Source organism: Ambystoma mexicanum, chromosome 5q, assembly GCF_040938575.1.
Source record: "Ambystoma mexicanum isolate Mex_15411 chromosome 5q, UKY_AmexF1_1, whole genome shotgun sequence".
Taxonomy (NCBI): Eukaryota; Metazoa; Chordata; class Amphibia; order Caudata; family Ambystomatidae; genus Ambystoma; species Ambystoma mexicanum.
Genome location: NC_090933.1, coordinates 753,876,957 through 754,021,135, shown reverse-complemented (window position 1 = coordinate 754,021,135; position 144,179 = coordinate 753,876,957).

The window sequence follows — 144,179 nt, the reverse complement described above, 5'->3', positions numbered from 1 at the left end:
TAAACGCACCTTGTTTTGTCTTTCAGATGCGGGATGCAGCGCCGAAGGCCTCAGGAGCGTGCGAAGAGTAGGTAAGCCTTTGTCTTTCAGATGCCGGAATGCAGTGCGAAGACCTCCGGAGCGCACAAAGAGTAGGTAAGCCTTTGTCTTTCAGATGCCGGAATGCAGCGCGAGGCGTTGGTGACAGCCGATGGACCAGGTAAGTGAAGTGCTGTCACTGAAGACCGTAATGCTAACCTGTTCTTTCTTGTCTTGATAGGTGTTGCTGAAGACTGGATTCAGGATGGTAAGCCTTTTTCCTTAGGCCCAGGATCAGATGCAGAAGACACGATGAGCGTTCTGCTGCAGAGGATGCAGAATAACGCAAAGCAAGATTCATCCATCGGGTGTGGTTTAAATAGCCTCCTGTAGTGCTTAGGTGTCTCCTTCCACAGCCACGCCTAGGTAAGAAAAGAGTTCCTGCTTTCCAGAAGAGTTCCAGTGTTCTGAACCTAGGGAGTGGCTCCTGCCCCACCCAACAGGAAAAGTAGTTCCAAACAGAAGAGGATCAGAGGCTCAACTGGCAGGCAAGTAAGCAGCATGGTCTGCTGCAGGTAAGTCCACCCAAGCATTATGAGCCCGGCGCTTCCAGCGCTGGGACTGGGCATATTTATGAGCCTGGTGCCACTGGCACCAGGACTGGGTCCAAAAGGTCCCAATTGGGACTGGTTGGCACTCGGAACCTGGGTTATGGATCTGCTTCCAAGGGAGTTGGGAAAACCCTGACCTTTTGGAAGCAGAGATCATGACAGTACCCCCCTCAAGGCCCCTCCCAAACCAGGCTTCTCCGGGGGTTTTGGCTTGTCAGGAAATGTTCGGTGAAATCTTTTGATTAGGCAAGGAGCGTGGACATATTCAGCAGGTTCCCAGGATCTCTCTTGGGGGCCGTAGCCTTTCCAGTCAATTAGGTAAAATAGTTTAGATTTGGAGATCTTGTAGTCCAGAATGCTTTTGACTTCAAACTCGAGTTCTCCATCAACTAGGATGGGTTTTGGAGATTTAGTTAGTCGGGTTTGAGGTTGCACGGGTTTTAATAGAGAGACGTGGAAGACCGGATGTATCTTCATGTGCGGGGGCAAGTCCAACTTGACCGCTACTGGGTTTACTATGGTAGTGATGGAATAGGGACCAAGGTATCTTGGGTTGAATGTGCGTGGCCCTTTTAGAGGTAGATATTTGGTGGATAACCAGACTTGATCCCCTACTTGATATTGAGGGGCTTCCTTCCGATGTTGATCTGCTCCTTTCTTGTATTGTTCTTTAGCTCTTTGAAGGTGAGAAACAGCTTCCTTAAAGGCTTGGGTGATTGTAGAATGCAGGTAGTCTACTGCTGGTGTTTCAAGATCTTGGAGGGGATCCAACTCCGAGGTTCGAGGGTGACTGCCGTATAAAAGAAAAAACGGGGTTTTCCCAGTTCCCGAATGGACAGAGTTATTGTAGGCATATTCGGCTATCCAAAGGATGTCTTTCCAAGTTTTTTCAGTTTGTTGCAGCATGCAGCGTAAATACTGTTACAGAGTTTGATTGGTCCTCTCGGTTTGTCCGTCGGTCTGAGGGTGGTGACTGGTCGATAGTCTCACATCAATTTGAGCCGACCGACAGCAACTTCGCCAAAAATGAGAAATAAATTGACTACCTCGATCCGAAATTAGAACCGAAGGAAAACCGTGCAGTCGGACGATGTTTTCGAGAAATTCTCGGGCCAGAGTTGCTGCTGTTGGCAAGCCTTTGAGCGGAATGAAATGCGCCATCTTGGAGAATAAGTCCACGATTACTAGAATCGTATTGTATCCGGAGCATGGAGGTAGATCGGTGATGAAGTCCATAGAAAGCGTATGCCAAGGGCGAGGTGGGATGTCAATAGGGCGTAAGAGGCCTGCTGGTCTTTCCTTTTGACTCTTGTTTTGGGCGCATACTCCACAGGACATTATAAAGTCTCTGATATCTTTTTTCCGAGACGGCCACCAGAAGTAGCGCTTGATCTTTTCTGAGGTCTTGGCCATACCGGGATGTCCTTCCATTAAAGAATCGTGATAACAAGAGATTACTTTTTTCTGTAAATCTGTGCTGGGCAGGTATAATCGTTCTTGGAAATACAATAAGTTGTCCTTTACTGCAAAGTCCTTTCCCTGCAGATGCCAATTCTGTATGTCTGCTGGAGTTACAAGTTGCCTGGCTTTATCCTTAACTTCCTTTATGGATTGTGTGGCCATTACACCCAGAATTCTTTGTTCGGGAATGATTGGTACAGGTTTAGGGTTGATCAAGTGTTCTTCCACTCCCATCCGAGAAAGGGCATCAGCTTTACCGTTTTTTGTACCAGGTCGATAGGTAATTATGAAGTCAAACTCGGCAAAGAATAATGCCCAACGGAGTTGTCTAGAGGATTGGGCTTTTGCGGTTTTCAAATATTGCAGGTTTCGGTGATCCGTAATCACAGTAACGGTGTGCCGGGCCCCCAGCAGATAATGCCGCCAAGCCTTAAAGGCAGACTTGATAGCCAGAAGTTCCTTGTCAGTAATCGTGTAATTGATTTCAGGAGGCGAGAATTTGCGGGACCAAAATGCCACGGGATGCAACTGATTGGTTACCGGGTCCTTTTGTGATAGAACTGCCCCCATGGCAAGGCTTGAAGCATCAGTTTCCACGATGTAGGGGAGTTCGGGGCGAGGGTGTTTTAAGATTGGTGCAGAGATGAATTTAGTCTTCAAATCCTGGAAAGCTTGTTCCGCCTCGGTAGACCATTCAAAACGTTTGTTTTTCTTTAACAAGGCAGTGATGGGCTGGACTATTCGAGAAAATTCGGGGATAAACCTGCGGTAAAAGTTAGCGAAGCCTAACATGCTTTGCACACCTTTTACGGAGGATGGTGATGGCCATTTGAGAACTGCATCGACTTTCTTTGAATCCATACGCACTCCGCTAGGTGATAATATGAATCCCAAGAATTCAACTTCAGTCACGTTGAAAACACATTTTTCCAACTTAGCGAAAAGTTTGTGTTGACGCAATCTTTCGAGGACCATTTTCACGTGTTTCCGATGTTCAGATTCCGATGAAGAATAAACGAGGATGTCGTCAATGTAAACAACAACACACACATCTATGAGCTCTCTGAGGACATCGTTCATAAAATATTGAAAGGCGGCCGGGGCATTGCAAAGTCCGAAGGGCATGACCTGATATTCAAATAGCCCATATTTGGTGCGGAAGGCCGTCTTCCATTCATCGCCCTCTTTTACTCGTACCAAGTGGTAGGCTCCTCTAAGATCCAGCTTTGTATATATGCATGCTTTTCTGACTTGGTCCAGGAGTTCAGGGATCAAAGGTAACGGATATCCATTCTTGACGGTGATCTGGTTCAGGGAGCGATAATCTATACAAGTTCTAAGGTCTCCTTCCTTTTTTGGAACGAAGAACAAAGCTGAAGAAGCAGGGGACTTGGAAGGACGAATAAACCCATTTGCCAGGTATTGATCCAGGTATTGTCGAAGGTGAAGGTTCTCAGGCTCGGTGAGGGCATAAATTCTACTACAAGGAGGAGTAGATCCAGGTATCAGGTCTATCTGGCAGTCATAAGACCTATGAGGAGGTAGAGAGTTAGCCTGATCCTTCCGGAAAACATCTTGGTATTCTAGGTATTCGGGAGGTAACTGGGGAGTCTCTGAAGAAATTGCTGCCAGTGCAACACCAGGTGGAGGGTGACAAGTAGAGACACATTCTGGAAACTGGACCGTTCTTGCTCGCCAATCGATCAGAGGATTGTGTTTCTCTAACCAAGGTATTCCTAGAATAATCTGAAACTGAGGAGCCTTGATCACATCGAACACCATCTTCTCATGGTGTCCATCTTGACTTACTAGCGTCACTTCTTGAGTGGTATGCGTTACTGGTCCGGAGGCTATCTCCGTTCCATCCACCGTAGTAATGACGTCCTTTACAGCCTTGGGACAAAGAGTTAGATTCATCCTCAAAACCATTTCATGATCCACATAATTGCCGATGGCACCGCTGTCGACGTAAGCTTCAATTGCATGTAATCGATCCGGATTATCAGGGCTAATGAGGACCATAGGTATCACGAAATGCGAGGTCACGGAACTGGTTTTCACGCTCGGCAAGAGGACCTCTATTCTTGTCGGGCGAGGTCGTTTCCCTGCTCAGAGTTTGTAACTTTGGTAACTGCAGCTCCTACTGCCTTCTTGGCAGGTTTCACCGGACAGTCTCGAAGAAAGTGCCCTGAGTTTCCGCAATAGAGGCATAATTGCAACTGTTTTCTCCTTTCCCGCTCCTTTTGTGTTAGAGGACCTTTCAGGCCCCCTATTTGCATGGGTTCCCCGGAGTCTACTCCTTTGGAAGGAGTCGGCGGTTTGGAAAATACTCGAGCATCAAACTTGGAACGATCGGCCTTCTTGTTCTGCAGTCTGTGATCTATTTGAACGACTAAGTCTATATAGTCCGAACAATCTTGTGGGGGATTCACTACTTGGGCTAACACATCTTTGAGCTCTCCACGTAGACCTCTATAAAACAGCGTAATCCTTTTGTCCTCAGGCCATTGAGTTTCCACTATCAGTCTGTTGAAAGACGCAATATAAGCCAAAAGGTCTTGATTACCTTGTCGCAACGAAAGAAGCTCATTGTCCAAGGCCTGCCCCTGTGAATGTCTTGCGAACAGTTTTTCCATACTGAGCTGAAAAGCTTGAAAATCATGGAGGACCGGATCATCTTGATTTACTAGAGGGATCAACCAGTCTGCCGCATTGCCACTAAGGTACGAAAGCACGAAAGCTACTTTAGCTTGATCAGTTGGAAAGGCTGCTGGCCGGCATAAGAAATGCAACCGGCACTGATTGATAAATACTGCAAACCTCTTTGGGTCACCAGAAAATCGTTCGGGCGGAGCCAGAGGTACATTCCCAGGTAGGTTGATCTGCACTGGATTCATAGAGGATGTAGAAGGAAGATTTCCCCCAGATGCGGGTAACGGGGTCTGTCCGGCTTGTGACTGTAGCAATTGTCTAGCGAGATCATCTGTTCGCTCCTTGGAAATAATCAGTTCCCTTCTTAGAGCGTTCGTTTCCTGACGGGCTGCATGCACTTCTGCCCTTAGTTCCCCAAGTAACTGGGCTAGCTGGTCGGTATCCGAGGTTTCCATAGCGCCTGGACGGGAGTTTTGCGGTAGGCTTTGCGTTCTGTAACGCTCACCTGATTCCCGTAGAGGCGCCGGTCTTGACTGGGGGTATACCGTATCTTCAAAGGTGATGTGTAACACACGGCTGGCTCTTTGGGCTGGACCTCTGTGCACTGTATGTCTGACTCGAAGGGTAAGATGTCTGCAGATAGAAAATATGGGATTAATGAACTGGGTTATTGAATGTCTCTCTCTTCTTCCCTTTCTCTTCTCCTGTAGAACCCCAAAGGTTAACGCTCTCACCTTAGGTAAGTGAACGCCGTGCTCTCCATCTGCCTCGGGGCAGGGTGCTGTAACCAGTTTCTTCACTGGATAAGGGGAGCACGCCTCTTGACTTCAGAGGACTGCTGTCCGTCGTTTACTGCACGAATGGTAAGTTTCGAGTAATTCTAATGTCTTTAAAAGTCTTTAGTAATGATGTCTCTTGTTTTGCAGGGTTCCGGCGATGGCGGATGACGGGCTGAAGTGAGTTGAAGATGGAGCCCGTGTGATGAATAGAAGCGCCTGGAAGCACGTAAGTAAGCGCTTGTTGCCTGCTTCACGATGCGCTCTAACTGTCTTTTTATTTTGCAGGTACAAGTTCGGAGCGGCTGCAGGGTGCCGGAATACCCACTGGGTTAGATGTGGAAAAGAGTAATGGCACGTGAGTATTAAAGTTCCCCAATGTCTTTAAACGCACCTTGTTTTGTCTTTCAGATGCGGGATGCAGCGCCGAAGGCCTCCGGAGCGTGCGAAGAGTAGGTAAGCCTTTGTCTTTCAGATGCCGGAATGCAGTGCGAAGACCTCCGGAGCGCACGAAGAGTAGGTAAGCCTTTGTCTTTCAGATGCCGGAATGCAGCGCGAGGCGTTGGTGACAGCCGATGGACCAGGTAAGTGAAGCGCTGTCACTGAAGACCGTAATGCTAACCTGTTCTTTCTTGTCTTTATAGGTGTTGCTGAAGACTGGATTCAGGATGGTAAGCCTTTTTCCTTAGGCCCAGGATCAGATGCAGAAGACACGATGAGCGTTCTGCTGCAGAGGATGCAGAATAACGCAAAGCAAGATTCATCCATCGGGTGTGGTTTAAATAGCCTCCTGTAGTGCTTAGGTGTCTCCTTCCACAGCCACGCCTAGGTAAGAAAAGAGTTCCTGCTTTCCAGAAGAGTTCCAGTGTTCTGAACCTAGGGAGTGGCTCCTGCCCCACCCAACAGGAAAAGTAGTTCCAAACAGAAGAGGATCAGAGGCTCAACTGGCAGGCAAGTAAGCAGCATGGTCTGCTGCAGCTAAGTCCACCCAAGCATTATGAGCCCGGCGCTTCCAGCGCTGGGACTGGGCATATTTATGAGCCTGGTGCCACTGGCGCCAGGACTGGGTCCAGAAGGTCCCAATTGGGACTGGTTGGCACTCGGAACCTGGGTTATGGATCTGCTTCCAAGGGAGTTGGGAAAACCCTGACCTTTTGGAAGCAGAGATCATGACAACAGCTGTCACATTCCCTTTGATCAGGGAGGGGTGTCCATCTTCCTTGAGAGGGAAGCTCCCCTGCAGAGATCAATAGGCAGCCTGTCATTGTCCTTGGCTGGCCAGAGACGAATGTCTGATGCTCTCTTTGTTGTCAATATGCGAGAATCTCCAGCACCCATTGAGTCTTCCTGTAGCAGGGGGGTGTCAGTCTGAAGTGTCATCTTTCTCAGACTGGGCACTGTCAAGTCAGAATTAACCAGTTACTCCAAACTGGGTTACTTTAAAATTCACTTTAAGGTCCTTCATTGAAAACATATACAACTAAAAACAGTTTATAAGGGATTTGGACATTTAAAAGAATCAAGACCTTCACAAACATGCTGTTAAATAGGCGATTTTGCAATTTCTTCAGGAACTATAACACTTTTAAACTGGGTTTTTACATCTAACTTTCTCTTTGCAGCATACACACATTTAACTCAGCATTATCCTGTCTTTGAGTGCTGGGATTTGTTTTTTCATGAAATACATTTCTTAGTTGCTGCCAGTCAGTGAGGCCCAGTTTCTTCTGACTGCACAGGATGATCTGTGGTTTCAGCACACTTTTCATTTCAATAGTTAACTTGGAAAATGACTGAATTTAGCGACAAAAGAGCACTTTGAAGGTTGCAATTGATATGGAAAACTGCATTTTAAAGGCATTTTCAGATTTTAGCCCACTTCTCTGGCCTTGCTTCATGTGACAGCAACAGCACCCACTGGCATTCTCCTGCAGAGAGTCCTGTTTTGACACCAACTTTGACTGTGTGTGGCAGGGTTGTGCAGCCTTTTGTGATTTATGAACCGTGCACAGTTTTGCAGATTTGGCGTGCACAGGGGTTAGCGCATCAATTTTTGGCAGTTTCTTTCCCCCATTGGCAAAGGGGTGAAGTGGGGCGCATTGGCATGGGTAAAAATATCCCACAGGTGCCCATCCCGGCTAGAAGGCCGAAATGAAGAGGAACGGATAAGGAACTTCTCACATGTGTGCACGCATGAGAGCAACGGTTGCTCCATGTGAGAGGAAAGGGCCCAGGAACTTGCCAGAGTGTGGCAGCCATTTGGGTTGCCATAACAATCCATAAACAACAATGATTTGGTTAGAAAGACCAGGATAATAGGATCTTCTTTGTCACAGTATCATAAAAAATAGTGATCAGCGCATCATTAAGCTGCTTCCTTGTCACAGTGTTTCTTCAAATAATTATAAGGAACAAGCAAGGCATTTAAATAAACACTTCTTTGCCAGTGGCTTCTCCAGAACAATAAATTAAAGCCAGCAATTCCAAATCATCAATTAAGAAAGGGGCAGACTAAAATACAAGGAGAGAAGGGTACAAGAAATTAGGACTTTGCAAGAGGCACAGACAGATCCCAGCAGCAATGATAATGGGGAATGAAGTGGAGATGGTGGATTTATTGAGGAGGATTAGAGTAGCCACTAAAGAAAAAGGCATAGACTGGCTCATAGCCCAACCCACAGCGAAAGAAGAGAGGGAGCATGATGAAATATTGATGCTGGAAAGTGCTGGAAGATGTGGAAGGGGAAGATGGCGTCACGGAGACGTAGCCACAGCAGGCAGAAAAAGAAGAAGTGAGTGCATATATAAGTAGGTGGTCGCAGCCAAAGAAAAGGAAGAGCGAGATCATGAGTATCCAAAGGTGCCAGACAGATTAGAGGCTGCTCTAAAAGAAAAAACACTGAAAAAGTAGACCCTCCAGCATCAAAGAGGCCTCAAAGAGTGAGGAAGTTGTTAGTGATCCCTGCAGAAGCAAATGGTGAGAGGGAAATGCCGAAACAGAAGCAGCAGACAAGCATTTGCAGAAGAAAGCCGTTTGTGGCCTCAACTGTGTCATTTTATACTAATGAATTGGGTGAGAGAATAAATAAATTGGTTGAACTATAGGTTGAAAAAGCACTGTGAGGTTTGCATGATAAGTTGTGCATTGATCACATAAATTCCTGCAGAAACCACTATGGTTTACAGGGGGGCACTAGCTGGGAAGGCAATACTAACACAGTGTAGAGTGGAAAAGGGGTTGTCTCAGAAGCAAACAATGATGCAGGAGCACCTGCGAGGTGCGCACAAGTTCAAAGAATAAAGGCAGCAAGCAGTATGCAGCAAGATATATTAAGGTAATATTATAATAGATAAGACAGGAGAATAGCTCCTGCAGTGAGCAGTGTTCCATTACAGTTAGTTTTCCCAGGCGAGATGTGGGGCATCAAGAAGAGGGATGCCCAGGTAGCAGACGGGCAAGGGGACAAGTTGGCTTCAGCAGTAGGGGTGAGAAGGAACCCAGGGTTTACACCTATGGCCACGCACCAGTTGAAATCAAAGTGAAGATATGGAGTAAAGTTTCCATTGATATGTTCAGCTTGCTAGAGCTGGTGCAGATTTGGTTAGCTATAGTAAAATAAACTAAGAAGGATGACGATAGGCAGGAAAGCAAGAAGAGAGTAATGAAGGGGAGGAGTATAATGAATTGGCTGTATGCATTCAAGAGGTATACTTGCATAATGATTGAAAAATATCCAAGGGACGCGGCTGTACTGATAACATACGAGCAGCCCATCCATGAAGCTTCCGGAGAGTATGGGGGAGATTCATGGCTTAAGTATGATGAAGGGTTTAGGCTTAAAATGCAAATGTATCCCAGCATGAATTGGGATGATGAAGACATTTCAGGGTACCTACATAAAATGGTATCCAGGTATGGGCACACAGACAACACAGGGAGGAGCGTCAGCAATTTCGGAGACAGTACTCTAGCTGGAGGGGTATGGGTTATCATAACAGTAGTAGATGAAGGCGTCCCTTTTCGGGGCAGTGGGTGGTTGGCCCAGAGGTTATGAATCGGGCAAAAGCACCACCTGCTGGAAATTTGAGAAAGGGAACTGCACATGGCAAGCCAATTGCAAATTGAAGCACCTGTGCAGCAAATGCGGTAGAGACCATACGGCTGCCTGATGTGTTAACAAAGAGAAGTAGGCCCCAAAGCAGAGGGAACAAGGACAACAGAAAGGGGGAGGAATGTAGCGTATTTCAAAAAAGCCTCAGCCCTGATCAAGCGAGAAACATTGCAGACAATTGCAGGATACAGGGGCCTTTCGAAGCATCATCATTCGTAGCACCTCCATTTGAAGCAGCACCATTTGAGGAATTTGTGGTTTCTTCCCTACGGGTGGTCCCAAAGACAGAAGGTCAATTTAGACTGATCCACCATTTGTCATACCCCAGGGGAGGTTCAATAAACAGTGCAATAGATCCAGAACAGTGTTCAGTCTGATATATATCTTTTGACGAGGCACTGGACCTGGGGAAGCAAGTGGGCAAAGTAGCTCTGTTGGCGAAAGCAGAAATTGAGACCACATTCCGACTATTGCCAGTTCATCCAGAGATCTTCAGGTTACTGGGTCTCCATTTTTAGGAAAGCTGTACTTTGACAAGTGTATGCCTATGGGCTGGGCAGTCTCTTGCCATTATTTTGAGCTATTCAGTAAGCAAGGAAAAGACATCCAGCAGGGAAGGTGGATCACTACCTATATTACTTTATTTGTGTAGGAAAGGAAGAAGAGGAAGAATTCGAGAAAGCATTGGGTAGATTTGAGACATTGTCAAATCAACTGGGTGTCCCGCTTGTTTTGGAAAAAACGGTTAGGCTAACTACGAAATTCATATTCTTTCGAATTGAAATGGACTCAATTGAAGGTAATTGCAGCCTCCCTGCAGAAAAGGTGGAGCAATTTAAGAAGGCAGTGCAGAAAATGAGAAGAAAAGAGAAAGCAACCATAGCAGACGTACAGAAATGTATGGGGCAACTTAACTTCGCAGACAGGGTCATCCCAGCTGGTACAGTATTTGCTAGAATCCTTGCACGGAAGACCGTGGGGCTGCACATATCTTTTTGTGTCCGTTTGGTGATGGGAGTGAAAGGAGATTTTCAGGGCTGGGAATCCTTCCTTGATTCCATAAATGAAGTTTCAGTATGGAGAGAACCATGGCAATCTAGCAAAGAGATGGAGCTTTTCACAGATGCCTCACAAGGTTTGGGATTTGGAGCTTTTTTGGTAGGAAGTTGGTGGTATGGAGAGAACAGGACCTAACTGGGAACATAACAGTCTTCTAACTGTTTCCAATTGCAGTCAGTTTTTACATCGGGTGACAGAGGTTGGTCAACAAAAAGATCACGCTTTGGTGCGATAACTAAGCGGTAGTGCAGGATGGGAATAATGGCACAGCAAATTGCCCAATGGTGCTTGCTTTGCTACGATTCTTGACAATCACCTGGCTGAGAATGAACACAGAAGTTAGGGCCAGACAGGTGTACAGAACAGCATAGCTGACACTTTGTCTCATTTGCAGTGGTGGAGATTCAGGCAGCTCGCACCGGGTGCAGAGTAGTAGATGACAGATATGCCGGAGTCGCACTGGGGGTTAGCAAATATGTTCTAGGGACAGTCGTGGAGAATTTGCTGACCCCAGGAATGTTGAAACGCTACAAGGGTAACTATGACAACTTCATAAAAATAATGAAGCCGGTGGGAGCAAATCAAGAATGGGGAGCTATAGCGTTAATAAAAAAGCCCTACGCAGCCAAGAAGAGAAGGGCATGGGCAGCAACAAGTTTTGCAGCATTAGCATTTTTCAGCAGGATCAGAGGAATCCAGGACCCCAGAAAGAGAGAGGTTATGAGAGTAACCATAAAAGGGTGGGAGAGGCTGGAATGCAGAGCGCCAGATCACAGGCACCCCATTACATTCCAAGACCTAACATAAATGATGAGCAAGATTGCACAGGTGTGCGCAGGCAAATACGAAATTAAACTCTTCAGGACAATGTTTGTGTTAAAATATTTTGGGGCCTTCACAGTAAGTGAAATCGCTGCGGCCAACAAGGCAGGTGATGGCCAAGGGGGCTTGAGGGAGGCCGACGTGCTGATGCAAGGACAAGAGGTTAGGCTATTACTGTGAAGGTCAAATACAGATCAGGCAGGAAAAGGGCAGTGGGTGCGACTGCAGTGCATATAAGATGGCAGCTGTTGCCCAGTGTGTTTGCTATGGAATTTTAAGGCCCTCATTAGCACCTTAATGGTGTTTTTAGCACCATTAAGGTGCTAAAAACATGTTGGTCCACGAAACGAAAACAGGTTATGGTTAACTGTTTTCCAATCCTGGGCAGTGATGGACATACTGTTGAGAAGGTTAGGTAGGGACCCTAAACAGTAAGGCACAACACATTCAGAATAGGGGCATCCACCACGGAAGCAGGGGCAGGGGCAAGCATTCAAAGAATTAAAGATATCAGGAGGTGGAGATCGGGTGCCTACAAGAAGTATATTAGGAATTTAAGTATGTAGGGCACGCCAATGATGGTTATATGTCCCCCTCCCTTTGATAGAGGACACCACGAGTAGCAGAAAAATAGCATGGCCACTCATTCATAGCGAAAGCAGCCAAATGGTAAAACCTCAGGAAGATGAAAAGAAAGAGGGCCTTTGAGAAGACCGCCATTCAATGGTTTGGTAAGCGAGAGGTGGAATGGGACGAATTTAAGAGAATAATGAAGAGGTTGACTGAGAAAGAAGCCCCTCCTGACATGGTGTTTATTCATCTAGGTGGAAACGACCTGGCTCAGATGGGCAGGGGGCAACTGCTGAAGAAACTGTGTCTCCTCAAGTTTTGGTCCTTGAGCAAGCACCTGGGAGCCTGCAAATTGATTTGGTCCTAGATGATATGTAGGTTTTCTTAGAGAGGGGAAAATCACATACAGCAGTAAAAAAAAATCAAGAAAGAAATTTAACATGGCCATGGCAACATTTTTTAGGGGGCTGGCTTTTCAATGATTTGGCAAGGGCTGATAAACCTAAGAGTACCTGGTTACTAAGAGAAGGAGAGGGTTCACCTGTCAGAAATTGGATTGGACCTCTTTCTTTTAGTTTAGAAGATGCCCTAATAGAACGAGGTTGTGAATTAAAAAAGAAAACATAAATGTTTGCATCGGTGGAGATGGCAAAGGCTATCGAGCAGTACCAAAATTAACCTCTTGGCAGAGGACAAGATGACCAGGAGTAAGTAGTCCCCTGTTGGCCTAACACGGCTTGATCGGCATGGCCGGATAATAGGTGCAACTCCCATTTGGTTGTCAGCTTCCAGCATTGACTGGTGGAAAGAAAAGCCTAATGGCACTCCCCATGGCCCAGCAGCGGTGGCTGTAAATGTGATTTGGCCTGAGCGGGAGGCTCCGGGAGGTTGGGGGAGTGAGACCTAAGTATGCTAAGTAAAGAGTTGATCATGAGAAAAAGAGAGCTGACTGGAGATGAATAAAAATAGATTGAAGGTCAAGGGGGGTACTGTGCTGAGGAAGAGAAAGACTAAGTGAAAGACGCTGCCGATCATTTATTTATTTATTTATTTATTTTAACATTTATTTCAGTGCACAAAGCCTTGAGGCATCTGGGCGCTGGTTACAGAAAGTGCATGGTACATTAGTGTAAGAAAACACATAGGGTTACAGCCACGAAAAAGGTGAAGCGGAAGTGCCAGACATTTCCCGCACTCCAGCCACCCCTTCGAGGTGCCAGGAATGTTCACACCAAAATATGTGACATATGAAGAACAGGTAAATCAGCAGAGAGCCGCAGTGGGGCTCTGCCCAGTGCCTATCGGAAGAAAAGCACCTTTTAAAGTACCAACACCTAAGCAAACTTGGACAGTAAGGTACCCACTGAGAAATCCATATCCACAGACACGACAAAGGAGCAGTCAGAATGGAATACCCGAAGAAACCAAGAAGATACTAAAAGAAGACGACTGATGACGTCATGACAAATCGACGGACGCACATATAGAGCATATAAGGACCTAAGAATGTTGACAAAGGACGAAATGGATAAGTGACATTGTGGGCCTAAGGTGAAACAGTTGATTTCAAGATGAAGAAACATATGCCAGATGCACGATGAATACATTAAGTAAGTTTAAACATGTACATACACAAGAAACCGCAAGAAGCAAGGAAATCGTGGAGCTGGATATGCTTAGTAGAAAGTAGATTGCGGCAGGCACCAACTCTACATATATCTACCCCTAAAGCACTTTATAGATGAGTGAAAAATCCACTACGCACATGAGCAGAATTGAATAGAGGTTACTAAAAGTTTCAAGAGGGAAAGGCTGCAGCAATAAATCAAGAAGTAAAGACGGAGAGAAACCCCACTGAAGGTAACCCTGCAAAGAGGCCCAGGTCGTATCAGGCTGGAATAGGCTGGCAATGCCTACAACTAGAGATAAGAATAACACGAGTCTCCGGTTCAGCAAGGTAGAGATAAGCACAGATGGTATACCACTGACAGAATCAAACCAAATACACAAAACTTCATGAAGAAGAGGCTGATTTCACAGTGTCCTAGTCACGTGGCAAGGCGGCAGAAAGGGATGAGACTTTCACACCTACGCATGGAGCTTTGTCGTACCCATCCTCCTTAAACTTTCTCAGACCAAGAGGCAGACTCAAGGCCAAACTACAAAGCAGTAATTGACACACGGACACTGAGGTGATGTATAGGTGTACCATAAATTGAAGGAAAGCTGGGGTGCATGCTTACTCCCTGCACCTGGCGAATTATTCTGCATGTGCTAAGCGCAAGTGGAAAAGAATGTGTGGGATCCATGCCAACCCAATCATAGTGGACCATCTAATCTAGGGTGCTATAGACAGTAGAGCCAATGGGACGTCGTACTTTTAGTGATGATTACAGTAGCTAGTTCGAAGGAAGGGCTTAGTTGCCCCACCTAACAGTATTACCAAATCGCCTCTACCCATTACCATATACAGATATAGTACCTATGTTAAAGTTACCTTCCTATAACCAATCAAGTTGCATGTTAGGTTTTTAAGATTACACGTCAATGATGATGTGTTTTTGGTATAAAGGTTATGGGTTTTCTGAAATTAATCTGAGTTTAAGCAATAAGGAAGATCGAACAGTTGCTGATGTTCATGGAACTCCCCGTTTTTTGTACTTGTCATTAAACGGACTCCCTTTGTCAAACTATTGAGTTGTCATTATTATTTGATGCGAGAGTATGAATCTGCATCGCCATCTATCTCAAGGGTGCTACCGCTCATCTTAAAGGGCTGTTTGGAGTCCCCCAGTTTTATGGGCCGGCTGGGGTCCATCCAGTTCACTTGGTAGCAGAGTATGGTTAAGATTAGATAAGACATCCTTTGACCGTCGACAAAAGTAACTCCAGGTCCTCGGCAATATCACAAGTCCTTTGCCATCCGGCTGATAGAACGAGAAGCTCCTCAGAGAAAGTGGTTAGTTTAATTGAAAAACCTGCAGGTTATGTCTGAAGGAACCTTTGCTTTCCCCCAAGGATCCCTTCCCACTTCTACGAGCAGCTGATCGGACGAGCAGCATGGAAAGGCGGTAACGAGGCAGCGACCCCGAGCGTCCGGAGAGGAAAGAAATGCGAACGGTGAGTGAAAAAGACTGAATGCTTTGGCAAAATGTTGCATGCCTTAAAAACAAGTGAAGAGAAGGTAACGGAGGGAGGTGGGACAAAAAATAACATCAGCAATAAGAGTATAATGTATATAAGGGGAAAATATTTACTCGAGGGTGGCCGAGCAATAGAGAGATACCGGGAGTGACCGAGGTAAGAGAGTATATGCCCAGTTTCCTAGCTTTTAAAGAGCGCTAGAAGAAGCTTTAATTTAAGCTCCTGAATTGATAGGACGACATAGATGACCAGAATCTATTAAAGACGATCTGAAAGAAATAAGCTTACTTTCCATGTCGGAATACAATTAGGGGCATAATGCATCTGAGGAAGCAGATGGCATGAGATTTGTGTAGCCGCCGGAGTCTTGTCCATTATATGTTTTATATTTTACGTTTATGAACGATATAAGGTAAAAAGCTTTTAAAAATAGCAGGGAAATTGTGCAATTGGGATGATATGATGTTGCATGGCATGGATTGATGGTTGAAGTTGACAAAAATAAGAGTGACGTTTTTGTTGGAAAAAAAAGGTTTGGAGCTTGCCACGATTGGTGCTCGCTCATATTGTTGATCTTGATTGTGAAACGTAAAGCATAATAAAGTGTTGTACAAGGATAAGATAAACAGGTTAAGCATGGAAGACATTTCCCCACTGGCACACATGTGCAAACAGCTGCCGAAGCATGCACCTAAGCTTAAACAGTACAGTGCAGAATCGGTTAAAGGAATTGCAAACAAAATGTTTACGCCTGATGTACTGTTTCTCACTGAAACTTGGCTCTGTGACTCCTCGGGCCCTTCTCCTGTACAATCCCTCCCCAACAACTACAGTCTTATTCATGTTGACCGCCCTTCTATACATCCTGGCGGGGGTGTGGGAATTATACATAAAGACTCCTCAATATTTCCTATTCGCTACCAGTACGCTCACTGAAGATGGAATGTCTTCTTGCCACTATATCTATATTGGCCTCAACGACACTTACTGTCCTATTGGTATACCGCCCACTGGGGCAGATGCCACGTTCTATACTGACTTCTCTGACTTGGGATCGACTCTCCAAGTCGACAACCCTAATCTATGGGTGTTAGGAGACTTCAATCTGGCTGCCAACTCCACTTCGGCGACCCAGGTTGAACTCTTTCTCTCTCTTATGAGTAATCTTAATATTCCTCAATCGATTCAAGCGCCCACTCACCAGTTGGGCAATATATTTGATTTTATTTGTGCTCCCAAGTCACTCATTGCCATCACTTCCTCTTGTCCTGTACTTTGGTCTGACCACTATTTGAATTCCCTCACTGTGGTTCTTCCCAGCCCTCTCCGTCACCCTTTTAAGCTGCCCACCTTGAAAAGGAACTGGTGCAAGGTCGATCTCTCTACACTATCAGCTTCACTTCTTTCTCGCTGTGCTCCCCCTAATTCCTGCACGCTGCAGAACCTGGGTGTGTCCTTCCTGGTCGTTGCTCACCAACTTGCACCAGCCAAGTTTGGTAAGGAAAGAGCCCATGTGTCCGAACCTTGGTTTTCGGATGAGCTCAGAGCACTTAGATGCTGCCAAGCTGAACGTAAGTGGAGGGCCAGCTACACGAAGGATAAAAGATTAATCTTTCGCTGTGCTCTAACAACTTATCAAAAAGCCATTCTAGCTGCAAAAAAAAGCTTTTTTGGCGGGAAGATCGAGGACGCTGTCAATAAGCCTAATGTGCTTTTTGAGGTAGTGCAATCTCTGTCTATGCCTTCCACCTCTGGCCCTTCGATTGAGCCTTCACAAGCTCTGTGCGAATCTCTTTCCTCCTTTTTCCATTCCAAGATTATTGCCATATGTGAAGACATCAAAGTCAAACTGGATGCTTCAGTAAAAAACGAATCCTTCCCTGACCCTCCTACTCCCACTGCTTCGTGGGTCTCTTTTCCTATGTTCTCTGAACAGAATATGTTGAAAGCCATTCATGGTCTCAAGTCGGCATCTCCTGCTGATGCCATCCCTTTAGACGTGCTCAAAGCCATCTCCCCTGATATTATTATTGAAATCACAACAGCCATTAATGCATCCTTTCAAGAGGGGCTGATACCTGGCTTTTTGAAACACGCTCGGGTGCTTCCCCTCCTGAAGATGCCCTCTCTGGACCCTGCTGTCCTGGCAAATTTTTGTCCCATCTCCCTTCTCCCATCTATGATAAAAACGTTGGAGGCATTGGTTTCTCCCCTCCTTTCATCTTATATGGGATCCTCTGGCTACTTTGATATTTTTCAATCTGGATTCCATTCTGGGAGAGGCACCGAATCAGTTCTTAACTCTGTATTCGATGACCTCACCCGGCTAGTTGATCAAGGCAGGGTGGGAGCCTTGCTTTTACTTGACCTCTTGGCCGCGTTCGACACGGTTGATCATTCTACACTGATATCCTGTTTGTCAGACACGGGCCTGGGGGGCAAGGTGCTGAACTGGTTCGCAGATTTTCTGACCGATCGGTCTCAGTCTTTCTGCCTCCTTACTGTTCGAAATCAGTCGCACTGTTCTGTGGAGTTCCACAAGCGCCGGCTCTCTCGCCCATTCTTTTTAATATTTACATCCGGCCACTGCTTCTTCTCATTATTTCTCATTGTTTTCGATTTTATTCCTACGCAGATGATACACAGATTTTGGTAGGTCTGGATCTCTCTCTCGGTCTGACACTGCAGCCCGTTTTAGGAACTGTCTTCAAGATTTAGGTGCGTGGATGGCTACCAACTCTCTCAAGCTTAATGGTAGTAAAACAGAAGTCCTGGTGGTAGGGACAAACACCCCCTTATCTACTGAACTCCAGACTCCTGGCCCACATCTCTTGGCTCCTTCCCTCTCCCTTCTCTTATGGTGAGAAATCTGGGAGTTAAGTTCTCATCTTCTCTGATGATGACTAAGCAAGTGGGCGCTATCTGCAAAGCCGGCCATTTCAAACTGCGGACTTTGAGAAAGGTTCTCCCTTTCATCCCAGGCCATTTTCATGCCCCAGTGGTTGGAGCACTGGTTCTCAGTAAAGTGGATTATTGTAACTCGCTGTATTTCGGCACACCACACTATCTGCTCAATCGGATCCAAATGCTTCAAAATGCTGCTGCTCGTGCAATATTACGCCTGCCAGCATACTGGCTTATGGCCCCCTTCCTGCAACAGCTACACTGGCTCCCTATTGAACAACGGATCCTATTTATATCTATGTGCCTTGTTACCCGGGCCTTCTATAAGGCTGGAGCTGAATATTTACAGGAGAAGTTTATCCACTATGTGCCTATCGCCCTCTGTGCTCCCAGACTGCACTACTCCTTCTGGTTTCCTGCATCAAATGCACTTGTACTGGAGGCAGCGCCTTCTCGGTGGCCGTAGCCAAAGCATGGAACCAACTTCCTTGGGCTCTCCGTGCTACTGCTAATCATCTGGCCTTCAGACGTGCTCTGAAGACTCTTCTTTTCTAGTAGTCTAAGAATCTTTTTTTCACCTGCTACCTCCTAGCGCCAAGATGCCTTTGGTGTACGCTGCGCTTTATAAATCTACATAACATAACATAACATGCCATGGTCCAAGGTGGCTCGCTTTCTAAAACGGTCATACAGCACATGACGACATATTTGCACAGCACATACACGGGCAGGAAGTTAGACAAACGCCTAGCTAGTTTAGAACTTTGGAAAATGTACCAACAAGAAAAGGAGGAGGAGCCACTGTTAGATTGGACACTGAATATATGCACAGAGGTAGGTAAAGATCCTTCTGCACCACCGGCCCCGTCTGAAATAAAAAGTGAAGCTAGTAAAGACGAAGGATTATACCCGTTGAGGGAACTTAAAGCAGCCACGGGATATAGCAACATGGCATATGAGTTGCCTACTCAAAGTAGTGACGAAAGCCCAGAGAAAGACAGAGACAGAGATATTACCTCCAAAATCCTGAAGGACAAGGATAGGCGCGAAAAGGAAAAAGGAGACCAAACACAAGCAAGTACATCTCTAGATACGGGAAGAGAGGGAAAGAGATGGAAAAGAGATGAGGATAGGACTGATGAGATGGCATTCGCACAGAACGAATGGATGGAAGGTCAGATTTTATTAATCACGATCCTAAGCAGAAAACAGCTGATGACCTAGTTAGAATAGAACAAAGGAGGATAGAATAAGAAGAACAAAAGATACGGAAGAAGAGGATAAAAAGATGACGGGAGGAGGAAATGCAAAGAGCAAATGAACAAAGAGATGCGAGGAGACAAGAAGAAGACAGGATCAGAGAGGAAGCGAGAAAGCATAGAGAGTTTATTGACAACATAGAACGTAAGCGAAAACACAGAGCACAGGATCTTGAATATCTGGAAAGAGAGTTTAAAAACCTGATCCAGTAGTAGACTGGGAAGATATAGAAGAATTATTTCCTGAGTACGATTCAGTACCAGGCACGTCTAGGGCGAATATCGAAGATAACTTCGACACCAGAAGCATTGGAGAGACTATTGATAGAATATATAATGAGATGGGACTAGAAAAAGTACCCCAAAGGGAAGAAGAGGATGAGCGTCTGGAGAGCACTCAGTTGTACGATATTGAGGACGCCTCACGAAGTGGCAGAAATAGAGAGCTGTCATTAGATAGGCTAAGCCTAACTGGAAATAAGGAGGATAAGAGAAGTTGCACGAGTTGGGCACAGACAATGTCAGGCACAGAAAGAGTAAAATGTGAAGAAAGAGAAGACGAGAGAAGACACAAAAGATGCTTCTCTAGGGAAAAGGGAGTGAGATGGTCAGATTCTAGTGGGTCTACACCTAAGGCATCAGAGTCAGCCACACAATCAGATCATCACAAAGGAGTATCATACGGTCAGAGGGGGGTGTCTCCACCACCCTATGTGAGCAGCCTAAGGACATTGCCAGGCAGACGGCGATGCAGGAATATTACTCCTGCGATAGACCGAACAATGATGAGAGAGGAAAAGGAGTGTCATGTGTCTCAGTTCTAGAAAAAGGGGGAGTGAGGCCACAATACATACCCTGGCCTCACATGGACAGAGAGAATCTATAAAAAACAAGCTTCCAATGTTGACATCGGGAGCTGGAAAATGGATACATGAGTTACAAAAAATGACAGGAGGGAGCACGTTAGCTATAGGAGATATTAAGTGTCTTCTAATCGCTATAATTGGTAATGGAGCCGACGATGTGTGGGCACGAGCAGGTTACCCTGGAGTGACTACAGTTAATATTGCGCATGACGGAGCGCCGTTTAAAAATTGCAGAGCCGCGGTATAGAAAGCGCTTCGAGTGCTATACACGGACACGTCTGATATGGGAGCTTTGATGCCATACAAGATGAAGGAGTCGGATAATCTTTTGCTTTATATTCAGAATTTCCAAGACGCCTGGGTGCTGGAAACTCGTGAATCTTGGGGAAAGTCTATACCCATATTTTACCATATATTATGCTAAGGGCTGCCAGAACAGGTGCGGAAATTGGTAGGGATTGGGGCTAAGCCATGGTCTGAAATACAGCTGACCATTGTGCACTATTGCAGGTTATTGCAAGAGAAGAATCGCAAAAAGGATGCTGCACAAAAAGATGAAGAAGCTAAATTAGTGCAGAAAAAATTATCAAAGTATGCCATTGAGGGGGCAATGATAACTAATACAGATGGATCAAACGTGCAGCAGGCCAATAGCCAAAGACAGTTTGATCAAAGCAATAACAGCCCTCACCCAAGGGGAAGGGGCTTTCAAGGAAGAGGATGGCAGAGTAATCAGGGAGGTTTTCAAAATATGCAAAATGGGCAAATAATCTGACCACTGCCAACATGTTGGATGTGTGGAATGGCAGGGCATCTAGCATGTACATGCAGAAGTCAAGGCATGTTGCAAAACGACCAAGTCACAAGAGGAGGGATGGTGAATCCATCTGCGTTCTCGGAGCAGGGTGGAAATGGAGTTGCACAGAATCACACGGTGCAGCAGCAAGCGACGGGAGTACAGCAAAGTTTGCAACCCCAGAATGTCACACATTTTCCACAGGGTCAGTCTCAACAATCGCCAATGCAACTGTCACAAACAACAGGTACAGGACAGGTACTGAATTCGGGAATGAGAAGTGCCACAATTGACAGAGAAAATCCGTTCACTCAAAATGGGACAAGATTAAATATAGATTAGGACAGCTCACTGGGAGACCAGATGTGTTCTATCCTATCAGCGACACCGAACCCTCATGAGGAACCAAGGGTAGATGTCTGTATAGGGGATAAAGAATATTCTTTCTTAGTTGACACAGGTGCGACACGCTGTGTATATATGAAGGCAAGTTTTCTTTGTCCGGCGATGCCATTAATATTTAGGGCTTCACAGGAGCAACAAGTCGCGTTCCTTTTACAAAAGAACTTCCAGTCTCCATGGGAGAATATGACAGGAATGTGCCACTGTTATATTCAAGGCAATCCCCAGTGAATATATTGGGACGAGATCTAACGACAAAGTTAAACATGATAATCTCGTTCACGGAGAATGGCATAGTATGTTCAAATCCAGGAATGCATTATTTGAACGTATGCAAAATGATTAGAGCATACGCAGGGCAAATGGCTATGAGAGCTATTCCATTGGAACCAGAAATATTCGGTTACGGAGTGCGCGTATTGATGTCGTGGCTATCAGGCCTTGCAGGCACAACCATGAGAACCCCAGATGAGTTTTTATTCAGACCAAGGATACCTATGCATGAGGAAAAGGGACGATGTTTCTCTTGACAATACAAGCAGCCATAGTGCAAAGAGAAATGGCTCTGCTTGACAGTTGTGATGACGAAGGCAGACAATGGTGTGCACTAATCGCCATTGGGGAAGGTTATAGATTGACGGACGTCACTGATGACGATCTGTTCGGAGAACAAACAAGTGAAGATGAGATGACAGTTGAGGTTAATCTCATCTATTTGGTGAAAATGATCAAAAGAGAAGTGCCTCAGCGAATGATGTTGGCACAAAAACATCCTGAATATTTTGATAATGACATGGCAAAAGTGCCTGTCTCAGTATGGACTAGAGGCCCTTATGACATAGGCTTGCTGAAAGGAGTCAGAGAAGTAAAAATCAAATTGAAACCAGGAGCAATTCTACCAAAGGCATGACAATATCCTATGTCTAGGGAAGCAGATGAACGGATTTCTAAGACAATTTCCGCCATGATGGAGCAGGGCATCTTAGTGATGTCAGAGTCGTCGTGCAATACTGCGGTTTATCTGGTGAAGAAATCAAAGGGAGTGTGTTGGCATTTAATCCAAGATTTATGACCATTGAACCAGATATTCAAGGCTGAGTTCCCTCTAGTCCCTAACCCGTCCACGATCGTATGTAATATATCCGTTGAAGCAAGGTATTTTACGGTGATTGACAAGATTTGACATTGTTTACATTCAGACAAGTTTGTCTGAAAAGCACAAGGCTGCCTCAAGGGTACTGTGAGTCTCCTTCGATTTTCAACAGAGTCCTCCAGATGGACTTGAGCAATATTGCATTAGAGAGTGTTGTTTTACAATACGTGGATGACATTCTAATTTACAGCACGACAGAGGAAAAGTGCAGACACTATTCTATTCAGCTATTGACTATACTGGCTGAGAAAGGATATACAGTTGACAAGGAGAAGTTACAATATTGTCAACAAGAAGTGCTGTATATAGGCCAGCTATTCTCACAAAGGGGAAAAGGGTTATCCCTGAAAGAGCTGAAGGCATTTTAAAGACGGCCAAACCGCACACGATTAAACAAATGCAGAGTTTTCTCGGATTATGCAATTATGTCAGGGCATGGGTCTTTGACTACAATTCCTATACCAGACCCTTGTTACAAGCTTTGAAGAAAGCACAGGCAATGAAAGAAATGATTGTGTGGACCGAGACTATGGAAGAAGGGTTTGTCGAACTAAAAAAGGCCATTTGCATGGCACCCATTTTAGGGATTTCCAATTATGCAGAGGAATTCTACCTGTTTAATGTTTATTTTATTTTTATTTATATAGCGCTTTTACCAGAGTGCTGTACATTATAACAACAATACAATAACAGTAGAAGCAGATACAAATATGAGTCAAACCATCAATACAGCAACACACATGAATGGCAGTGTTATGACAGCAGTACTCACACAGAGAACCACGTTGGGGGTACAAGCCCCTTGCAAACTACAGTGGAATTTGGACCCAGTAATGAGGGGTCACTTCCCGTGCAAACAAAGTTTAGCTGCCGCAGCGTTTGCCATAGAGTAGGTTACAACCATTGTGATTGGATGCCCAATGACGTTGTTTGACGAGCACGCATTATTTGCCATTCTAGAGAAACCAAAAGGCACATTGACATCTCAGAGAGCTTCTGCTTATGAAGTGGTCATACCAAATCTAACGAATAAAATAGTTTGATGCAAGATAGTGAACCCAGCTATGTTTATGGCAGAGCCAGTCACTGAAGGAGAGCTAATACATGAGATTCCCAGAGTGAAAGAAAATGCATTGGCAGGAGGAGAAATCATCTTTGTTGATGGTTCTTCGAGTATAGATCAAAATGACAGACCGAGGTATACAGGCACCGCTGTGGTGAAAAACATAGCAAATGGGGAATTTCGAGTACTCATTAGTGCACAATTACCCTCACACTATTCAGCCCAAGCTGCAGAATTATTGGCTTTGATACTCGCACTCGAGAATCACGCAGACCAGGAAGTGACAGTGTACAGTGACTCCGCTTATGTGATGTCAACAGTACACGCAGGCCTAGTGCGCTGGAAAATGAGGGGCTACCTCCGAACGGACGGCACGCCAGTACAACACACAGCCTTCTTGGACATGCTCACCAAGGCACTACAGCTTCCAGTGGGCATAACAGTGGTGAAATGCGCCACCCACACAAAAGGGACAGATTTTATCTCACATGGAAATCAAGCAGCAGACACCGAAACCAAGCGTGTAGCGACTAAAGACGAAATACTCATGAGTGTGGAAGTAACTGATGCGCATGAGAGAATGACTGTTGCACGAAGTGAGCCTGAAGGTTACAGTAATCTGGCAAGGACTCAGTTAGTAGAGCTCCAAGGGGAGGCACCAAAGGAAGAAAAGAACCTATGGAAGCGACAAGGGTGTTCTTTAAACCCCTCTGAGAGCTTGTGGCGACAAGACAGCACTGGTAAACCGGTGATGCCTATAGCATTATTGAAAATAGCACTGGAACAGTTACACTATCCAGCGCACATGACAAAGGAGAATCTTGCAGCAAGAATTTCCGAAGACTGGTTCATTTGAACTTGGCAGAACACGTTGCATTTTTTTATGGTGAACTGTATATTTTGTCAGCAGTTCATGGCTGGGCATACACACCGTGTAATTAGAGGAGTTATTCCAAGGCCTAATGGGCCTTTTCAGCACTTGCATATCAAGAACATTGATATGATTCAAGTATGTAACGGGTGCAGGTATCTAATTGTTGTGGTGTGTCCATTCTCTAGATGGATAGAAGCAGGTCCATGTACACACCCAGACTCTATCTGTGCGGACAAATTCTTGGTGAGGGCGATGTTTCCCAGATGGGGAGTGTGTGAATCTTGAGGTCAGACAAAGGTTCTCATTTTGTCAATGCAGTATTTGAACAGATTAGCTTGTTGCTTGGTATAAAGCGCAAGTCTTTGTTGGCGTATCATCCTCAAGGGAATGGCATATGCGAGAAGCTCAATGGCTTCTTAAAGTAGAGAATAGCCAAGTTGAAGCTTACTCTGAAGAAGGGATGGCTACACTGTCTTCCACTGGCACTGTTTGCACTCAGAAACCAGCCTGGTTCTGACCATCATCTCACACGGCACGAAATTGTGACAGGCAGAAGGATGCGCATGCCATTAACACCTCATAGTAGAGCTAGATGTGATGCACAGCCAACAGGAGAAGTGCTAAGATTGGAAATGCAAAACTACTTGAATTGCATGACATCTTGTCTTAATGTCATTTCAGGACAGCTGCAGCGACGACAAGAAGGGTGCAGGGCAGCGCAGAACACAGAGTGAGATACTACAAATGACCCAGTTCTGAAATTTCACATACCTCCCATATTCCCTGGGGACACAGTCCTGGTGAGAAACCACACAAGAAAAAAGTGGGAGAGCTGAGGTGGCCCCTTTAAGGTGGAGGACATCACACCCTCTGCAGTCAAACCACAGGGAAGAAGAGCGTGGATCTTTCTGGGCGACATCAAGCCATACATTGGAGAAGACCTTCTGCCCACAGCCCACCGTGTAGAGAGTACAGACAACGGGGAAGAACCACAGTACGTGCAGATAAGATCCATGATGAGGAAGAAGGATGCATGATCAGCAAAGCAAAGACAAGGAACATTTTGGCTTAGGTTGTGGCTTAGGCTGGACATTTCCTTTGAGCAAAATAAGGGAAAAAAGAGACATAAAAACACTGACACTCTGTGCATCCTAGTTGCAGGGTGAAAAAGAAGAATTGCACGTATAAGCTACAAAAGTAACTTGTTGATTTGCCAGATTTTGATCGAGGACACGTAAATTGGAAAAGAATATAGTATCCTGACTCTTTCAATACAGAAGCCTTACTTGGACTTACTCATGGTGTCACGCAATAGTGACCTCACCAAAGATATTCTGATCTTTTTCGAGCTAGTATTAAGGTCATACCCGTCATTGGTGGGAAGAGTCACAAGCATAACAGAGTTTCTTCAAGATCCTGAAAATGAAAAGACAATCAGGAGGCTGCTCACAGTGATTGCAGAGCAGTTTATTTTGCTTTTGGAATACTGCAAGGACAAGACAAATGTCCCTGCCACCAGAAGATAGCAGACTAGCTAGCAACGTATTTTTTCAATTAATTGAAGACTTTCCAGAACTTGTGGGGAGACATGTTGATGTCCTCATATTCATTAGAGACCCAGCGAACTCTGAGCAGATTAGTATGCTCCTGCATGGTATCATAATACAGGTAGAACTTTATAACAAGCAGCAGAATCTCCGGAGAAGATTGCAAAACTTTCCTTCGAGGGACATATCGTGAAGGTGTTGCCAAGGACTTTGCTTTTGTTTATGCTGACAGAAGGGATCAACCTGTCATCTGGTGCGAAACAGATAGAAGACATTGACAGGGAACTGGCCTATTTTGAACATGTGAATTAAAAGACTTGCTGAACCTATTGCCTCATTTGGAACTTTCGTTTTCAGAGAAGGGAACTGTTTCCAGAGACAAGAGACAGTGTATTATTCAGGTAAAAGGATAAGCAATTTAGCATCTGTAACCTGCAAACGGAGACGGCAGAATCCAGCGGCCATATTTAATATATATTAAAAGTTAGTTTGCTTCCTTAAATGATTGAGATGGGAAACCAGAGTAGTAACATTGTCCTTACTCAGGAGGAGAGACGTACATTCTGGCCAAGGAACAAATGTTGTAAGCTAACTTACAAATGCATTATTTATATGTGTATATTATTTGTTATCATATTCCTGTCATTGACGATTAGAACTGCATTTTTAATTGGTGCACAAAGCACTCAGGTTCCCGTGCACCCTCCTAATGATGTACGCATGCAACCTAATAAAGGTACCCAGACCTTACACAGTCATTCCAGTTCCTAGAAAGAATGATCGAGTGACTGAACTTAAGATGGATGTGATAAATACTACAAACTATTACCACAAAAAAACAACAGGGCCTTGGTAAGGCTTTCCCGACTATAGCCATCGGGAAATGGAACGACCTACCCACCCTACTTAAACTCGAACCCAACTACCTCACCTTCAGGAAAAAACTGAAAACTTTTATTTTTAAGTAGAACCCAGAAACACCTAGCACCACTTTAAGTTAATTCAGACCTCTGCCGTCTAGTCCCGTCACCTCTACTTGTTGTCTTTGTCTATTTGTTAGCGCTCTGATGCCTGCGGGCTTTAGCGCTATATAAACAAATAAAAATAAATAAAAAAATAAATAATTACACATGCCCGAAACTTGTTGTAACACATGAATTACAATGCTGGAGACAGGGTCAGTGAAGTGATCCCGAGAAGAGGTTGAGGGAAGGTACACATATCCAAATAATGAGTACATACACACCTGGTCTAGTGTCAACAGCTGCAGAATCACATTCCAGAAAATGGGAAGAGGCCGGACAGAGCTCAAAAGGAAGCATCTTACCAGAGGGTGGTACAATACACATGGAAAAGGAACCTTTAAGGAGACAAAAGACTCTTGAGAATGATCGAGCCGAGAGAGCAACAGCAAGCATGTCTGATCCAGTGATGAAAGAGTCAAGCACAAGGCCTACAAGACAATCGTGTAAAGAGACAATGGCAGGATTAAGATGGACATTCATAAGCAAGGCCAAAAGGAGACAGAGGACACGGCAAGACTTACCAGACCGTATCCTACCAGGATAATGCATGTAGACATGCCTGGATCATTGATGGAGATATCTGAGAATCCTCCAGCGAGAAGAAGCTATACGGAAGTGTTTAAGGATGTAGTTATAGCAAACTACAAGAAGACCTTAAGAATTAGAAGGAGCACACAAGAAGAGAATAATGAATTGAACGATTACTTGGACAGCACAGCACACTTGGGAAACATTGTATGGTACCAAAACATGAAGGAAGTTGGGAGGCGAACTTCAGAGGAAGAATGCTTTGTGTGTGCACTCCTATCTTACAGCATGGGGAAGTCACATGTCTTTGTAGCTGTTGAAGTAGATTTGCAGACAGCACACTGTCTGTCACACATAGCAATGTGCAAGACCAGAGGTCAGTTCATGGGAAGTGATGCTTCGCTCAAATGGGCAACTGACGTTACTGATCCAAATGAAGATGATTATGTACAAAACTATAAGACGTGAAACAATGGCAAAACAAAGAATATTGTGGTCAGATATGAGAAGCCTGGTGTTAAAGGAGCAGAAATCAGAAGAGAAACAAACAAAAAACTGAATGTCGAAGGGAAATCTCCAGAAGAAGCGCGAAGATGGAAGAACAGAGGTCAAATGTAAATCTGGAGAACAGTGCTTTCAACAGACGGATAGGAGAAAGGAGTAGTGATCTGCAGAGAGTGGATGATCATTGGACACTATAAAGAAACTGTTGAAAATGCACAGAGGATATGCAAACCCTTATGGCCAAGACTGGCAAGACTTCTAACATGGGTTGAAGACAGAGGAGGACCCCTACAGATAGTGCCATTGGAGAATTCCAAACTGTGCTTTAGAAAAAATGGTACAAGAAAAATGGGAGAAAATAAGAACTGTGGAAGAATCTTCGATGCCACAGGAATGGAACATGGTACTGCAGTGATCATGGATCATTATTGGGCATACAGATCCAAAGCATATATTAGGTTGCCAAAGAATTGGGGAGGTATATGCACATTCGTGAATGTCCCTGTTCCAGCATTGGTGATTCCAAAAGGTGACCTGAATCGACAGTTTCTTGAAATTAGATGCTCATATGAGGAAGAATAGATATGTGGAACTGATGAACCGAGTGAAGAGAGAGTTACTTCTCTGCCAAATCAGAAGATGCCTTTCATGCAATCCCATACGAACACAGGCGGTTCAGTTTGACCTCATCAGTGTTCACGACAATCCTGATGCCAAGAGTTCAGGTTGGAGTAAATACTAAATGGTTGCAGATAACAGATGGCAATTACTGCAGACCATCAACACAACCATAAAGGGATTCAATGCAATCAGAGAAGAGTTAAGAGCGATCTCACTAATGACTCCCCAAAACAGATACGTCCTAGACATGATCACAGCTATGGATGGAGGTGTTTGTGCAAAAATCGGAGAATCATGTTGCACATTTATACCATCTCACTATTACGAAAATGGGACCTTAACAGAGGCCATAGGTATGCTGACAAAACTACAGAATCAGATGATAGATGAAGCCGACGAAGTTGATGACGACAGTTGGTTTGGATCACTGTTTTCATGGCTTTCACAATGGATGGCAGACGCATTCAAGATCCTAGGAGCCCTGTTGGTGATGATATTGCTTGGATTCTGTGTTATCAAGATAATCTCTCAGTGCCAGAAAACTGCGAAAAAGGCCATATGGATGAAAATCGTGATTGACGTTGAGTCAGGAGGGAAGCCCAAAGACCTGACTGATGAAGAAATAAGAGACTTTGTGAAAGCCAGCATTTATGCACCATAAGGAACAAAGTTTCGGTATCCGAAGAAACATAGAAAGTATGTGGGAAAATGGATCTTTTGTAATCCAAGTGGAGAATATCAACTAATGACATGGGACAAAGACAAGCATGTAAGAACAGCAGAATGTTTAAAGGGAGTGATAAAGATATGGACCCCAAAGGAATATTTCTGGACCTAGATGTCCAGATCCAGAGGATGACAGAAAAGCGAATGCGAGGACAGAAATAAGAGTGGGCGATGAATTGCCAAGAGGGGGGGAGTGAAGAGGAAGTGCCAGAAATCACCCGCACTCCAGCCAGCCCCTTCAAAGTGCCAGGAACGTTCACACCAAAATATGTGACGTATGAAGAACAGGTAAATCAGCAGAGAGCCACAGTGGGGCTCTGCCCACTGCCTATTGGAAGAACAGCACCTTTTGAAGTACCGACACCTAAGCAAACCTGGACAGTAAGGTACCCACTGAGAAATCCATATCCACAGAATCGACAAAGGAGCGGTTGTTAGAATGGGATACCCAAAGAAACCAAGAAGATACTAAAAGAAGACAACTGATGATGTCATGCGAAATTGGATGGATACACATATAGAGGATATAAGGACCTAAGAATGTTGACAAAAGGACGAAATGCCATGGATAAGTGACATCGTGGACCTAAGGTGAAACAGTTGATTTCAAGATGAAGAGACCTGTGCACGATGAAGACATTAAGTCAGTTTAAACGTGAACATACGCAAGAAACCGCAAGAAGCAAGGAAATCGTGGAGCTTGCTATGCTTAGTAGAAAGTAGATTGCGGCAGGCACCAACTATACATATATCTACCTCACTAGCACTTTATAGATGAGTGAAAAATCCACTACGCACATGAGCAGAATTGAATACAGGTTACTAAAATTTTCAAGAGGGAAAGGCCGCCGCAACAAATCAAGAAGTAAAGACGGAGAGAAACCCAGCTGAAGGTAACCCTGCAAAGAGGCCCAGGTCGTATCAGGCTGGAATAGGCTGGCGATGCCTACAACTAGAGAGAAGAATAACAAGAGTCTCCTGTTCAGCAAGGTCGACATAAGCGCAGATGGTATACGACTGACAGAATTAAACCAAATACACAAACTGCATGAAGAAGAGGCCGATGTCATGGTGTCGCTAGTCACATGGAAAAGCGGCAGAAAGGGATGAGACTTTCACACCTACGCATGGAGCCTCGTCGTACGCATCCTCCTTAAACTTTCACAGACCAAGAGGCAGACTCAAGGCCAAACTACAAATCAGTAATTGACACGCAAATTGAAGGAAAGCTGGGGTGCAGGCTTACTCCCTGCACCTGGGAAATTATTCTGCATGTGCTAAGTGCAAGTGAAAAAGAATGTGTGGGATCCATGCCAAACCAATCATAGTGGACCATGTAATCTAGAGTCCTATAGATAGTAGAGCCAATGGGACATCATACTTTTAGTGACGTTTACAGTACCTAGTTCGAAGGAAGGGCTTAGTTGCCCCATCTGAGAATATTAGCCAATCCCCTCTCCCCGTTACCATATACAGATTTAGTACCTATGTTAAAGTTACCTTCCTATAACCAATCAAGTTGCATGTTAGGTTTTTAAGATTACACATCAATGATGATGAGTTTTTGGTATAAAGGTTGTGGGTTTTCTGAAAATAATCGGAGTTTAAGCAAGAAGGAAGATCGAGCGGTTGCTGATGTTCATTGAACTCCCCGTTTTTTGTACTTGTCATTAAACGGACTCCCTTTGCCAAATATTGAGTTGTCATTATTATTTGATGCGAGAGTAGGAATCTGCATCCCCATCTATCTTAAGGGTGCTGGCGCTCATCTTAAAGGGCTGTTTGGAGACCCCCAGTCTTATGGGCCGGCTGGGGTGCATCCAGTTCAAAGGTGTGTGTACACAGGCTGGAAAAGCCTCACCTCATGTTACAGGGGGCTACTTCAGGCAGTGTGTCGGTCAAATAGGTAAGATTACACAGACTAGCAAAGCCTCACCTCATGTTACGAGGTGCTACTTCAGGCAGCATATGGGTCAAATAGGTATGATTACACAGCCTGGCAAAGCCTCACCTCAAGTTACAGGGGCTAAATCAGGCAGCACAGGGTCAAATAGGTATGATTACATAGAATGGCCGGGCCTAACCTCAAGGAGTGTGGGGCAACAATAGTAAGGCTTTCTTACAATGAGGGCTGAGCAGGTGGGAGACAAGTAAATAGTGAGCCTAGAAGGGAGGTCTCATAGCTATATAGAGGTGAAAACATCTAGATTCGTTTTTAAACAGGGCATTCTTAAGGTATAAAACATGCATGGCTGCATAGAGGTCAAAACATCTAGATTTGTTTTTAAACAGGGCATTCTTAATGCACAAAACGATTATGGCTGCATAGAGGTGAAAACATCTTGATTTGTTTTTAAACAGGGCATTCTTCAGGCACAAAACGAGCATGGCTACATGGAGTTGGAAACATCTAGATACATTTTTAAACAGGGCATTCTTAAGACACAAAACGAGCATGGCTACATAGAGGTAAAAACACCTAGATTTGTTTTTCTTTTTTTTTTTTAAACTTGTCTTTCAGGCCAAGCATCTTAGGTAAGCATTACACAGTGGTGTTGTTGTTAGAGATGGACAGTGAGCTATCGATAAATATGAAACAGGAGCACAAAGTAGTAATAATGGCCAGGAGTGGTGGAGGAGCATTCTGCCTTATGGCAGATTAGCAGGCAAATGGAATTTCACATGGACCCATCAGCGCTGCAAGTTCTGAGTGGAACATTTCTACAGAGCAGTGCTCCACCATGCTCAGAGGGACTGAGACAGGGGCCTTTCATGTGGGCCTTTGCTTTGGGCTGGCTTTCTTTGGCTGCAGGCTTGCAATTGGCCTGAAGAAAGCAGGGTAGCCAATCAGGAGCTTCGTGCAGACCGAAGCACCAGGGCAACCCATGCAGCCCTCAGAGGCACTCCAGTGCCGAGGATGAGGGCGGCCATCATGGAGAGAGTAAGAAACAACACGCGCAATGGCGCAGAGTGCAGACACCTGGGTTTGCCCAAGGCAATGGGCATCCCGTTCATAATATGCTGGCATGTAATATCATTCGCTTTATTAAAGAAGTAATGTGTGTTTTCTAAAGTTTATGGTTTGTGAAGCCATCATGAAGTACGACACAGACAAAAGACTTACAATTCAAACAAAAGATATTTATTAACTTAAATGTCAGGATGGTTGAAGGCCTACCTTGCCCTATGCTAAGGTGGGAATTCCCTAGCTGAACAAAACTAAGGAAAGTCTGAGTCAAAGAGTTCAACTTAGAAGTCTGTCCATGTCCAAAACCTATCCTTGCCCTCACAATCTACAATTAATCAATGTGTATGGATGTCACAATCAAAGAAAATAGTGTTTAACTTAAAGTTCAGAGCTTCTTCCAGCTCACAGCTTACTTTGAGCTCCACCACTCCAAGTACAAGAAAGTTCCATGAAAAAGTCTCAAAGCTGACCTTCTCCCAGTGCAGGGCGGCATAGTTCTGAACCAATCATTGGGGTTCCCTTCCCCAAGGTTCAAGTAACACAATCCAAAAGCAAAAAGGGGTCTTGAGACTCCACTCTCAAGACAACAATTGTGGTTCTTGTAAGCCTCAGGGTTCCCTTTCCCAAGACTTCCATTCTGCCGCCTTCAGGCCGGCACAGTTCCGAACCAATCCTTGGGGTTCCCGTCCCCAAGATTCAAGTAGCACAATCCAAAATCAAAAGGGGTCTTGAGACTCCACTCTCAAGGCAACAAAGCTGATTCTTTTTAGCCCCAGGGTTCCCTCCACAAGACTTTAATTCTGCCACCTAGACGTGTTATAGTCTTTCCTAAGGAAAAAGTCTTAACAAAACACCAGGTCAACCTGACCTACTTTCTGGCCCACTTTGCCAGCTCGGATGCAGTGGTTTCCTCAGGCTGTTGTTCAGAGTTCATATGGTTTACCATACAGGACACTCTGCTCTAGGTGCAGTTCTTCGAACACACGGTCCACCCATTTTACAGGTCACGCAACCAGGGCCCGAGGACTCCTTGGAACACACACACATAGGTTTATTTGGCACTTGCTCCTGTGCACCAAGTCACCTTCACTTTGCTCCTTTTATTGGACTCTTGGCTTTGGGGTTATTCTTGCACTTCCTTGGATTCCTCTTATTGGCCTTGTGGCCCTGCCACCATCTGTTCCTCCCACCTCCTGCCAAGCTGTGACCTTGCTCCTTTTGTTGGCCTTGTACTGGGTGACCTCCAGCACTTTAAGATGAGTAGCAATACCCTTGAGATGGATGGGGTTGCAGACTTTATTCATACATCAATAATTGAAACGACTCAGGTAGTTGGCAAAAAGGATAACTGTTTTAATATCGATTATCTAAAACAGGACGTCTCAGCTCAAATTCTCTCAATGCATCTTAAAAAAAGCATTTTTAATAGCAATAAATCATCATAGGTGACGTCATCCTACGTGGCAAACTAAAAACCTATTGAAGAAAGTGATTGGGTCTAAATGGATATCTAAGTATATGGTTTATACTAGTATGGGACAGTGAAAAAAAGTAATTGGTTTCTTAATATCAGGTGGGGCAACTAAGCCCTCCCTTCAAAATGGGCACTATGAACATCACTAAATACACAATGTCCTATTGGCTACACAAACTACAGGACCCTTGATTACGTGGTCACCTACATTTGGTTGGCACACTAACCTCTGTCAGTACTTTTCCACCTATGATAGCAGCACACAGGCTGTGCTTCCAGGTTCTGGTGAGCTCATTTTAACCATAGCTTCCCACCAATTAGCATATGCAGCTATCATCACCTTAGTGGTCTGCTGCAAATTAGGACTTTGAACTTGTCCTTGGGAGTGTTCTTAGCTCTGGAGAATTCATGGAGTGAAGGCACGCTCTGCCCTCATGCGTAGGTGTGACCATCATGTTTGTCCAACTTCATCCTTCCACGTGACTAAAGACCACAAAATCAAGCCTCTCGTGTATTAAAAATACTATTTTCTAATAGACCTCTTATGTCTTCCTTATTTTGCTCATGCCTTCTGAACAGGAGTTTCGTTCTTTCACACGATTTGTATCCAATGTCTGCTCACTCCAGCCTGATAAGGCCTTGGCTTCTTGGCTTGGCTTCATGGATCATCCAGCCTTGACTTTCTGAGGTTCACTTTGTAGTTCATTCTTTTTCTTACTGCGACACACTGGAAAAGAGGCCTTCCTTCTCTAGCCCAGCTCTGTTATAGTTCATTGTGGAAACATCCAATCTTTACTCACTTATGCATATGCATATATGTATATGTTGGCACATGCCGCAGAATTTCACTCTGAACGCTAGTTATCACACACAAATGCTTGTCAAATACTGCCTCTAAATACTTGGCTGACAAATTTGCAAGTAACATACCTGCCAGACCCACAAGATCATTCTATTCTCATTGCCTCTCCATCCCTAGGTACAACCTCAAAACTGTGGGAGGAGCTAGTTTCCCCGTCCTGGGCGCCAAGAGCTGGAATTCTCTCCCACTTACCATCAGACCGAACCTTCATTCTGGTCCTTTAGGGCTAAAGTGAAAAACTGGCTCTCAGACAAGATAGACTAATTTGTTCAGGCTAATCCCGACCAACTGCCACTGAACGTACTGCTTCAAACACATGCATTATTACATGTGCCGCACAGCTGGCCAGACTGTAACCACTGGCAATAACACTATGCTCTTATTTGTTCAATTTGCATCTATACTGTAACCTCGGTCGATAAGTCTATCCAGAGGCGTTGCTAGGGGGGGGCTAAGGGGGCTATAGCCCCTGGTCTTTTGGTTGTAGCCCCGGATAGAATCTCAGGAGCTACAGCCAAATTGCTGGCTAGCCCCCAGTCCCGACAGTTCCGACATTAGCGTAGCCCCGGGTCTTTTCCAGACCTAGCAACACCCCTGAGTCTATCCCTCCTATGTACCCTTTGTGTATACTTCTGTAACTCTGTAATCTTATGTACTCTTTGTGTATGTTACTGTAACTTCATCACAAGCCTCAGCACCCAGTTGCCTCAGGGCTAGGTGTGCTTTATAAATAATAAACGAAACAAATCTATTCACTATAAAGCTAGCCTCAAGAATACTTCGTCTGCTTGCGTTTCTTTGCATCTGTATACGTGTAAACTGGCTTGATATCTTCATCAGTTCAGTGGCATAAGCTTCTTCACCTTGGTCCGAAGATGTCACTTATCCTTGATACTTTCTTGATGCCTTATAGAATATCTGCATTCTCTTGTGTCTGCATCTCTTCTATGTATGTCAGCTCGACTCTGCATGATGTCACCATTCGTCTTGACCATTCACTTGTTCTGCTTCTTCCAGGACTTCATTCAAATGGCGATCATATTTTCTTGTATGCAAGTATCATTTTCTCAACGGGAACCTTGCTTCCAGGATTTTCTTTGGTATCAGTATTCTTAGTGGTACCGTACATGTCTCACACTCTAGTTCCCAACATACAGGCAATATGGGCAAAGTGGTTGAGGTAGGGGTACGTTGCTCCTTCTCTACACTCCCCCCTCTAGGCAATTTATCGACCACTCTCCCATCATCCTTCACATCTAGACATCCTTGTCTGAAGAAATGCTTCTTAGGGATCCATATCTTTATGACTCCCTTCAGGCATCCAGCTGATTTCACATGCTCATCCTTGTTCCAAGTCATGAGCATGCACTGTCCACTTGGGCTGCAATAGATCCATCTTTCCACATACTTTTTATGGTTCTTTGGATACAGGAACTTCATTCCCTCAGGTGCATGGATACTGGCCTTCACAAAGTCTCTGATTTCCTCATCTGTCAAGTCTCCGGCCTTCCATCCTGATTCGACATCCATCATGATTTTCATCCCAATGGCCTTCTTTGCTGTCTTTTTGCTTTGTGTGATTATTATCTTGATCCTACAGAATCCGAGCAACACCAACACAATCAGGGCTCCAAGGAACTTGAACATGTCTGCCATCCATTGTGGAACCCAAGAAAAGAATGATCCAAACCAACTGTCAACAGCAATGTCTTCTACTTCGTCTATCATCTGGACGACTAGCTTCGTCACCATTTCTATGGCTTCAGTCAGAGTGCCATTCTCATAGCCATGAGAAGGTTTGAAGGTGCAACATGATTCTCCGATTTATGCACAGACACTACCATCCATAGCTGTGATCATGTCCAAGACGCATCTTTTCTGAAGTGTCATTAGTCGTATGGCTCTCATCTCTTGTCTGATAGCATTGAATCCCTTTATGGTTGTGTTGATCGTCTGCAGCAATTCCCATCTGCTAATCTGCCACCATTTGGTATTTGCTCCAACCTGGATTCTCGGCATAAAGATCAATGTGAAGACTGATGAAGTCTGACTGAACAGTTTGTGCTCATATGGGAAGGTATCAAAAGCTTCTATTGATTTTGCTGAGAAGTAGTTCTCTCTCTTCATTCTTCTTATCAGCTCCACAGATCTCTGCTTCCTCAGGTGAGCATCTGCTTTCGGGAAACTGTCAAGATTCAGGTTGCTTTTAGGAGTCACCAATGATGGAACATGAACATTCACCAAAGTGCATATTCCTCCCCAATCTGTAGGCAATCTCATATAAACTCTGCCTCCACATGCCCAATAGTGATCCATGATCACATCCGACTTCATTTTTGGTTCTCTCAGGCTTTTCTTGTGCCATTATTTCTGAAGCACAGCTTTGAACTTTCCAAAGGCACTATCTGCAAGGGCCCTCCTCTGTCTTCGACCCAGGGCAGTAGCTTAGCAAGTTTCGGCCATAATCGCTTGCACAACACCTGTGCATTCCACACATTTGATTCAGGATGATCATATACCATCCAGGCTCTGCAGATAACCACTCCTTCTTCCCAGCCATCTGGTGATAACACTGTTCCCCAAATCTGCATCTGGACTCTGTTCTTCCAATGCCGGATGTCTTCTTCAGTTTTTCCTGGACTCTCAAGTCTTACGTTTACTTCCCATCTAATCTTTCCCATCCTTTTACTCCAGGCTTTTCATATCTGATCACGTGATTCTTGTTAGGATCTCTGTCTCTTGTCTTTGTGTCCTGGACATAATCATCTTCATCTGGATCTGTCCATTCAGTTGCCTATTTAAGATATGCATCTCGACCCATGAACTGGCCTCTTGTATGGCAGAGTGCTATGTGTGATAGACAATGGGCCTCATTACACGGACGGCGGTAAGGGTTAACGGTCACCGTTAATGGCAACGGTGACCGTTAACCCTTACCGCCGTACTACGAGGTCCCTTTGCGGGTTGGAGGAATTAACGCCTGCTTCTTGCAGGCGTTAAGTACCAACCCGCTAAGGGACCTCGGAGCTAATTACGGCACCGCAAAATTGCGGTGCCGTAATTAGCGCCTTCCCCATTCCCATAGAGCCCTATGGGGCAGAAATGGGAATGGGGAAGGGCAATGGCGGAAAGGGGATTTACCGCCCCTCCAACCTTGGAATGGGGCGGTAAATCCCCTTTCCGCCAAGGCGGTGCCGGTAATTTACCGGCATGGTCCAGGGTGCTAATAGCACCCTGGATTACCGCCTTCCGTGTAATGAGGCCAAATGTGCTGTCTGGACGTCTATTTCAATAGCTATGAAGATTTTAGACTTCCCCATGCTATAAGGCAGGAGTGCACCTACAAAGCATTCCTCCTTCGAGGGCCTCCTTCCCACTTCTTTCATATGCTGATACCACATGTTATTCCCCAAGTGTGCTATACTATCCAGGTAATCATTTAGCTCATGATCATCCTTCTTAGCATTTCTCTTAGATCTTGTTCTTTTCTTATGAGCCTCTATAATCATCTGATGAAGTATGTCAGCATAGTTTCTTCTCACTGGACTAATCATAGGAACATTCATCAGTGGTCTGGGTGTGTTTACATGTACTATCTATGTAGGTTCACTCCTAGACAATCTCTTCCTCTGTCTCTCCTTTCGAGCTTGTTTCTGGTGTTCAAGAACAATCTCCACAACACTTTTTCTCAAGGAACGATGACTAGTGACATTTGCCACATGCTCAGGTAATTACTCATATTCTACTGGGACCAGGTTGATTACATAGGGTCTTAATTGCCTACTAGTTGCCATATTGGCATCCTTCTCTTGCACAGGAGGATACACAGGAGTCTTTGCTGCTCCAGTTACATCTATATAGTAAGCAGTTCGTACTGTAAGTGAGAGAAATACCACTATGAACAGAATGCAAACATAAATCAAGCAAAGGTACAACCACTTGCAGCAATGGCTTTTTATACATCACAGATATCTCCCAGGATCTGGTATGACGATATTGCTACTAATGTTGCTCATTTCTCTTTTTTAAGGAAAGAAAAACAGATTTTTATTAGGACAACATTATGCACTACCTCTGAAAGCTGCTGAAGCGTCTCTGTAAATCTCTTCGATCAGCAGCCTGCTTACTGGATGATGAACAGGAATTCCCAATGAATGCCACGAATTGGCCTTTCACCAGATGACATGATGATTCTTTTTCAGCATGAAACAAAAGTTCCTTTAACCAGTAGACCTCGGATCTATCCCTCGTAAGAAAATCTCAATTAAGTTCTTAGTGTTCTTGCGGAGTACTTGTAGCATGATGTCTCGCAATATTCTATTGAGTGCTGCATTGTTCCTCATGTCTCTCAAGAACGTTTGGATGACGGTTTGCCTTCCAACAAGATGTGGGCACTCCTCAATCAGGTAGTAGAATACTAAGCTGACCAGTCTGTGTGCATTATCCGGTGACAGGGGCATTCACGTTTTTCCCCACTGAACTCATGAAGCTGGAGAATCTGCTCAACAAAGGCTATGAGCAATCTCCTTACGATTGGACCATTCTTAGGATCTTGCAAGAAAACATGAACACTAGTAGTTCTCCCCACAAGCACAGCATATGCGCATAATATAAACATGAAAACTGCAAGAATGATCCATGAAACGGTGTCATTGGACACCACCATGCATGCCTCTGAACAGGAACTCAGTGAGAAACAAATCTGGATATTGCTCCCCCTTCCAGTCATTGAAAAGGAACTCCAGATTTGGCATATCTTTTTTTTCAGTCAAGGCTTAAGCATGCCTCAGTCCAATGTCAACAAACCGCTGTGGCTCAAGAACAAATAGCTTCCATTAACTCCTTTTTAAATGACTGAAAAGAGTGTCCTGAAATAAGCCACAGTCCAGTAAACTCTTTATCTTTATTCAACAGCTTCTGCGTCCTTCTTCCTTACCATAGATCTAGTCTGCACGTGCTGTGGTTCTTCCCCCATGCTTGCTTCCGATGGGTGTGGGGGTGAATGGGTTCTCCAGCATAGACTTTCACGTCTCCAAGAAAAATCCAAGCACATCTGCTTTTCACTTTGACTGCAGATGACGTGACGTCCTCCACAATGAAGGGGCTGTTGAAACAAGGCTTGTGCCACCTTCTAGTGAATTTGCGGATTAGGAACATAACTCCGGGGGAAAAGTTTGGGAAGACATAACTCTTTAATTCCACTTGTTGGAACATCTCCTTCTGTGCTCTGATCGTTGCCACACCCTTCTTGCTTGAGCTGATCTGAAATGACAGAAATACTTGATGTAATACAAATAAGGTAATCACGTAGCTTCTTTCCTTACAATTCTGCAGTTGACTGGGCATCACTTCTAACCCTAGCCACAGGAGTGAGAGGTGTCCTCATTCGCCTGGCTGTCACTATTTTGTGCGGGGTAAGATGGTGGTCTGAACCTGGCTGATTTCTCAATGCGTACAATGCCAGTGGTAGGCAATGCAATCATAATTTTTTCAAAGTAAGCTTCAATTTGGCTATTCTTTGTTTAAGCAAGCTGTTGAGTCTCTTACAGACACCGTTCACTTGTGGGTGATAAGCAGATGAAAACTTGTGCTTTATGCCAAGCAACAAGCTAATTTGCTCAAAGACTGTGTTTACAAAATGAGGGCCATTATCTGATCTCAGTATTTCACATATTCCCCATCTCAGAAACTCCTCTTCTACTAGAAATTTTGCTGCACAGGTGGAGTCTGTGTGTGTACATTGTCCAGCCTCAATCCACCTCGAGAAAGGACATACCACTACAATCATATATCTATATCAGTTACATACTTGCAGCATGTCGACATAGTCCATATGCAAATGATGAAAGGGGCCACTAGGTCTAGGAATAACTCCCCTAATTGTGTGCAATGTGTGCCCAGCAGTAAACTTTTGACATACGATACAATTTACTACATAAAATGCAATGTGTTCTACCAAATTTGGAATGAACTACTCCTCTGCAATAGTTGCAGCGAGGTTCTCGCTAGTTGTGTGCACAAGGTAGTGTAGCTGTTCCAACACCACCCTTAATAAGGCTACTGGCATCACCGGTTTACCAGTGCTGTCTTGTCACCAGATCACTTCAGATTGGTTTAAAGGATACCCTCTCCACGTCCACAAGTTCTTCTCATCTTGGGGTGCTTCCCCCTGGATCTCTATCGATTGGGTCCTAGACAGGTTATTATAACAGTTAGACACACTCATCATCAACACCATACTATCATTCACATTCAGTGTTTCAAATGGCATAATGTCATCTGAACATACAACACATTTGGCTTCCTCGTCTGCCTTTTGATTTCCACGTGGAATAAACTCTGCCCTTTTAGTGTGTGCTGCGCATTTAATGACTGCGATGGCTACTGGGAGTTGGAGTGCTTTAATAAGCCTGTCCAATAAGGCAGCATGTTGCACCGGAGTGCCGTCCGCTTGGAGTTAACCCTTCCTTTTCCAACGTGCTAGCCCTGTGTGCACTGTCAACATCACATAGGCGGATTCACTGTACACCGCTACTTCCTGGTCTGCATGATTCTCAAGCACGACAATCAACACCACTAACTATGCAGCCTGTGCTGAAAAGTGAGACGGTAGCTGTGTGCTTACCAATGATTGAAACTCCCCATTAGCCATGTGATTCACAACAGCGGCACCTGTATATCTTTGTCCATCATTTTGATCGATTTTCGAAGAACCGTTAATAAAAAGAATCTCCCCAGCTGACAAGGCATTCTCTTTTACCCTCGGGAGTTCATCATAAAATTCTTCATAGTTCGAGCCATCATGTGCATGCTCGTCCTGTGCCAGTGGTTCAGCTATAAACATGGCAGGATTCACTATTCTGCATTGGACTATTTTAATCATCGATTCAATATGACTACTTATGATGCTTGAGCTAAAACATGACGCAGTGCATTCTGGGGGCACTCAGAGCCATAATGGATATTTATTCCATGCCTCAGTGAAAAGCTGCACTTGCTTTGCTAAAAAACATGTCTTCAACGTTATTCTTTGCTGAGCCTGGTATGCAGGCCTCAGCCAAGGGCACAGCGCTGGGAAAGCGAGAATCCACAGGTGCTGGCTGGTACCAGATATACAAAAAGGTTTTGTTATGTCTTTCTATACTTACGCCAAGGTCTCAGGATGAGTTATGGAATTGTTTTCCGTGGTGCTTTAGAAGAGGGAAGCTTTGCTCCTTGGGATTACTGTCGGTTGGCCCGGCCGGCAACCAATGGTCACTCATCAATGCGCAAGCGCTGATGCCAGAAGGTTTAAGAAATTGCCACCCCTTTTTGAGGAGGGCATATATGGAGAGCTTTGGAAAGGTCAGGTGGAAAAAACACATAGACCTCAGTTGGAGGGGGGACGCCTTGTTCCCACCTTCCTGTGGGCTGTTGTGTTCTCGGCCTGGCTGTTACCAGGGTCTTCCAGCTGCTTCTGGCGAGATGAGGGATTCAGTTACGGCCATGGTGATGTATTCTCTTTAATTCACTATCTTTTCTGTGATTTATTTCTGTGTTATCACTTGTTGCTTATGTATGCTTAACTATTAATAAATAGCCATATAAGTGCTCATTATTTTGTTAACTGCGTGTCTGGTTGTAAGTTATTGTTCCGTCTACCTGCGTTCAAAGTATTTGCTCTGCTCTGCAAATGTACTGGTGATAAATAACTGTCCGTGCACTCTTGGCAAGCAATACATTTTTGGCGACGAGGATCGGATATTTGTGATGAATTGCTCCAAATATTAAAGAATCTGTTTGAACGCAGATAGGCTTTGCTTACATTGCAAGTGAAAGTTTGTTTTCATTTGGCAGTGAGTGTTGGACTGTGTTAATCTTTTTTTTTTGTGTGTGCATGCTTGCGCGAGTGACTGCAGAGTGGAAAGAAGAAAAAAAAAGAGGCTTTGCAAATTACTGTAATGATGAATAGTTTCTTCAGGAAAAAGGGTGTTCCCGCTGGCAGTGAATGTCCCGAGGTTTTGATTCCAGGGTGGGCTAAAAGCCCATATGATAAGTCAGCCCAGGTGTAGGCGTGTGGATCTGGGCTGAGTGAAACATGGGACAGTAGTTTGGGAGAAGCTGCTCCGTCAGAAGTAATGTTTTGTTTACAACAGACTTCAGTAGAGAAGGGAACGTAATGCGCCGCGTTGGACAGGCGGGGGTGGGTCCTCCTGCATGCCTATAGGAAAATACATTAAAAAAAAATGTAGAAATGAAAGAGCATGTTTTTCAATTAGAAAAAGAATTAGCTGCCAAGCAGCAAATAGCATTGATGCAGGAAATTCAGATGAAACTTTTTAAAGACAAGGCTGATAAATATCAGGATGTAGCAGAGCGGGCTGCAGTTAGGGTGGCACGGTACAAGTATAAAAAGAGGCGAGGGGTGGTCAACCAAAGGAAAGCGGCAACTGTAATCGCTACTGCAGGTATGGATTGGGACCCTGATAAGTGGGATGGAGACGTTTTTGACTCAACAAGCCCAGAGAGTAGCTCGGTAAATGAGTCAGCTTCCAATGCAGAACTGAAGCAAAAGACAGTGGCAGTGAAGCCGGTTAGGAGATGGCGTGCCGGACCCCACCCGCAGAATCCTGCGGGCAGGGTTGTGGATTTAACCATGCTGGAAGATTACACCCAGCAGGAGGTTGGGGAAATCATTACTCGTTTGAGGCAAAAGTCAGGGGAACCTTTACTGACATGGATGGTGAGATTGCTAGATGGGGGCGCCGCAGGGTTGTTGGTGGATTCCACAGACTCACCGCACTTTTTGCCGTTGTCAACTGACACCAATGTACAGGTGGTCTTAATGGCAGGGCCGCCCCCTGATGAAAATGGGCAAGATTCACAGGTGTCTTTGTTGTACCTAGCAGCCCAGGCATGTAATCATAAGTATCCTATTACCACAGATTGGCCTAGCGAGGAAAAGAAGTGGTACACTTTGAAAGAGGTGATTCAAAAGGTCAGAGAGCATGCTATGAAGGAGGCAATTCATGTAGGTGTACCAGGACACATGGGGGCCGTGCCGCTCTCAGTTTCAACCAGGAATATGGTTATTAGAACTGCTCCGCCAGCATACAAAAGTGTCATTATGACTTTGCTCATAGGTATGACGGGCAAACCCACTGATGAAGTAGTGGATGCCATCCGGCAATTGGCAGACTTAGGGAGTGGGACAAGAGTGATGACAAGCCGCGAGAGAGAGAGGGGCGTAGTGAGAGAAGAACTGAAGGCAGGAGGCAAGATAGTAGAGACTCCCGAGTGTCCAGAAAGGACATGTTTTTGGCTTTGTTAAAAGATGGTGTGCCACGAGAAGAACTTGATGGCATTGAAACCAGGGTAATGTATGAACTATACAAAAGAGAGGGCTTGCAGCCAAAGAGTACTATAAACAGGTTAAGAAACAGGTGATGACTAAGCCACAGGGGGACACCTCACCTTCCGCCCCTCCTGAGGAAGAACAGGAAGAAGGGTCAATGGGGACACCTTCCCCGTACCAGCCAACATATGCTCATTTGAGGAAGGTGGTGCGTGCAATGTTAGAGGCAGAGTCAGGTTACACTCATTCAAAATTTGACTAGGGTTACGGCCAAGCTCTGGCAGTGTCCGCTCGCATAAAGGTTGATAGGTGGCCCCATGTTAATGTTAAGATTTTTTGGGGGCAAGCATTGATAGACACCGGGGCGGAGGCCTCTCTGATTCACAGAAATCCAACACGATTCAAAGGCAGTCACTTTACCATTACAGGGCTAGGGGGGAAGGAGACCCCCGCTGTACAAACAGAAGTGGATATGAAAATAGGCAATTTGACTAGGCAGAAATACCAAGTGTTGATTGTCCCTATACCCGAGTACATAATTGGCTTTGACATTCTAGAAGGATTGACTTTGGGACTTGGAGGTAAAACGTATCAGTTTGGGGTGAGTGCATTGACCTGCACATCCATTACCGTAGGCAAATTGAAGATGCCCCCAGTGCAGGTGCCTGTGGCGACCAAGCGGGTAGCGATGAAGCAATACCGCATTCCCGGGGGGCACAAGGAAATTTCAGACACCATCAAAGAATACGTAGAGGCGGGTGTGTTACGCCCTATTACTACTGGGTGGAACAACCCACTCTGGCCTGTCAAAAAAGGGGACATGTCTTGGAGGATGACCTTGGATTACCGCAAGTTAAATAAACACACTCCTCCCTTGGTGGCCGCAGTCCCAGATGTCATTGCCCTGATTGAGAATGTCCAAAAGTTTAAGGGGAATAGCAAAACAAAAGAGTTAAAGACTCTGGGTAAGTCTCTTGCAACCAGGACTAATGTCTGGCAGAGGGACTCCCAGGACCCCCCTTGTTAATTTGCATATGCAAGTAACTTTGGGTCTCACCCTAAGTTACTAGGGGAATCCAGACGTGGACCCCTTGCTCACTATTCTTAGAGAGGCACAGCTCCTCCCTACTGATGAGGTCCAACCAGACCGAAACACGTGTCTGGGGATGCTGTTGGTACTCTTGTTCAGAGGAGAATTGCCTAGCATTTTGGTGCTGGACTGCCCCAGGGCAGGACAAAGACTGATATGTTTAGGATATTTCTTCTCTGTAAAAGATAGTGAGCTAAAGACTCTGGGTAAGTCTCTTGCAACCAGGACTAATGTCTGGCAGAGGGACTCCCAGGACCCCCTTGTTAATTTGCATATGTAAGTAACTTTGGGTCTCACCCTAAGTTACTAGGGGAATCCAGACGTGGACCCCTTGCTCACTATTCTTAGAGAGGCACAGCTCCTCCCTACTGATGAGGTCCAACCAGACCGAAACACGTGTCTGGGGATGCTGTTGGTACTCTTGTTCAGAGGAGAATTGCCTAGCATTTCGGTGCTGGACTGCCCCAGGGCAGGACAAAGACTGATATGTTTAGGATATTTCTTCTCTGTGAAAGATAGTGAGCTAAAGACTCTGGGTAAGTCTCTTGCAACCAGGACTAATGTCTGGCAGAGGGACTCCCAGGACCCCCCTTGTTAATTTGCATATGCAAGTAACTTTGGGTCTCACCCTAAGTTACTAGGGGAATCCAGACGTGGACCCCTTGCTCACTATTCTTAGAGAGGCACAGCTCCTCCCTACTGATGAGGTCCAACCAGACCGAAACACGTGTCTGGGGATGCTGTTGGTACTCTTGTTCAGAGGAGAATTGCCTAGCATTTTGGTGCTGGACTGCCCCAGGGCAGGACAAAGACTGATATGTTTAGGATATTTCTTCTCTGTGAAAGATAGTGAGCTAAAGACTCTGGGTAAGTCTCTTGCAACCAGGACTAATGTCTGGCAGAGGGACTCCCAGGACCCCCCTTGTTAATTTGCATATGTAAGTAACTTTGGGTCTCACCCTAAGTTACTAGGGGAATCCAGACGTGGACCCCTTGCTCACTATTCTTAGAGAGGCACAGCTCCTCCCTACTGATGAGGTCCAACCAGACCGAAACACGTGTCTGGGGATGCTGTTGGTACTCTTGTTCAGAGGAGAATTGCCTAGCATTTCGGTGCTGGACTGCCCCAGGGCAGGACAAAGACTGATATGTTTAGGATATTTCTTCTCTGTGAAAGATAGTGAGCTAAAGACTCTGGGTAAGTCTCTTGCAACCAGGACTAATGTCTGGCAGAGGGACTCCCAGGACCCCCTTGTTAATTTGCATATGCAAGTAACTTTGGGTCTCACCCTAAGTTACTAGGGGAATCCAGACGTGGACCCCTTGCTCACTATTCTTAGAGAGGCACAGCTCCTCCCTACTGATGAGGTCCAACCAGACCGAAACACGTGTCTGGGGATGCTGTTGGTACTCTTGTTCAGAGGAGAATTGCCTAGCATTTTGGTGCTGGACTGCCCCAGGGCAGGACAAAGACTGATATGTTTAGGATATTTCTTCTCTGTGAAAGATAGTGAGCTAAAGACTCTGGGTAAGTCTCTTGCAACCAGGACTAATGTCTGGCAGAGGGACTCCCAGGACCCCCCTTGTTAATTTGCATATGCAAGTAACTTTGGGTCTCACCCTAAGTTACTAGGGGAATCCAGACGTGGACCCCTTGCTCACTATTCTTAGAGAGGCACAGCTCCTCCCTACTGATGAGGTCCAACCAGACCGAAACACGTGTCTGGGGATGCTGTTGGTACTCTTGTTCAGAGGAGAATTGCCTAGCATTTCGGTGCTGGACTGCCCCAGGGCAGGACAAAGACTGATATGTTTAGGATATTTCTTCTCTGTGAAAGATAGTGAGCTAAAGACTCTGGGTAAGTCTCTTGCAACCAGGACTAATGTCTGGCAGAGGGACTCCCAGGACCCCCCTTGTTAATTTGCAAAAGTTTAAGGGGACCTGGTATGCAGTGGTAGATTTAGCCAATGCATTTTTCTCTGTGCCAATTGCTGAAGAGTGCCAAGAGCAGTTTGCATTTTCTTGGAGCGGGCGTCAGTACACCTTCACGAGGTTACCTATGGGGTACATACATAGCCCGACTATCTGTCACCGGCGGGTGACAGAGCACTTAGACAAGATACCGTGTAAACCTGACATACAAATCTCTCACTACATTGATGATATTTTGATTCAGGGCAAGGATGAGCGCAGTGTGCAAAACCAGTTAGAAGTCATTATGGAAGGATTGAAGAAGGAAGGGTGGGAGATTAACCCGAACACAATTCAAGGGCCACCTGAGACAGTGATATTCCTAGGGATTCAGTGGCATGATGGGCATCGAGAGATGGTGCCAAAGGTCCGGCAGAAAATTCTTGAGTTCACCACTCCAATGAACAAAAAGCAAGCTCAGCAGTTCATAGGGCTGTTTGGGTTTTGGAGACAGCACATTCCCCATTTAGGGCAGATACTGGCTCCCCTCTACAAAGTGACACAAAAGAAATATGAGTTTGAGTGGGGGGAGGAGCAGCAAAAAGCATTTCATTTAGCGAAAGACATCGTGCAGCAGGTGCTTGATTCATGGCCATTGAAGGAAGGCTAAGTGCAATTGAACGTGTCTGTGCAAGACAATTACGCTAACTGGAGTGTGTGGCAGAAACAGGACAGAAAACGTGTGCCATTGGGGTTCTGGAGTCGTAAATTGCCCGATGCTGGTAACTCATACACTCCGTTTGAGAAGCAGTTGCTGGCATGTTACTTGGCCCTGGTTGATACTGAGCAAATGACAGTGGGCATGATGTTTTGATGAGCCCTGAAACACTGATTATGCAATGGGTGCTGAGCTCTCCTAAATCACACAGAATAGGACTCGCTCAGGAAGCCAGCCTAATCAAATGGAAATGGTACATTCATGACAGAGCTAAATCAGGGAAGGGTGGGGTTGCAAAATTACATGAGCAAGTAGCCAACATACCACCCTCAGATTACATACCACCGGAAGTGTCTGAGAAACGCGAGTCTTCTGTGAAAAGGGGAGCACCTCATGGCGATCTGACCATAGAGCAGACGGAGCATGCCTGGTTTACAGATGGCTTGGCCCGATATGTGGGAACCAAGCAATACTGGAAAGCAGTTTCATACAATCCCATGATTAAAAAGATTTTAACAAGGTCATGGAAAGGAAAGAGCAGTCAGTTTGCAGAACTTTATGCAGAATTGAACAATATATAGATTACACTTTTATGAATATGAATAATATCTGAATATCAAACTTATGAATATGAACAATGATTAGCAATGGGTAATATTACAATATCAACAATCTCTTTAATCAATTAGGAGTAGGAATAGGAAGAATAATGTAGCAGAGAATACTTTGTATGGGTTCAAGAAATTGCAATGATAGGAAGGAATGCAACTCAGAAATAAAACTTGATATGAATTCAACCAAAGACAATGTAATCACACTTTTTCCCTGTTATTACTCTCTCCCCCCAATATGCAATATGAAGAGATGGAATGAGGAGACACAGGTATCAGGAATAACAATCAACAATTTCAGTTTCAATCCCGATTCCCCCCAGCCAGCTTAGAGAGAACAGTAATGATTTTAAAACAGGTCAATTGCTGTTAGATGTGGTTTGAATTGGATGGGAAAAATGCTAAAATTATTTTAATTCGCTGAATTGATTTCATAACTAGTGGGAGTGGCTTTGGATTGGTTGAGGTCAACACTAGCAATGATTGTAGAATGATTAGCAGATGGAAAATGAAATTCAGAAGTTGAAAGCAAGAAATAGCTGTTTTTACATGTAGTGAAATTGAGCCAAATGCAAATTTGCGGCAACTTTTCCGCACGCGAGAAATGCGATTACGGAAAAACTATAAGGAATTGGAATGTAGATTTTTCTCAAAAAGGTCAAGATTTCAAATTGAAAGATGCGCTGTTGAAGATTTAGAACAAAGATTTCTTAACACTAGGGAGTCTATGGAGCCGCAAACTACACGGACAGCACAGCCACCTATCCAGGGGCGTCTCTGGATGGTTTCTATCTGCCTGAGATGATTGCCTTTCTCCAGAAATTATATATTAGCGCCAAGATGCTTATGACTACAATTATCACAGGATTATGTGGAGGAGAGAAAGATTTAGGATAGACAAAAGAGGTTCAATAATGCAGTTATGGATATATTGGAATGAGTTGGATGGGATTACTTAATACTAAGAGATGATTATGGACAGTTCTATGCTAAATACTTACAACTATGGCTTTGGAATGGAATGGGCCCGTCAAAGATCTGGTCAAAGGTTTGGACTGGACTTCGCTCGCCACCGGACAGGATCAGGCCACCGGGACTCTGCTCTCAGCAAGGCACTCTGGTCAGCACAGCCTCTTGGACTGGATCTGATGGGTCGGTTCTGGGTACAGCTCTGCTCTGTGGGTCTGGATCTTGGTTCTAGCACGGGGTTCTTAGCTAGAAGCAGCAAACAGCTCAGCCAGGCTGTTGAATGGTTTAGACCCCATGGAAGTTTAGGGGTTAAAATCAGGTTGCTAGATTTTAAAGGCCTGCTGAAAAGGGTTCAGCTTTTTGGGTTAGGCCTCTGCTTCAGGGTGCTGGAGTATGGTTCTGGAGTCTGGTTCTAGAGTCTGGATCTTCCTGCAGGGTGCGTTGCCAGTGGATCAGTTGATGAGTGAATGTGTGTCCTTTGCCTGTCCTCAGCAGTCACTTTTTATCCATTTTCCAAAGTGGGTGGGGGCGGATGATTGTCTATGTCCAACCCTCTAAGGATCTGATAGGTCAGAAAATTCCCTGTCCCCTGATTTGAGACGGGAACAGTGTGTCATGATGTGTCATGATGTGTCAGAGTGATGCTGCCATTTACAATCTAGGGAAGAACCTCCCCTTTGCTTTTACCCAGAAAATCAATTTTTCCCAAAAAACATATTTTCAATATGCACAACTTGTTAATAATACATAATTACATGACAGATTGACTAAGGTATGTTTCTGTCCAAATCTTATCTTCCTACGAGTTTTGGTTCATAAATGACAATTTTTTGTGCTTTTGGTTGGTTACACATTTTCGGATCTGTACAATATTTTTATACATACATGCACATACCGTCTGGGCATATTCCTGTAATTTTTCATGTTCTTAGCATAATCACAATAGCTACAATATTAAAATTTTTGTGGTTCAGTCTCTGAATGTCGCACAGATTCCAGATTAGTTTTAAACTGAGTGAATTTTTCATTTTAATAATCTCTAAATTTCATATTTTTGTCGTTCGGCACATTATTTTATAAGTCTTTCCCAAAACATAAGGTTACTTTAGTTTCCAATCCACATTTCCAGTCTGGCCCGCCTCCAAGCTTGGCTGAGTCAGAGAGTCACCTGAGCTTCTTCCTGCCAGGGCAGTTGATGTCAGTCACACCCGAACTAGCATTTTCATTCAGCTCAAGGAAGTCCTTTGTCTACACTCAGAGCAACCTGCCAGAGTGCCCATCCTAGTTCCTTTCACACCAGCCTGCCAGTTTCTTAGCAGAGAGCAGGGGGAAGATTCCTTTGTTTGGGAGAAAGTGTGGAATGTCTTTGAAGCTCAGTGTGGCTAACTTTAACTTTTAAACACAATGGGCCTCACTACACGGAATGCAGTAAGGGTTTACCGGCACCGGTAAGGGCACCGGTACTGGTAAACCCTTACCGCCTTACTACGAGGTCCCTTTGCCGGACCCGACCTCAACGGCTGGTTTTAGCAGCCATTAAGGAACAGGCCCGCAAAGGGACTTTGCTGCTAATTACGGTACCGCAATTTACGGTACCGTAATTAGCTCCTTCCCCATTCCCATTGAGCCCTATGGGGGCAAAAATGGGAATGGGGAAGTGCCTTGGTGAATGGGGAATTACTGCCCCCGCTCACCTTGGAGTAGGGCGGTAATTCCGCCATCCACCAAGGCGGACACGGTAAAATACTGGCGGCAACCATGGCGCTAATAGCGCCATGGTTACTGCATACCGTGTAATGAGGCCCAATGTCTGAAATTGTCTTGTATTAAAATATAACTTACATTTTTAACAAATACATCAACCAATTTCTTAATTGAAGCCTTTTTAAAATATAGTTTTGAGTTGTCTCCACCTCTTAGGCTTCTGATATCAAGTCTTTATTTGGCATACTTTGAGTTCAATGTCCAACTGTACACATGACAGATTTTAGAAATCGCCAGCTTCTGACAGAGGTGAGTAACGGTATTACACCCATTTTTGACATTTCTCCAAGCAAACAGTCTTCAATGTGGATTTTCTTCTGATAAGTGTACTTCTGTGGACATTGTATTTATGTGGATTCTTGAAGTAGAATGATGTTTAACACCCAACAAGGAGGTTGGGTCTTTTGGGTGGTTTGTTAGCCATGATTTTTGCAAATTTGACAACCAAGAAAAACGGATTTTCACACAGCTCTGTGTTTCTTTTGCAATCAGCCTTGCTTTGTAGGCAGACAAATGAAGGGTTTTGGCAGTGGTCTTCTGTGTTAACACTGAGATAGGCAAAAGTGGATGGCGGCCTATTTTTCGGATTTTTACTGTGCACTTTTGGGTGATTTTTAGCGAGCAGCATGCTTTCCGGCGGCCATTCTGATGTTCCTAATGCAAGCAATGCACAGGAATGTTGCAGGGCCTGGACTAGTGGGTTGAAACATCCCACAGGTATTGCGGAAATGTTATCACAAAATGAAGTCACTGTGTATCATGTGGATGCGCATTGTGCTACAGATTCATTAGAACGTTGGTTTAATTCTGTTGCTGATGATCACACCAAGATTTCATCTGTGGATGCAGAGGCTCAGGAAGACGATTTGGAGGATTTGGCCAAGTGGGCTCACCGGAAATGTGGGCACCTTGGAGAAAAGGCTACTATCAGGTGGGCACAAGCTCGAGGAATCAGTATTCCTTTAGAGGTAGTGAAAACAATCAATTTGCAATGTCCAGTGTGCCAACACCAACAGCATAGTCTTAGCCCTCAGAGTGTCCAGGGTACGTTGCGAAGAGGAAAATTACCAGGTCAAATTTGGCAGATTGATTACATCGGTCCGCTGCCAGTCAGTAAAGGCTGTCAGTATGCATGCACCATTGTGGATACATACTCTGGATATATGATGGTGTTGCCGTGCAAACATTCCACACAACTAAACACCATTAAGTTGTTGGATCAGATCATGTTGCTTTACGGGGTGCCTTTGCAGATTCAAAGTGACAATGGGCCACACTTCAAAGGCAAATTAATTCAGGAATATTGTCAGGAAAAGAGTATTGAGTGGCTCTACCACGTGCCCTATCACCCTGCTGCTTCAGGATTAATTGAAAGGATCAATGGTTTGCTGAAAGAGCAGCTGCACAAATCTGGAGATGGCAGTTTAGCAGGCTGGCGTGATCGTGTGTTTGATGCGGTGCAAGTGCTAAACAATAGGCCTGTGAATAATCATGAAACTCCATTATTACGACTTATGACTCCTGCTTTACCGATTCAACCCAACTCAGTGAGAGAGACCCTATTGTACTGGGAAATTACCCCGGGCTCTTTAGCTCCCTATCGGGCGACTCCAGAGTCAGCAGGGGTAGACTGAAGAATTCAGATTAGACCGGAGAGGGATTGTTGTGATTGAAACAGGGATTGGGGTACAAATCCCTCCAGAGCATATGCGATGGATTGTCCCTAGATCTGGCCTAGCATTGAAGGGAGTTCAAGTGCTGGGAGGGGTCATTGACGCAGATTACCAAGGTGAGATCAAAGTCATCTTGATGAATAGCGGGGACCAAGTGTTACCGATCCATAAGGGCGATCGGGTGGCCCAGTTGATTATTGTTCCTGTTAAGTTGTCCATGATTAAAAAGGGGGAGCCTCCCACAATGTTAACTACCCATGGGGATCGTGGTTTTGGCTCTTCAGACAGTATGGTACTTGATGCGAAGGTGTGGGTTTAAAGACCAAGTGGCCCACCAGTGCCCGCAGATGTTATTGCATCAGGCAAAGACCAGGTAGTTTTAGTAATGGAACCCGGTAAAGAATAATGACAGTATGTGCCCGCAGACAAATGTTACCTAAGAGAGTGATTTTCAACACTGATGTCTCTTTTCTGGGTTTGCCTTGTAGATCCTGTGTCTGGCTGGTGTAATTGTGGGACTAAATGGACTCCGTTTGGGAGAGTCAAACAGCATACTGCTTCCCATGAAAAAGTGTTGCATCTGTGCCAACGATCCATGGGAAACGGATGATGATGAGCAATGATGTTCGAAAGCAGCCCTATGCCGATGCCGAAAAGCCAGCCAGACCGAAGAAATTGATTTGTGGAATGCGAAAAACACGTCAGGTGCAAGCGCAAACAACGTTGATGCCAGCTATGTAAGAGATATCTTTTGGACGGTGAAGATATTCCCTGATGATTGCCCAAACTGAGAATATGTGGACATATTTGGCACAGCAAGTACTCAACATTACGCACTTTTGCCTTACTGACGTGCAACATGCGGAAGCTTTGCTGACTACCTGCTAGTAGTGGTCCCGAGGCCGGCTCCAATATTGAGGCATATTTTTGGCATCATGCACAATGATTCTGCAGTTCAGGATTCCGATATCAGACAATCCTTTTCAGTCTATGAGTACTGCAGGTTTTGCCAGGAAACAGATCGCAAGTGGAGAAACTTGACATGTATTATAACATACAATATAACTCAAAGCGATGTGTGTTACTTTATGACCTGCAATGTAATAGAAATTGGCAAATGCCAACAGCTGAATTTAACCAAACATAAAAATCAAACTGCGTTTGAGAAACGGCTGTGTTCACGAGTTCCAAGCACATGTACCAGTGTGAATAATACTATGTCTTGCAATCATACAGTGATAGCTGCCAGTCATCTAAATCATGTGAAACTTCCAACAGGATGGCTCTTCTCATGTGGCAACATCACATACACTTACATTCCAGGTAACATTTCCGGAGGTCCGTGTGCCTTAACTCGATTAGGGCTAATGATGTTCCCTTTACACCCAGCAATGTCTTGAAGCAAAAGGTCAACTTTGAATCTGTGGTTTATCCCCAGATTGTGATTCACATGTTCATTTGTTATCAGAGGCTGAGCTTCTAGTATTAGCCCTTTCATTAGTGGGAGTTTGGGGTTTAGCCGCTGGGGGTTACAAATCTTTAATTAAACTAGCATGTTTAGTGGTAAAAGGACTTAATCATACTTCTCAAGCATTAGAAGAGTTACTCTTTGATAGCAAATTTATTAGAAAAGCAACTTTGCAAAACAGGGCTGCCGTTGATTATCTCTTGATGAAACATAATTTGAGCTGTAACGCAGTTGAAGGTATGTATTGTTTCAACCTAAGTAACCATTCACGATCCATTGAAAGTCATATCCGAGGTTTGAGGGACTTAATTTCCCAAGTGTCTCAAGATCATACTGGGAATTGGTGGGATTGGTTATTTTCATGGATTCCTGACATTGGGGGTCCACTGCATTACGCCTTTGCTTGCATTTGTATTATTTTGGCTATCATAATAACTGGTTGTTGTTGTATTCAATGTATTCCAACTTAGTTCTGATGTTTTCGTCGGTTTCAGAGACCAGCTCCTCTACCACTGGGCTACGGAAGATAAATATCCAAGGGTGGATTGTGATGCTTGAGCTAAAACATGGTGCTGATGCGCAGTGCATTCTGGGGGCACTCAGAGCCATAATGGATATTTATTCCATGCCTCAGTGAAAAGCTGCACTTGCTTTTCTAAAAAACATGTCTTCAACATTATTCGTTGCTGAGCCTGGTATGCAGGCCTCAGCCAAGGACACAGCGCTGGGAAAGCGAGAATCCACAGGTGCCGGCTGGTACCAGATATAAAAAAGGTTTTGTTATGTCTTTCTATACTTGCGCCAAGGTCTCAGGGTGAGTTATGGAATTGTTTTCCATAGTGCTTTAGAAGAGGGAAGATTTGCTCCTTGGGATAACTGTCAGTTGGCACGGCCGACAACCAACGGTCAGTCATCAATGTGCAAGCGCTGATGCCAGAAGGTTCGAGGTTCCCCCTTTTGAGGAGGGCATACATGTGGAGCTCTGGAAAGGTCAGGTGGAAAAAACACAAAGACCTCAGTCGGAGGGGGGTTGCCTTGTTCCGACCTTCCTGTGGGCTGTTGTGCTCTCGGCCGGGCTGTTACCGGGGTCTTCCAGCTGCTTCTGGCAAGATGAGGGATTCAGTTACGCCCATGGTGATTTATTCTCTTAAATTCACTATCTTTTTTGTGATTTATTTCTGTGTTATCACTTGTTGCTTATGCATGCTTAACTATGAATAAATAGCCGTATAAGTGCTCATTATTTCGCTAACTGCGTGTCTGCTTGTGATTTATTGTTCCGTCTACCTGCATTCAAAGTATTTGCTCTGGTATGCAAATGTACTGGTGATAAATAACTGTCCAGGCACTCTTGGCGAGCAATACAATACTTCATAGGCAGAAGCCCTCTGAGAAGTCAATGTGCCTTTAGACTTTTCCAAAATTGCAAATAATGCATGTTCAACAAATAAAGTCATGGAACATCCCATCACAAAGCTAGCAGCTTTCTCAATGGTGAACGCGGCAGATGCCAAAGATTGTTCACAAAGAAAATGACCCTTCATCACTAGGTCTAAAATCCCACTGTAATATGCAAGGGGCTTGTACCCCAACATGGTTCTTTGCGTGAGGACTTCTGTCATAACAGTGCCATCCATGTGTGAAAACAAAAACATTCCTCAGCATAATTGGGAATCCCCAAAACTGGAGCTGTGCAAATTGCCTTTTTAATTCATCAAACCCTTCTTCCATTCAGTCCAAACAATTTTCTCTTGGGTTGCCTGTGCTTTCTTCAGAGCTTGCAACAAGGGCCTTATGTATGAACTGTAATCAAATACCCAACCTCTCATGTAATTACATAGTCCCAAAAATCTCTGCATATGCTTTATCGTCTGTGGCTTTACTGTTTTTAAAATAGCCTCAGCTCTCTGAGGATTAACCTTCTTTCCTTCATGTAAGATTAACTGACCTATATACAGTACTTCCTCTTGATAATACTGCAATTTCTCTCTGTCCACTTTGTATCCTTTTTCTGCAAGAATAATCATTAGCTAAACTCAGTCATGTCTGCACTCCTCCTCTGAGGTGCTACAGACCAATATGTCATCTACCTATTGCAACACAACATTTTGGAAATCAATATTGCTCAAGTCCATCTGCAAAAAATTGATGGAAACTCTCAGTACCCTGGGATAAACAAGTGCTTTTCAACTTAGTCTGATAAAACGTAAATTACATCAGATCTTGTGAATCCTTATGCAATTGGATTGAGAAAAATGCATTTTTCAAGTAAATCACTGTGATTTTTTTTTTAATAATATATTTTTATTGGTTTTCTGAACAACAAAGAGCTCTGAAAAAAGATTACATTAGGGCACATGCCCCTATCAACTTCAAACAAAGACCGTAACTCTCCACTGTATTCACCCTACCCCCCACCCCCTCCCCTCCAAATCCCCCGTCTTGGGGCACAGGCTCCACGTTTCCGTGGATAAGTTCTTCGGGCGGCGCCGACCGGGCAAATAAACAGACGCAATGAGTCAGCTTTCCTTAGAAGCATAAAATAAGTTCAATCCTGAAACTGGTTTCGGGCCGGGTGGAGTGGCCGTATCACCTTACTGGCTCTCAGTTTGTGCTGGCGAACACCTCCATGAATTGTAACCAGTCGGCCTCGAGTTGCGAGCTTGAGCCATGAAGTGCTGCTGTTAGTTTATCCATAAAATAAATATCCTTGGCCACTGTCACCCATTCTCTCCTCGAGGGGAGCGCTGCTCTCTTCCATGTCCTGGCCCGTGCAGCCCTAGCTGCTAGGAGTAAGGAGTGTGTCAAATCCGGGAGCTTCTCCCAGTGCTCATCCTTTTGCTGTAGCCCAAATAATAGTGTGAGTGGCTCCAATGGATAGACCCCTTCTCCCGCATCCTTAAGCCAACTGAGCACCTCCGACCAATAAACTTGGACCTTCTCGCAGGACCACCACATGTGCCAGTAGTTGGCCCTCTCATCGCAACCGTGCCAACACAATGGGACAACGTCTGGGAACATCCTGGAGAGGGTGATCGGGTCATATTGCCACCTATGGAGAAGTTTGATGGCATGTGTCTTGTACTGGCAGGAAATAGATGTCTTGAATGCCCTGCTACATAATTTCCACCAGAGCCCATCCCCGATGTCCCGGCCCATGTCCCTTTCCCATTGCCCTCTAAGACTTTTAATCGATCCCTCACGGGGGATTAAGAGAGCCCTGTACAGGAGAGAGATAAGGCCTTTCATTTCCGTGTGGGAGTATAGGATTTTCTCGACTGGGGTGAGCTTCCTTTGTATGCAGGGCTTTAGCTTTGGTTTCATGAGAATTCCCTTAAGGCAAAGGTATAGAAGTGGGGAGAGCCTACCAATCCCCAGAGCCTCCTCGAGCTCCTGGATGCTTATGAAGGTGTCCTCCCTCACCAGTTGGCCGACCCTGCAGAGGCCTGCGTCAAACCATGACTGATAGTGTTCGTGGCCTGGGATCTCCTCTAGCACTGGAGTGGACCAGATGTGGCTCAGTGGCGAGGGCCATGTTGTCACTTTCTCTCTATTTCCCTTCCCCGCTAGCGCTTTCCACATTGTACCCAGTATCGGGTGATCCCTGATTCTTTTGGAGAGCTTTTTTAAGGGGACCCATAGCCATTCGCCTACAGTGACTGGGTGCAGGTAGTGATTTTCGATGTATACCCATTGTTTATTGGGGTCTTCTCTAAGATGTGGGGCCAAGGCCCTGAGCTGGGCTGCCCTATGGTAGACTGTCAGGTCCAGCAAGGCGACCCCCCCTCTCTCTTTGGGGAGGGTGAGGGTCTCATACCCAATTCTGTGTCTCCTGCCCTGCCATATAAACTTCATTATGCGCCTCTTGGCTTCTCTGAGGTATGTGTCTGGGGCTTCCAAGGGGAGCATCTGGAAGACATACAGCACCCTGGGGAGCAGGTTCATTTTTATAGCATTTACCCTTCCCATCCAGGAGATCTGTCCCTTCCCCCAACTCTCCATTTCTCTGAACAGTTTATCAAATAGTGGGGGGTAGTTGGCCTGGTTCAGATCCTCCCCGGGGCGTACTATGTTAATCCCCAGGTATTTTATCACTTCTGTACAGATCTGCAGGCGTAGCGGGATAAGCTCAGTAACATTTCTATCCGTATCAGAGGCAAACGGGAAAATCATGGACTTGCTAATATTCATCTTAAAGCCTGAAAATCGACCATACCGTTCAATTTCCTGCAGGGCTGCCGGGACTGACCTTGTCGGTTCCCGGAGGTGGAGCAAGATATCATCTGCGTAAAGACCCAGTTTAAAGGTACATTCCCCCACCTCAATACCCTGAACCTCTGGGGAGCCCCTGACATACTCTGCTAATACTTCCATTGTCATGGCGAAGAGGAGTGGGGAAAGAGGGCAGCCCTGCCTCGTACCTCTTTGGAGGTGGAAGACTCGTGACAGACGCCCATTGACTGTGACTCTGGCGGTTGGTGACATATATAAGGCTTTGATCGCTCGTATGATCCCAGATCCCAGCCCCAGTTTCTTGAGTACCCCCTGGAGGAATCCCCAGTCGACCCGGTCCAACGCCTTCTCTGCGTCGATAGAGACCAGAACCGGGTTTCCACCCCTTGTCGCTGCCTTCCTCATCAGATGTAGGGTCTTCCGCATTGCGTCCGCCCCCTGCCTACCCTGTATAAAACCCACCTGATCGGGATGAATTAGCCTCGGCATATGACCGTCCAGCCTAGTAGCAATGATTCTGGTGAATAGCTTTGCATCCACATTCAAGAGGGAAATGGGTCTATAGGAGCGGCTGTCCGCCGGGTCCTTCCCCTCCTTCGGGATTACCGTAATTAGCGCTTTGCTAAAGGATGTGGGCGCTCTGCCTGTCTCCATTATGTGCGAGAAGAGACCTGCCAGGAACCCTGCCAGGAGGCCCGAGAAGGCCTTGTAAAAGCCTGCCGTAAACCCATCCTCTCCTGGGGCCCTACCCCTCTTCAGGCCCGCTATGGCTCTTAGTACCTCCTCCTCCGTTATCGGGGCTTCAAGGATTGATGCTTCTAGGGGTTCAAGAGCTGGGAGGGTGACCCCCTTGAGATATTCATCCAAGGCTTCCTTCTCCGTCTCCCCCTCTCTTCCGTACAGAGCCTCATAGAAGGACGCAAATTTCTCTGCAATCTCTTCCGGGTCGGATACGTCCCCTTCTTCCCCACTACTTAACCTCACCACCCATCTATCCGCCCTCTGGCCTCGAAGTTTTGCTGCCAGCATGGCATCCGCCTTGTCCCCTTTTTCATAGTATTTTTGGCGTAAATGTTGGAGTCCCGCTACAATTTTGCCCATCTCCATTTCCCGCAATTCTTGTCTCTTTTCCCTAGCGATGCCCAGGTCCCTCTCTCTCTCCGTCTCCATCTTCCCCTCCGACCTTTCTAACATAATTATCTCCGATCTCAATCTGTGGGTCAGTAGGGTCCTAACCCTTTTTTTGGAGGCCCCTTCACTGATTAGTCTACCTCTCCAGGTTGCCTTTGCCGCCTCCCACACAATCTCCCTGTTGACTTCCCCCGTGTCATTTACCTCAAAAAATTCCCTGATCGCTGTTGCCATTTCTTCCTTAAAGACCGTGTCTCTCAACAGGAAATCGTTGCACTTCCATAGTGATTCCCTGGATTTCAGGCCTGCCATACAGACGTCTGACCAGACCATGTCGTGGTCTGACCAGCTAACGGGCCGAATCTCACAGGCCTCTATTCTGCTCATGTGCTGGTTTCCAGTGAAAAGATAATCTATTCTAGTTCTGGTGCCGTGGGCCGCAGAGTGGAAAGTGTATCCCTTGCGCCTCGGGTGCAGCTCCCGCCATATGTCTACCAGCCCCTGCTCCCACATTATTTCCCGCAACGCCCCGTGAGGCGTTCCCCCACTGCTGTTCAGAGGGCCTGCGTTTCCACTATGGTCCAGCTCTCGGTCCGCCCACATATTAAAGTCCCCTCCCAGGAGCAAAAGGCCATCTGCTTTAGCCATCACCTCCCCCAGGGCTTCTTGGACGAATTCCCTCTGACCCGTATTGGGGCAATATATTGTTGCAAGGGTGACTCTGGTATTATGTAAATTACCGGACACTATCAGGGCCCTCCCATCCTCCCTCTCCTAAGTGGACACTTCCAATAATTTCTGATTCGTATGGAGCAGGATATCAACTCCTCCTTTCTTTATGTGGCCGGATGCCCAGAAGGTCTGACCCACGTGTGGACCAGGGATGGCCCTCTCCTCCCCCCTCACCGTCCTGGTTTCTTGTACAAACATAATATCCACTCTCCCGTTTCCCATTTCCCTTCCTAGGAGGGAGCGCTTCGTTGGGGAGTTAAGCCCCTTGACGTTGAGGGAGCCCATCCTAAGCGACTCGACCCAGCCCCTCTCTTCATTGTCTGCCATTGCTTCTCTCTGATGGAATATTTGTTTTCCCGGTCCTGTAAGAGCCGCCCCACTTCTTTACCACACTGGATATGTCCTGTGCCCCAAGGACTTTGTCACCCCTCCCCTCGCCTCCTCCCTCCCTTTTCTCTCCCTCTTGCATGACGCCTGCCAACGGGCAAGCCACCAGGGTGTGAACATGTTCCTGCACCGCAGTTCTCTTGATGAAACTCGCGTCCCCGGCCGGGGTTGCTAATAAAATAATCTTGGTCTCCATGTTGGTTTGTCTTACTCCACCTGGTCCCCTTCGGCCTCCGATGTCGGGGTGTTTGGTTTCCTGAATTTCCTCCTGCCCTTTGTCTTCTTCTTCGTGGCCCAAGGGCCAACCGGTTCTCTCCTGGTGTCACCCGATGCTTGGGTGCCCACCTCGTCTTCCTCACCCAGGGCGACCCCCTGGATCACTTGCAGTACTTGCGAGGCCTCCTTGCCACTGGTCACTCTGTAGTCCACCCCAGCGCGTTCAAAGGACAGGGCGAAGGGGAAGGACCATCTGTATTTTATGTCTTGAGCAGTTAGCCACTGGGTGAGCGGGCGACATTCTCTTCTGCGGGTGAGCGTAAGATACGATAAGTCCTGGTAAATCTTAATTGTGTCGCCTTCAAAAATAAAGCTCCCCAGCCTCTTCGCCTTCTCCAGGACCTCCATTTTTTCCCTATAGCGGAGGAACCTCACCACGATGGACTTCGGACCTCCACCCGCACCCCCTCCACCTCGATGCGCTCTCTCCAGCTGGACCTCTTTGCCCCCCTCTAAAGTGAAGACCTGGTTTATCAGGCCCTGGACCTTCTTCCCCACATCCGCCGCTGTCTCCCCTCTCTCCTGCGACACACCCATGATACGCAGGTTGTTCCGGCGCTCTCTGTTTTCCAAATCGTCTATCTTCAAGGTTATGTCCTCATCTCTTATCTCTAGGTCCGTTAGCCTCGCCTCATATTTCATGTCCAGGAGGTCCATCTGGAGGTGGTTGTTTTCCATCCCCTCCATTTTCTCCTCTAAGGTGTCCACCCTCCCCTTGAGATCCACTATGGACGCTTGTATATCTGTCTGGATTGCCTTGATCTCGTGGAGGATGTCCTTGAGATCCTCCCTCGTGAGAGGTGCAGGGGGGGGTTCGCCGCCTGAGGGCATGGTGTCTCTGTGGGCCTCCCTCGTGGCTGAGTGGGGCCGTCGGAAGCGCTGGAGAGACGAGATCGCCCCCAATGTCGGCGTGCTCTCCAGGGTCTGGGTGTCTTGACGCATCCAGGGGTGGTGCCTCCATCTGGGGTCCTCTCGCGGGGGACTCTATGGTGTACAAGGCCCCTCCCATGCCTAAGGTCTTGCGTGGAGCTCCTCGTGTGGGGGGGCTGTGCTGTGTCGACAGGTGGGACCTTCGGGGAGTAGGGTGTCCGATCCCCGGCCCCTTCGGTGCCTCCGGCCTACTCCCCAACTAGGTGGGGAGCGGGGGCGCCGCAATGGAAAGGTTGCGCGGGAGGGGAGCCCGCTTTCACTGCATCCAGTCTGTCTCTTCCCGCCCACGCTCTCCTCACCTCCTCACTTCCCAGTCACTGTGGGGGGGTCCAGGGCCGACGGTTTGGCTCGGGCTGCGGTAGATCGGACTCTGGGTGGGCTATCTCCGGAGTGCTGACTGGCGCTCAACTTCTCCTCTCCGTAGCCAGTGGGGGCCCGGGCCACGTCCCCCAGGGGCCGCGACATTCGTCCGGTACCCCGTGTCAGCAGGGAACACGTGTGGAGGGTCCTCGCCCCGTTTCTCCCTCAGTGGTGCTCTGGTCCAGTATCCAGGGTTGGCCGTTTCCTCCTGCGGGGGCGGCCGTCTGCGGTTCCTCGGGAGGGGCCCTGGGTCTCCCCGGGACCAAGAAGCGCTTCTCCAGAGCCCGCGGCTCTCTATCTCTTCTGTCACCGCGCCTCCTCCGGGACCCGACTGTCCGACACAGTGAGCGCAGGGTGGGGGCGAGCGGCTCCACTAATCCTCGTCGCGGTGCCGTGGGGTCGGCCGCCCTCGGTGTCTTGGGCCTCTGGCGTCTCTGGTGCACACTAGCCTCCGGTGCTTGGAAGCGCTCTGTGGGCCTTTCTTGGGGCTCCGCTTCCAGGTCTCACCCCGGAAGGTCTTCGCTGCGGGTCTCGGGGTGGGGCCCACTGCATTCAGAGGGGCTCCCCCCTGTCTGGGCTCGGTAATCCAGGCTGGGGACTGGTAGTGTCCACCAGGCCCTGCGGTGCATTCAGGAGCGCAGGACTTACACGTCCAGCATGTTCCGCGCCCCTTGGTGGTCTGCCAATCACTGTGAAATTTTGTGCCTCAACAGATATATTACATAAGATTGTCGCAGGATTAGGAACTAGAGGGAACTCAGCCTCTACAACCCCCCCCTTAGATCTTTTGATACGGTACACTGACGTATTACATGGTGACTCTGACATCACTAGGATGCCTTGTCGCATCATAGCTGATATCGTCTTAAAAATACCTTCATCTGCCTCTTGAGACATATGATACTGTCTTGCTCAAGGTAAAATTGCTCCTGGTTTCAAGTTAATTTTCACTTCCCCAACCCCCTTCAATATGTCTAGGTTATAGGTTTTCTTTTCATCCATAATGAAGCTGGCACTTTCGCCATGTGTTCCTCAAAATACTCAGGATGTTTTTGTGTTAACATCATTTTCTGAGGGACTTCTCGTTTAATTGCCCTCACCCAACAAGTAATACTCATATCGAATATCACTTCATCATCTGATGGATGATCTCCAAACATATCCTCATCAGTGACGTCAGTCAATCTGTAACCTTCCCCAATGGCGATCTCTGTGCTCCATCGTCTTCCTTCATAGCCATTTCCTTCAAGCAGAGCCATTTGTCCACGCACTATGGCTGCTTGCAATTCTAAAGGAAAGAATTGTCCTTCCTCTTCATCCATAGGTATCTTTGGCCTGAATAAAAATGTATCAGGTATTCTCATAGTTCTGACCACTAAGCCTGGAAGCCATGTCAACAAAATGCATGCCACATAGTGAAACACTTCTGGTTCTAACGGCATTCCTCATATGGCCACGTGTCCTGCAAATGCCATAATAAATTCACTCACATTTAAATATTTAATTCCTGGTGTTGAACACAGTATGCCTTTATTAGTGAAAGAAATCGTCATGTTCAACCTGGTCATTAAATCTCAACCTAATATATTGACAGGTGTCTGCCTTGAATATAGCAATGGCACCGACATGTCACACTGTCCTATAGAGACTGGCAATATGTCAGTAAAAGGAACTCTACTTGTAACTCCTGTAAATCCTTGAGTATTCATGACACTTCCAGACGTTGCACCCGTGTCTACTAAAAACGAAAAAGATTTGCCTTCTAAGTTAACGTCAACCCTTGGTTCCTCTTGAGGATTTGACGTTATTGATAGTATTGAACACATCAAGTCTCCCAGTGAGCTGTCCTATTGTGGATACATTTTCATCCCTGTAGCCGTGAAGGGATTTGCAACATCAACAGTTACAGTCCCTACCCTAGGAGTCATTAACTGTCCTGTGCTCCTGCTTTGATGTACCTGCATAGGCAAATGCTGTGACTGCCCCTGTGGAAGCTTCATTGTTGTTTGCTGTGTCTGTAAATCTTGCTGCACTCTCAGCGCTTGTGTCTGCTTCACTGTTTGATTCTGAGCAAACCCATCTCCAATCTCCTGCGAATATGCAGGTGGATAAAGTCCCCCCTTTCGAAAATTGATTATTCTGCACAAATCCTTGACTTCTAAATACGTGGGAAAAGTGTCCTGTCATACCACATGTGCAACATATAGGAGGAGGTCTCCTCATCTGTACTCCCTGCATGCCTTGATTATCATTCTGCATGTTCTGAAACCCACCTTGATCATTCTGGAAGTTCCCCTGATTATTCTGAAAATCTCTTCCTTGAAAACCTCCCCGTCCCCATGGTGTAAACCCATTATTACCTTGGTTGAACTGCCTTGGGTTATTCATTTGTGGCATGTTTACTGCTTGCTGTGAGCCTGATCCATATCCACTGGTCAACATTGCCCCTTCAATGGCATACTTGGATAATTTTTTCTGCACTAACTTTGCCTCTTCACCTTTCCTAATAGGGGGCCTCATTACGAGTCCGGCGGTAACCTGCCTGTTTTTCCAGCTTGGTTACTGCCGGACTCGAATTACCATTCCGCCTCCGTGATTCCCGGAATTACCGGGGCATTACAACCCCGGTGACCCGGGAATTCAGGAGGCGGAATTCGGTAAATCCCCATTCCCATTGAGTCCAATAGGACTCAATGGGAATGGGAACCATGGAAACACCAGTGTTTCCACGTCCGCCTGCAGGCGGGCGGTGTTAAACCCGCCAGATTAGAACTGGCGGGAATGACACCTCCGCCTGCAGGACTCGAGATCAGGCGATCCGGAAACAACGGTGGCGGTGGGTTTACCACCACTGTTATTTCCGGACCGCCTGACTCATAATGAGGCCCATAGTCTTTTTTATGATTCTTTTCTTGTAAGAGTCTGCAATAATGCACAGTGGTCAGCTGTATCTCTGACCACGGTTTGGCTTCCATACCCACTAAATTCTTAAGCTGCTTCTGTACTGGGTCTGGCAACCCCTGACATATGATATGATAAAACACAGGTATAGATTTCCCCCAAGCCTTGCGTGTCTCCAAAACCCATTGCTCTTGGAAATTCTGAATCTAAACAAGCAGATCTTTTTCTTCCTGTATCTTTTTTGTCATTATAGCTCCCATATCTGATGTGTCCGGATACAGCACTCTAAGTGCTTTCCAAACTGCTGCTCTGCAGTTGTTGAACAGTGCTCCATCATGAGCAGTTTTTACCGTGGTAACACCAGAATATCCTGCTCTTGACCAAATGTCATCAGCCCTCTCCCCAAGGATGGCAATTAGGAGACCCTTAGTATCCCCTATAGCTAGCGTGTTACCCCCTGTCATTTTCTCTAATTCATGTATCCATTTCCCAACACCAGAAGTTAAACTCAGGAGTTTGCACCTTAAATTATCCTTGTCCATCTGCGGCCAAGGTATATACTGTGGTCTGGCCCATCCCTTCTCTAACAAGGGGAACTGTGAAACCCCAAATTTTCTCTCATCTCCCATTGTTTGCCTGTCCATAGTAGGGACAATGGTTCTGCACCACCTTCATCCTGGCAGTGACCTTAACCTGCTCACATAAGGTGGCGGGTCTCCCCTCTGACCATTGGATCACCCTTTAGATTGATCTGGCGCATCAATAATTCTGATGCCCGAGATATAGGTGGATTTAAATCCGACCACCTTACTTCCTTCTCCATCGAAAAACACCCTTCAGGGCCACACGCATCACCTTCCTCTTCCCCACGGAAGGTTGCTTTGTCTTCGTCTGACATATCCTGTGCCCAACTCGTGTGACTTCTCTCCTCTTCGTCTCTATCCAGAGTCAGTCTATCAAAAGACAGCTCCCTTGGCTCAAAACTACATGAAGCTCCCTCTTTATCGTACAGCTGCATACTCTCGAGTCGATCATTTTTACCCTTTCCCTGCAATACTTTCTTAGTCTTCATATCATGATAGACTTTATCGATAGCATCCCCAATGCTTCTAGAATCAAACTCACCCTCTAGATTTGCTCTAGATGGACCTGCTATTGGCTCATAGCTGGGAAGAACTCTTCTATGTCTTCCCATGATACTTCTGGATTAGGATCCATTACTTCCTTTTCCATGTGATCAAGATCGCGTGCTCTCTGCCTTCTCTTTCGTTCTAATTCATTGTCAAATTCACTTTGCTTTCTTGCTTCCTCTCGTACCCTGTCTTCCTCTCTTTTTTCATATCTCTAATCTCATTTGCCCTTTGTATTTTCTTCATCTCTACCTCTTCGCATTCTTTTATCTCTTAATTTCTGTTCCTCCTCTTCCATTCTTTTCCTCTCTAGTTTTTCCTGCTCTTCAATTGTCCTCTGTCTCTTGTCATATTTTCTTTGCTCCTCTGCTCTTTCATGTTTCTTCAATTTCTCATCTTGATACAACTGTTCCCGTCTCCGTCTATCCTTTTTTTTTTGCCCCATTCTCTTTCAATCTTTCTTCCCTTTCCTTATGCTTTTTATCCTGTTTGTCTCGATCTTTCTTTTGCCTCACGTCCTCGATGCTCTTACCATCAAGTTTGAGCAAAATCTGACCACCCATCCATTTGTTCTATATAAGAGCTAACTCATCAGTTTTATCTTTTTCTCCTTTCCACCTCTTTATTTCTCGTCCTATATCTAAAGATGTGCTTGGTCGATCGCTTTTCTCCTTATCGCATCTCTCCTTGTCCCTCAGGACTTTAGAGATTATGTTTCTCTCAGTATTATTCTCGGGGCCCTCATCACTGCTTTGCACAGGTGACTCATATGCCGCGTTACTATACCCTGCTGCTGCCTTAAGCTCCCTCAATGGGTAGAGCCTGTCATCTTTTTTACTATCGCCGTCTGCTTCAGGCGCGGTGGGCGGAGCAGAAGGCTCTTCACCTCCCTCTTTGCATATATTCAATATCCAGTCTTTAGGAGGTGGCTCATTTCTCTCCTCCTGGTACATTTTCCAGAGCTCTAAGCTCGCTAGTCGATTGTCTAACTTTTTTCCCGTATATTCAGCATGCAAATATGTTGTTATATGCTGCAGCACTGCCTTCGATAGTGATCCCCCTTGTGGCCATGGCCTGAAAATGTTATCTGCGGTTCATTTAACCCATTCTGCACTGTACTGTCTAAGCTTAGGTGTGTGCTTTGGCAGCTGTTTACAAAGGTGTTTAAGCAGAGTAATATCCTCCATTTTGACTCATCACTCTTTGACTGTCAATACTCTTTGCAGATTTAAAAAAATACATTTCAGAAAAATAAAACAATATGAGCGTGCACCAATCGTTGCAGGCTCCAAACCCTCTATGTCATGTTTTTTACTTTAATCTGCTAAAAATACCGTCAATTCAAATTAATTAAATACACTTAATCCTTTCACTTTCGCATTTCTCCTCTTATGTTTGATCAATTTCGTCTACTATTTCGTCATCATTGCACAGTCATAAAAAATAGACAGATAGATAGACAAACATACTCGGCCGGCCACATATATTTCAGCCTTTTTCCTCAAGACTTATCGTGCCTCTAAAAATGCTCCTACGGAGTTTGAACTTCCCTCTTCTCGTCTTTAACCGAGTTCGTCTTCTACATCATCCACTATGGGACTCTAGGTGCTGTTCCTTCTGTTACGTTCTTTAAAACGCAGGTAAACTAGGCACTTTTTATCGTGGTCTCTCCTCACAATACCTCTTAATTGCTTTGCCTCTCCTCAAGTCAATTTACTCAATATTTAAAACTCATCATTCTTAAGTTGCTTTACCCCAGCCTCCCTCCGTTACTCATTTTCCCCTTACCATTTCCCCACTCACTGCCCATACACAATTTTGCCACCTCACAAAGTTTTACTCACCAGTCGTATGTTCAACTTCCGACTCTCGGGATCGTCTGCCTCGTTAATGCCTCTTCAACCTTTAGTTCATTCAGCTTCCTGTAGACGCCGGGAAGGGATTTCATAGAAACCAGTGGACCCGTCACACCATAGCTTGCAAGCTTAAAGTTTTTAACTAATACCGCTATCTACAGGGAGCTTCTCGTCCTTTCAGCCGAATGACAGATGTCGTGCTATATTGGCAGGACCCCAAAGCTTACTTATCTCGATGGGTGTCTAACCATCCTCTGCTACCACGTGAAATGGGTGACGTCCAGCCCTTTAAGATGACTAGCAATACCCTTGAGCTAGATGGGGATGCAGACTTTATTCATACATCAATAATCAAAACGACTCAGGAAGTTGGCAAAAAGGAGATCTGTTTTAATATCAATGATCTAAAACAGGGAGTAAAACGGGCATCAATTGACGTCTCAGCACAAATTCTCTCAATGCATCTTAGAAAAAAGCATTCTTTTATAGCAAAAAATTGTCATAGGTGATGTCAACCTACGTATTTACTAACGTCATCCTACGTGGCAAACTACAAAACCTATTGAAGAAAGTGATTGGGTCTAAAGGGATATCTATAGGACCCTTGATTACGTGGTCCCCTGCAATTGGTTGGCACTCTAACCTTCGTCAGTACTTTTCCACCTACAATAACAGCGCGCAGGCTGGGCTTCCAGGTGCTCGTGATCTCGTCTTAACCGTAGCTTCCCACAAATTAGCATATGCATCTATCATCATCTTAGTGGTCTGCTGCCAATTAGGACTTTGAACTTGTCCTTGGGAGTGTTCCTAGCTCTGGAGAATTCAGAGAGTGAAGGCACGCTCTGCCCTCATGCGTAGATGTGACCATCATGTTCGTCCAACTTCATCCTTCCACGTGACCGAAAACCACAAAATCAAGCCTCTCGTGTATTAAAAATACTATTTTCTAATAGACCTCTTATGTCATCCTTATTTTGCTCATGCCTTCTGAACATGAGTTTTGTTCTTTCACACAATTTGTATCCAATGTCTGCTCACTCCAGCCTGATAAGACTTGACTTCATGGCTCATCCAGCCTCGCCTTTCTGAGATTCACTTTGTAATTCATTAGTTTTCTTACTGTGACACACTGGAAAAGAGGCCTTCCTTTTCTGGCCCAGCTCTGTTATAGTTTGTTGTGGGAACATCCAATCTTTACTTACTTATGCATATATGTATATGTTGGTGCATGCCGCAATCTATTCACTATAAAGCTAGCCTCAAGAATTCTTTGTCTGCTTGCGTGTCTTTGCATCGGTACACGTGTAAACTGGCTTGATATTTTCATCAGTTCTGTGGCATAAACTTCCTCAACTTGGTCCCAAGATGTCACTTATCCTTGATACTTTCTTGATGACTTACAGAATATCTGCATTCTCTTGTCTCTGCATCTCTTCTATGTATGTCAGCCTGACTCTGCATGACGTCACCAGTCCCCTTAGCCATTCACTTGCTCTGCTTCTTTCGGGATTTCATTCAAATGGCCATCATATTTTCTTGTATGCAAGTATGGTTTTCTCAATGGGAACCTTGCTTCCAGGATTCTTTTTGGTATCAGTATTCTTAGTGGTACCGCACATGTCTCACACTCTGGTTTCCAACATATAGGCAATATGGGCAAAGTGGTTGAGGTGGGAGTACTTGGCTACTTCTCTACAGCCTCTTAGCTTTCGGGATAATCTTGCACTTCCTTGGCTTCATCTTATTAGCCTTGTGGCCCTACCACCATGTGTTCTTCATCCCCGGCCAAGCTGTGGCCTTGCCACACTGCATTCACTCACAAAAGGGTCACTGTCTTCACACGTGCACTTTTAGTGTTCAAAGTTCTGTTCAGTTCACGATTCAATGTGCACCCTTTTATCTCAATGTTTAAGTGTCCCTTTTTGTCGATCATCAATGAGCCTTATAATTGTATTTGGGCATTTATATAGCACTTTTGACTTCTTTGTGTACTTGACTTCTGCACCAGTGATCCTATCTTTGTGTACTTGACTTCTGCACCAGTGATCCTATCTTTGTGTACTTGACTTCTGCACCAGTGATCCTATCCAAGTTTTTAATTTTCCGGGAAAGAGCAGAGGGCCTTTCCTTAATGGTGGCCTTATCCCCCTAGGCAGGCTCAGGGTGAACAATTGTATGAAGTGATCAGACCAATAAATTAGTAAGGTCCCCGTCAATGAGGCATAATTGCCTCTTGCTATAAGTACATCCAGGCAGTGGCCTTTTACATGGGATGACTGTGTAAAAAGTTCCCAGAGCTCATTTGAATATTTTCACCCTGAAGTTGAAAATTAAATAAAAACAATCTACATTTCAGAACTTTTCTATGTAACATTCGATAAAATTCAAGTAATAGCCTGAGTTTGAGTATGTGCTTCAAAGTAATACAATTTAATATCAGTGCTCAATATTCAATGCTGCCACTGTCAGGGAGCTCAATTCTGGTTTTCAGGAGAACTCAGGGCTTCAGAGGAAGCCGAGGACCTAACCAGTTGAAGCCTATGGCGCAACCCGATCTCATCACACAGGTGCGAGTCACGGGAATTCAGGAGATGTAGGCAATCGGCACAGGATAAAGTGCTACGTGCGGTTACAATTTAGTTGCAGTAGTAGTGCAAAATCACTAGAAAACTTAAAACAATCTACATTTCAGAACATATCTATGTAAAATTCGCTAAACTTCAAAGTACTACCATTTAATATCAGTGCTCAATATTCAATGCTGTCACTGTCAGGGAGCTTAATTCTGCTACGTAGTAGAACTCGGGGCATCTGAGGAAGCCGACTTATATTTCCTTTAGTTGTTCAAAGTAAAGCTTTTCTTTAGCTCAGTATTCAATTACCATTTAATTGTTCAAAGTAAAGTTTTTCTTTGGCTCTGTATTCAATGAGCATTTAATTGTTTAAAGTAATGTTTCTCGTTAGCTCGGTATTCAAAAACCACATCACTGTCTCTATACTGTAGACGTGAGTTCTTTCGCGGTCTGATTGGAGCGCCACAGAGCCTTTCGGCCCTCCCGACACTCACCGGCCTTCTGTACATTGCTGGCACGAGTCCCGCTCTGCAAGCCGGCAGCTTCAGTGCCTCGCTCAGCATGCGGGCAGCGACCTCTCGGCTCTGGCTTCACTGCAGCTCCTGCTGCACTCTCGGGGGCTGGAATCTCTCAGGCTTGTGGAAGTCACATGACTCATTTGCTTCGGTCCCCCAAATCTGCTGGGTGTCTTGCCGGCGTCCTGGGTTTTGCTGTTCCAGTTCCACCACGGCTGCCTCTTCAGACATTGCTCCCTGTCTCGCACTCCTGCTCTCCTCCTTTGGCTGCTTAACATCCATTTATTCACCTGCAGCCCCTTGACAGGCTGCAGTTGTAGCTGACTCATTAGTCCTGCCTGACCATAATCAGAGGGACATGCCAGAACCTCACAACTCTTAGTAGGCATCTTCCTCGTCCCATTACCAAAATGTTGGAAAGAGGTAATATTCACTGCACTTCTTGTCTCTTCTTCATCACAGTACTGTCAAGTTTTATATGTGGAAAATTGCAGGGAATTGGCTTATAATAGCCTATAAAGGTTAGGGAGGGATAGGTTGGTTATCATTAGGGAAAGTGGATACCATGTCAATGGAACATGGGGAATAACATAACCACTTCTGGAATAGGGATTTCTTCCTTAAGGGATAATATGGGATACTGCGTCTTGCCTGAGTATGTTTCACTCCCAATCCCCAAGGACCCTCCACCCAGGTGATCCTCCCTCACTTCTCTGCCATCAGGGTCGGGATCCAAAAGAGATGGCCTTTCGCTGGTCACCTGTGTAGAAGGTCTCAAGGGAATGGAAGTGAGAATACCCTCCGGTTTGTCACAGGTTGTAAATATGTAATAATAAACTGCAGCCTTGTTTTGCCACAATAAGACGAGTTGGTCTGGCCACAGTTATTCGTACAAAGGAAGCTAAAGTCTAATTGTCAGATATGTTGTGGGGCGGGGGAGATATAGATTATACATTTGTTTCTAGTGACATGGCAAGGACATGTAGAAGGTTGGACGTTGCCGACCAAGCGGGTAGGAAACATTGTCAAGTAATTCTGAAATTGGCTTGGCCTAGCACAATGGAGGCCAATGGAGTATCCAACCTGCAGATTGAAATAAGAATGAGAGATCATGCAGTATTATGGCGCCCCTCGATGTCAGCAAGGTTTAACTCTCAAACAGAGGATTGTTAAAGAGGAGGTAGGTTTGCAGAGGGGACTCCTGCTGGGTGTGTACCTCTCCTTCAAGACTTGCTCATAGGCATATCATCAACTAAGTCCTTAAAGGCGGGATTTAAAAATACCTTGCACCTTCATAAATTTGATAAACAGATGCAGCAGAGGGAAAAAAGAACTTAGCAGGTAAGACTAGCCATGAAGTGGGACCCGGCTGGTTTTTCACAAGTAAATAAACGCAAACAGGCCCCTGTAAATTGGGTAAAATGCCAAAAAATGCCAATGCACCAGAACGATGCTGAAATTATGTTGAGATGCCTGCACACTAGGGAGGGATCATCATTTTGGGCTCTTTTGAAGTCAATGGCTCACCAGAACTATATGCAAGCACAGTTAATATCGGGCACAGAATGGGAGTCATATTTTATGAACCTTTACAGGAAGGGTGAGGCGCAACCAATTGGAGTCCATATCAATGTTGTATTCCCTAGAGAAGATGCCTCCTGGAACATTCTTGATATAGCTCTGAGCAATATCCCCTGTGCTATCACCAAGGCAAATATTTCCAATGTCCCGGGCCCTGACAGGCTTTCAAATTTTACTTTAAAGTCCACCCCGCTCTTGTGGACGAACGTTCTGTTTGACCTGTTCCAAAACATTGTGCGTCTTCGTTCGTTTCCATCCTCGTGGAAAAATGCAACTGTCATAGTCATCTTTAAGAGTGGGGAAAGGTCGTATCCTGCCAACTATCGACCAAACTCCCTGCTAGATGCCTCTTATAAAATGTTCTCAACCTTTTTTATAAGGACTCTTAACAGCTGGGCAAGGCAATCAGACTCCCTAGACCCCTATCAATCAGGGTTTAAGAGTGGTACAACTACCTTGCTTAACTTTCTGGCCATACACCTTTTAGCTAAAGAAGTTGAAGAGGCAAAAAAAGGCACCTTTACTTGGCATTTCTGGACATTAGCAAGGCCTTTGATTGTGTTACTAGAAGGAGACTGTGGGATAAACTGTGAGACCAAAGTTGCCCAGAGGCCCTGCTAACAATGTTGGAGGTGCTCCACACAGACACTTGATTAATGGTCAGGTTATACCAGCGGGGGTGGTTTTCAGACTGGTTTCACAGCAAACGGGGCATACACCAGGGTTATGTTTTGGCACTGTTTCACATGTATATTTTTGAAAATCAAATGAGTGTGTCTAAAACGAGTGGGAGCCTATTCTCCGAAATTGGGATTGCTGGTAATACATTACCTGCTCTATGCGGACAACATAGTCCTTTTTGACTACACGCCAGTTGGGCTGCAGTGGTCACTTGCAGAGGTAAACAATTATTTTCAGAACCTGGACTTGTATTTGAACATCGCAAAATCTAAGATTATGATTCTGAATCCTTCAAAGAGCAATTTGCAAAAGAATTCCTTCAATTGGAACATAGCAAACCAGAAATTGAAGATAGTAAATAGTTTGAAATATCGGGGGTCCCAATTTATGATAAAGTATCAAAAAGTGACTGCAAAACTGCACTCAAGTCAACCGCTGTGACCGCTGCAGCCCCGCCGCGCCCTGTGCACAGGAAATATGGACGCTTTTCCTTGAGGCCAGTCAGAAGACTGTACAATTACAAAGTAGTGCCAAGGGTAATTCATGGTGTAAAGACGCTGGATGAAGGCCTGGAATGAGCAAAGTTTGAATCTAGAGTATGGCATTACTTGTGGGGACTCCACTTATGGCAATCAGACACAAAATAGGGCTTATTGCCTTACAGGACAGGAAAGAGTGGTGGAATATGCAGCATCTCAGATGCATTCTTATACCGACTGAAGGTACCTTGTTCGTAAAACTGAATGAGTTGTGTATAAATCGGAACATGTAAAAGCCTAGCCGCATGGATGGACACCCGCTTAACACCATTGACAAATGACGACTCAACAGAGTCTGAACTAATTCAATCCCCTCACATAGTGAAAAGAGAAATCTTAGAAAATGACTGGACTTTTAACAGACAAATACTGGCTGGTTTTAAGCTCTTCCATAATTTCATATACAATGTTAAACCTTATAATGCTCTGCAGCACTATCTATTAAAAGATCTGTCCAGAAAATGTAGGGCCATTCTTTTGAGAAGGAAGCGAGTAAGAAAGGCAGAGGTCGGCTCGAGGGTAAATGCCCCATGCCCAAGAAGTGAAGGAGTGCAGAAATGTGACAAATTATTGCTTTAATAGGCTGGAAATGGGGTTTTATTACACAGTGATATCACAAACAAAAGTTACATTCCTGGACTTTAGATGAGATAGGATTGGGTGGTGTAAGGAACTCATGGTTGCAACACTAAAGACAGACACAAGTGATACGGTTCAAGGGTGTTTATTGAACTTTATAATGGGTGAGATAAACGCCTCTTGTAAACCCAAATCTAAGATGGGAGCAAGCTACGACCATCACATAATAATAAGGCAGCCCTAGTGACATCTTGTCAAATAAAAAGGGCCTATATTAAAAACCTATTGCCAGTCCTTACCGCTAAGTTACAAAAAGAGTGTGTTCACCAGAAAAGAAGGAAGTGTTCACAAAATGATAAGTCAGGATGGTATGGCTGGTTCTCCCTTCCCCACACTTTTAGCATGGGACAAGGCGGGACTTCTGAGCACAGCACACTCCTGGGACTCTCCAGCACGAGACTCACAATTCCAGTTCAGCTATAACAGAACCTTCAGGGGCTAGCTCTCTTCTCTCCAAAGTCTCTTGCCTTAGAAGGTCCGATGGATCCAAATAACAAACAAAAGTTCCTACAGTAATCTTGCACCTTGGTTGATTGCTTCTTCGCCCCGCCGGGCTCAGATCCTTCCTGCAACCTCTGACTCACTCTGCCGGGTTCACTACGCCCATTCAAATGCAGCTTGCAATATTCAAGAGCCTTAATGTCTATTTAAACAACTTCTTACTGTGGTCTACCTCAGCCGTGTTCACTCTTGTCAACACAATGCTCACGGGTGTATTACTTTTCACCCCAACTCGCAGGCATCCCTCAGCCGGGTTAATGCTTGTCAAATATACAGTTCACTTTACTTTATCACAATGCATCATTTACTCTCATTAGCTTTCCCTTTGGCAATGGGTCAGAGACTTTCAAGGGATTTGGCGTGACCCTTGTAGGACCACTCTGACACCTCATGATGCCCTTTCCTAGGGCAGTTTCAACACAAAAGGGGCCAGCGAGAGTCCTTCAAATGAGCACTCCTGTGGCACCTGATCATTCTGCAGCTGGCCTTTCTCTGGGCTTTCCCATTAGCTCAAACACACACACGTTCTTTTATTCTCAAGTTCTTGCGTTCATCTAATGTTGCCACTTGCAATCTTGGGTTCAATACAGTTCGGTTTGCTATCAGCTTCCTCTGACTCGCCCATTGTGCTGAGTCCTTTGGCTGGTCTTGCTTCTGGAGTCAAGGTTATGTGTTATCAATGCGGGAAGCCCCCGTGCACGTTGACATCTGTTCCTCCACATGCCAGCTCTAACTCCCGGTCTTATGATTTTCCTTTCCGAGGCTTTGAAGGTCTGAGTTGAAAAGGGCAAGGGCAGTTCCCCCTTCGTTGTCCGTCCAGGTCTCGCTGCCTTTCTCATCCATTTGAACTGCCAGTTTGGTTTATCCCTGTGGGGAACGTAAAGGGCCATCAGGTGTGGGTGGTTATTGTCAATTGCCTGACTCTGCCTGACCCGTGCGTTGCGACATGTCAGGTAAACTGCTCTCGTGTTAGTCTGTTGTCTGTTACGATGTAAGAAAGAGTTTGTGTCAGAAAAGGGGATGGGGTAGAGCTTCTAAATATCATACAGGGTAGGAAGAGAAAAGGTGTTACAAGAAAAGGGGTACCGCGTCTCAACCTTCAGTGTCCCACTTCCAGTCCCTGAAGAACCCCCGTCCAGGTGATCCTCACCACTGGTCCACCCCCAGGAGATGGATTCAACAGCGATCGGCGTGTCCTGGCCACTTGGATGACAGATCTCCGGGGACCAGCAGGTAAGACACCTTCAGGTTTCTGACATTGGACAGTACGGACAGACATACATTCTATAGGGGATAGATGATCTAATTGGTCTGGCCATATATCGGGTAGCTTTGCCTGGGACCACCTACAAGAGGCCTGCATGAGCCTTCTCAGCTTGGGAAAATTACCAGCACATGAGCACAATGAAGGGTGGGGAGAATAGCCTCAGAGTAGCACCTTTTCACAATGAGGTTACAACTTCTCTGACTCCTCTAGCCTTGAGCAAGGACATTCTAGCTTTCAACGTCATGTTATGTTATGTTATGGCCACTTATAGAGCGCACGGTCGCCCGTAGGCATCATAGTGCTAGCGAGGAGATAGCCACCCACAAGACAACACATCTTAACCAAGATTACTAATGGCTCAGTGAGTTTTTTAATGCTTTCCAAAAGTCTAGATGATTTGACAGCAGTTTCAAGAATAGTGGGAGGGTGTTCAATAATTGTGCAGCTGCGATCGAAAGAAAAGCGTTAATCCGCCCCACCCCCCCACCCGAGTAGAGCGGCAAGAAATCACACACAGCATGCCTGCCGCAGCTGACCACAGGGGGCAGTTTGAAACATAGCACTCAAACTTGGCGCACAAATACTCTGTTCCCTGATCTCGTAGAGCACAATGAGCAATGCAAAGAACTTTAAATTGAAGGTGCTGAGCCACTGGGAGCCAATGAAGGGAACGCAATACCGGGGATATATGGGACCCATAGGGGGTATCCGTTGCCACCCTGGCTGCCAGATTCTGGAGACGTAGACGGCCTACACGCCCCTTGGGCTGTGCCAGGTACAGAGAGTTGCAGTAATCCAGCCTGCTCAGTATCATAGCGGCTGTCATGACCACTGTGAGGGGGCACAAGTTGTGCCACAAGCATGCTCCCACCAGAACCCTGAGGGCCTTAAAACCACTGCAAAAGGGCTCCTGGAGGCAGTCCTGGCGCCTTTGGAACCAGGCTCATATGTAAGAAGGAAGGGCTGTTCAAACTTGGTCCCATTTATGTACATGGGCCTTTAAATCCAACATGGAAGCACCCACACAGTCTAGTTCTAAGAACCAAACCATGCCGGCTAGTGTTTTGGGTGTGGCAGGCCTGGAACTACTTTCCCTGGTACTACTTTACCTGGGCTATATAAACCACACCATGACTGCAGAACACGCTTTGTGTTATTCTGCAACCCGCAGCGTGACGCTCACCGTGTCCAGCTCCTGGTCTTCAGCATCTTCCTGTAATCCTGCAAGAACAAGAACAAGTTTATTCTGTTTTACCTGAGAAAACACCATCCAGCACTCAGCATCTCAACTGGGCTGCAATCTTTGGAAACCCAGCGAAGAAGAAACATTACTCACCTGTGAGTACTAGCTTAAGGACTTCCGGCGAACCGCTACCACAGCTGCTGTTCGAACATTGCAACCTGCAATAACGAGAAAGGGAAAAACAATATTAGAACGCGCGCTTCCAAAACATAGAATTCCATCTGTCTTACCTGAATTCCATCGCGCTACGCCACGCTTCCATCCGGAGCACAACAGCAACATCTGCAAAGGAAAAGAGACATATTCAGGTTTGCTTTCAATATTAAACAACCGCACAGCGCTGTACTTACCTTAACGGATTCCGGGGGCCTGTTTTTCATCGTGCTCTCATCCACTCGCAGCACCACAGCGGACTGTGAGGAGAAGAAGAAGAGAACACAGGTTAGCTTTCTCTTACCTAGAAAACGTGCCTCTCAATCCGGCACGCCAGCATCAAGAACTTTGCACCTGAAAAGAAGGAGATAAAGACATTAACAAATTCCCACCATAAACAGAACAAAGACTTACAATAAAGAAACCTACCTGCCTACCAGCAGATTCGGGGTCACAGCAGGCCTGCGCCCAAAGTAGGCATACTGCACCAGTGAACAACTTGGGCAGCTTGCCAACAAACGTCAAGCGCCCCTGCACAAGAAACGCAGGACAGATAGCTCGCCCTACAAATAACTAAGGTGAGAAACAACCCAGTGGGAAGGGAATCGGTCAGAGGGAGGTGGGAGATTCACCCATTAGAAACAGTTACCACAAATCCTCCCTTCTGTAATTTCAGATTCATTATTCAGCACTGGGCAACTATGCATCCAGGGTTCCAGATCTCAGAGCCTTCCAGACGCCCCCGGGATATTAGGTGAGCGTAACAGCAGCTACCACTGGAGGGTGTAGCATTGTTGGAATCAGATGGAGCACCTTTCTTAAGGTTTTCAACTGAAAATGCCCCATCTGGCATACCGCAGATAACTGGGCGGCCATAGACAGATTGGCAGACATAATTACTCCAAGATTTTTTACCTTAGTCGATGGTACAGGGAGCAGACCCAAGGAAGAAGGCCAGAAAGAGGAAATCCAAAGTGAGGCGTCAGGAGAAGAACCCACCACCAACACCTCAGTTTTGTACCCATTCATTTTCAACCAGTTGTGTCCCATCCACTCACCCACGGCCGTCAGGCACTTATGCAAGAACACCGATGTCTCAGACTGATCAAGATCGAGACGGATCAGCAACTGGGTATCGTCGGCGTATGAGTAGCAACTGACACTGGAGGAGCGGATAAGGCGCAACAACAGAACAATATAAATGTTGAAGAGAATGGGGGACAGAGCAGAACCCTGAGGGACACGACAGCTAAGGTGAGAAGGTTTGGACGTGAACGGAGGGAAGAGAAAGAGTTTGGGATCCTTCAGCCAGGAAAGAGCCAAACCAGGCCAATACCTGACCAGAAACAACGGTCGTGCTGTGTTACCATGTGTAGGGACCATGCATTTCAGTTTCTCTGCTTGCATTTATGAAGAATTTCAGCTCCCTGTCCTTGCAGGTGTTCTATCTTTTCTGTTGTCTTGAAACACTGTCTCTTTCCCTGCGTCCTTGGCAAGGTTGGGCACAATAACTGCAGTGCCAGCTCTGTCTGTGCTTCTCTGGGAAATCAATGTGTTAGCCCTCTCTCTGTGTTTTTAGCTGTTCCAGTGCCTTCCATTCATTTCAATGCAGCTGTGTCTTCCATCTTTATTTTCACGGCTATTCATGTTAGTTGCTTTTAGGCATCAGCAAGCAGTTCATGTGTGTTCTTGTGCAACTAGCTAAGTGAGTTATAAGTATGTTCTTCGTGTCCAAGTGTAATGCGGCCTAAGTGTCTGAGTAGATTTGTGCAGGAATGAGTGTGCTTCATGACTAATGCATCTACGTGTGTGTGTTCGCTATATCGCCACTTCTGGATTACTTTGGTGATGTCATCCGGTTTCGGTCTGTGGGGCTGCTTGAGTGAGTGGCATCTGCCATCTTGGTTCTAAGCTGGGGCGGGGGGTTTGAGGCCCCACAAGAGAAACATTTTTCTATTGACTGCATGCCTCTGTCCAGTGTTCGTTTAGACATATTTGGGAACTATATACTAAAAACTGGTACCCCCCCTCTCTCGGGACTAAAACCTGTGGATGAACTTTGTATAGCAGCAATGAGATTTGTAAACATGATCTTTAACAAAATACTTAGAATGAGGGAAGATTAGGTTTGCTCAATTTTTTTTACACTATGGGAGGATATTGTGCCTGTTTTGCACATATTTTATTTTTGATACTGTGGCACTCTCAATATAAGTTACTGTTATGTGCTTTTGTTTTTTTATACAGTGTATATTTTTAGCAAGGATTGCAACTTTTCATCAAGTTTCTTTTTTTACTGCACTGTTTGAAACGAAAAACAATAAATTAATACAAATAAATACATAAAGTAGGTGCATTCTCACCAAATATAGAGGCAGTCAGTGATTTGAATCCAGAAGAATGATGGGCTAGGTCATTCCCAGCCGAATACAGACCTCTAATGTGAACGGTACACACATTTCTGCTGCAGGTGTTCAAGACACAGCTTTTAAACAACATAGTGTGCCACGATAATTTGATGCCAAATCTCTATTATTTACATAAAGCTTGAATAAGGTTCTGTACCGTGAGATTAAGACCACTTTAAGGAATGCCCTATCAGGTACCAACAATGCCATTACTCAAAAGAGAACTACCCAACTCTGACAAAATTAGAGACACCCTTTTAATAAATAATCTGACATAGACCCCCTAACTATTTGGTTGTGAAAACAATCCAACACTCGGTGGCTAGAATAAAACAAATACATGAAAATGTGTAAAGCCACAGAACAGCAATTTCCCTGAAAAAGAATGAATAAGGCCAGACACCACATCAGGTCCGTGGTTGGTGTAGTTCGGGAATTGGGCATTGATGATGGCACAGCATTCTCTGTTGGTCGAAAAGGCTACTTCAGCAATCTCTTGGCTGGCAACTCAGGCATAGGGGATAGCCAGTTGGGGGTACAATGCATGCTAGTGTAATGCTTTTAGCACACGCAAATTAACAGATTTGTTTGAAACTATACCCTTTTTTATATGAGTACTTGTTTGATAATGCACTGTCTCAAAGTTCACTAAAGTGGAAAGGTGCGCATATTGGCATTAGAGAAAGCAAAACACGAGAGAGCACTTGCACACCAATAAGAATTGGAAATTCAAAAAAATTAGATATGAATTAGTTGATAATAGTGTGAGAGTGTTCAAGGTGCAGGGGAGGCTCTTAGAAAATATATCCAACCTAGATACCAAGGCTGAGTCTCTCTCCCCTGCACCTTGAACACTCTCACACTATTATCAACTAATTCATATCTCATTTTTTTGAATTTCCAATTCACATTGGTGTGCAAGTGCTCTCTCGTGTTTTGTTAGTATTAGTTTCCCACCGAGGTGGGTTGGTATCTATACATCACACCAGCACCCACAGTCATAATATGTCATTTTCAAGTATTAGCTCATTTACAGATAAAACAGCTACAAGTTTAGCCTTCTCAGAGGAAGAAGCAACAAGAATTTTAGGTTTAATTGAAGATACAAGCAAGGTAACATCGACAGAAAATAACCCAGAACGTCTAATTCAAAAACTTGAACGGCTAATCAGACGTGAGATATCACAAAAACTTCACGCAACTACACTCGCGCAATACTATAGAGCAAAACGCATCCTGTGGCGCCTCAGAATCTATCTTAGAATATATCTTAGGCCCACTCTTAGCAAAGAAAACAAGGAATTTGTTATTAGATGGGAACACATCCTAAACAAATGCTCATTAGACCTGATCTTGCTGACTATTGAGGAGCTCTCAAAATCAGTCACTTCTCTACAACAGGAATTAGATGAAGTCTCAGTACAATTATCCAAACTTAAAACCGAAACAGAACTGAAACAGATTCTGGAGGACACAATAACAAATTGGAATAATATAAACAGGATATAGAACAGCGAAAGATTAGGAAGTTTTCCCTGTGATACTCTGGACTACGCCAGGGATATCGTCTACTCCTGGCAGGAGTTCTATGCAAACAACTGACCGACACCAAGGAGGCCCCAGAGACCACAGACTACACCTGACAGCAACACAGATAGCAGTGAAGTAGTGAGTGGAGAACTTGATGATAGACCTTTACCCAGAGTTGCTTCAACCTCTACAAATAACTTGACCCCAGACCATTCTTAGGATCCCACAACCAGGCTCACAGCTGAAACCCAACCACATCCTTTTTTAGGAAACAGAAAACAAGACGAGGAAAGAAGAAAACTGTGTCAGAAAAAGAAATAGAGCAACATCTGGTCATACATATCTCATCCAAACCACTGACCGCTGCGCGAATGGAAATACTAAATTTGGGGATTTCGTTTATACCTACTAACTCCACTTCCGTCTTTGAAGAAGAAGTTAATCTATTCAAGTTGATAAGAAAAATTGAGTTAAAGGTGTTTTTCCACAACATCGAATACAACATACAGCCAAAGGCTAGACCTAGATACTTGGAGATGAAGAACAAGAGTACCTTCCATCCTCAGGTCAACCGTCCACTCATAAACTTGTTTAAGCAGAAAACCACGAAAGATCTGAAACGTCTCAAATACATCCCACCTAAAAAATGTAACATCAGGAAACATCAATTAAAGCTTATTAAACAACTAGCTGAGGACAACAGCTTAACTCTAAAGCAAGCAGACAAAGGTGGTGCTTTAGTCCTGATGGACACCTCACTCTATGACATGGGATGTACCAAACTTCTGGAGGACACTCGTACCTATACACCACTGGACAGTGACCCTGTGTTAGACATCATCAATATCATCAAAACAACTTTGGACAAAGCTGTGTCAATGGACTGGATCTCTGAGAGAACAGCAGATTATCTAATTCAGAAACACATAGTAACCCTGGTGTTCTACGGACTCCCATACATTCATAAAACTCTGAACAATCCTCCATTTCGTCCTTTAGTTGCAGGGACAGGCAGCATTTTTCAACCACTTGCCATTTACCTGGACACTGCCCTTCAACCTTTGGTACAGTCCACCATCACATACCTTAAAGACACAACCCATTTTCTGAGAATCCTACAATCACTACAGCTTACAGAGGAGAACTTGTTACTCTTCACAATGGACGTTAACAGCCTATATACCTCCATTCCCCACTCTGAAGGCATTGAGGCGATGGAGTGGTTTCTGCTGATACACAGACATGTGAATATCCAAAAAGTCTTTGCTCTGGAATTATTGAAGATCATACTCTACAACAATTATTTCAGAAACCATTGATAAAGCTATTATACGCACAGAAGCTCACGATAGAAGTGCACATCTTCAAGGTTGTCCAAAGAAAGAAGAGAAAAGCTTAATACACATGCTCAAATATTCAAGCCACAGCTTTCAAATTAAAAGAATCATATACAAACTGGGATATGATTAAATCTGATGACACCCTGTCACATTTATTCCCTGATCCGCCAATGATGGATTTTAAGAGGGGGAGGAACTTCAGGGACCAACTTATCAGAGCCAAAAAACCCAAACATATATCCCAGATGACTTTGAGTAAACCAAAAGTTGGTACTTTTGCGTGCCTACATTGCCAACATTGTAATAATCCAATAAAAGGTGATCACATCCGTCATCCACATACCAGCAAGAAGATCATGCTAAAAAGCTTCGCAACATGCGATTCAAAGAATGTTGTTTACACCATAAGTTGTCCATGCGGCAAATACTATGTCGGAAAAACAAAGAGAAAAGACAGGTGGACAGAACACAAGTCGTGCATCAGGACACAAAACTGCAAATACCCAGTCTTCAGACATTTCCGTGATATGAAACACAACGTAACACAAATGCGATTAGTAGTGTTGGAAGTCCTATGCCCATTGAGTAGGCGAGGAAATGTACCCAAACTGTTGGCACTAAGGACATTTTTTGGATTAACAAATTGGATGCCATGATCCCCTTAGGGCTTAATGAAGACTTCTATCTGGGCCCATTTTTATAGTCCCACTATACATTCCATCACATCACAAGGGTCCACGATCTGATGTCTGGTAATTTTAACAGAAATGCTTATACTTGTCAAAGCACTGGTAATATCCTAGTTGACCACCGAAAAATACTAACATTACATTGTACACCTAATTGTAAATATAAATACCACCTGAGCATAAACCAATGGTCCCATTCCACAGACTATCAGACTGTTAAAGTGTTTTTGATGTTCGGTAGCTCTACAGAAATGTTCACACTTGTGAAAGCACTTGAAATATCTTTCTTGATCATTGAAAGGAACTAATATCAGATTGTACACCCAATTGTTTGTTTTGGGGTAGACTTTACTGGCAAGATTGCATATTATGTATGTTCCTCTATCTATATTTGATCTGCACCTACCTCTGAGATGTTTTCTCTAAACAAGTCACACATTTTATGCAGTAGTGCACACACCAAAAAATCATGCATGTTTTCTCTTAGCCCGGTAATAGAACAGCCAGTGTATTTCCAAATTGGGACAGGCTTAACATGCTTTCCTTTTCAGTTACGTCATCCTAAAAAAAAAACAAATTTTTGGAATAATTTTGCACCCAAACCAGCAATAGTAATTATAGTGCAACTATACTCTGTTTGAATTGACCTAACATCCTTGACTGTCAAAATGCGGCCATTGTTATGACATTGATCGCTCGTTTCACGCTTCTTGTCATTACATTTAGCATTATCGGTTTCCGTACAAGCTAATAGCTCAGGGCAATTAATCTCAATTCCCTCCTATCACCCTCGCATTCGCGAGTGTTATAATACTCACGTTGCCCGCGCTTATATTGCACGGATATTTACACATTACATGTTACTTACAATTTTTCTGTTATGAATGTATGTGACAATGGTGCCACCATATGACGTCACTCGCGCATGCGCCAGTGACATAGACAGTAACTTGTATACAGCGCTGGTTCTACCTGGAGGGTCTCGGAGTGGTTTACAAAGGGAGGAGGTGAAAAAGAAGTTGCAATATCTTTCAGTACAGGGTAGGACGATCAGACTAGATAATGGATAGGGAGGAGGTCTGGCTAGTTTAGGTGTGGGTAATGTGAGACAGGAATGGTATGAAGAGATGACACAGACAAAAGAATGTGAATTCAAGAGCATCACTTTTATTAATTATCAGGATGGATAGAATGCCTAATTTACCCTATAGCTATGGTGGGAATTTCCCTACCTAAAGAAACTAAGGAAAGTCTATGTCTGTAAATCCAAATCAAAAGCCTGTCTGTGTACAAACCTATGCTTGCCCTCAGTTCTATTACACAAATGTAGTGTAGGGTTATTCCAACTCAAATAGTCTTGGGGTTTACAGCCTTTAGTCAGTATCTTCCCCCAAAGCACACTTGGTTTCCATATACAAAGTTCAGAAGGCGCTTATGGTTCCCTTCCCCAAGCTTCAAGTACTGGTTCACAAAAACAATGTTCCAAAAGAGCTCAGGGTTCCCTTCCCCAAGCTTCAAGCAGAGATTCACAAAAAAACAATGTTCTGACAGGGTTCAGGGTTCCCTTCACCAAGCATCAAGCACAGATGCAGTAAACATTCAACAAACACTTGTTCTTAAGTTTTCTTCAGCAACTTCGATATACTTGGTTGGGGCTATCTGGTCTGGGCGCAGTTGTCAGACCGCATGGTCCACCTATTACATGTAAGCAACCAGGGGCCCTTGGCGTTATGTTTTGGCTTGAGACCTTGTCCAAGCATCTTCCTTGGCATTACTTCACTCTTTTGTACTTTCAATTGTTAACTTTATATTCAGTCTTTCTCTTCCTTCACCAGGGTTTACAGCCTTTAGGTTCTCTTTTGCTCCCAATTCACTGCTCCTGCTTTTGCTGTTCACCCAACTGCTTTTAACCACTTTCTTTTCACTCGTAGTACTTTAAATACTTTTTAGTCATCCTCAGAAATCCAGAGACTTTCGAAACAGTGCCTTACCACTCTGATATCCTCTTTCAAGATATTATCTTGCCAACATGTCAGTCTTTCTCAGTTACTCGAAAGGCTTTCAAAATCTTGTAAATATGCGATCACTCTGATACACAGTATCTTCATACAGGCTTGTTACCTAGCATTTGATTACTCATTCAGTTCAGAAGCACTCACAAATTTATTGGTGACATGCGCCTGCTCTGCCACAATGTATTTTCCTTTACTCTTGCTCACGCACCAGGTTCCTTTACTCACAGAAACTCGGCGGTCACTGTCAGGGCGTGGGGTAGGCCTGTGAGGGCGTGCGTGGCGCACTACAATAATATACGGAGCCGGAGCGAATTCTCTTGCATCTGCTTTATTTCAATCCTACATTAACTCTGCCCACCCCGCCTCCTCCACCTGTCACTTCCCGTTCCCATAATGTCACTTCCCTTTTCCCTGAACACCCGCCCCCCCATAACTAAGGAGACGTCAACATGACAGTCAATTGCTACAGCTCCTCCTCTCTCACGGCTTCTCACAAACTGAGGCCAGGGTCTTGCCACCTGCCTCTCACGCACTCCTGGTCCGGTTCCTCCACCCAGGGGAAAGAGCACTTGCAGGACCAAATGGGAAGGACCGACACTGCATACAGCTTCCTTCCTCCAACCTCCCTGGCTACCTGGAGACACAGCTCCCTCGACACGCTTCTGGAGAGAGGCCTGCTCTGCAACTTTCCAGTGTTCCTGATTACTGCTATCCTCCGGTTCCCAATAGGTCTGTCTGGGCTTCGCTGCTGCTCTCTTCCTCTCTCCTGCTCTCTTCTTCCCTGCTGCTCTCATCTTCCCCTCTGCTGCTGCCACGCCATCCTTTTATACACCTGTATCCCATCAAGGATGTTCATGTGTGCTTCTCTTGCCTGATTCCAATTAGACCAATTACTGGGACAGGCCTGACCTTCAGATCTGTAGTGTTCAGGCACCCTCTTCTTCGTCCCAGTACTATAGTGGTGTTTCCAATAGGAAGTGTGCATTACTCTTACTTGCCTCTTCCTCGTATCAGTACTTGATGTGAGATTACAGGGGAAAGCTGGAAAGGTCTGACAATATCCCATAACGACTGAGGGAGGTTCTGATAGGTCAATGTTAGTGATGGGGGGGGATACCATGTCCCACCTTCAGGTACCCTTTTTCCAATCCCCAAGGACACTCCACACAGGTGATCCTCCCTCGCTAGTCCACACCCAGGGTCGGGATCGAAAAGCGATGGCCCTTCCCTGGCCACTGTTGTGGACTGGGAATATGAACTGGACCTTTAAGGGAATAACATGTGGTGTGGGAGGTCACATGTGAGGGGGAGGAAGGGGAGGGACAGGGAGAAGGGAAGTTAGTTTTAGGAAGTTAGTTTTGGGAAGTTAATCAAGAATAAGGTGATCCGTATTTGGGCTCCATGTATTACTTGCAAAGACCAGGTAAAATAGGCCACAATAGATTGGCGGAGAGGCGTCCCCAAGTGTGACAAATGGGAAGCATCTGTGCGGGAAAGTGGCCAGATGAACACCGTAGCAGCTGAAAGTGACACGAGCACCGGGCTCGTAGCGTGACTGTAAGCTGCAGCTCTCCATGGCACCAATGCAGTCAGACCCATCAGGGTGCTGCGGCAGCCAGCTCCAGGCCAGTGGAGCGGACTGAGAAGCCGTGGTTTAGAGGAAGAGCTGACCCACTCAGACGGCGGAGGAGGTCCTGTGTGCCCACAACGCAGGATCCACAAAGCCAAGTTTATAACAAACCAGCAAAACCAGTGTAACAAACAATACACAAGGCAAGAGGGGAATATTAAGAGGATTAATTATTGTAGAGCGTACTGCTTATGGGCTATGAAATAAAAATCTTCAGATGATAACAACCTACATTGCCAAAGCCAAGATAGAAGAAAAAAGAGACTATCTTGTGATCAGAATTTGGTTGTTAGTACAGAGGGGGAAGGAAGGTGGCAAACAGGCTGCCCTTCTGGAGTAGGTTATCCAGGGGGAGAGGAGCATAGCTGCCAAGGAATCTTGAAGAGCACCAATGTGGTTTCTTGTTACCCCAACATGTTTTAAGTTTGATGCTAAAAAAGTCTAATGAAGTTGTTGTTGCGCGAAGTTGGAAGTTACCATTGAAGCACTTTTCTTTTCTTATTGTTGAAGGAGTAGGCGGGAAGCCGAGTAAACCCGTAGGACAAGAGACATTGTCCAAAAGAGCCTGGCAAAGGCATAAGCCAGTTAGTAGTTGATGCATGTGCTGAACAGTGGTACTAACAAAAACAACTCATTGTTTTGTGACGGTTGAAGAAGATTTGTGAAAACATTTTGAAGAAAGGTTAGGTTTGAAGTAAACCTTCCTGACGAAGACATTTGTTGTTATAACAAAGGAGAAGTTTGTTCTTACTCCAGGAGGAGTTGGAATAGTTTATTTCTTTTTTAAACCAAACATTGTGACAATTATCTTGATCAAGACATTTGTTTTTGCTTATGGGAAGAAAACCAATGTGAGACAGTTCTTATTCCAGGAAGAGTGGGAACTTATGATTTCTGGAGATACTTTATGGAAGCAGTCGAACCTTGAAAACTTTATTGGAATTTTGTGTCAAGATGGAGTTCTTGTTTTTTTTCTTTGAACTGTGGAGAAAATCCATGTTCAGATTTGGGGAAGGAAAAGTCACCCAGGTTATGATGAGACATTCATATTATTGCGAAGCAAATCATGTGTTTTACACTATTGATGAATTGAATTGCCAAATATTTCCTTATAGCTTTGTTTGTTGTATAAGAGTGAGGGTCAGATATCCTTTTGTTAAAGTGTTTCCTTTAGTTTAATTTAGGCAGGGAAATCCTCATCAGGGTAGGGATAGTGAGGCATTTATCCAACCTTTTTCTTTAATAAAATGGCTAAAGTTGAAAACTCTTTACAAAGTAGTCCCCCTCACATTTCTAACTTCTCACATTGCAGAGCACATTCTGTATGAGATTTTGTTTGGCTTGTCTGGTATTTGTGTGAATGATGGGCTTCACTTTGTTGTGAAGGTAGGAAGGGGTATTGAGGCAGATGGCCTTGTATACAATACAGAGTCTGTTGAAAGCAATTCTTCAGGGAATGGGGAGCCAGAAGAGTTGGGGGAGAGCGGGATTGATGTGTGAGTGTTTGGGTAAATGCGAATGAGCCTTGCTGCTGCATTATGTATAGCTTGCAGGGTGGCATGGATATGGGGTTGCTGTTTGGGAGTCCAGTGAGGATTGTAATTCCGTAGCCTAGCTTGGAGAGGTGCGTGCCTGTGGTACAGAAGTCATCAAGGGTGAGGATTGTGTGCTTTAGTAAAGGCAGCAATGTGGTCTATGAAGGACAGGTGGTGGACTTACTTGGGTTAGAGAGGGACATTTGTGGGATTTCAATGGTAAGTTTTTGATCCAGGGAGTAAGGGTCAGTTTGTGCCTGGGGGTAGCAGATAAGTTGGGATTCTATTTTGAATAGTTCAGTTGTAGTGAGTGGGTGGGGAGATAGTTGTTTAGGGAGGGGAGTATTGACAGGGATGAGATTTTTAATTTGGTTTGCATTTCTTCTGCATATTCCTGAAAGTGGATGTTGTGGTAGTGAGCAGTTTGTCTGAGGGATTTAAAATATAGATTGAATTGGAGAAGAAATAGGAAAGATCTTTGTGGTTACCATACTTGACTGGGGTTGTATTTGATCAATATGAGGCATAGGGAGGAAGTGTATCCTGTCAGTGAGGAATGGGATAAACTAATCAAGAATGGTGCCTAAGAGTTTCATCCTGTGGGATAGGATGTTTAGGAAGATGGTGTGTCAATGGTTTCGAAGGACGCAGGGAGGATGATGAGAACAAGCAGGGTTATGTGTGCTTTGCGAGTGATGTTGTGAAGATTGCCCAGAACATGAACAGTCACAGTCTCAGTGCTGTGGCCAGGACACAAACCTTCTTGGAATGGGCTGAGGAGGTTGTTTATGGTGATGTGCAGTTGGAGTTGGCTTGTGCCTAAGCATACCATAATTCTGGGGAGGTATGGCTGGATTGTGATTGGAATAGTAGTATTTGTGTCCGAGATATGGTTTCTTGAGGAGGGGGAGATTTATCCTGTTTTGAATATGAGTGAATGGTGCTGTGTGAGAAGCAGGAGTTCATAACTCTGACCCAGTGTGGAGCCAGCATAGGGATGCAGATTGATGCAGCCTGAGATTGCACTGTCTAGGGATGTTGCTGGGTATGTTTTGGCTATGAGGCGTTTGTGGGTATTTTGGTTGATGGGGTGTGTTGGAGGGTTTGCAGTGGGGGATGGGAGGGTGTCTGTGAAGGGGAAGGCCTGTCGGAAGTTGAGTATTTTGGAGTTGAAGCAGTTCACGTTGGAGCTGCACATTGATGTGGATGGGGACACACTACCAGTGGACAGTGGTTATGAGTGACAATGATTTTGAAAGGTTTCTATGTGAGATTAAAGCTCTTCGAGTTAGTGGGCAGCATTGGTGCTAATTATGGCTATCTTGTATTTGGATCATTAGTCTTTGAGGAGCTCCCTGGTGGACAGGGCTTGCTTCATTTGCATGGCTCTTTCTATTCAACTGGCATCCTGTTTGATGGTGAGAAGGGAGTCATTGAACCCAAGCTTGTGGTGACTGTTACAGAGTTTTCTTTTTTTAGGGAGGCTATTTGGCTAAATCATTGGTTGATGGTGGTGTTGTACTTGTTGAGGAGTAAGATGGGGTCTGCTGTGAGTGGCAGGAGATGATATAAGTGGTGTGAGAGCAGCTGTGTTAGTGATGCATTTGATTTGTTGGGTAGCTGGGCAGGAAGGTGTGGCAGATGGGAGAATGTTGTATGAGAGAGTGAGTGTGAAGGGATGGTAAAATGGTCTGATCATGATTCCCAGATTCAATTTTGCACAGAAGCCAATTTCATGCATGAAATCAGGTGGTCAAGCTTCTTACCAGCTATGTTTATTGCTAGGTGATGTTTTAGGTTGTGTTGTAGATGTGAGCGGTGTTAAGGATGATGCTCAGTGTATGGCGTTGTTGCCTGGGTGGGAACTACCTGGGTAGAAATTGCTGAAGTAGTTGACAGTGCAGAGTGAGCTGTGGTTGTTTGTACAGAGGTTGGACCATTTAGAGCAGTGGTATTCAAACTGTGGGTCGCGACCCCCCAGGGGTCCGCGGGTGCATCCCTGGGGGGCCCTGAGAGCTCAACATGAAATATAAAAAACAAAACAAATCTTTTTTTTTTTTCTTCTTAGATAGGAAGAAATGGGCAGGGGTGGCTCACATGGTCGGGCTGAAGCATGAAACTGTCTCAGGCAACAATGAAAAAGTGGCCCGCAGTTGTAAATGGATATTCATTCCTTTTGTCACAGACTGGGCCTCATTACAACTATGGTGGTACGGTAACAATGGTGATGCTAAGCTACCGGCACCGTTGCTACCGTACCGCCATAGCACGAGTTGTGCTTGCAGGCTCGTTGGATGCACCGGCACCATTAGGTGCCGGTGCATCCGAGCTCCCCATTCCCATTGAGCCCTATGAGGCTCAATTGGGAATGGGGATCTACCGGTACCGGCACCCGCGAAAGGGCAATTATCAGGTCCACCTAACTCACTTGTTACTCAATTACTCAAATGGGTAATTGCCCATTCGTGGGTGCCAGACCCGCATGCAACTCCGGTGGCAGCCGTGCCAGTTTTACCGGCATAGCTACAGCCAGGGTTGTAATGAGGCCCCACTGTTTCAATAGTACCCAAGGGGGTGCTTTGTGTTAAAATGTAAGTAAATTGTGATATATTCAGCAACAATGGTCAAAATTACTAACTGCATAGTTAAGTAACTCATCAAACTGGTCCACATTGGCCAAAATGGTGGCCCATTTTGCCTGGCCCACATTAGCATTTTACATTTTTGGTACAGGCATTGCCCTATTGGCAAGTCCGAGCCTGGCGGCTCATCCATAATGGTGAGGGGGAACCCACCCAGTGGCCCCTCACCCATTATGGAGGAACTAAGGAGCCAGCCCAGTGAAACACTGAGCACTCACGCAGCTGCGTTTTCCAGCTGATGGAGTGCTCCTGGGCTGGCTGAACTGTCAAAGGGAAACAATGCTTTCCTTTGACAGTTCAGTTTAGTTCCCCAGCCGCACATGCTCACTGAGCCATGCAAGTGCTGGGGCGTTTTGCTTCGCCAGCATTGCATAGCTCATTGGAAATGCTGGCTGGGGCACTGCATGTCTGTATGTCCGAGGGGGAGCTCCTGCGCCTCCTCCCACATACGGACAGAGCAGCGTGGCGCAGGGCATTTCAGCACCCACACGCAGGCCAATGCAGAAGGTACGTTTATGTTCATTGTTTTTATTTAAATATGTGTATGGATGCGTGTATGCTTATGTTATGAGTGAGTGTATGGTGATGGATGCTCGTGTGAATGATAGAGTGATTGCTGTATGAATGTGCAGCGCCTTGCATACACACATAATCATGTTGATTGTGTTAGGCCCAGTGGGGCCTAGGGGACAGTGATGGTATCTTTTTACTGGACATCTATCGTAAACAAATTCACAGGGGGAAACCCCCCCGAACTCCCCTTTATTGGTTCGGGCTCCCTCACTATGCTCGGTCGCTATGGCATTTTTGGGGGAAATAGTTATGCCCCTCCACTTAAAAAAATCACCAGCCGCCACTGGCCCTCAGACTGTGTTGGGAACGGGATGGAGGAACCCAGGGACTATGGTGGGAGCACAATTGGCGGGAACCATGGGATAGTGGTGGGAGCAGAGTGGGGAGAGCGCAGGGTGTGTGATGGGGTGGGGAGAGACCAGGGGCTGGCTAGGAGTGGGATGAGGGAGCCCAGGGACTGTGATGGGAGCAGGTGACGGCGCACAATACATACTGTCCATTTGGCATTTCTGGGGGGTCCCGACCTGCCCAAATTTTGTGCAGGGGGGACCCGGCCAAAAAAGTTTGAAGACCACTGATTTAGAGTGAAAACTGGGATTGTTTGATGGGTGCGGTAAAAGAGATGGATGAATGTAGGGTGTGCACATGTTGGAAGAGCTGCTGAATTTAAGGGCTTCAAAGCATCTGTATGATGTGTGAGGTTGTTGAATGTGAGTGAATCTTTGTAAATAATGTCAATCCCATTGGCTATTTTGTGTGGGCAGTGTCTGTGATCTATGAGGTAGTGTGGAGGTACCATGTCAAGGAAGATAGGTGCTGGTGTTTTAGGCTTTGAGGAAGAGCATGTCAGGGGTGTATGTGGTGAGGAGGTTGTTTATCTCATGGGTGTGCGTAGGTGCAGAGTGGTACTTGAAGAGAATGCATGTGCATGTAACAGGAAGCACAGAAAGATATAGGCCCTCCTTAGGAGCTTTCTGGTAACCCGCCAGTGCTACCAGCGGGTTACCGGCAAACTCCTCTTACTGTTAATGGCACCCGATATCCCGGTGTTACTGGGATATTACAGGCACCAGAAATGGTAGTAAGTTCTGATTCCATAGAGTCTGATGGAATGGGAACCACTGAAGCACAGGCACTGTTATTAATGGTGCCGTGCATCAGTGATTGGAGCAGACTCAGAGTGAGCAGGTCCGGTAACAATGCCGGAGCAAGTCGTACCGGCTTTCTTTCTGGGGTTGTTACCGGATCGGCTCACTCGTAATGAGGCCCATAGAGTCCTTAATTTAGTCCGGGCCACCCTTTGTTCAGGATGCTCCAGGGAAACTCTTATTCCCAGATTGACCAAGAAGTAGTTACACAGGAAAAACATGATAATGGGGAAGAATAAATTAATCCCCTTTCCCATCTCTAGGAAACAGGGTCACAAGATGAAGGTAAGGAACTGCAGGGAGAGTTGTAGATGGGGCATCCTGGATGAAAGAAGGTGGATGTGCAGGGGAGCATTGGATTCTAATCATGCCTGCAAAAAGGAGGAGAAAACACAGTTATTGTGAGTGCGGAAAAAATGCTGGTAAAACGTCTGGCATTTTTTACATAACGGCATAATCCTGCTGGTAGTTCATGCCCCTACCGGCAGAGATTTCACTCAATCACCAGCACCATTGACAGCGGTCCCATTGGACTCCATGTAATGGGAACTTACTGCCGGACCAGGATATCGGGCGCTGGTAACAGTAAGAGGAGTTTGCTGGTAACCTGCCAGTAATACTGGGTGGTTACTGGAAAACTCCTAATGAGGGCTATGGATTTAAGGGCCCAATGCACGCATGCACATTGGGAGCATGCAGGTTGCAAGACAGTAACTGTGGGGGTGGAGGAGGTAGATACAAATTTGCTAGGAATTTTATTTTAAAGTGAGCAGTCCTCCAACATATTGCCATTACTACAGAAGTGAGCAGTATGTCCTGCCTAAGAGAGGATACTTGGCTAGTGAAATGAGCAAACTACACATTCACTTTCTTTCCTTCAGTAGTTTTTCTGGGAGTTACTGTCTAGTATTTCCAAGACCTCTGGCATGTAGGAGTAGGTGTTGGGTTACTCCTTCCTTCCCTGTCTACTTCTTCCCCTTCCACAGGAGGCAGGAGCCCGGAGAAGCAGTGGTCTGACAGGCGAAAATGGGCATATCAGTGGTCCAGTAGGCCTTATGGTTCATATGCTTTTGCTCAGCTTTAGGGAAGAGAATAGCCAACTGTTCTCCCACTCTGAAATATTGACCATCTACTAAGGCAAACCGTAAAATGTCTGTGTGAAATAGACCAAAATGTAGATGTTTAATATCAGGCTTGCCATGTGTTATACTATAATACATACATGTGCACTTCACACAATCTGTCTTAAATATATATAGTGAAATACAGTAGTCGGCTACAACCCATGCTTCCAACAACAAAGCACTGATGTACTGCACTCTACACTTCAAGCAATTTTCATCTTATCAACTTCCTTTTGACAACCTCTTCTTACCTTGCAGGTACTTCTCCCTCTTTCGATTTATACCTTTTTAGCAACGAATGTTATCTTCAGAGATATGGCATGAGATGACCAGCTTATATCTCCAAGTCAGAGGTAAAGATCCACTTAGGGTGAGGAAGTACGAATAGGACATCATTTTACACTAAAGTGAGGATGGGCTTGTGAAATATATATATATTTTATTTACCATGTTGAGACATTAAGTACTGGCAAAGAAAATGGCAATAGGTAAAATTAGTGGCTGCACAGACTGCACGCCAGGGACCCTAGAAGGAACAGTCATCAAGCAAATTCAACAAATAATACTTGTAGACAATTTGTTATACCAAATCCCAAAGAAAAGACATTTTTATGTTAATGATAATGATAATCATGTGTTATTTATATAGCGCCTTAATCCAAAGCACTTTGTTAGAAACTAATATTTATGGAGGCATTGCCAAGATGGCGACCGTGTAGCTGTGCCGAACCCTTACTCTGCCACCTAAATCCTGCTTCATCTTGTGATTTCTCTGTACCGGAGGATACGTTAATGATTTAAAATACCAGCAAAACCATCTTACCTTTTTGTGCCAGTGGGATTCCACTGGGGATTGGCTGCGATTTCGATTGGTCATCGGGATCCCTCTTGACCTTGCATCTCGATCCTGGCCGTGCTTCCACTAACGCAGGTCGGGCTGGGCCTCAACTCTAAACGAGGGGCCATGGGACGGAGTTAGCTTCCGTGAAAGTTATTGCATCGCAGCGCTCCTAGTGTCCCGATTTGGGTGTCCGCTCCGATCCAACTTTGCGAGTGTTGGCTGGGGGGCCATCCTGGACTGATAAACAGAGATTTGGCAGGTGGCTGAGCGGTGTCCATGGCTCCTCCTATGCAGAGCAAGACTCGTAAATTAGTCTCTCTCTGAAGAGGGGGAAGCTGTGCCGGTACTGAAAAGTGATTGACGACTGCTGCCTTGGCTCCATTCAAGGAGGTGCAGCTAAGCAGAGCTTGGTTTCATTCGTGGCGGCGCATGCACAGACAGGCTGAACCATAGAATAAGGAAAGGAGCTGATGGAGGCACCCTGCATCGCACGGACGGGCATCCGGGGACGAGCTACCCGAGTGAGGCTGTTGCGAGGGCCCACCAAGTTGGAAGCGCTAGGCCTCTAAGCTGTTGTGCTATGAATAATGTGTGGGAGCGAGGGGTCGTTAGGACCCCCCGCCTCTCCATGCATTCAGTACAACTTGGACTATATGCCTCCAATGGTGGGGAAGGCCTCCATCGCCCTTATGTAATACCAGCGTCGGCTGGCATTTGCGTAGATGGGGCTGTTGCGCAGGACATGCGGCATCCATTTTGTGCACCCTCGACTCTATCTTTTTGACTAGGCCTCAATGCGATAATACGAAAAGGCTTCTCTCCCATCAGCAGCATCACACACCCCGCGCACAAGACCCCCACCCTTTCTCACTGTGTCTGAATGCTTCCCAGCTCCATTCTCACGCTCGAGTCAGAGGTAATTGCAACAAAAACAAATGTAACATCTCACTCTTCCTCTGAGATCATTGTCCCATGTGTGAACCGGCTTGACCCAGGCCCTGTAGCGCATCCATCTCCACAAACCTGCCCATGCCCCCTCACCCTTGCTATTGGAAAATGACTGCCAGTGTAACCCTGTGTCCCTGCAAGGTATTCTCTTGATGTACCAGACATGTGACCCCGCCATGATGCCCATCCCAGCATACCCTTAGCTAAAATCAGACCTCTGTCACAGTATATTGTCTCCCACTACTAACAAACATCAACCTGCCTCAGCCTCTTTGATGGGTCCAGACCCTTTGTGCAATCAACGTTATCACACTGGTCAAGACCCTTAACCTGGTACCCCTTATAAGTTCCAATAAGCGATGATGCAAATACTCAAATGAAATTTATAGGCTTACAATGATTTGCTCAAAGGAGTTGTGATGACTATTATTTAGTGCATGTTTTATTAGGTTGTATTATGTTAGCTTAGTGGCCACCCTGCCTCGCAGCGACCTGACCCTCACCCCGCCCGGACACAGGCAGATGGACCTCATGACGTTCGCCCTCCCGCCAACTGAACATCCAATCCGGATGGAGTAACGCCCAGTGGACCATATGTATCTATACTGCCTATGCAATCCTGCACTGGCCTAGTACCCTATATTAGTTGCGTCATCTATGACAATGTTTCACTTTATATTGTCATGTAATTTTAATGTTTGCCAGAGTGATCTCGGGCAGTAGAGTTCTCTGGATGCCAATTCTTGATAAAATATCCAAACTCTCGCAACCTGTTCTCTTAGCCTTATTCCCCATTGGGGTGTGTCTTATTCCCCCTCTGCCCTCTCTACTTCCCCCCTTTTTATTTTTATTTTTTTTATTTTTTCCCCTCTTCTAATTCCTCTCTCCTCTCTCCTACTACACTCTCTCTCTCTTCCACTTTCCCTCATCCAATCCATCTCCTACCCTCTCTCCCCACACCTATTCCCACTCCCTTCCCCCCTCAGTTAATTGCTCTTTGCACTGTTTTGTTGAATGATTCAAGATGTAATTTTTGCTCCCAATGTTATTTGTTGTTGTTACTCTGTATTATGTTGTTCCATTGTACAGCGCCTTGGTGTAAAGCGCTCTATAAATAAATAAATAAATAAATAAATAAATAAATAAATAAATCATTTATTTGTATTGCCCGTAGTAAGACGGGGATGGGCCCTTACATTTGGTGACCCCGACATGATTTGGGACAGGTGCCCCGAGGCCCCGTGTTGTGCGGCGAGATCCGGGAAGCCCCCCAGCAAAACCATTTACTCCGTGGTCGACCAGCCTGTACCCAAAACAAGAAGGGTCCAAGGGTTCCCGGTTACCAAATACCCAACTAAAAAGCTGCTCGCCGAGGTGGGCCACGGCTTAGTTGGGGCGTGGACCAGATTGTGGATAGACCACCGACTGAACACGTGAGTACCGGTTGCGAAAGTTTCCAAGAGGTAAAGGAGGGGTTGGGTAAAAGGGAACAGGTAATAGAGTGGGCAAGACAAAAAGTTACGGTCTGTGTGAATGATACTGAGGCTTTTCTGATCTATCCTTTACATGGCCATTAGGCTCTGTGGAGATAAAAGAGGTAAAAGAAGACTAAGGGATCCTAGCCCGAAAGGGGTAGAAGGTGGCGCCGCGTAACATTGTCTCGTCCAGTGCAGGTAACTAAGTGAAGATAAAACGAAAACAGTAGGAGTCTCGTATATGTAGTAGACTAGTAGAGTAGTAGAGTAGTAATTTAGAATATTCTTTTTCCATATGAGCAGAATTCTTGTTGAGGTAGCAAGAAGGGAGTGAGAGGTGGGGAGTGCATGAGACAGTTAGAACAAGGGGTAACGAACTGAAGTCATTGAAAGAAGGAGTTAAGCACGCAGGCAGTTCATGTTACATGTTTTATGTTTTTATGTGTGTCAAAGTGTTACATGTTGGTCTGTTAGTAGATGCCTATGTGTTTGTAAACTGAAAAGAATTTAAGGTTGATTAAGAAAATTGACAGTGAAATGTATACGTAAATGAGAAATATTTTGGATATTGGTAAATAATGAATCCTTCCAGTTGAAATAATTTACAGTCCCAGTAAAGTGGTGTAAGTGGGAAGGTTGTTGATATATTGTTGGTACCAAAAGCTAAAAATAAAGTTGAAAAGAAGTGTTGCAGCAAAGAAATTGTTAACTGAGTGTCCGTATACCTGCACGCAGGAGATTAAGTGACCACAAATAAGAGTAGTAAATACACTATTATGGGAGGGACAAAACCACTAGCACATATTTGTCAACACCTCCCTTTTTACAGTGAGAAGATACAGAAATATCATGATCAGTGGTGGCGGAAATCAAAGTAGACAGCACAACACCCATATGGCCGGAGGGAGGGTCTTTTGACAAGAGGGTACTGGATCTAGTGTCTACACATTTGTTGGAAAACAGCTGCAGAACAGAAAAGAAGTGTTAGACTTGTGGCAAATGTTCTAAGAAATAGCGTCTACAAGTGAGGTAAGCAAGGGTACGATAGTTGAGAAAGAGAAGGTATTGGAAGAGGGAAATGGGGCCACAGGAGGAGAATGCACTACAAACACAACAGAGAATGACACTACTAAAATATACCCGCTGATGACAAGACCTGTGGTTGGATACAGTGAGCCCCAGTACGTGCCCATGTGCCCCACCACCGACCACTGCGGCAATGGCCTCAGCCACCGCACCACCCCAGTATGACAGGGGAGGGCTCTACGGTCCAACTAGCACCCTCTGGTGGATTTAGCATGATTAACTGGAGATTTAGACAGGCAACTTACACATGCACGATTAAGAGTGTTATGCAATAGGAGCCAGATGTTGCCAGTGGGAGGGGAAGGGCCACCATTGGCGGCGGCAGACCTCACGCCTCTGCCAAGTGTTGCAGGAGAATCCACGTCAGCACCGCCACTGCCAGCGCCAACACCAAGAGGGCAAGAGCAAGAGTGGCAATCGGATGAGTTTCTGTTCCATTTAAATGGTAAGCCCGTAAGAATAATACGACCAACAACCCCAGATAGCCAGCAAGGGGAAGGGCAAGAAGAAAGGGAGCAAGAGGAAGAAGTAGAAGAAGTATGGAGCGATTTAGATGAATATGAAGAAGGAGTCGCGGTGGCGGGTTCTCCGCTGCCATTCCCATTCGACCAAAAAGATGAAAGGGCTGCATCAAGGTGGCAAGGGAGGTTAAGGCAAAGAGTAGGAAATATGCTGGTGAGTAAGACATAAAAGGGAACGATAAGTTAGAAAAGAGGAAAACACAAACTACAAATGCCGCTAATACATAAAGGGGCTGGAGGCCGCACTACATACTATGGGCCCAAATGGATAAGAATAACTTGTTGAAACTTCTCCCCCCACTTTCGGGTGGGACGGGGAAATGGATACACGCATTCGAAAAGAATACAGCAGCGGTTCCATTAGCAATAGGGGATGTGAAAAGTTTGTTGGTGTCCGCTGTTGGTGATCAAGCAGACACAGTGTGGGTGAAGACGAGGTTCCCGGGAGTGACAATGAGCTGTGACTGCTATGATGGATCGCCATTCAATAACGTTAGAGGACAGGTATGGGATGCATTGCATTGAACGTTTCCAGACATTCCAGATTTAAACTTAGTGATGCATTGCACGATGGGAGAGGAGGACGAGCCTACACAATTCATCCTCCGAGTGCAAGACCTGTGGAGAAATGAAACAGGTACGGTGTGGGATCAATCCACTGCCTTGTTCTATTTCATAATTAAAAAAGGACTCCCAAAGGAGGTACAGAAGGTCTTGGATAAAATAGCTGAGATAGAAGCCAAGGGCTGCCCTGAGATCGAAAGCATAATTGTGCACCATTGTAGGAGGATCAAAGCGAGAGAAAAGGAGATAGTACAGTAAAGGTTGGCAGACGAAGCAAAGTTAGTGCAGAATAAGTTAGTGAAGGTTGCAGCGCTGAATGCAGCAACATCAAATGTTAGGAACAGTGAAGGGGATGACAGAGTAGGAAACACACCAGCAAGAATGGCCGCAACATGGGCTGCAGGAGGACAAGAACAGTGGGACGGAGACGAACAATACGGAGGGCCTCAATGGCAAGGAAGACCAGCAAGAGAACGAGGTGGATACAGAGGACCAAGAGGGGGATTCGGAGGAATGGGAAATAGAGGATTTGGTGGGCCTGGGATGAGAGGAGGATCACAGGGGACATGTTGGAACTGTGGAAGGTGGGGGCATTACTCAAGAGAATGTAGAATACGGCCTATGGGTTATTTCCAAGGACAGCCCCCTATGGGAAATGAACAAAAATACGGTCATCCACACCTGGGTAGTCCCTACGGGTTGCCTATGGGAGAGGGTGGACAAAATTAGCAATATTACAATGAACCCCAGATGCAACAAAGACAGCAGTGCCAGCAGCAATCACAACAGAGGGGTGTCCAACAACAAGTGGCAAGACAGAATACTGTAGAGAATGCAAACAATAACATTTTTGCAACATCTGCTAATGGCGCCCCTGCGCTGTTTCGTGGTGCAGCAGTGGTAGGAGATAATGTTTTCTCAGTGCCAGGAACTGAGATGTATCCAGACTAGGACAACCCACAGAGAACACTTGCGTGTCCAGTCCTATCCACTACCCTACGTGCAGAAGAGGAACCACTAGTGGGAGCAGAGACAGGAAACAAGCAGTTTATCTTCATGGTAGACTCAGGAGCGGAAAAATCATGTCTCATGGAAGGGCGGTTTCCGCTCTCTGGAAGACATTTGGAAACGCAGGTGTTCTCTGGGGCTATTTTAAAAGTTCCTTACACAAAAGACCTAGACATAACAGTGGGAGGAAAAACAGTGCACTCACCTTTACTGTACCACAAAGACGCGCCAATAAATTTGCTAGGAAGAGACCTTTTGAGCAAATTAAACATGACGATCTCCTTTACTTAACGGGGGATAGTGTGCTCAACGCCAGGAGTGTGCCCCGTACGAGCGATGATGATGATTAGCACCATGACAAACGAAGTTGCGGTAAGAGGGGTGCCCATTGACATGGACATGTTCATTTATGGTATCAGGGTGTTGGCAGAGATAACGAGAAAAGAGTGGAAGGTACCCTCCGATTTTGTCTTTCGTCCAATTGTAAATACAGACATCGTGCCAGAAACCATTTTGTCTATTGATCTAGAGGGGGTTCAGGTCTCGAGCAAACGTATCGCAGTGATAGGACTTTGCCACACATGGGTGCGAGTGGAGAACAGTACTGTTCATAGACCCAAAAATAATGTTGCACGACTTAACTGATGAAGAATTGTTCACTGACAACGAGGCTGATGGGGGAGATAATAATGGAAATAAGCATACCATGTGACTTCATGATCCAACACAGGGAAATACATAATCCTCTCATGGTTACTGTCAACGTGCCACCCACAATATTTGAGAAAAACATGAAAAGGGTCCTGCCAGAGGTATGGACCATAGGCCCCCATGATGTAGGTTTATTGCACAAAGTAACACCAATAAAGATAAAACTGAAACTAGGTGGCATACCTCCAAGAGTTAAGCGGTACCCACTATCGAAGGAAGCAGAGGAAGGGATTAGAGAGACAATAAATGCACTACTAAAACAAGGAATAATAGTGCCATCCAATTCCCCATGTAAGACAGCGATTTTTCCAATCAAAAAAGCAAAAGGCGGGGCGTGGAGAATGATACAAGACTTACGCCCACTCAATGACGTCATCCAGAAAGAATTCCCATTAGTGCCTAATCCAGCATCAATATTGTGTAGCATACCTAAAGACGCCACATGCTTTACAGTAGTGGATCTGAAGAGTACTTTCTTCTCGATTCCAATTGACCCAAGCTCTCAGTACCTCACAGTGTTCACGCTAGGGGGGAACAGATATGAATATTGCAGACTACCGCAGGGGTATTGTGAAAGTCCCAGCATTTTCAATAGGATCCTGCATGAAGATCTCAGAAACATTGATGTAGAAAGCACAATAATACAGTACGTAGATGATTTACTTGTCTGCAGCAAAGGTGAAGAGCAGTGCAGGGCCGACTCTATAACATTGTTGCATTTGTTGGCCACGAAAGGGTACAATGTAAATAAAAGAAAACTGCAATATTGCCTAGCAGAAGTACTGTATTTAGGGCAACAAATTTCCAAAGATGGCAAGAGGATACTGCCTGACAGTGCAGCTGCCATAAGCCATATGATAATACCAAAAACAGTAAAGAACATGCAAAAGTTTCTCGGTATCTGCAATTACTGCCGCACATGGATACTTCATTACGCGGCATACACACGCCCACTGCTGCAAGCGCTAAAAGAATCACAAAAGAATAATGCCCCGATAAAATGGACAAATGAAATGATGACCAGTACTTCAATTTGCAAGACCTGATTGCAAATGCACCAGTTCAGGCAAACCCCGATTATGACAAGGAATTTTATTTATTTTCACACTGCAATAGTACGTTAATGACTGCAGTGCTGATGCAGAAAACTTCACTAGGACACAAGCCATTGGCCTATTACAGCGGGACATTGGATTCAGTGATGCAAGGACACTTTGCATGCAAACAAGCTCTCGCTGCAGCAGCCTTTGCCATTGAAAAAAGCGCCACCATTGTGATGGGATGCTCACTGACACTGTATGCGGAGCACTCACTCTTTGCAATTCTAGAAAGATCCAAATCAACATTAACAACACAAAGGGCAACAGCCTACGAGATAGTAATCTCCAGGCCAAATGTCCATGTGGTCAGATGTAAAACAGTAAACCCAGCCACATTCATTACAGAACCATGCACTGTAGAAGACATGCAGGAACACGACTGTGCTACATATGAGGGAGAGGAGGATGACATCCCCAAAGTAAGTGAAAACCCACTACAAGAAGGAGAAATATACTTCATAGACGGTTCAGCATTAATAGATAGTGAAACAGGGGAAAACACGTGGGAGTGGCAGTTGTAAGAATGGAAGAAGAAGGATATGAAATAATTATACTAAAACACCTCCCTTCGCATTACTCCGCACAAGCAGTGGAATTGGTAGCACTAATTGAAGCACTGCACACTGCCAAAGGGTGCACAGTGACGATATATTCAGATTCAGCATATACCACAACGATGGTACACTCAGGGTTATCACAATGGCGGTGAAGAGGGTTCTGAAGGGCAGATGGGTCGCCAGTGCTGCATTAATAAATGAACTAATAGAAGCATTAGCAGAACCATCAGTAGTGGCACTGGTGAAATGCCAGGCCCATACCAACAACACGGACGCAATCTCATTGGGAAACGCGGCAGCAGATGCAGCAGCGAAAGATGCAGCGTATTTCAATGCTCCCCCAACAATTGAATGCATTGTCAAAATGCCCAATACAGACACATAAGAGGAGGGGTACAGCAATACACCGTTAACGCAAATAATAAAACTACAAAGGAGAGCACCGATAGAAGAGCAGGAGTTGTGGGTCAAAAGAGGTTGCCAACAGATTTACTATGGAGACAGGAACTAACTGGGAAAGTAGTAATGCCAGTGGAATTGTTGGAAGTAGCATTTCAGCAGCTGCATTTCCCGACACATGTAACTAAGCAACATATTGCAGCAGACATACAAGAACATTTGTTTGTTCTGAACCTACAGGAACCTACAGGAACATTTGTCAAAATGTACCACAGAATGTACCACATGTCAGACATACAGTTCAGGAATGACACTAAGAACATTGCGAGGAACATTGTTGCGCCTAGTGGACCCATTCAGGGAGCTCCACATTGACTATGCGGATATGGGGGAGAGGTGTAATGGGGCAAGATACTTCATTGTGGTAGTGTGCCCCTTCTCCAGGTGGGTGGAAGCTGGACCATGCCTCCACCCGGACGCAAAAGGTGCAGCAAAGTTTTTGGTATGGGAAGTGTTCTCAAGGTGGGGCATTTGTGATGTAATAAGATCAGACAATGGCACACACTTTGTGAATGAACTCTTTAAGGAAGTAACATTGTTAATAGGGGTTAAGCACAAACTGTTTTTGATTTATCATCCAATGGCTAACGGAATGTTAGAATAAATCAATGGCCTGCTCAAAAGTAAATTGTCAAAGTTGTGCAACACACTCAAAAAGAATTGGGTGTATTGCCTGCCCCTAGCACTGTTCCAACTCAGAACGCAGCCAAGCAAGGACCATCATTTGAGCCCGCACGAAATAGTGGTGGGCAGGCGTATCCATACGCCACTATCCCCAGTAAGAAAAGCATTGGATGCTCACAGGGCTGGCACAGTGCTGGGGAAAGAATTCAAGAAATACCTTACACAGTTGACACGTGCAGTGCGTAGCATGGCACGACAAATTGCACCGCCCTTTACAGAAAACGCTGCGACAGATACACAATGCCAGTGCAAGACAGTCCAGGAGGACCGTTGGTGCCAGGAGAAAATGCGTTTGTGCAAAGTTTTGTTTGGAGGTGGAACTATCCAAGATTCCATGGTCCGTATGAGGCGATTTATTGCACACCCACGGCAGTAAAAGTGAAAGGATTGAAATATTGGGTGCATCTCTCAGATGTGAGAAGAACATGCGATAGTGCAATCCCTCAATGTGAGCGAACAACCAAGAGTGAAGAAGCAAGTGGGCAGGAAAAGCGATCATGGAAACAGTATAAAATGACAAGAGCAGAAGTAACGAAAAATAGAATACAGAATGTATGTATGAATCTCTCTCTCTCTCTCTCTCCCTCTGTTGTGTATCTATGTTCTTCTTCTATCTATCTGTCTCTTCACTAAAGTTAATGAAGAATACAAGAAACAAACAGTGTATAGGAATGATGCCTGAGATTAAGATAACATGATGTTCATTACAAATAAGCATAGCAGCAATGCCATGCAAAAGAAATATAGAAAAATAGTATCAAGGTGTGCACACCGCAGATAGCATAACGTAGTAACAAAAAGAGATCAATGAATAACATGAAAATAAAATAATAATAATGCTATGAGAAATTAAATGTTTGCGTGTCACTTAACAATTTTATATCGCCCCTCCAGGTAACACAATGGCCGAAAGAAGTGCACTCACAGATACCAGAGCAATGTTAGTTAGCAATAGGGTAGCTAATAGAATGAATAAATATTATAATTTTGAGTGTGGCCTGAAATATTCTGCAATATTGTTTTATATAATGCTATTTTTTATGGCGCGGTACTATACCGTGTTTTTCATTGCAGAGGATATGAAAAAGGGGAGGAGCGGGGCACAGCTAATACAAGAAGGGTCAGTACTTATATGGGCAGAGGTAAAAACAATGTGGAGAGATAATTATTCTGCTAATGATTACTCTGCCAAAACAAACCTCACTACGTTGCACATTAATAGTACTGCCGCAGCCCCCCTCCCAGGGACGTCATTTCACCAAAATGACAGGGGTAGCGGAAGTGACATCACACGACCCTTGACCCCTGATGACATCACAGGAAGTCATGTCATTTGACCCGACCCCGAAATGATTTCGCGACCTTTCACCCGTTGACAAAACAGGAAGTGGCATCACATAGCATTGTACACTATGAAAAATATGGTTCCGATATTACTATAATGTGATGTACATTTCATGCAAGAATGGATCGGCATAAGTAGCGTTAAGATCAGTGTGTATAGGCCCATATTATCAAATTACTGTGAATGTAAGCAGAAGTCCATGACCAAATGATAATGATTTGTTATTATATAGCACTTATGCTTAAGCGCTTCATATAGAAAAAATATACACCTGATATCATTCAACCGTTGACGGTACTCATTTATCGACCTCAGAAGGATGAAAGGCTGAGTTGAGGTGCTTAAGAACAGATTAAATCAGTGACTCACCCCTAAAGTGTGCCTGAAATAAACCTTTAATGAGTCTAGCAATTATTGTATAGATATCCAGAAAGACACATTATTTGGTATTCCTATTCTTTCTTATATAGGGTCAGTGCTGAAAGTGTTAGACTTGTGGCACTCCTGTTCTTATTTTTTTTAAAGGGCCTGAACAAGAAAGTCAGCCACTACAGAAATAAGTAGCCTAGGTGCTTGCATTACAGAACTAAAAAAAACTAAAAAAAAAACAAATTTGTTTTCATTTTTTTTACAGGGGTCGCCAGGGAGACCCCAGAGGTCACAAGGGAGATCTCATGGGACCCCTAAATGACGTCCATGCTCCCTCCTTCCACTTGCCACTCTAAGCGTGAGCAATGACAATGAAACAAATCAATATGATGGTAATTACTTTTGGGTAAATTAACCTAACATGATAAATGTTAATGCACAGACAACCAGAGAACCTACCTCACAAGGAACTATAATGCACTTTTATGTTGCTGCTACCCAGGAGGCCCCAGATTTATCAGCTGGGTTCACTGTGAATGAACTTAATGACACAACATGGGCAGGAGTGTTTCCTATACACTATTGAAAAGTAAAACCAACGAATAACCAGGAAGGGGGGAGGAGGTGTTACACTCACCTGATATCCCCGGGGGCGTCTGGAAGGCTCTGAGATCTGGAACCCTGGATGCGTAGTTGCCCAGTGCTGAATAATGAATCTGCAATTACAGAAGGGAGGATTTGTGATAACTGTCTCTAATGGGTGAATCTCCCACCTCCCTCTGACCAATTCCCTTCCCACTGGGTTCTTTTCTCATCTTAGTTATTTGTAGGGTGAGCTATCCGTCCTGCATTTCTTGACGTTTGTTGGTGAGCTGCCAGAGTTGCTTCACTGGTGCAGTACGCCTTCCTTGGGCCCAGGCCTGCTGTGACCCCGAATCTGCTGGTAGGCAACTAGGTTTGTTAATTGTAAGTGTTTGTTCTGTTTATGGTGGGAATTCGTTAATGTCTTTATCTCCTTCTTTTCATTTGCAAAGGTCTTGATGCTGGCATGCCCGATGGAGAGGCACGTTTTCTAGGCAAGAGAAAGCGCGAAGTGCAGCACCTTTATTGTCTTTTAAAGCTAACCTGTGTTTTCTTCTTCTTCTCCTCACAGGCCGCTGTCCTGCTGCGAGTGGATGAGAGCGCGATGAAAAACAGGCCCCCGGAATCTGTTAAGAAGTACAGCGCTGTGCGGTTGTTTAATATTGAAAGCGAACCTGAATATGTCTCTTTTCCTTTGCAGATGTTGCTGTGGTGCCCCGGATGGAAGCGTGGCGTAGCGCGATGGAATCCAGGTAAGACTGATGGAATTTGATGATTTGGAAGCGCGCGTTCTAATATTGTTTTTCCCTTTCTCGGTATTGCAGGTCGCAATGTTCGAACAGCAGCTGTGGTAGCGATTCGCCGGAAGTCCTTAAGCTAGTACTCACAGGTGAATGATGTTTCTTCTTCTTTCGGTTTCCACAGATTGCAGCCCAGTTGAGATGCTGAGTGTTTTCTCAGGTAAAACGGAATAATCTTGTTCTTGCAGGATTACAGGAGCCCTTTTGCAGTGATTTTAAGGCCCTCAGGGCTCTGGTGGGAGCCTGCTTGTGGCACAACTTGTGCCCCTTCACAGTGGTCATGACAGGAGGAGACGGAAAAGGAGGGCGGAAGGGAAAAGATATGATATCAACCATGGCCTGGGATTAGATTAAATTGAAGATCCCCGCCACCCCGACCAATCAAACAAATTGTACTCGGATATGAGTGCTACTGCAAAACAAGCCACAAACGAGAGCTGCAATGTTTGCTCTCTCATACTGCACGCATCAGGCACACCCAAAATACTAGTTATACAAGAAGTACCCTTGTCAGATGCCCAGTGTATAATTCATCTTGTAGTATGTAGAATTCGGAGCACCTTCCAGGCACACACAGTTGCAATAGAACAGCTGCAGAACGAGAGAACATTCACAAGCAGGCGCCAAGGAGTGATTTGCATTAAAGAACCATTCTTCGTCATAAAAGGAACAAGATTCACGGAAAACAAGTGGCATGATGAAACGATCGAGTGCAAAGCTGAGGCACTCAGAGGATTCACTGAAGACAACTTCCAATGGGTCAAAGAAACGTGTGCTCCTGTCTGGTCCCAGCACATTGCGAAACTCACCTGGGTCACCGCACTAGAAAATCCCATCAAGACGCAAAAAGAAATACCACATGAGCTTTGTTTTCATGGAGAAGGGAAGGTGCCAGTGGGCACCAACAAGCAATGCAACAGAACAATTATAATTCCAGACATGAAGAAAGGCACAGCTGCACTCATGGACATGTACTGGGTCTGCGGTAAACAAGCCTACCTGCATCTCCCGGCATCATGGAGAGGTACTTGCACCCTAGCCACTCTACATTCAGCTCTGATGGTAATCCCAGAAAGTCATATCCAAGAAGGTGAAGGTTTGGCTGGCATATCAGCAACAGGGAAGTCAGCTGGCATATCGGCAGCAGGGAAGTCGGCTGGCATATCGGCAGCAGGGCAATCGGCTGGCACATCGGCAGTACCCCGAGTAGCAATAACAGAGCCTCCTTCGTATGACCTGTTGTCAGAAAGTGAACTAAAAGACAGACTCTCTCGCAAAAGGAGATCATCAAACTATATCTTCACTGAATCATCTGCTCTTCTTGCCGAGATCCCGCCGAAGTATAAACTCTTTAACTCTGAAGAGACATTCTTTGCTTCCCTCTTAACGCCAGGACTCCAGGCTCGAACTAACGCTAAGTGGTTACAAATCATCCGCTGGGAGTTGATCCAACTGGCCAACGACATTGACGAGGGATTCAATGTGATCAAGGTGGAACTTTGTGCCTCATGCCTACTGACAGTGCAGACCCGGTACGTCCTAGATGTTCTCACAGCAATGGACGGCGGTGTTTGCCAAAAAATCAGGAGCGCATGCTGTACATTTGTACCCTCTGAAGATGCAGATAATGGGACCCTCTCCCACGTGATATCAGCAGTACATAGCTTGGGGGAGAGAATGTCGAAAGAGGGAGGAATAGAACCAAGCAACTGGTTTCACAACATATTCAGATGGGTACCATCCTGGCTCAACGCCGTGATGAAAGTTTTTATTCCTGTCATTGTTTTCATTCTGCTATTTTTCTGTGTGTGCCAACTAGGTTTCCGATGCTGTGCAAAATCTATGCCTAACTCAACTATGATGATGGTAACAATGGGCCGACAGGCAACAGTAGCAACTATGATAGACGCACAAATGCAAACTGGAGAACCTAATCCACCAAAGTATCGCATGACAGCTGTATACCGCCAGAATGGGGACAGGGTTGATAACCTATACCACACCACCATAAAAGAACCAAGAGAGATGCAATGGTACAGGGAAGTGTGGGTGGACCTGGACGGGGATGGAGGGATATATATGACATGTACCCTGGATGAAAACGCAAGAAAGGGCCACAGCCTGAAAAGCGTATGTAGGGCATGGATGCCCATAAAAGGTACACCAGCTTGGGACGAAGCGGTAGCTGAAGCTGAGTATTATCGAAGGGAGAACAAAAGAGCCAATAGTTTGTTACTTTAGATGTAACGAAAGGGGGGAATGTGTGGGAGCAAAGGGTCGTTAGAACCCCCCGGCCCCTCATGCATTCAGTACAGCTTGGACCGTATGCCTCCAATGGTGGGGAATGCCTCCATCGCCCTTATGTAATACCAGAGTCGGCTGGCATTTGCCTAGATGGGGCTGTCACGGAGGACATGTGGCCTCCATTTTGTGCACCCTCGACTCCATCTTTTTTACTAGAACTCACTGCGATAATCCGAAAAGGCTTCTCTCCCCTCAGCAGCACCGCGCACAAGGCCCCCACCCTTTCTCACTGTGTCTGAACGCTTCACAGCTCCATTCTCACGCTTGAGCCGGAGGTAATTGCAACAAAAACAAATGTAACATCTCACTCTTCCTCTGAGATCACTGTCCCATGTGTGAACCGGCTTGAGCCAGGCCCTGTAGCTCATCCATCTCCACAAACCTGCCCATGCCCCCTCGCTCTCACTATTGGAAAATTACTGCCAGTGCAACCCTGTGTCCTTACAAGGTATTCTCTTGATGTACCAGACATGTGACCCCGACATGTTGCCCACTCCATCATGCCCTTAGCTAAAATCAGACCTCTGTCACAGTATATTGTCTCCCACTACTAACAGACGTCAACCTGCCTCAGCCTCTTTATGAGTCCAGACCCTCTGTGCAATCAACGTTATCACACTGGTCAAGACCCTTAACCTGGTACCCCATATAAGTCCCAATAAGTGATGATGCAAATACACAAATGAAATTTATAGGCTTACAATGATTTGCTCAAAGGAGTTGTGATGACTATTATTTAGTGCATGTTTTATTAGGTTGTATTATGTTAGCATAGTTAGTGGCCACCCTGCCTCGAAGCGACCTGACCCTCACCCCGCCCGGACACACGCAGATGGACCTCATGACGTTCGCCCTCCCGCCAACTTGACATCCAATCCGGATGGAGCAACGCCCAGTGGACCATATGTATCTATATTGCCTATCCAATCCTGGACTGGCCAAGTACCCTATGTTAGTTGCGTCATCTATGACGATGTTTCACTTTATATTGTCATGTAATTGTAATGTTTGCCAGAGCGCTATCGGGCAGCAGAGTTCTCTGGATGCCAATTCTCGATAAAAGATCCAAACTCTTGCAACCTGTTCTCTTAGACTTATTCCCCGTTGGGGGTGTCTCATTTATTTGTATTGCACGTAGTAAGACGGGGATGGGCCCTTACAATGTGGAAGGGAATCCTGAAGCGGCTGGCTGCCCAGTGACACCTGGAGTAAACTGTACAGTGTGGAGGCATCATGAAGCAAGACACAGACAACAGATTCAAAGTTCAAAATAAAAGGATTTATTATCCCAAATGTTAGGATGGTTGAATGCCTAACTTGCCCTATACTAAGGTAGGATTTCGTATACTTCAGCAAAACTGTCTGTGTACAAAACCTATCCTTGCCCTCACAACTAAAGCTAAACAATGTGTAGGGATGTCAATAACAAAAGTAATGGTGGTAAAACAAAAGTTCTGAGCTTCTCCCAGCTCTTAGCTTCCTTTTCAGCTTCCTTTCCCCAAGATAAAGAAAGTTCCACAAAAGTCTCTAGATTACAGTTCTTAAGTTGAAAATAGTTCCACAAATCCTTGAGGTTCCCTTCCCCAAATTCAAGGCAACAGTTTCACTGAAAGGGGGCCTGAGGATTATGTCTTCAAGACAACATCAAAGTTCATCAAATCTCAGGATTCTCTTCCTCAATACTTCAACTTGCCAACCTCTACTCGGCCTCCATCTCTCAATGTTCAAAACAACGCTATCTTTCCTTTTGGATAAGCTTAATAATGCTTTCAACTTCTTTAATGGTTTGCCTAAACAAGGTCTTTGGCTTCTACAGTGAAGGGTTCCCTGGTCTAGGCAAAGTTGTAAAACCACATGGTCCACCCATTACAGGTCGCGCAACGAGGGACCATAGGTTTTTTGAGCCACCCAGGTTCTTCTGCTTTTGTTCCCATGTGGAGGCTTCCACTCACTTGGCCTCTCCTTTTCAGCCTCTTGGCTTTACCACACTGTGTTACGCAACTTGGACCAATCCTTGGCCTTGCCACATATCACACAACTTGGACCAATCCTTGGTCTTGCCACACTGTGTTCAATTACAAGAGTTCACTTGGTGGTTATTTCACTCCTTTACCAACTTGCTGTTCTGCTCCTTCAAAAACTTCTATTTTTACGTTCTTGCCGCTTACTTGGTTTTCAGAAATCAATGGTTGTAGTTCATATGCATTTCTCATGTGTTATAACTTTGAATGCGTGTAGTTGATAAAAGAATAATTCAGTGCGGTATTCAATACTTGTTCTGTTTGCTTTGCCATTTCTATTTCACCCAACCTGCAGCCTCAAGTTCGTTTCATCTATTTTGTATGATTTCACTTGTTTGGCGCTTGCCTATCATTCCCCACAGCCTCCAGGTGTGCCCGGCCCGAGTAACTTGCCTTCTACACTCGCCGGTCTTGGGCGTTCCTTACGGGCAGGTCTGCTGCCTGTATTCAACTTCACTCACTGATTTCCCTTTGCTCGCTCACTCTGCTTGCTGTACTGTGGTTCTTCAGTTCTCGCTGTCAGCTCCGCTGTGCTTCTGCGGATGTTGGCAGCTTCCTTTCTTCCTCTTCTCTGCTCGCAGCTCTGCCTGCAGTGCTTCGACCACAGAGGCTCCCAAACTTGCAGCTCATTCTTGGCCCACCTTCTCCTGGGCACCCCAAGTCATTTGGGTCTTCTGCCGGCGTCCTGGCTGCACTGCAAGACCCACCACAGCTGACTCCTTCCAAACGGGACTCCCTGCTGGACCCTCCCACACAGGCCTCCCTGTTAGTCTCTGTGTTGCTGGTTTCCTACGTTTTTATACACCTGCAACCACTTGACAGGTTGCAGGTGTGAGTTTTCAATTAGAATTGCATGCCTGACCTTCACAATGCTCTGCAGGCATCGTCTTTGTCCTGGTACTAGAGTGGTGAAATAGGTTACTAGTCTTCACTACTCCTAGTTGCCTTTTCCTTGTCACAGTATTGTAGGGTGAATGAGGAAAATTGAGGGGAACTGTTGTACAATAACCCATAAAGGTAAGGGGAGGGTTAGGTTGGCTTTCCCAGGGAAAAGGGGGATACCATCTCTTGCCTGCGGGTACCCTTCTTTTCCTTACCCTCTTTATGGTGCTTCTAGCTTGGTAAAATCTTTGTGTATTGTTTTGGTCAGTGGGACCGGGGTAGCAGTACCTCATAGCGGCCTCTGGGATAGAGGGTTCTTCCTGAAAGGGAAATGTGGAATACCGTGTCTCGCCTGAAATCATCTCATTCCCAATCCCCAAGGACCCTCCATCCAGGTGATCCTCTCTCACTTCTCCAACCCTAGGACCAGGATCCAAAAGCGATGACCTTTCCTAGGCCACCTGAGAACCCAAGGGAAGTAGATGTGAGGATGCCCTCAGGTTTCTCACAGCAGCCAGTGCCCTTTACTGCAGCTGCCTGCTGAACATGTTATGTTATGGTATGTTAAAGGTTCTTATACCGTGCACTGCACACTGTCACCACCTGTGTGGTTTCTTGGCACTCTGGCAGATCTGTAAAGTAAAAAGTGGTATTTGGGTGGGTTGGTTTGGAGGAGTGAGTATGATAAAAAAAAGTAAGATAGCTGTGATGTGCTGTTGGCAGCTTCAGTTTGTTTGAAACCATTTGCTGAGCGTAGGTGTGTTTTTTTGGTTGGTAGCCAACATGTGTTGTTGGACAAGGCTATGTGTGGTTATGCATACATATATACATGCTAAGTATAAATTTGGGACCTAGTGGCTTGACATAGGCGACAGCCAGGTAGAAATGGATTATGGGTCCTTCAGTACCTTGTCCACCCCACCAGATACCTGGGAAGCGAAACTCGAAGACACCATCTAAGACCTCACGCAATTAGCCTATACATAAGTGCTTCACCACCGGACGCTCAGACATTCAGCAGCCATGGGGATCCCAGCTGGAGGAATGGGCACTCAAGGAGGCAGGGTGCCAGGGGCTGACTGCCCATCCAACAGCAAACTTAAACAACTGATCCCAGCGGGCAATAGAAGCAGAGCATTTCCCTCATTAGACAAGACATGGACAATTTGAGGGGCAGAATATCTGAGGTGGAGCAGCGGGTTTAGAATGCTGAGATACTCTTGCGGGTACTATTACCGATATTGAAAACATGAAGAGCAAATACGCTGAGTTCCATCACAAGGTGACTTATTTGGAGGGCCGTACGTACTGAAATAACATACGCCTTTTGGGTCTGACTGAAGGCATTGAGAACCAAGGTATGAAACATTCCTTGAGGATTTCCTGCCCAGCCTATTGCCAGAAGTGGAAGGTCTTCAGGGTGTGACAATTGATAGGACTCACCAAGTTCCTGCACAGCGGGCAATAACTGGAACCCTGCCAAGAACTTTCATCATGAAGTGTCTCCGTTACCAAGACAAAGTGAAACTGCTGATGGCAGTTAGGGAGCAGGGGGATATTGAGGGATACAGAGCAATAGATTGGCTTTGTACCAGACTGCAGCATTTAAAAAGGCAAACACAAAGGTAATTGTTTAATGGTGCTTAGAAGCTGTTGCGGGAGAGCAATATGAAATATGCGTTGCCACTGCAAGCGCAATTGAGAATTGATGCAAATCGAAGAAGGCATTTCTTCTCCGACCCACGATCGTTGTGATTTGTTGAGACTATACTGAAAAGACGCTAATGATGGGCTGGACTGGTAACCTTCAAATCGCAAAGTTGCGCTCCATTCACAAAACTGAAAAAAAAAAACCTTTTGGGTCTCTGCTAGCATAAATGCACTTCCATTTTGAATAGTAAACTGGCATAAGCAGTAATGGCATGAAGTACATGAGTAATGTTATTATGTAATTGATGGTCAGAGGTGCAGCGCTGTGATTGATGAGGAAACTGAGCCATCTATGTAATCTCAGGTCACAGCTACTCTCCCACTTGGAACAAGAAGCTGAAACCTAGTTCGCCCTAGGGCTTGAGCGGGTGGACTGCCTCTTAGGCTCTAGGTTTTACTGTACTTTAAAGAGATTATTGTTGGGGGAAGGTCAAGGGGATGGCAGGTTTAGCTGTTCCCGACCGCTTGTTGCTTTGAGGTTGGGGTTTGGAAGCACAGTAGGTGTGGGGGAGATGCGGGTTAAGGTTGATTTATGTTATAGCGACAATTTCATGCATGTAGTGGAACTACGCTTGAGTGGGAGTGAGTCACGTATGGTATCCAACAGTGTATATGCCAGTCGAAAAACGCGATGATGGCAAGCAAAGTTGGAGGGTCTGTGCTGGGAACATGGAACATTAGAGGCAATAACAATGTTGTGAAGAGACACAGGGTCATGTCATATCTTAAACTCTATCAAATTTAAATAGCTGTAATGCAGGAAACACACCTTACTGGGGCGCAGCCAGGGACGTTATTTCACCAAAATGCCAGGAGTAGCGGAAATGACATCATAGGACCCTTGACCGCTGATGACAACACAAGAAGTGATGTCATTCGACCCCAGCCTGAAGTGACACCACAGGAAGCGTTGGAACACAACCTTTCCCCCCTTAACAAAACAGGAAGTGGCATCACATAGCATTGTTGCTAAGTACACTTCGAAAAATATGGTTCTGATATCACTGTAAAGTAATATACATTTCATACAAGAATGGATCACCATATGTATCGTTAATATCACCCAACTTGTGTTGGTACTCATTTATCAACCTCAGGCTGAGTTGACCTTGCCGGGGGTTGAACTTGCATATCACACACACAGTGCAGAAGTGAGCGCTCAACCCACTAAGCTATCTTACCGGCTATAGCTATCAGAAAACCAGCAACTCCAGAAACAAATAATGCATGCGCACCAGCGGTATATTAGCACGTCTCTTTATTTCCTTTTTCAAACACAAACTACCTTCTCCTCCCTCCCCCCTATCCCTCGTCATGTCCGCTCGTGATATTGCTTCAGTGTGTGGTCCCTTAAAGGGACAGTGCCTTGCAACAACACCTCTGGACAAATGTCCTTATGCAGGCTTTAACTGTAACTATGCCAACCGTGGCTTAGCATTCCTCCACTAACCTCGGAGGTCTCTTGATCACTTGTTGTTGTCTTTTGCGTGGCTCTTGACTTGAGCCACTGTCAGTCTCTCCTGTAGGAATCAACTGATGTAGAACCAGTGGTTCGCGAGGTACCCACTCTTCATCATGCTCCCGTAATGTTCAGGGTCCGGGTCAACTGACGGAGGTCTTTCCTCCTCTCCTCCTATCACATGTTTGAACAAGGAACTGTTTTGGGTTACCTCCTTTGAGTCATTTGCTGCTGTTACTATCGTCCCCTTGACAGCAATGACTTGTAGAGGCTCGGGTGCGAACAGCAAATCTGTCTTTCTGGTTGCGTTCTGCTTGACCCACACTTCATCTCCAACTTGAAACTCTTTCGGCTGAGCTCTCCTTCTGATGTCTGTTTCAATTCTGGCATTCTCCTTTCTTTCCGTATCCCTTTGAATGATTTCTCGGTCCGGTTTAGGCCTGGTTGTCGGGTTATTGATGATCCTGGTCCTGACTTGGTATTTCATCATGAGCTCAGCTGGGGTTTTGTTGGTGGCTTCATGGGGTGTGTTGTGGTAGTCTCTCAACATTCGACACAACGCCTGGTGGGAGTCTGCACCCTCGATTCTTGCTCTCTGCATCATCTTTTTAATTGAGGCCATGAACCTTTCTGCCATCCCGTTGGCTTGGGGCCATCGTGGTGTGATCCTTTGGTGGGTAAACCCCATGTGTCTTGCAAATACCCCGAATTAATGTGCACTGAAGGGCGGACCATTGTCTGACTTTATTGTGTTCGGGATCCCCCATTCGCTGAAGACTTCGTCGAATGTGGCTGCTACATGGGCGAATGCTGTCGACTTCACCCTCTTTACGATGGGGAATCAGGAGTGTTTGTCTATAAAGAGTAGTAAGTATTCACCTGTCTCAAGCAGTCCATAGAAATCGACCGCAACCCTTTCCCATGGGTGGTCTGGGATTTTGGTCCCTTTTAGTGGCACTGGTGGTTTGGCTTTGCAGTGCATTGACACGCCCCGCAGTTCTTCACCCACCGGTCAACCATATCATCCATGAAGGGGAACCATACATGGCACCTGAGTTGACGTGTTGTGTTGTCCGCACCCCTATGGCCTTCATGGGCAGTCTAATTGACGGCAGATCACAGTGTTGCTGGAAAAACCAGTCGACAGCCCCGTAGTAGTATGACCTTATCCTGGACAGCCAGTTTGGTATGTATTTTGGCAAACCTTTCAAGCTCATCTCTGCAGGCCCCAGGGTACCCCCGGACAGCCTGGCGGAAGTCCTTCCATCTGTTGGTTTCTGTTAAGCTTATGGCCAAGGCCATGGAGGGGTCCGCAGCCGATGTAGTAGCAATAGCGTCATTGAAAATGGCGGGGGGCAATGCATTGGCTGTTACGTAACTGACATACTCAGAGTCGCCGGATCTGGGGACTGGTTTGCCGTTTGGATGCCGTGACAGGTAGTCAGCGGGGTTGTTCTCACCACCTGGTCGATGGATGATCTCAAAATCATATTCTTGTAGGCGAATGCCCCACCGTTCGATCCTTGGGGGCATTTTCGTTCTTGGTTTCCGGAAGAGGGACAACAGGGCCTGGTGGTCCGTAATCAGTGTGAATCTTTTCCCGATGACAACATTGTGAAAGTGTTCACAGGCTCAGATGGCTGCCAGGCTTTCTTTTTCCACCTGTGAGTATGCTGATTCTGGGGGAGCCAGCGCTCTGCTGGTGTAGGCCACTATGTGCCTTGGGTTGGCGTCAGGGCCGATAGTTTGTGCGAGAATGGCTCCTAGTCCTACAGGGCTGGCATCGACGACAATTTCAGTATGCCAGTCGGGATCGAATTATGCAAGTTTCCTGGCTTCGGCAAGGGCTTGCTGGATTGTGTCAAATGCTCTTTGGCAGTCATCCGTCCAGTTGAATGGGGCTTCTTTTTGTAGCAAGCGTCTCAGTTGCTCGGTAATGGTGGCGAAATGAGGCACATATCGTGGGCAGTATCCTGCCATCTCCAGGAACGATCTTACATCGGCAGCTTGGCTGGGTTTCTGGAGGTGAAAAATGGTGGCAACTTTGTCTGGGTCAGGGGTCTTCCCTTCGGCTGAGAAAATGTGTCCAAAGAATTTGAGTTTGGCCTGGCTGAACTGACAATTATCCAGGTTTAAGGTCAGGCCAGCCGCCTGCACTGCTGCACAGGCGGCGCAGAGGGCTTCATCATGTTTTTTCCGAGTTTTACCATAGCCAAGGATGTCATTGCTGTAGTTTTGCGTCCCTTTTACAGGTCTAATGATCTGCCTGATGGTTTCATGAAAGATTTCAGCCGCCGACAAGATTCCGAAGTTTTATTGCATACAATTTTACATATACATTTACTTTTTTGACCCTCATAAACAGTACATTCTATGTACTATGTTTGATAAAACATTAGTGCGAAAAAAATCTATAGTAAAAAATATATTAGGAGTGTAAGTGTGATAGTATGTTTGTATGAAGTGTATTGCAATGAAGGGTATTTTTGAAGTAGTTAGATACCTGTTTGGCGTATTCTAAATATCTTGACTTTTAAAAGTACTATTGTAGTATTATGGATGTAGCTAGATGCCAGTTGGCGTATTCTCACTGTTTATTGTGCTACAGGTTAGTGAATAAATTTGGGTGGAAGGAATATTAAGTAGGCATTTGTTTGATTTGTGGGTAACCTATGTTTTGGAGTAAAAGAGGTGTCGTTCAAACCAATTGTAATTGTAATTGTTTATTTGTAAAGCGTGTATACACTTATTTTTTTAAGATATGCAGTATAATGGCCTGAAGTGGTTGTGGCACCATTGTGGTATATTATGCCTACTGTTGTGAAGGTTTAGATACTTGGCCATCTGTAAAGCTATTGAGCTTACAGTTATTTTTGGTACCATCTACATTGTACCTTAGAAGCATTAGTATAAGATATTGGCTATGTGAGTTTATTTGTATGCTGGAACGATTGTGTGAATTGCAATAAGGGCATAATATGCCATGATTTGCATCCTGCAAAAGCTGCTGAAATGGAATGGATTCACAATTTGGTATGGATACATACACAAATTGTTCATTAGGGATGTGCTCTTGTGAAACATGGTTGCAGAGAGTGCATTTATGTTTCCACGTGTATGAAATCTCAAAGATTTCATTCATAAGGATGTTTTTGGTTTCTAGTACTTGTAGTAAGTACATTAGGAATTCTTGTGTATCTTCATGTGTGTTTATAGTAAATATTACCATTCCTGTACAGTAGTTCAATTCGTTTTTATCCCTGAGACACTGTAAGTGCTATCAGGACTATTTGTGGCATTTCTATGAAGGACGAGCATTTGCAAACCTAACTGGTTCGAGCTGTTTAAGTACATGTTGTGAACAATTGGTGGGTGGCAATTGGAAGATTGATTGATTGTTACATTTTCCTAGCAATCTACGCCAGTTGTGCTGCTGAATTTAAGTGGACCAGAGAGTTGTTACTCTGCATCCTTTGATGGGCCTGCAGTTCTTTTTCGAGAAGAGGCATTTGTTTCTTCATCTTCTTATGGACATGCAGTTGAGTTTGTACTATACAGTTTTGTGGTTGTATTGTTTGATGGAGAAGAAGTTGGTCGTTGTTTCAGTAGCAGTATGGTTGGGTGAGCTGTTATAGGTTCTGTTTGTATTCTTTTTCTTTTTAGAGGTTTTCTATTTTGCGGTACATGGTACATATCTAGATGTGGGGTGTACAGTGCACAATGCCTGTGCATTCTAGCATTCTAGGATGCAAGCAATGTCAGCGTTGACTTTGCATCAAATTATTAGGTGACTATACCCTCTGCCATTACTGTCTAGGGCAATTGTTTTTTTTTCTTCTTGTTTATAAGCCTCTTCATTGTAATATGGTTCTGTGCTGCTCATGTAAATCCATTCACCTTCACAGAAGGGTGAACAGGTATCTTGTACATGGTTTCATTCTGTTTGAAATCAATATAAACAATATTCTCTTTAGTAGAAATGTGCTGTTAATTAAAGCTTTGAGGATTAGTCTCCTGTGGTCATTTTTAAGGGTAGATCGTGACTTTTCAGATGTTTTTATAAGATTGTGAAGATCTCTACAGTGGAAATTGTTTGTAAAATGTATTTTTTTGATTGCTTTACAGAGGCTATTTTGACATTGGTAGATATAGTGTTAGGTACATTAGTAGGTCTCCTTTTGTTTGAACATCTTTTATTACTTTTATTTTTTTAAGAGGGTCCTTATCTTTTTATTTTTGGCTGGTTAGTTTTATTGAGTGAGGTTACTGGCTCTTTTGTTTTAATGTTTTATATACATTGTTTTAGAGGTGGATGACTGTATGGCCTGCTTTTATTCTTATATGCTCAATTATTACTTTCTTTTCTACAGAGTTGCTTTTTTGTAGGCATTTTTTTGTGTTGGTTGATTATGAAGTGGCATAATAGGTGTTGTGGGAAGGTTGTAGGAGTCTGTAGAGGTGTGATTCCTTGGGTTAGTATAGGAGTGGTGGTGTGATTGAATAAGTAGGCACATTATGTTTTGAGGAAAACTGTGGGTGTTTTAATGGTGGTGTTTAGATGGGAATACAAATAGTGTGAATGGTGCAATATAATGAGTAAGAGTGAAATAAATGTTGTTGACCCAAAAATAATACTCTAGGCTAGTATATAGTGAAATTGTATTGTTAGAATTAGAGAAATATACATGGTAGATTAATGTACTTACTTTGTAGGATGTGAAAAGTATTCTTTTTTTCAGTAGTTGTCTTCGGCAATCATCTTCTTTCCTGTAATTGTAAAAGAAAGTTAGTGGGTATATGTGGTAATGGTGAGGTACCTTTAGTAAGCAATGTTGTTATTCATGAAGGTAGGAGGAGTTGTTGGGAAAAAGAGTTAATAAAGTTGTGTTATAGATGGTGTATTGTAGTTATGCTTTGCACATTAGAAGGAACAGGGCAAACATAGGTGTGAGAAAAAGGTGCATATTTAGGTTATTTTTGTGTTGCTGATTTTAATTAAAAAAGTTCTCTGTGGTGTAATGTATTTGTAATGTGTTACAGTGTTTCAAAGAATAGTGAACCCGTGGCCTAATGGTAATGCAATGGTGGATTATTGTTGCAGTAGTGTTTGGTGTCATAGATTAGAGGTGAATTGTTGTACATAGATAATTTGGTGGTATACAGATATGTGTGAGAAGGTGGAGAATTTGGCAGTGGCAGTGTAAGGGATGTAATGAGTGAGGTTGAAAAGTGTGACATTTATATTGAATGAAATGGAAAATGATGACCGTTTAAAAAAGTTTCTTTTTAGGAGCAATTTCATGAAAGGTAAGAAATGCTTATATGTGCATTTATGGGAGCTCTGTGTGTAACATTTTTGTAAACAAAAAGAAAAGCAGATGAAACATATTTGTAGAACATTTGTAAGTGGCACTTGGTGTGTGCATGTTTAATACGTTGACAGTACATGCATACCTGCTAACGTGAACCATTCCAATCTGTAGGTGCTCATGTAGACTTAGCTTTTTTGTTTGCATTGCAGTCCAAGTTTTATAATAGGAAAAGTGGAACTACAAGTCCCAAAATGCATACAAATATTATTGGCACCACTGTCCCTGCTGCAATACCTATCAGCATCTCCCCAGGCCAGGTCTCTTAACCTCTTTTTAAGAATTGCAACTCTGAAGAATGTACTTGGGCGCAACCAAGAAAACCTCTACTTGAACCAGAGGAATGGAATTGAGACTAGAAATGGAACAGACTGGAATTGTCTCTGCCAAAAAGAGATGAGCTACTCAACACCTGACCCACTAACCCATAACAGATCCCAGGGCAATGTTGAGGCAACAGAAAATGGAGAATGAACAGAGACTGCAGGGTAGCGGGGAGACACAGAACCCTCCCCAGAGTTGGAAACAAAATTTACCAGCACATGAGGAGGACCAAAGGGAACATGAGCAGCGAGAGATAAGGTGTTGGGTCTGAGAGGTGGTACCAATTGAGAATTGCGTGTGCGTGTGTGTGTGTGTCAGAGAGAGAGCGAGAGACAGAGAGAGAGTGACTGAATTCAAAGCTGAGAGTAGAAAGGAGGGGGGTTCACAGAGAAAAAGGGGGCATTTGTGAGGCGTGCATGAGAGAGAGAGAGAGTGAAAGAGAGAGAGAGAGAGAGAAAGAGAGAAAGAGAGGGAGAGAGTGAGAGAGAGAGAGAAAGAGAGAGAGAGAGAGAGAGAGAGAGAGAGAGAGAGAAGATGAGAGGCAGGAGGGTAAGCAGAGCAGAGGCAGATACACTGGCAGGAGTGATGTGTGTTGGTGAGAAAGAAGAGCAGGATGGAGTTGGAGGGCAGGGTCCGTTAAAGGAGCAGGGTGGAGAGAATGGGAGAAAGAGAGGTAGAGAGAGAGGTAGAGATTTAGAGAGGGAGAAAGAGAAACTGAGGAAGGAGTATAGAGAGGGCGAGTTAGAAGGAGGAGGTAAGACCAGAAAGTGGCTTATAGGAATAGGAATAGGAAGAGGAAAACACCAGTTGGGAGAAAGATATAGGCAAAGTGGGAGAGACGAGTAGTATCAGGGAAAGGAGTGTTGAGAGTGAGAGATATAGAGACATAATGACAAGGAGGCAGTTGTGTGAGAGACATGAAGAGAAACTTTGGAACCATTGAAAGGAAAAATGAACTATTAGGCAAAACCCGTCAGTTTCTTAGGAAACACCAGAGTGAATGAGTTACAGAGAGACACAGCCTTTTACCGCCACCCCCTTATGGTAAGGGACACAAACCGATAATGGGGGTGAGTGGGGTTTAGTAAACAGACATTGAATAAGCATTTGGGTGGAATAGGGAACCCTGAGCTAGGGAGATAGGAGCCCACATGGAGGCTGAGGTAAGCAGCTGGGACCACTCCTAATTGGAGAACCCCAAATGATTTTGAATTGGAAAAAGTCCAGCATCCTATTCTAAACTAGTTTCTTTCCCTACCTCTAAAAAGGAAAAAAAAAATACAACTAAGACATAATTGGGGCATTGCACAATAAAAGGGGGACTGATGACTTCTGACCTCCACCCATTTGTCTTTTTACCATAGGCATTTGCCTATGTTCATAGTTCTAGTTTATATAGTTTGTGCAGTGCTTGAGTACCACCTCGGGACCCCCACCAGGTCTCCCTTTCTCTCTGTTTCCCTTTTAAATGTATGAGTCTCACAGTTCTTCTCCCTTCGGAGAGACATTTGTCTTTCTTGCGTGTTTCTGATTTCCCACAGTCTAGGGTCCTCTCAGTCTCTTCCTCCTCACTCCTCTCTGGTGCTCCATTGCTTCTCATTCCTCAATGTGGGGTTCTTTTCTCCAATCTGGGGCAATGTTCATTTTCCCTCCCCAGCCTGGGGCTGGTCTCTTTCTTTCTCCCCACTCTCGGGCTCTCAATTTTCTCCCCACTCCAGGGTTTTGCTCTTCCTTACTCCCCCTTCTGGAGCTTCTCTGTTCTTTCCCCACTCTGGGATTTGTCTCTTTCCTTCTCCCCACTCCGGGGCTTCTCTGCTCTCTCTCCACTCTGTTTTTTTTTCTCTGTCTTAGTCCCCACTCAGGGGCTTCTCCGTAATCGCCCCACTCTGGGGTTTCTCTTGCTCTTCCTTTCCATTCAGGGACTGATCCATTCTCTCCACGCCCCAGGGCACTTTTATACCTTTCTCACTTTTCATTCTTTCCCCACTCTGGGGTTTCTCTCTAACTTACTCCCCATTCTAGGGCTTCTCTATTCTCGTCCGACTCTGAGGTTTGTCTGTTTATCTCTTCCTGATCCAGGGTTCTTTCGTTCTTTACCCATTTTGGGGTTTCTCTCTTTGATGTTTGCCTCCAATTCCTTAGAGCTACCGCGTACCTACTTCTCATGAGCAGTGCCTTCTGGGATGGGTGTGCAGTCTGCCCAATCCTCCTCTCGCCGTGCAGCTCCTTATGCGACTCATCAACTGGACTCCGCAATGGCCGGCGTGGACTGTCCTCTCCCGCTCGGTGCGGGGCTCTCTAGGCGGCTTCTCCTCTGGGCCTTATCTCCTGTCGTGTTCTGAAACACTTGTGTATGAGTGCGATACAAATAAAAAATCATCAAAGGTACTGCGTTCTCGTGGCCACACCGGATGGTCCCTGTTACTCGTCCGCATATCCTGGATGCACTCGTCTAATGCATGCTGCCAGCCGGGACACCACGTCTGGCCTTCTCTCTCTCTTACCAGCCACAACCCCCTCTTTGCCCTGCAATGCAATTGAACTCTGCAGGCTTTGCAGAATCTCTCTCCTGATTACCTCTTCAAATGATGCTCCACCTGGAGGCTGGTCCAACCAGGTGAAGTAACGGGCAAAGGATTGCTCCAATAGCAAGGCAGTGATTTAATACTGCTGATGCATTCACTGTTGCAAATTGGGATGCAATAGCATTGCATTTTTCAATCCCATTTTAGCAAAGAGTGCAAAAAGCTGATTGTGACGTTTAATGAAGTGACCATTTCCCTCAAAAATGTCATGGTAGGGCAAAATACATCTACTTCACTGTGAGGTCTCTAGGGTTTGTTTCATTGGTTTATTGGATCTCTTTCTCATACTTTGGTCCAACTTTGGTTTAGAATACTTGATATTGCTCACCCAGCTCTCAGTGAACCAGGCGACAGCAGAGTCTCTGAAATTCTAAAATGGCTAGCTACGTATTTCCCTAATATGTTGAGTCTCAGTTTTCAATCAAGTACAGATACCATCATTTGATTTTCTTTATCAATGTGTGTCAAACAGATAAGGCCAGTTTTCCGGCTTTAAATTGTATTTCAATGTTTTAGCTGGTGGGATTTGTGAAACTTTGGGGTTACTTTTAAAAAAAAAAAATGTTTACACATGACAGTACGATTATTCCTTAGCTCTACCCACTTCTTGTGGTGTTTTTATGCACTGGGTTACCTTAAAAGCTTCCGATGCGTGTTTACAGCAGAAAAATAGACACCTCTGCAGCCCCGCTATTCAGTGGTCCCCATATTCCCTCAAAGTATTTTGCAGGGGGACTCTCCTCACTTTCTGTTTCACCCATTAGAACACAATTGGAACGTGGAGCACATTGCTGATAGGAATGTTTTGCACGCGTCATTTTCCTCTTTGTTGAACAGTATCGGAGAAACAGCTGCTGGTTGGTTCCAACCTGCCATTTCCCTTCATGTGTGCAACGTCTACCGTCTCCCCAACACCCTTTTGCACGCAATGTAATTCCGACAATGGACACTCACCAAATCTATTTTCATTTTGTACATCTTGGAATTCATAACCTCAAACGAAGTAACCATTTCCCTCATGTACCAGTTCCCTGTCGAAAATGTATTGCTGGATAAGCATGAGAGGACCCCTGCATTCCAATAAAGAGCAGCTCCTCTGGACCATGGAACTAGTTCCTAAATGGTTACACTCTGAAATCGCTACGTCTTGTTGTAAATGGCGAACATGTTTTTTTCCCAGCACGCTCAAGGGATGCAGAGAGACTAGCAGGCGCAGTCTTCCTTAACTTTCCTATTTCGTCGCTGATGCAGTGTGCGGTGAATACATTCATGCAGTACCGGCCCAATATGCACATTACCATGATCTCAAAGCGCAGGAAAGATATAGTTTACACCCGAGACAATACGAACAGTGCTACAGAGTAACACCCTAGTCTATTTTGTGTTTGAATTCCATGAGGTGGGCAACGTATAAGGAGCTGGAATTGCCATTTGCACAATGTAGTGCCATATATGTAGGAGATTAATTGTTCACCTGCCTTCCATAGCTGGTTTTTTTCAGCCACGTGAATGAGCGCTGTGAAAAGCTATGGTGCAAGTACATTTTCTCTGACATTTGAGCAGAGTTTGACTGTTTGGATAACGCATTCAACTACTTTATATGGAAGAAATGCCAACACAAAACATACGACTAGGAAAAACTGGAGGAAAGTGTTAGCAGGTCCACATCGTTGTGTGGGCGGGCCGCCTTTGCGGCCTGGGCGCGAGACGTACAGGACATGATGTCAGGGCTAGAGAGGGGCGGGGCCCAGGGTGTGGCAGTTGCCACGTATGTTTGAATAAAGAAGGTTGCAGCACAATACGGCTCTGTGTGTTATTTGGGGTGCGTCACGGCTGAACCCCTTCAGACCGTCCAGGGGTGTTAACAATGGCGACGAGGGTTGAGCGACCCACAATGAGGCCTGCCGTCGGGCAGTGAAGCGCATCGGCGCGCCTCCGACAACTGGCCTAACGGGCCTCGCTTCGTACAGCGACATCGGCCCGCAGCCACTATCACCCGCTGGGGGAACGCATAGCAGAGATCAGAACCCCTGCAAACCGCTAGTGCACCGCACAGTGCAGCGGAGGAACACAGAGCGGCTGAGCGGCAAAGGAGAACGTGAGTACACTGTCTGCAGGTGTCGTTCTCACACGCGTCAGAGCTCCCGACCATGATCCGCTGTGGCCCCGCCCGCTGAGCAAGGCAGGAGAGTCAGACAGAAGCCCACGAGGTTCACACGTGACGGATCGCTTTAAATTACAGCGAATCTCACGGCTCACACCCAAGGAAGTTCACTCACAAGCCCAGGAAGGATGCACATGCGCAATTGATGACCGAGCTTTCCATATCAGGAACAAAAAGAAACTGAGCAAATTAGCAACGTCACCTCATAAAGGGTGAAGGCACGACCAAGATAACTGTAAGTGGTTCAAGCACCAATTTTCGAATATTCTTGACACACAGTGATGCTAGCAAACATGTCAGACCCAACACTAGCAACAGCTTCGTCCTCAGGAAGGGCAGACAACTCACAAGGGACTGAGCAACAGCCACAGGCTAACAGTGGCACCTCACAAGTCATGCACATGCCAAACCCATTTGAGATACGGGACACCTCGAACTTAGGACCTCGCTGGGTCATATGGCTCTGGGACTTCAAATTTTACGGGGGTGCCATAGGTTTAACGGATGATGAAAGGCTCAAGAACACGCTGTTCATGGCAGTGGGGTCGGCTGTGAGAGACATTGCGGGTGAAATACTAAATGTAGACACTGTGAAATATGGAGAACTACATGCCAAACTATCGGAATACTTTGCGCCGCACACGAATGTTGATTATGAACATCATATATGTCACACAACCAGACAAGAAAAGGGAGAATCCATAGACAACTTCGTCATGCGCCTTTGCATTAAACTGAAACACTGTGAATTCCACAAGTACTGTAATGAAGAAGCTCTCAGATCGCAAGTGATCGCAGGATGCCTCTCCCAACCATTCCGCAAACAACTGCTACAAAAACAGAGGTCACTGGAAGAAATCCTAGCGTTAGCCCGCATGGAGGCTGCACAACTAGACAACCTGGGCAAAGTATCCATACAACAGCACACTGAAAACGCTGACACAGTCAGCAAACTATACGCTAACCCCACTCAAGGAGGTAAACGTCCCGAGGCCACATGCTACAAGTGTGGGTATGAATACCCTCATGCTGGGGAATGCCCAGCCATAGGACAACAATGCACTGCATGTGGGGGCATGGACCACTACAGGGCCATGTGCAATAATGCACCAGTACACACGCCAGGCAAACCCCAAACTCAGGACAGGCGCAGCCACATAGGTCCAGGGGGGAGAGTGACCACCAAAACGCGAGAAAAGAAGACAGAGATAGGAAAAGCCTCTACACCCGAGAGGACAGACGCCCATCAGAAGATACTAGACGCTCACCAAGAAGGCGTTTTGTGAGGTACATTGAGATGCGGTCCCCCACCAGCAGCGAAACCCCATCATCAGAGGAAGATCAAAGGAAAAAGGGTTACGTGTGGGCTCTCAATAACAACACCGCAGCTACTCAACACAGCCCCATACTCACGCTACATGTGAACAACACCCCGCTACAATTCCTAATAGATACCGGAGCAACAGTCAATATCATCAGTGAACAAGCATATGAGTCACTTGCACCGCCACCAAAAATCAAGAAAGCCTCCATGGACATGTATCCTTATGGCGCCACAACACCTTGATCGTGCAAAGGCACGATCACGGCCTGGTGCACCCATAAAGAACACGCAGCGAAAATCCCCCTGCACATCTTGAAAACCGAAGCTAACAGCGGGTGCATTCTAAGCTTCCGAACTGCAGTAGACATGGGTCTTGTACACATCTTATACCAGCTGATGGCCCATAAATATAGAGGCAATTGAACAAACCTTCCCGAAACTATTCACCGGTCTCGGAAAGCTAAAGAACAGGAAAGTCCACCTTCACATAAATCCGTTTGTCAAACCCGTGGCCCAACACTATCGAGGCATTCCTTTCAATATTCAAAGACAGGTGGAGGATGAACTAGACAAACTCATCAAAATGAACGTAATTGAACCCGTATCAGGCCCCACACCCTGGCTATCACCCACAGTCCCTGTACCCAAGAAATCACCAGATGGATCCATGCACCTGTGTGTCGACATGCGCAGAGCCAACGTCGCCATCGAGAGAGAAACACCAGGCACCCAGAATTACGGACATGATCCACCTCCTCCATGGACCAAGGATCTTCTCAAAGTTAGATTTAACGAAAGGATACCACCAAATTGAAATCGCGCCAGAGTCCCGACACATTACCACTTTTGTAACCCACCTTGGCCTTTTCCAGTACAAAAGGCTCAGTTTTTGCATCTCATCCGCCGCTGAAATTTTTCAAGAGCAGACTCATAGAGGGATTAGACATGTCCCGAACTGTTTGAACTATTCAGACGATGTACTAGTGTACAGCAAAACACAAGAAGAACACGACATGGCACTACACAGAGTGTGTCAGGCATTAGAGGAAGCTGGACTAACGTTAAATAAAGTAAAGTGCACATTTTCAAGAGAGTCACTAAGATTCTTTGGCCACATCTTTTCAGACAAAGGAATGAGACCAGATCCTGACAAAGTCAAAGCACTCAACTTGGCCACATCCCCCCTGAAAACACGACAGCCTTGCATTCATTCATAGGGTTGGCCAGTTACTGCTCCAGGTACCTGAAGGACTACGCTACTATGAGCAACCCCCTACGCCTGCTCACGTGCAAAGGCACGCCATTCATTTGGTCAACGGAGTGCCAGAATGCTTTTGAAGCGATCCGAAATGCCATTTCGCAAGCAGAAGACATGGCATACTTCGACACCTGCCGAGACACCAAAATAATCGGGGAGGCCAGCCCTGTATGACTCGGTGCAATACTCACCCAAAAAGAGCCGACTGAGCCACGCAACATCTACATAGTGGCCTATGCCAGCAGGAGTTTCACCGCCACGGAACAGGCGTACTCGCAAGCGTTAAAAGAAAGCCTGGCAGTGGTATGGGCATGCAAGCATTTTCATTTGTTCCTGTTCGGTAAGGAATTCACGATAGTCACGGATCACTAGGCACTGCTCACCATCTACGGTGACCCTAAAGCCAGAATGCCACCAAGAATAGCCAGATGGGGCCTACGGCTACAGGGCTATAAATTCACAGTAAAGCACCGCCCTGGCAAGGAAGAAAACCCAGCGGACTACCTGTCCCGCCACCCCACGGTCTCAACCATCCATCGCAGACACATACATAAACTATGCGATTCACCATCTCCAACCACTGCCGGTTGGATGGGCAGAACTATCCGCGCAATCAGAGTTAGAGCCAGCTCTCCGAATTGTAAGGCACTGCCTGCAGACTGACAAGAAAACCCTCATGAGACAGCAAGCAAGATCGGAAATGGACATGACACGGGAAGATGTCAAGTGGTTCGACCAAGTCCGAGATGAACTAACGGTGGTGGATGACCATGTACTGCTAAAAGGCTGCAAGGTGATCGTCCCAAGAACTCTGCAGGAAAGGACGTTACATCTAGCCCATGAAGGACATCGAGGGGTGGTAGCAACGAAGCGCCTCCTCCGACAAAATATATGTTTCCCACAGCTTGACCACCTGGTAGAAACCATCGTGGGAGGCTGCCACATCTGCGCACCGGTGGCCCCACACCCAAACCCATTACATACGTCGCCACTACCAAAACAGGTGTGGGAGGAACTCGCAGTTGACCTGTTTGGACCGCTAAGTGACGGCACACATGTAGTATTACTCATGGATGAGCACTCACGATTCCCGGACGCACAGATCGTTGAAAGCAGTGCAACATCAAGCATCATCCCAGCACTTGATCAAATGCTGTCAGCATACAGGATTCCCAAAATCATAAAGTCGGACAACGGTCCTACCTTCATAAGCCATGACTTCCAAAAGTTTGCCAATTATATGGGTTTCCAACATCGAAGAATAACCCCTCGCTGGCCACAGGCAAATGGCATGGTCGAAAGGTTCATGGCCAGCATCAAGAGGACTCTACAAATTGCCCACATCCAAAACAAACCATTTGAGCAGGCTCTCAACCAATTACTCAGAGAATACAGACACACGCCCCATAGCACGACGGGAATATGTCCCGTGGACCTGTTGTTTCGGAGGCCGATCACCACGAGGTTACCCGAGGATCCCCGGCCAAAAGAACCGACAGCTCTGGAACAGGAGGCAAGAGTCAACGATGAAGCAAGCAAGGCAAAAATGAAGGAAATCACAGACAGGAAGAGACTAGCCCACGAGAACCCTATGCAACGAGGTGACGAAGTATGGCTCAGACAACCAAAGAATCGAAAGGAGGAAGCCACCTTCGCACCCACCCCCCTCATCGTAATGCACAAGAAAGGCACGATGGTCATGGCACAGAGGAGTGACTGCTCATCAGTGACACGAAACAGTTCACACTTCAAACGCGTGATATCCCATCAGGGAGATGGCTGGGAAATGGACAGAGACAGCAAAAAGGACAGAATCCGTGAAGAACCATACCACAGAGATGGGGAAGAGTCTGAAGGTGAAGCAAACGCCATGAGGCCTGCAACCGAGCGGACGACTCCGTGCAAGTCAAGGCGCCCCCAGAGCAGCCGCATGAAGCCACTTGGCCTCATAGAAGAAATGGGGTAAGAATAAATGAAAATGGACTTACATGTTAAAAAGGGGGGAGATGTTAGCAGGTCCACATTGTTGTGTGGGCGGGCCGCCGTTGCGGCCTGGGCGCGAGACGTACAGGACATGACATCAGGGCTAGGGAGGGGCGGGACCCAGGGTGCGACAGTTGCTGCGTATTTTTGAATAAAGAAGGTTGCAGCACAATACAGCTCTGTGTGTTATTTGGGGTGCATCACGGCTGAACCCTTTCAGACCGTCCCGGGGTATTAACAGAAAGGGGTTCGGATTGAGAGACACTATGAGCTGATCATAATGGGTCAGAAAATCCTGCTCATAAAAATCTCAGACTTGCTATTTGTTTGCAATGTTATAGCGAATGGTGAGAGTTTACATTGAATAGTAGTTATGCTCTGTTGTCCTGCAGAATTGCTAATTATGTATGGTAATCAGCATTACTCGTTATCCTTTCCGACTCCTCACAGTCCTATAATAGTAAAGGTTATTCTGATATCGACACAGGCATTCCTAGTGCAGGTACGGCTGGGGCAGAGGTCCCAGGCCCCTCAGCGATTTAGGATGAGGCGATTGTAGAAGATGTTGCAGGGGAACTGAGAGAGGGGTGTCACACATAGAAGCTGGATTGTAGTGGAACTGTAGTGAATTCTGGCATTAATATCACGTGTAATGAGTTTTAATTTTAGAAGTTAGATGCCATCTGGAAATTGAGGCCTATTGCCATAGCTATGCCAGTACGCCTAATCCCGTCCCGAGAGTTAGAAGGGTGTCTGCGTCTTCTGCTCACATCCCTGACAGCCCTGCAGAAGATTAATTCACTGAAGGCACACAGTTCTCCATTGTGTCTTATCATTAGTGCATGTAACCAAGAAGGAATTTGCCCTGCAAGGACAAGAGAGGGCTGGTATTGATCTCTGGAGAGCCTTCCCACGAGAATGGGGGCAAGGGCTTTAGATCTTTGTCAGTCCAGATCTTGGAGTTATAGCGGTCAGGGACCCCCGAGTCGAGGCTCCAAACATTTAAGTGCACTGACCAGCCCAAGACCCCTGACCATAAACCTGTACATTGGCCAATCGATCAGGAAGATCAGAGAGAGGTGACGCGTTGCCCCCTCCATGGGGTCATGTGATTTGTGCAGGCGAGAAGGTAACAAATTTAAGCTATGGGTGGGAAAGTTGGGGAGGCGCCAGCATGTCTGGGAAGGAGCGGCGGTTCACGTAATTCTGAGAGATTATCATGCCGTCGACAGTATCCATCTCGCTCATGGCAGAAGAAGAAGATGGACAGAAGATTATGGGACCAATCGCCTGGTATCCCATGTGGAGCAGGCTATATGTGTATAGGATCGCACCAACCAGCAACACAGATTTGTAACATATGTAATCTGCATCATTGTGATGATGTGTACCTCTAAAACCCATTGCTTATGCTGTTTTTGTCAGAGGGATCCGTGGCATCAGAGTTCTTTGCTGGCACGTGCTTATATTTTTGTGAGATTAAACCTTGAGCTCCTTAAAAGAGGCATGCTGGGCCCTTTTCCCTAGTGGGTTGTATTTTTTCTGGTATGTGCGTTGAAGGGTTACTCTACAAGTTGGTGACCCTGACGTGATCCCAGATTTTCCGCAGAGAAAGAGGATTCCTGGCTGTACATCTGGAGGGGCCACGTTCATCGGCAGCGACCAGTCCCAAGTACGCAACCCATAGTGGTATACAGGAGCTGTTTTGACATAATTCCTGTCTGCACTTTGGAGAGGGGCGCAGCTCCTAGGATGGTGCAGGCTGGTAATGGGACCCTGTGATGGAGGAGCTTGGTTGAACTTGCAGATATAAGTACACCTCTTGCGAGTGAAAACAGCGGGGAGGATGCTGTAAGGGAGAATTAGAGAAAAGGTGTGTGGGTTTGTGTGGGGTGAAGAGGAGGGGGTGAGCGTGCATTGTGGAATGGTGTGTGAATGAGTTGAGTAGTGTGTAAAGACCATGTGGCAGTTATATATATATATATTTTTATTAAATGAGAAGAGAAATGGAGAAGTGCAATCTTTTCCAAGGCAGGGAAGAAGATGGTGCCATATTTTAAATAAAGATACGAAATACAGAAGTAGGAGCTCCGTATAATTAGAGGGCTTGAATTCCTGTGCCCAATATATTACAGGTGGGGGAATAAGGTGAAGTAGCGGTTGTTATTTTAGTTTATTGTTTTAGCTTGTTGTTTTAGTGTTTTTAACTTGTATTGTGCAGTAGGAGAGGGCTATGGGAGGGCCTGTGGAACAAGTGGTGTGAGAGGAGTGTGTGTGTCTGTATGCGTTTAGTGATTGAGAAAAAAGGGGGTGGGGGTATGGGGTGACATGGGAGAGGGAGCCAATGACTGGTAGGAACGCTTAAGATGAACTATATTTTGTATATGTGTGGCATTTTCACATATAAGGTTTTTCAACATGGGGGCAGTTACACTGTCAAAGTACATGTGTAGTGCATTGCCATTGTATAAGGATACAATTGAGAAATATAATAAGCAGTGGGTGGCAGAGACACAAGGGGGGATGTTCTGCCCATGGCCAGATCAGGGTACAAACAATAGAGGGATATTGGAGCACATGTACACATTTTTGGCCACTAGTTATTTGTATTTGTATTTATTAAGTTTATATAGCACTTTACTCCAAAATGCTGCACATTTTAACAACAGGATACATATAACAATAACAAAATAACAGTAACAGTAGAAGCGAATTACAATTTTGAACCAGGCCAACAAAACAGTATGTAGAGCAATTAGACAGAAGGGAAGAGGGAGAGTAGTGCAGTAGAACTGCGAGGAAGAGGGAGGGATAGGTAGGAGGAGGAGGAGGGAAATGGAAGGGGTAAAGGGGTGAGAATGGAGTGGAGGGGGAAGTGGAGGGAGACGATTATGGGGAAAGAGGGGGAGGATGGGGGAGGGGGAGCAAGAAGGGGGAGGGGTTTCATGGCAGGGAATGGAGAAGGGGAGATTTATGGGACGTGCAGAATGAGGAAAAGGTAGGAATAGAGCGGATTGAGAGAGGTAAGGAGTTCCAGTGCAGGGGGGCTAGGAGTTGTAAGGAGCGGAAACGGGAGGAGAAACAGTGAGAAGGAAGTGGTCAGCTGAGCAAAGGGAGCGAGATGGAGTGTAGAAAGAGAGAAGGGAAGAAAGATAAGGGGGAGCGAGACCGTGGAGAGATTTGAAGACTAAGCAGAGAAAATGAAATTTAAGTTGGAAGTGAAAGGGAAGCCAGCCAAGGGAGGAAAGGGAAGCAGTGATGGAGTCACAGGAGGTGAGGAGACAGAGGGTACGGATGGCAGAATGGTAGATAGATCTGAGGGGGGCAAGATGAGAAGTAGGTAGACCAAAGAGTAAGGAGGAGCAGTAGAAGAGGCGAAAGAAGATAAGGGAGGAGATTAAAAGTTTAGTAGCATGGAAAGTAAGAGAGGGGCGGACTTTGCGAATATTAAAGAGGTGGTGGCGACAGGCACGAGAGGTGAGAGAGATATGATGGGAAAAGGTGAGAGAGGAGTCAAAGTGAATGCCTAAATTGTGAGCGTGGGAGGAGAAAGGAAGATTAGAAGGAGGAAAATGAATGAAAGGAGGAGGAGAGGGAGGGGGAAGGGAGTTGGAGGGGAAGAAAACTACTTCAGTTTTGTCATTGTTAAGGGAAAGAAAGCGAGAAGACCTCCAGTTTTTAATGGCAGTAAGACAGGAAGAGAGTATAAGGTGGAGGTCGGGAGAGAAGGAAGAGAAGGAAAGAAAGAGCTGCGTATCGTCAGCATAGAAATGGTGAGAGATGCCAAATGAGGAGATAACAGGGGCAAGGAGGGAGGTGTAGAGTGAGAATCGGAAAGGGCCCAGCACCGAGCCTTGGGGTACTCTGTATTCAAGGGGCTGGGTAGGAGAGGAGCGGCCTCCCCAGGAAACAGTAAAAGAGCGGGAGGATAGGTAAGAGGATAGCCATTTGAGTACAGAGCCTTTGAATCCAAAGGAAGAGAGAGTGTTGAGAAGAAGGGGGTGATCGACAGTGTCAAAGGCAGCAGAGAGGCAAGAAGAATAAGGACAGAGGATTGCTTAGAGTGTCGAACAGAGAGGAGGGAGAAGGAGGATGTAGGTGAGGGCTGTTTCAGGAGAGTGTTTAGGACGGAGGCTAGATTGAGAAGGGGGAAGGAGAGAGGGATTAGTGACAAAGGTTGAGAACTGCGAGTAGGCGAGGCACTCGAGAACTTTAGAGAGGAATGGGAGAAGTGAGATAGGATGGAAGTTAGAGGTGAGCAGGGGATCAGCAGAAGGTTTCTTCAGAATCAGAATGATAGTGGCATGCTTGAAAGTAGAGGGGAAGGTAGCCGAGGAAAGGCAGGTGTTGAATAAGGAAGTTAGGTAGGGAATAAGAAGAGGGTAGATCTTAGGTATAAGAAGGGAGGGGAAAGGGTCAGTTGGAGCAGACGAGGGGTGGGCTTTGGAGAGGAGGATGGAGACGCCAGAAGGGGAGACGGGAGAAGTCAGTCATGCAGGTAGAGGGGAAGAAGGGAGAAGTGGGAGGGAGGAGTAAGTGGAGGAATTAATTTTTTCCTGAAGGGCCAGAATCTTGGAGGCAAAGAAGTAGAGAAAGGGTGGAGGAGGTTGAGGGATCAGAGGTTGGAGGAGAGAGAAGACGAGAGAGCATTTGGAAGATGCGGCGGGGGTGGGAGGCTTGGGATTGAAGAAGGTTAGAGTAGTAGGAGTGTTTTTCCGAGGAGAGGCAAGAGTCATCAAGGGAGTCCTAAGAGAAGTAGGAGGTTTGGTTGGAAAGCGAAGGAGATTTGAGCCAGAGTCTCTCAAGACATTGGAGGAGACGTCGCATGGAGAGAAGTTGAGGAGAGAGTCATGGTTGAGAGGGTTTCCAGGTTGGACGGAAGAAGGAAAGGGGGTGGAGTAGATTGAGAGAGGAGGAGATAGAAGAGGAGAGAGTAGAAAGTGCGTCATTGGCCAATAGTGAAGAGAAATCTTGGAGAGAGGGGAGAGAGGAAGAGCAAGTTTCGAGAAAGAGGGATGGATCAATGCTACGAAGGTCACGTCTTGAAAAGATGCAAGATGAAGGCTTAGGAGAAGAAGGAAGGGGAAGGGAAGTAAGGGAGAAGGAGAGTAAAGCATGATCGGAAAGATAGACAGGAAGTGTGAAGACAGTAGAAGAGGGGTAGGAAGAGTTGAAGATAAGGTCAAGAGTGGAGCCAGAGGAGTGAGTAGGAGAGGAAGGAAGAGGGGAAAGAAGGTAGGAGTTGAGGATGGATGAAAGGGGGAGGAGTGAGGGGGAGAAGGGAGGTGAAGATTAAAGTCACCGAGTACAGTTAGAGGAGAGGGAGAGATGAGAGAAAGGAGGTGATCGAGTCGTCGTAGAAGGAAGAGAGAGGGCCAGAGGGTCGATATATGATTAGAAAGAAGATGGGGTGAGGAGAGGAGAAGGATTTGTAAATAAACTTGAAAGAGGGGAAAGAAAGAAGAGATGGAGAGAAGGAAGAGAAAAGGTATTTGGGGTGGAAGAGGAGGCCAATACCTCCACCACGGCCAGTAGCACGAGAGATATGAGATAAGGAGGAAGAAGAGGTGGTTAGGGAAGCAGGGACTGTAGTGTTGTGAGGAGGGATCCAGGTTTCAGTAAGGCAAAGGAAATGAAGGTTGAGACGGAGGAACATGTCTAGAACTGCTGCAGTCTTATTGCAGAGGGATCTAGTGTTCCAGAGAGCAATGTTGATGAGGGAGGAGGGTTGGACAGAGGGGGGGGGTAGAAAAGATTAGGACGGTGAGAGAGGGTAGGTGTAGAACGGGAAGAGTGTGGGAGGGGATTCAAGAGGGGAATGGACATAAGGTAAAGGTAAAATATATAAAGGTATAAGATATAAAGATAAAAAGCTCCAAAGGAGGAAAGAGATTTCAGAACTATGGAAAAAGGTTGAAGGTATAGAGGACAATGATGAGTGTAAATCCCAGTGTGACAGCAACCCAACCCCGAGTGTAGTTAAAGCAGCAGTATCTGGGGAAACACGGTTACCTCCGCCCCCAGAAGGATGCTATCCACCCTTTCCCACCACCGGATATACTAATCCAACGTATGTGCCCTTGTCAGCTACAGCACCACCCTATCTGTGTTACAACCACCATACCAAACTAATATGAACACTGTTGTACTGACAAATATCGAGAGAGAGACAGCTAGGAAACCACAGAAGGAGTTAGAAGAGGCATTAAAGGCAGCACAGATGGAGTTGGCATGGTTGAGGGCCATCAGGGAGGAAGGAAGCAAATCAGGCCATAAACTAGACGAATGGAGGGCAGGAGATATTTTGTTTAGATTGGATAGTACCACAATTAAGGATGTTCATGACCGAGGGGCAGGAAGTGCAGACTACGGGACAGTGAGGTCATATGGAGATAGAAATAGGTAGTTGTGGGAGGAAAAGTGGTATACAGGGGATGAACTAGAGGATGAAGATGAGATGCTGGTAATTACTCCAAGAGTGGAGAGCTTGTGGGGTCTGCAGTTGAGGAACAGATTTGGGTGAGCAGCATTGGCAAGGAAAAAGGCGTGTGCCAGTAACAAGGGGAGAAGGGGAGTGAGCACACAGATGCCATTGTTGCATGAAGGCCTACTGCGGGAGCAGTATATACCTTGGGCTCAGATGGACAAGAACAACATGATGAAAATGCTCCTGCCCCTCACGGCAGGGGCTGGGAAATGGATATATGCTTTTGAAAAACAAACATCTGCTATTCCTTTAGCAGTGGGAGACATACAAAGCTTATTTGTAGCAATTGTGGGGATCAGCCCGGGGATGTTTGGGTTAAGGCTGGATACCCAGGAGTAAAGAAGATGATGACGTACATGATGTGGCACACTTTAATGACATCAGAGCGCAGGTATGGGCCGCACTTCAGCAGTCATACTCATACACCGGATATAAAGTCCATAATGCAGTGTACAATGGGGTATGATGAAGACCCTGCTCAATACAGTTTGAAAGTACAGGAGATGTAGAGGGCAGAGGTGGGGGAACAGTGGGACTGCTCAGTTCCACATTTTACTTAGTTATTAAAAGCAGATTGCCCAAGGAAGTACAGAAAGCTCTTGTTAAGGTAGTGGGGATAGAGGCAAAATACAGACTATAATTATACATCACTGTAAACAGATCAAAGAAAGAGAGAAGAAAATGGCGCAGGGGTTGCAGGCTGATGAAGTGTAACTAGTGCAGAAAACATTAGCAAAAATAGCAGCTGAAGGGCCGGTTGTGGCAGTGACTCAAACAGACTCAGCAGACCAGGGAGTGGTGAGAGTGGATGCAAGAATAGCAACGTTCTGGCCAGTCAAATGGCAATGGAATGGTGAGTCACAGTACCTTGAGTGGTACCAAGGGGGTCAGCAGCGAGAAAGAGGAGGGTTTCAAGAAGGAAGAGGAGGCGGGGTGGATTCGTAGAAATGGGGCTTAGAGGGGGAGCAGGACCAGTTCAGTGTTGGGGATGTGGAAAAATGTGTCAGTTTGTGAGGGAGTGCAGGAGCAGGATGGGGGTGGGATACAATGCATACTCTCCTGTGTTCCCAACACCACAAGAGCAAAACTTCCCAGTGCCTCCGATTCCCATGTCACTATCATACGAGATACACCAAGCGTGTACACAGTTGGCCCCATGACCCCTTTAGGCAAAGCTGCCCCCCGCCAGCATTTCAACACAAGGCTAATCATATGGTGCCCGAATGCCGAATAGCAATGCCATTCCTAATGGGACAGTGATGCATTACCGAGGAGCAAGTGTCATGGGAGGCAACCCTTTCACATTCCCGGGTACAAATACATATCCTGATTAGGACAGCCCACAGAAAGCTCTTGCGTGCCCAGCCCTGTCTATGACTACCCACCCAGACGAGGAACCTTTGGTGGGCACTGAGATAGGAAATAAACAATTCACCTTCATGGTTGACAAGGGGGCCACTAAATCATGCATTAGTGAAGGAAACTTCCTATTATCAGGTGAAACTCTCAACATGCAAGGCTTCTCTGGGGCGGTGGCAATGGTGCCTTTTACTGAAGAAGAAACCATCAAAATAGGAGGCAAAGTGGTGCGTACCCCTTCATTATATTCGTAAACCTCCCCAGTAAATTTGTTAGGGCGTGACATCTTAACCAAACTTAAAATGACCATCTCCTCTACAGATCGAGGAATAGTATGTGCTACCCAAAGAATGTGTGCTGTGAGAGCCATGAGGATAAGGCATGCCATGCGAGGAGAGGTGGTGGTTCACGGCATTCCGGTTCATCCCGATATGTTTGTGTATGAGATTACAGTTTTGATTAATGCAGTGCCCTAAGTAGGAAAAGTGTGTTGGGGGATACCATCTGATTTTATCTTTAGACCCGTTGTGTCCCCAGAGAATTTGGCAGAGACAGTCATTCCACTGCACTTGGAAGGATTGGTAGTGTCAAAAAAGAGGATTGTGGTATTAGGGACTGATTGAGATGGAAGTGAGTGGTGCACCATATTGTGCATTGAGCCAACAGTATCTTTGAAAGAAGTTACAAATGCAGAATTGTTTGAGGACAGGGTTGATGATGAAAGAATAGTGTTGGCTATTTGCATACCTTGTGAGATAATGGTGCAATACCGTAGAGTGCAGTGCCCGTGATGGCCTTTGTAAAAACGCTGCTTTTCACTGAAAATGACCTAGCACATGTCCCTGAGAGGTTATGGACAACCAGTGCCCACAATGTAGGGCTCTTACAGGGAGTGGCAACCGTTCGAATCACACTCAAACAAGGTGCAGTGTTACCCCAGGTGAGAGAATATCCCCTGACCAAGGAAGGAGAAGAGGGGATACGAGACACTATTTCCTGCCCTTCAGCTCTGCATGCAACATGGCTATGTGCCCAATAAAAAAGGGAAAGGAGCCAAGTTGGAGAATGATAAAGGTTCTCCGCCCTTTAAATGACATCGTACAGGCAGAATTTCCAGAATTTCCTAACCTTGTGAATATTTTGTGCAGTATCCCAAAGCAAGCAACACATTTCACTGGTGTGGACCTAAATAATGCCTTCTTTTCCATGTCCCTACACTCAAATTGAGTTTACACATGGGGGAAAGCGGTAAGAGCACACAAGATTACCACAGGGGTATTGTGAATCCACTAGAATCTTTAACAGAATACTACATGCAGATTTGGGAAACATACAGGTACCCAGCACTGTCATTCAGTATGTGGATGACTTGTTGGTATGCAGTGATAATGAACAACAGTGTTGAAGGGACTCTGTAGCGCTCTTACAGCTGTTAGCTGTAGCACATAAGGGGTACAATGTGGATAAGGCTAATTTATAGTACTGCCTCCAGGAGGTTCTTCACTTGGGCCAATTGATATCCCTTCATGGGAAGAAAATAACCCCAGCCCGTGCTGCATCAGTGCGTAGTGCTTCTCTGCTAAAAACTGTGAAAGAAATGCAGAAGTTCCTTGGGCTGTGTAATTACTGCAAAGCGTCAATCTTAGATTACGCTACCTATACCAGACCCTTGCTGCAAGGCCTTAAAGAAGCACAAAAGACAGACAATAAGATAACATGGACAGAGGACATGCTTGCAAGCTTTAACAAACAAAAATAGGTCATTTCCACTGCCCCGGTGTTGGCAACACCTGACTATACCCAAGAGTTTTACTTGTTCTCCGTTCTGATGGTCAGATGATGCGGCAGTACTCACTCAAAAGAGCACTATTGGCCACAAGCCATTGGCCATTACAATGGAGCTCTAGACTCAGTGATGCAGGAAAAGTTCCCTTGCAAGCAAGCGCTTGCTGATGCTGCATTCACAATAGAAAAAAGCTCCACAATCACCATGGGGTGTTCTGTAATATTGTATGTGGAGCATGTGGTATTTGCCATATTAGAATGCTCTAAATCCATGTTCACCACACAGCAGGCATCTGCATATGAGGTTATTTTATGCAGCCCAAACATTCACATAGTGCAGTGCAAGACCGTAAACCCTGCCACTTACCTGACAGAAATGTGCACTGAGGATTATAGTGCTAGGCATGACTGTGTAACATTTGAGGGGGAGGAGGAGGACATACAAAAAGAAAAATATAGCCCGTTCGAGGGGGGCTACTTTATGTTGATGGTTCAGCGACCATTGAACAAGGGACAGGCCTGAGACATGTGGGAGCAGCAGTTTTCTGCTTAGTGGATGGTGAGTACAAAGTATTGATACAAAAAAGCTGCCCATGCATTATTCAGCCCAGGCAGCAGATCTCATAGAGCTTATTGAAGCACGTCTAGCCTCGCAGGGGTTCCGGGTGACTATTTATTTGGACTCGGCCTATGTGACAACGATGGTGCATTCTGGGCTTGTGATGTTTAAAAAGAGAGGGTTTAGGAGGGCTGACGGGTCACCAGTCCAACATGCAGCATTGCTAGATAAATTGATTGAAGTACTTTCCCAGCCCTCCATGATTTCGGTTGTTAAATGTACTGCGCATACAAATGATACGGACAAAGTTTCACTCGGCATGCGGCAGCCAAACAGGCCGCTTATCTCTGAATATCCATTAATCGCACAAGGACAAGAGCAGTTGCCCACACCATACACTTCACTTCCGATAGCTCAAATTATTGAGTTTGAAGGACGTGCTCCACAAGATGAAAATTTGTTATGGCAGAAAACAGGGTGTACACAATCCCCCACAGATTTATTATTGCGGCAAGGCAGTACGGATAAAGTTGTAATGCTGCACAAATCTTTGCTGATCTCCTTTGACCAGTTGCATCATCTGTCTCATTTGTCCAAACAACACCGCTGCAGATATACAAGAGGACTGGTTTGTCCCAAATCTGCAGGGAGTACTTACCAAAATGGTGATAAATTGCATCACATATCAGACCTAAAGTACTTACCCCACTCTAAGAATGATACGATATGCATTGCCTCGCCCTAGTGGGCTGTTTCGGGAGCTCCACATATATTACGCTGATTTGCGAGAGCACTGTGCAATGGAAGTAGGCATACGATTGTCGTGGTTTGTCCCTTATCTCGATGGGTTGAGGCAGGTCCTTGTGCACATCGTGATGCTAAATGAGCTACTAAATTCTTAGTCAGAGAGGTATTTCCTTGTTGGGGTGGTTACGAAGTGTTGCAGTCAAACAACGGCACCCATTTCTCTTTAAAGAAGTGACCGTGTTATTGGGCATCAGGCATCAAAGGTGTACAATTCACCACCCCGAGACCGACGGGGTTGTGAAAAGGATCAATGGATTGCTAAAGGCAAAATTATATACATTGTTTTTATTTATTTAATTTACCTATTTATATAGCACACCGACAAAGCCCATGGGCATATAGGCGCTAGACAGGACATACATACGTTAAACAAGAAGAAGAGAAGCAGGATATGGTGGCACAAAGATTACTAGTTCATAGGGGTGCTCAGTAGAAAAGTGCTGTCTTCAGGCCCTTCTTAAAGGCAGAAAAGGATGTGCACGCTCAGAGAATGAGTGGGAGCTCATTCCAGAGACTCGTGGTAGCATGTGGAAATTACCCTATTGTCACACAAGAGCGTTTGGAGCATCATGTCACCAAAAGAGAGGTGTTGTTAGAACGCAGTGTCCTGTGTGCAGGCAGCTAATGAAGATGTTGGGTTATATATTCCGGGCCCAGGCCATGATATGGTATGCAATGCACACAGTACAGGACACGACTGTTCACTGGCAGCCAGTGCAGAGCCCTTCTGGCAGAGGAGACGTGGTCTGCCCTGCCCATCCCCATTGCAATGCACACAGCATTTTTCCTGACCACCTGCAGTCAAAATAGTTCCCCTTTGGATACCCCCAGTAGAAGGCTCGCACAATAGTCAAGTTTGACCCCTATGATGGCACGGGCAATCATGGCACAGTTGGTGATGCACAAGAAGCGGCGAAGCTGGGCTAACAATTTCAGGTAATAGGAGGAGCAGGAGACTAAGCTACTTACATGTGCCTTCATTGATAATTCTGATCAATAGTAACTCCTAAAGTCTTGACCTTGGTTTTAGTTTTAATCAGGCATCCAGCGATGTTGAATTTGCAGTACTCATGACCAATTTTCCACAGTTGGGGAGCTGTACCCTCAACCATCAGTTCCGTCTTTGAGTCATTAAGTGCTAGTCTGTTCATCTGCATCCATGCTTGTATCCTCTCATAGATACAATTTAGGGAAATGAAGTCAGTGATATAGTCACCTGATAGTGGCATAGGGCACTGAGTATCATCATCGTAGTTGGCATAAATGATCTCAGCTGCATCCAGTTGTTGGAACAGAGGTAGCATGTAGATATTAAATAATGTAGGTGATAAACAGGAGCCCTCCGGCACACCACAAGGGACCCATAATTCCTCTGCCAGTGAGTCCTGAAAGATGACTGTTGCAGTGCGATCAGATAGAAATGATTGAACCCAATTTGCTGCAGCGGCAGAGAAATGTGCTGTGCTACAAAGTCTGTCCGCAAGGATGGTATGATACACAAGATAAAATTCTGCGGACAGGTCTAGTAGCACCAGCAGAGCTGAGTTCCCCATGTCAAATATATTAAACATATTGGTCTTAAGATCAAGCAGAGTTGACTCATTACTATGGCGTCGTTGAAAACCTGATGGCTTTGGTCCCAGGATCTTATGTTTCAACAGGAAATCCTCGATCTGTAATTGTGCCACTTTGTCCTGAATGTTTTGTAAATACGGCACATTCGTAATGGGCCAGCAGTTACCTGGCAAGTTCTGGTCATGAGTAGGTTTCTTTACGAGTGGGGAAATCCAAGCTTTTTGATACCGATGGGGACCGCACTCGCTTTAAAAGAGAGATTTATAAATTTGGTGATGAGAGGGGCAAGTTGGTTGCTGCATTCTTTAATTATTGTGATGGGACAAGCATCCTCCTTACAGTTGGTGGGTTTTAGTTAACTGAGTACCTTACAGAGGTATTGCTCATAGATGTGCTGGAAATCAAATTTGACAATGTCCATGTCAAAGCGTGCAGGTGGTAGGGTCACATTAGCTTCGATACCAGGTTTAGATTTGGTTGCTAAATTATTTTATATATTCTCCATTTTGTTCATCATGGCCTGTTGGATGGTTGTATACCACTGGCATCTTTTACCACCTGCAGGGGAACTGGGCA